Source organism: Rhododendron vialii, chromosome 7a (genome assembly GCF_030253575.1).
Source record: "Rhododendron vialii isolate Sample 1 chromosome 7a, ASM3025357v1".
Lineage (NCBI taxonomy): Eukaryota > Viridiplantae > Streptophyta > Magnoliopsida > Ericales > Ericaceae > Rhododendron > Rhododendron vialii.
The window spans coordinates 12,073,064-12,207,111 of NC_080563.1; the positions used below are offsets into that span (position 1 = coordinate 12,073,064).

At 37.2% G+C, this 134,048-nt stretch overlaps 12 protein-coding genes across 16 annotated transcripts; 6 read left to right on the plus strand and 6 right to left on the minus strand.

Annotated features, from left to right (window-relative positions):
• Positions 1-12,906: 12,906 nt before the first annotated feature.
• Positions 12,907-20,125, minus strand: LOC131332418 (FAM10 family protein At4g22670). The gene is made up of 11 exons (XM_058366628.1): positions 19,832-20,125; positions 19,655-19,709; positions 18,199-18,360; positions 18,027-18,114; positions 17,868-17,948; positions 17,690-17,754; positions 14,890-15,030; positions 14,290-14,406; positions 13,971-14,207; positions 13,626-13,683; positions 12,907-13,220 (listed from the first exon to the last, which is right to left on the minus strand). The coding sequence occupies exons 1-11, from the start codon at positions 19,939-19,941 to the stop codon at positions 13,123-13,125; spliced, it is 1,212 nt and encodes a 403-aa protein (XP_058222611.1). The 5' UTR covers positions 19,942-20,125; the 3' UTR covers positions 12,907-13,122.
• A 2,769-nt stretch (positions 20,126-22,894) lies between these two features.
• LOC131333341 (non-specific lipid transfer protein GPI-anchored 7-like) lies at positions 22,895-25,556 on the minus strand. Of its 2 annotated transcripts, none has more exons than XM_058367806.1 (3): positions 25,056-25,556; positions 24,722-24,802; positions 22,895-23,196 (listed from the first exon to the last, which is right to left on the minus strand). In XM_058367806.1, the coding sequence occupies exons 1-3, from the start codon at positions 25,366-25,368 to the stop codon at positions 23,102-23,104; spliced, it is 489 nt and encodes a 162-aa protein (XP_058223789.1). In that variant the 5' UTR covers positions 25,369-25,556; the 3' UTR covers positions 22,895-23,101. The 2 variants fall into 2 exon arrangements, with proteins under 2 accessions (XP_058223789.1, XP_058223788.1); XM_058367805.1 differs by having other exon boundaries at positions 24,722-24,808.
• Positions 25,557-26,233: 677 nt separating this feature from the next.
• Positions 26,234-30,840, minus strand: LOC131333262 (non-specific lipid transfer protein GPI-anchored 7-like). Its single transcript, XM_058367706.1, has 3 exons — positions 30,251-30,840; positions 28,138-28,170; positions 26,234-26,670 (listed from the first exon to the last, which is right to left on the minus strand). The coding sequence occupies exons 1-3, from the start codon at positions 30,567-30,569 to the stop codon at positions 26,576-26,578; spliced, it is 447 nt and encodes a 148-aa protein (XP_058223689.1). The 5' UTR covers positions 30,570-30,840; the 3' UTR covers positions 26,234-26,575.
• A 1,788-nt stretch (positions 30,841-32,628) lies between these two features.
• On the minus strand, positions 32,629-33,242 carry LOC131333263 (non-specific lipid transfer protein GPI-anchored 7-like). Its single transcript, XM_058367707.1, has one exon. It carries the CDS (start codon positions 33,052-33,054, stop codon positions 32,695-32,697), a length of 360 nt encoding a protein of 119 aa, XP_058223690.1. The 5' UTR covers positions 33,055-33,242; the 3' UTR covers positions 32,629-32,694.
• Positions 33,243-39,718: 6,476 nt separating this feature from the next.
• On the minus strand, positions 39,719-40,454 carry LOC131333656 (non-specific lipid transfer protein GPI-anchored 7-like). The gene has a single exon (XM_058368290.1). The coding sequence runs from the start codon at positions 40,257-40,259 to the stop codon at positions 39,819-39,821; it is 441 nt and encodes a 146-aa protein (XP_058224273.1). The 5' UTR covers positions 40,260-40,454; the 3' UTR covers positions 39,719-39,818.
• Positions 40,455-54,315: 13,861 nt separating this feature from the next.
• LOC131333498 (uncharacterized) lies at positions 54,316-58,876 on the plus strand. Of its 2 annotated transcripts, none has more exons than XM_058368048.1 (8): positions 54,316-54,485; positions 55,195-55,341; positions 55,931-56,028; positions 56,758-56,830; positions 56,917-56,977; positions 57,087-57,169; positions 57,252-57,341; positions 58,434-58,656. In XM_058368048.1, the coding sequence occupies exons 1-8, from the start codon at positions 54,381-54,383 to the stop codon at positions 58,494-58,496; spliced, it is 720 nt and encodes a 239-aa protein (XP_058224031.1). In that variant the 5' UTR covers positions 54,316-54,380; the 3' UTR covers positions 58,497-58,656. The 2 variants fall into 2 exon arrangements, with proteins under 2 accessions (XP_058224031.1, XP_058224030.1); XM_058368047.1 differs by having other exon boundaries at positions 54,317-54,485; positions 57,084-57,169; positions 58,434-58,876.
• Positions 58,877-59,020: 144 nt separating this feature from the next.
• LOC131333499 (21 kDa protein-like) lies at positions 59,021-61,233 on the plus strand. Its single transcript, XM_058368049.1, has one exon. It carries the CDS (start codon positions 60,346-60,348, stop codon positions 60,967-60,969), a length of 624 nt encoding a protein of 207 aa, XP_058224032.1. The 5' UTR covers positions 59,021-60,345; the 3' UTR covers positions 60,970-61,233.
• An 8,203-nt stretch (positions 61,234-69,436) lies between these two features.
• On the plus strand, positions 69,437-76,300 carry LOC131332275 (elongation factor G-2, chloroplastic). Of its 2 annotated transcripts, none has more exons than XM_058366406.1 (4): positions 69,437-69,875; positions 72,586-74,003; positions 74,634-75,146; positions 75,992-76,300. In XM_058366406.1, exons 1-4 carry the CDS (start codon positions 69,602-69,604, stop codon positions 76,154-76,156), a joined length of 2,370 nt encoding a protein of 789 aa, XP_058222389.1. In that variant the 5' UTR covers positions 69,437-69,601; the 3' UTR covers positions 76,157-76,300. The 2 variants fall into 2 exon arrangements, with proteins under 2 accessions (XP_058222389.1, XP_058222390.1); XM_058366407.1 differs by having other exon boundaries at positions 69,454-69,875; positions 72,589-74,003.
• A 4,163-nt stretch (positions 76,301-80,463) lies between these two features.
• LOC131332243 (hsp70-Hsp90 organizing protein 3-like) lies at positions 80,464-86,844 on the plus strand. Of its 2 annotated transcripts, XM_058366342.1 has the most exons (7): positions 80,464-81,567; positions 84,948-85,236; positions 85,347-85,432; positions 85,564-85,787; positions 85,954-86,020; positions 86,133-86,192; positions 86,481-86,844. In XM_058366342.1, the coding sequence occupies exons 1-7, from the start codon at positions 80,671-80,673 to the stop codon at positions 86,592-86,594; spliced, it is 1,737 nt and encodes a 578-aa protein (XP_058222325.1). In that variant the 5' UTR covers positions 80,464-80,670; the 3' UTR covers positions 86,595-86,844. The 2 variants fall into 2 exon arrangements, with proteins under 2 accessions (XP_058222325.1, XP_058222326.1); XM_058366343.1 differs by lacking the exons at positions 86,133-86,192; positions 86,481-86,844 and having other exon boundaries at positions 80,485-81,567; positions 85,911-86,010.
• Positions 86,845-89,632: 2,788 nt separating this feature from the next.
• LOC131334012 (auxin-responsive protein SAUR36-like) lies at positions 89,633-90,888 on the minus strand. Its single transcript, XM_058368876.1, has one exon. The coding sequence runs from the start codon at positions 90,520-90,522 to the stop codon at positions 90,034-90,036; it is 489 nt and encodes a 162-aa protein (XP_058224859.1). The 5' UTR covers positions 90,523-90,888; the 3' UTR covers positions 89,633-90,033.
• Positions 90,889-105,687: 14,799 nt separating this feature from the next.
• On the plus strand, positions 105,688-111,292 carry LOC131334147 (NAC domain-containing protein 7-like). Its single transcript, XM_058369029.1, has 4 exons — positions 105,688-106,489; positions 108,975-109,161; positions 109,267-109,541; positions 110,252-111,292. The coding sequence occupies exons 2-4, from the start codon at positions 109,002-109,004 to the stop codon at positions 110,813-110,815; spliced, it is 999 nt and encodes a 332-aa protein (XP_058225012.1). The 5' UTR covers positions 105,688-106,489; positions 108,975-109,001; the 3' UTR covers positions 110,816-111,292.
• A 14,816-nt stretch (positions 111,293-126,108) lies between these two features.
• Positions 126,109-128,018, plus strand: LOC131333869 (uncharacterized). Its single transcript, XM_058368657.1, has 2 exons — positions 126,109-126,182; positions 127,429-128,018. Exon 2 carries the CDS (start codon positions 127,466-127,468, stop codon positions 127,841-127,843), a length of 378 nt encoding a protein of 125 aa, XP_058224640.1. The 5' UTR covers positions 126,109-126,182; positions 127,429-127,465; the 3' UTR covers positions 127,844-128,018.
• The last annotated feature ends 6,030 nt before the right edge of the window (positions 128,019-134,048 follow it).

The window sequence follows — 134,048 nt, forward strand, 5'->3', positions numbered from 1 at the left end:
TTTTATGTCTCGAATGCAAAACTCTCATGTGCTATTAAGTTTTGTGAGGTCAATTTATATGGAGTTTTATCATGATTTTAATTGAGCCTTACCCTAGCAAAGTTTGGAGTTGACCCTAAAATGGAAGTGTATTGCTTAAGCTGAACTTACCCTCTGAGTTGTGGAGAAAGTGAAAAGAAAGGCATAATGAAATCCCATGAAAATATCCAAATTTCACCAAAGTTTAGTCTTTTCTTTTTTTTACGGCAAAAAAAATTCATTTAGTCTTGGAATCAAATACAATCTTCATTTTCTCTATTTCACCAATTCGTTGAAGACTTGTATATGCAGTGACAAAGCTAGGTTTTTGGATTCAAAGGTACACATTCGGAGGACTAAAACTTCAACTCACAAAAAAATTCAACACGTGAGTAGATTTTTGTAGGGTTGCTCGCGGTCCGGTTCAGTTCGGATTTCTAGGAATCCGAGGACCGAACCGCTAGTCACGGTTTTCACAAAATGAAATCCGTGTCCGGACCAAAAGTCCTACGATCCGTTCCAATCTAATCCGTGACTCGCGGATCGGTTACGGTTTTGTCCACGGATTTTAGCAAAAGTAAAGCTCAAATATATATTTCACAATAAAAGGGAAGAATGTTACATTCAGAATTAAGTTTAATACCACCAGAAAGTACTTGTTACATAAATTACCAAAAGCTTACTTTAGAAATCAAATTCAAAAGAATCTAAAACACTAGTAGGATTGTATTATTATAGTACATTACATAACATAAAAGAATCGAAAAAGAAACAAGCTACTGAAATTCAACAAGGGTTACCCATAATTTATACTAAAAAACTACTATTTACTCCTTATATTTTATGTACATCTACATTCTATCCCATTATTAAGATAAAATACTAAAATTGGTGGAAAAAAGTGTTAACATTACTAACAATTTATTATATAAATACACACACACACACACACACACACACACACACACATATATATATTATTTATATAAAATAAATATCTCACGGTCCGGTTCGGTTAATCCATGGTTTCGTAATGAAAATCCGTGGACCGAACCGCGAGTCACGATTTTCTAATTTTTTAATCCGTGTCCGGACCATTAATCCACGGACAAAATCCAAAATGTACGGATCGGTTCGGTCAGAACCGGTTTCACGGTTCACCGGATTTTTTGAGCAGCCCTAGATTTTTGGGGGCCGGAAAAGAAAAAGGCTAGATCCCCAGGTAGAACTCACAAACACTAGCTAGAAATCCATGCAACTTGCGAGTCTAATTGTGCACCACAAGCCAAATTACTGTTTTGTCCGTTCCATTTTGATAGTTACTTCATTTTGGGACATTCCAAAATGCATGTCAATTTTCTAATAACCATAGAAATTTGGTGACTCCTCAAAATCACCCTTATATTTAGATTGAAGTATTACTACCTATATCAGTTAAATCACTTGTTGATAGAGCATAATGGGAAAGTTAAATACTTTTTGACGTAGTCATTATTATGCTTCATTGAAAATTAAGTTAGAATCTCCGGACAAAATTATCAGAAGGGGCCGGAGGGAATAGATATTAGAAGTGGCAGCCATACACGAAGGATTGGGGGGCCCTGCTGACCAACAGGGTCCTCCAATCCATGCACGAACTAGTCCCTACACACCTATGTCTATCCATGCACGAACTCGTCTCTATACACCTCCGCCTGTTCACGTATTGAGAGAGATTAGACGGGATATCATCATCGGCACAAACAAATTGAAAAAAAAAAAAAACTAAATAATTGAATCCAACGAACGGAAAGATTAATACTTTTGTTATCGTGGGGTCTTAAAAATTTACTACTAATACGGAGCTTGTAATTGACTCATTTGCAAAAATCACATTAAATGAATTTTGTTCACTCTCACAAGCATTCGTGCGGGCAGGCATATATATCTCATGGCTCATGCCATCGCCACGTGTACAACAATTCCTTTTTTTTTTTGGCCGGATCCTATTCTCTATTGCTGATTGGTCCACTTGTCATGACACAAACCTCACACTAGTTTTGTTTTTTGTTTTTGCCTTTTTCAAGCAATCTGTAGTAAGCTTTTTTGACAGTTGCCCCCAGAATAAGCAATGGCAAAATATAAGCAAATTGTCAAATAAACAATGTGAACGAGACGGTTTTGTACATAAAAAAATGCGAACCAAGCGTTCCCTGAAATATACCTGCAGGGGCGGACAGAGAGGGATACCGGATGCGGTTGGGGACCATTGCATGAGGAGACGCAAACGAGTCGAACCCAACTTAATTTGTGGTGTTCGAGCTCGGTTAATTGGTTTACTAATCGAGCCTAAATTTCAAAAAGCTCAAGCCCGGCTTATTTACAAAGCCAAGCACGATTCATTTCCTAGAAGAGCTTCTATAAACAAGTCGAGTCTACACGAGAGAGCCAAGTCTATACAATCGAGCCGAGCTTTTGAAGGTTGAGCTCGGATCGTTTACTACACGATACTAAAACCTGAACTCAAGCTCGGCTCGATTATTGAACGAGCCGATCAGAGCCCTTACCAAGCCAAGCCTCAAACTTCTTGTGAGCAGCTTAGTTCAGTTGTCTCCCAAGACTGCCACTGATTGCACCAAAACCTAAAGGTTCAACACGTGTGCTTAATTCTAGGGAGCTAGGGGTGCTGTAGTGCAGCTCTGCAATAGACGGCTTGGATTTTTGTCCGAACAATAGACAAAAATCAGATCCATCCATTATTGAAATGGACGGTTAGATAGGTCGTACCATATCCTGTAGTGCGGGAGGTGCACTACAGTGACCCTGAACGGCGTTGCTACTGGTACAAATTTAATATCTGTACCAGCGCGTACAAACCCCCCTTTGAACCTGTTTCGGGTCTCAAAAAATGATCGGAGTCGCTCATTTGTTTAAAATAATTTGTTTATGGTCCTTGCAAAAAATATGCTCATTCCGGTATTGATAAGAGCGTTTCCAAATCATCGAACTTTGTTCCAGAATTTAAACATGAATTCTAAAGCAAAGTTGGATGTTCTGTAAATACCTTCACCAATACCGGATTGAGCTTATTTTTTGTAAAGACCATAAGCAAAGTATTCTAAAACAAATGCGGTTTCGATTATTTTTTTGAGACCCAAAACAAGCCCAAAAGAAGGTTTGTACGCGCTGGTACAGATTTTTTGTATGTACTGTTATCATTTCTGGACCCCAAATCCTAATTCTAGATTGTTCCATTTGTGACCATATTCCAGCTAAACAAAAAAATTAATTGGTTGAAAGCTCCAATTAGATAGTAACCCCTAATCGGACGGACGAGAATATTGCAAGACAATGGTACAAATTTTCGTCAACTACAGTTGATTTAATGAGTATCCGTGCGGCAAAACTAAACACGTGTCAATCGAAGAAGGAACTCTTGCTGGTCGTTGGCCAGCGGAAAAAAAGTCCGTATTAGTGTCAATTAAAGTTAGTTCTTCAAATAAATTCGTCTGCAGCTTATAAAAATCAATTTGGACACTACTTGTTGTTGTATTAGAGTATGATATCTGGCTTCGCTAATTGGGGGCAGGTGATAACCCAAATGTTTGGTTTTTGACTTAAGAGCCCCTGGCTTAATTAGGTGCATGGGTCAAGATAGATATTAATATATGTTTAATGTGGACCTTTTTTTTTTTTTTTTTTTTAAAATAAAGAGCATTCTTTTGTGCGTGTCTTCTCGAAGCTTTGTCTCGATTAGATTTCAGATACATGCAACTTCTTTGGCGGGCGCGTTTTTTCTAGAAGCTTCGGCTCGATTAGATTTCAGGTACATGCAGTTTTCTCATCTTCTATCTGAGTTATTACTAGATTAAACCCGGGGATAGACTCGAGGAGTGTCAATAATATATGCATGCATATAATAAAGTTCTTTCTTTGTAACAACTTAAAATTTTAGATGAGTTGATGGATAATGGCTTGATGTATGTTTCAGAGCAGACAATAATTCACGTATTAGAATTGAAAAACGCGTGCGCCATATGTAGTATAGTAATTAAAATACTTGTCTGCGTTGGTTCACTTGTGTCGGAGACCTTGGCAAGGGCGTCATGAGGATAATAAACCTAACATCGTTTCTCCGCTAGATCGATCTCTCTCAGATTAAAATTCTGTAAGAACCAGTGATTTATGATTTAATTATAAAGAGTTGGTGGTATACCAAGTAACCATTGGTTGCAAGAAATTAAAATCTTAGTCGTCTTTCTAGAAAATCAAAGATTTTCAAGAGAAATTCATAAAATGATAATGTCAACAAGATGTGAGACATTAACCCAAGATCAAGTTTTGGTCCCTCTGCTTATCCACTTTCTTACTATTAATCAAGACATAAAATGTCTCAATAATTCATTCATGAGGTTATGAAGTGGCCAAATGGCTAAACCACAGGGGTCCATTTCTGCCAAAGTGACAAGTGTTGAAATTCACAATATCACTTATATCAAATAATTACTTGCAATGCACTCTACCTCAAGATCTATGTTACTTGTATTTCTCTTTGCCACCTGCGGTATACAAGTATACAACCATGCATGCATTTATAAGTCGTATGCGTATATGTGACATATGTCACTGGACAAAGCATTTTTTTTTAATTTAAACTAATGTAATTCGATTAGACGCGTATCGACATCCAGATACCTTTTGTTTCTATTAATAGTAATACAAAAGCTGTTGTCTAAAGAATATATGAACGATTCGGATCTTGACGATAAGATCTCAATATAAAGACCACAAAAGAACTGGTCAAAAGTCTTCATTCTTTTTTAGCAAAAGACAAAACTCGTGATAAAACCAATTGTAGTATGACTTTACACTTAATTTTCGAACAACACGGCTCCCGATTTCTAACAAAGCTTGTTATAAAAACCAATTGTATGACTTTACACTTAACTTTCGAACAACGGCTCCCGATTTCTAATCCTGACTTCGTCCTCCCAGCATATATGTTTCTGTGCATCCAATCAAGAACTTTATAGTTTACCTTACGGGAAAAGTATAAGTGATGGGATATTTCAATTTGCTAGGTACAAGTCATTATCCTATATATACACATGCTATCCGCTCACAGTCCCCCAAACTAATGAACCCATTCGTCATCACCCACGTGATTAGCTAGGGTTCTTGTCATGTCCATTGGATCAATTGACTTCTTGATTGATTAGCCACGTACGACTTCCCACACTGAAAAGAATTCCACAACGATGAACCATAGAACAGGGTTTGTTTACCTCTGTGTGCCAAGTTGAATAAACATTTGAGCAAGTTCAACCCAAGAGAGTTTTCAGATTGTTATCGGTGTCTATCAGAATATTTTACTTTTGGATGAGGCTGAGTTGTCAAGTTGAATGGAAATTTAATTTGTTGGGAATTTATTTGGTTGTAATTTCGTCCGATCCGACGGAAGAACGTACCACGAAAGAAGACGACACCAAGTTTTACGTGAGATGAGCAAAATACTAAAATAAGTACTTATTTGGCCGTAAACATTGTTACCCTCATGAGCCCTCGATCGCTCAAGAGTAGTTGAGCTCTCAACTCGCCCGCGATGCTCGATCACCATATAGCTTTTCTCTCAAACCTTGACATCTCCGTTTTTTTCCCTCATGACATCTTTTCTGACCTCCCTCTCGAGTCCATCTCTGTTTAGGAAAACCAACAGAATCCTAATCCTCATGCAATTAGTGCACCTTAACATATTACGTCATTGACCCTGTTTGGTTTGAGTTTTAAGAGAGATTTTGAAAATAATTACTGGAGAGAAATAGATAAATAAAATTTATTTAGTACCGTGCACAGAGAATTTTGAGACCAGAACGAACAAGTCTCCAGCTGGAACCCCACCACAATGCCATCATTTGATATGGTTCTTCAATAGGCTGGCGAAGAATCAACCCGTTTTTTTTTTTTTTCCTTTTTTCTATCCGAATCAATCCGTTGTTAATCCCAACAAGTCCTTCGATCCTTAGAGTTGCTCTCACTTTAGCAATTCTGGGCGTCGATCAAACAGCTTTAATTTTCACCATCTCTTCTAAAACCAATTGGTGTTATGGAGGGTTTTAATTAAGTATTTTATGGCATTTGACATCGCACCCGCAAATCTGTTTTTAAAGCGGTCACAGGAAATGACATTGTGTAACCAAATTCATGGGAGCACTCCGAGCCCAACACTGGAAACTCATGATCGCCACAATGACTTATGGCCCTTCGGTACACAATTTAAAGTTGTTTGTTCAGTTGCTAGTCTGAATCGATGGTAAAGCATTTGGAGATCGCCTTTGACAAGATGTCAATATCACGTCTATACATGGATTCATATTTTTCTGATTTATCTCGTATGTTCTTTACGCATAGGTATGAAAATTCTATAATTAAGTCCATATGTAGCTTAATTTTTGTGGGATTTGGCTTCATCTGGTGTGCATCGTCCCAACGGAGGTCGCGGCCTTCTAGACGCTCGTATGCAATTTTGACTCGGAAGCCTCCGTAATTCAAGTTCGTCCGGACAGTCGGTCCGTACTTTGGCCGATTTCGAACTTTGTTAATTCAGACTTCCTAAATATTTGGTGCAGAGGTTTCCTTTGTTGGTTTAGAACTTGGTGTGAATCAATTTGGGCAAGAAGTATCTTCGGGAAGAGCATCTCTGACTTATCTCTAAAATTCCAAAAAGAAGAATGGATATGACGTATTGGAGAAAGATTTTGTAATTAATTTTCACTTTTTGCACTTTATGAGAGATTCTATGAGGAACTCATCGTACTTTTTAGAGATTTTGTTTGAGTAAAGTCTCCATATTTGGAAACCCAAATATTTAAAAAGTACGATAGGTTCCTCCTAAATTCTCTCATATAGCACAAAAAGTGAAAATAAATTACAAAATCTCTCTCAAATATAATTCATTCTTCATTTTGGAGTTTTAGAGATGGGTTGAAAATGCTCAAATATAGCTTGACTCTCTCAATCAAGGTTGGACTTGTTAGTTCCTTGGGAGAACCCTCATGGAGATTCTTGGTAAAACCTACGGTCCTTCGCTAGACCTTCAATTGTTCTTTGGTTGCCCATCTTGATGGGCATGGGAAGATCTTTGTTTTAGTGTGGCCTTCGGTCACTTGGTGGAACTATGTACTTTGGCAATCTTGTTGAGATCTTGTTGTCTCTTTGAAACCCTAAGTTTGCTATTTGCATTTTTTGAAGTTGGGTTCGTTGTTTTGCGTCTTTGGGTTTGCCATTTGCGTTTTTGTTTGGACTTGCAATACATTTTTCTTTTGATCGGCAAAAAATTTATTATAAGACCCCGTTTCGCTTTCTCCAAAAATCTTTTTTTTCAAAAGAAGGTAATTTCAAACTCAAATATAATCAAAATAAAAAATAATTTTTCGATTTTTTTTTGCACCGTTTAAAAGATCTCAATGAGATCTATCAAACAAGATCCATATTGGTAGAAAAATTATTTACATTAACACATAATTTTTGAGCTTGAAATTACATTCTTTTTTAAAAAGAAGGTTTATATAGAAAGTGGAACGGCTTATAAAAACTCAACCAATGGTACATCGAGCATCCAATCAAAAATTGGACGGAACACCTAACGGGCAAAAGCCCGAAAACACCAAGGGGCATGACCCCCAAACACCTTAAGGCCTCAAACGCCATGATAAAACAGTACAGCAAAAACAAACAAAGGCCTAAAAACCAGATAGGAACATTAGAGCTCTAATTAAAAGACATGCAATTCATATTTGGGACTGGAACTTGGATGTGCTGCTGCACTTTGAATTTGTTTGTCGGTTTTGTAGAACTTAGAATTTGTTTGTATTTTGAAGTTTGTCGATTCTTCAAAATTTGGCCCTTTTGGGTGGTTTGAAGTTTGTTCAGTTACTGCAGAATTTGGTAAGGGCTTGTTTGATCAGCAATCAATTTTTCTACACCAATTTCTTGACAGGTTAACGAAACCCATGGAATTCCACTTTTGTGTTTTTATAAAAAGAATAATATACTACGATGACTACATTTGCATTTCACATTTAAAAACTACATGACGTGTCCATTTAAAGGGTACTTTGTCTGTCTCGCTTTGTTTGTCCATTTTGGAAATTCCGACTAATTAAGTGGACATGATCATTACAAATTTCAAACTTTACAACATACCCCTATGTGTTTCCAAGAAGATTTTTTTAACAGTTTATTACATAAGAGAAGGGCAAAAGAAGAGGAAATATTGGACAAACAAAGTGGGATGGCAGAAGTACTAACACATCATTGTAAGGGAATATGAACACTCGTATGTCTGCTCTACGAACAGACATACGGGTGCACATACTGTTGAATACAACAAATAGTATAAGGGAGATATTCCCCAACAACATTTGGTTTTATTAGAGATGGTGGAAATGAGATCAGACCAGTGGTATTAATTAGAGAGAATAACTCATTTTTAACACTATTTTGTTTCAGAAGGGATGGTGAAATTCAGTAGGACAAAGTGGTTATAAATATATTTTTCTCTCCCTCATTTTGTTTGCATGATCTTTAAGCATTTCCTCATTGAAGTTCCTTGCACATGTTGCCCTAAAACTTAAGAAAAGTACCAATGCCAAATGTATCAGTGACTGGTGATAGTGAGACTAGAATTAATCTGGCACGGGAAGTAACTGTAGTACCAAAAAAGGATCGGAATGTACACAACTCCCTCCTCTGTACCGGCTTTGAACCCGCTTGCAGTAGTACCCACGGTGATCAGATATATCGTTAGTAATGACACCCGTGTTCAACAAGCGCCTAGTCGGGTTATGGTGATGGGTTGTTCTTTATGGGGCACTTGCTATCTATCTCCAAAAAGCACCTCACGTCTGAACAAGGGAGTGCTGATTGCCCTTTTCTAATACTCTACTGTTTTATTGAAGGAGGGAAAAAAGGTTCAGATTTGGGTTTGCTACTGAGGTGGTACGTACCCAAAACACGTATTGGAACAAAGAAGAAAAGTTATAGGAGTACATAATTGAAAGGAGAGAGCCGCACGAGAATAAGTTCCGCGCAATCTCAGCCGTCCAAAATACTTTTGGACGGCCGAGATTGACTCCGTAAATAAGATTATCTCAAATTGAAAGTATGCTTCAAAGTTATGAATTTAGTTTGCTTTCTAACCACCAATTACTTTCCATTATAATTGCTCAATTTCCTGTCACTGTTACATTATAATTCCAAAGACAGGTACTGCAACTATGCTCTCTTTAATTATTTGTTAATCACCCAAAAATAGTCAGCCTTCTTTTGCTTAAAGAGAAGGAAAATTAAAGACAAAGTTGCTTTAATTAGAGACATTGATTATTATTTTAAGTAATAGTTAACAGTTAATCCAATCCCATTAGTCTAATCACAATCCCTGTTTGTATGTGGAAACTGTCGCATCCATCCATCCATCCCACTTGACGTTGTTGGTTATAATGAGCATCAAAAGTTCAGATTACATCATTATGGTTCCTAACACCATCGAAGCACATCTTAAAGCGACTCTTGAGCTAACAAATCACAATTCATAAACGTTGAAATTAAATACTACTAATAAGTACAGTACTATTTTGCCAAAGGGGAAAAGCAAGACAGGATATTTTTTTTTATTTTTAGCACAAGGTCAAAAATTAATAATATGTGTTATTTATGGAGCCTAATGATATCATTTGCGAGTAATGCAATCGTCATTAGAGACAACATAACATAGAAGATATAAAGTTAGAACAAAGTTACTTTTCTAAGTGATTGAGTGAGATGGCTAACATAGAATTTTTTTTTTTTCCTTATGGTACTAACAGAAGTTAGATATTTATCCAATATTTCCTTGCAGATACGAAAAGAATATGAGTACGTACGTCTTTGGAACTCGTTTTGGGTCCCACAAAGATTATCCGAGCCACTCATTTTGTTCAAAATATGTTGTTTAATTAGGGTCCCTATACAATATTACTAGTTCATTTGGATATGGACTCTTTTTGGGTCCCACAAAGATTATCCGAGCCACTCATTTTGTTCAAAATATGTTGTTTAATTAGGGTCCCTATACAATATTACTAGTTCATTTGGATATCGGTAAGAGCGTTTACGAAACATTCAACTTTGCTTCAAAACGAGCGAATAAGTCCGTTAGCTTCTAGTAAATTCTTAATCAAAATTGGATGTTTCATAAACGCTCTTACCGATATCAACAAAATGAACTGATATTGTACAAGGACCGCCCAAAATAACATATTTTGGATAAAACAAGCGGCTCGCGCGGATCATCTTTGTGAGATCCAAAACGAGTCCTAAAAACGCATGTACGCGGCGGAGTTATGTACCCATGTATGTACTCATGGTGTCTCGGTGCATCACAAAATTACAAATAAATAAGTTTTGTAGATTGTGAGCTTGGTTTTTCCAATATTGAACTAGAAGCTCACAGACTTATCGGCAAATGAAGAATCTAACCATTTCAACTCCTACCGTTTAATTACTAGGGTCATTAAACACTTGAAAGGTCACTTATTAATCGTCATTCAAATGATCGACTGCGCGATTAGTGGTCCAATGACAAAGTATTTCTAAATTAAAATGGAATTTCTTGATATAGATCGATTTGGCTCAGGCCAGATGATGTTCCTTTTTGTGTGATGGTGAGATATTATTATTAGGGGATGGTGGGGTTGGTGAGGAAAATGAGGGTGTGATGAGGTGAGTTGGGTGTACTTTGTTAGATGTGAAGCTTTGGACTTCAAAAGCTAGTTTTCAATCCAGAATTCAATACAAGCAGGTAAGGTGTACTGAAAATTGCCTGAGTCCTTGACTAATTTCCTGCAGATATCAGTTACATACACCTTTGTTTACTTCTGATAGCTTTGGTGTCTAACAAACATGATGACATTTTTTGCAGTTTTGACAATTGGGGAGGATAACCTGTGGATAAGTTTTTTGTGTCCCCGTTCGATGCACGGGACTAGAGGGAAAGAAAGTTATCATTCCTATTTTTTCGGTTCCTGAGCATCGAACGCGCACGGTGCTAGTAATCAAAAAATGAATGACGCAGGACTTACTCTCTTGAAAATTGACATAGCATCAGTGAGTTGAAAATTTGTTATGGATTTAGCCGACCATGAAGGAGAGACGTCTATGAGTAAGAGATTTACATAACAAATTTTAAGTTTGAATGAAATTAATTTACAATTGTAAAAAATGTCGGATAAACAAACCAAACCAAAAAAGTGTGACTTTTATTTAATTCTTTGTATAAGAAAACTCAACTCCCCACCCCCAAAAAAATCTCACTCAAAATTCTCTCTCTCTCTCTCTCTCTCTCTCTCTCTCTCTCTCTCTCTCTCTCTCTCTCTCAACTTTTCAAATAAAAATAATTAAAATTTCAAAAATTTAGGAATTGGGGGTTAGGAGGCCTGGGAGCCACTAACACATTTGCATAGAGTACTAATTGATATTCGGATATTCATATCTCTTGAGGAAAATAAAAGCGAATGAAATTGAAAGGAACCAAGGAAAAATAATAAAAGATTTCGATCATTTTTTTCTTATTTATCTTAGTAGAAAATATTGCACAAAATGCAATCCAAGAAGCAAGCCAAGGGAATGGAGTACTTTCACACCACTATAAACAAATCGACTCCTGTGGAGAAGATCAAGTGCTCACTTCAGTCCCTACTGAGCTAATTAAGACCTGCCACCAAACAAAGGAAAAGGAATCTCATAGCACTAGTTATTTTCTTTTCTCCTTTTTTTCCTTTTGTTTTTTCTGGGTGCGAAGCTGATGTGTGATGGTATTTTGAATCTTGAGAACCATCTTGAAGAGCCCATTTGTTTTTGGATGGTAGATTTGGATTTACAAGTGATTTTTGTAAAGAAAAATAGACTAATGATTGGAAAGACATAAAGAGAAAAATAAGTGCGTTCCAGTTTTGGCCTTAAAAAATAAGTATTTATCTGTAATTTTCAAGCTTAAAAATAATAAACTTATTGAAATCAAAAAATATATAATATGGATCCTGCTTTCCAGATCTTGATGCGATCAATCAAACCCTACAAAAAATATTAAAAAATTATTTTCGTAAGCCAATTATTTTTAAGCTTAAAAATATATTTTTATTTTTTAAGTACTTATTTGAGAAAATAGAACGGTATCGATTGAAGAGAAATAGAATAATAATTAAAATTCAAAATCCAAAACCCTTAAACGAACTGATCTTGTCCCAAAGTCATCACTAGGACCAATAAATGCACTTGAAGTGGAAAGTTCAATGTAAAAGTGTAGACAACTTGTGCTTCATAATTTTACCACAATAATGATCAGACAATTGATTTTCACTCCACTTTTTCCATCATCGCAATCGTTTTTTGACTTTTTACAATAGAATATCTAATAAGATATCAATATCCAATATCACTGTGCGATGCCTACAGCATTCTCAGGTCCCACAACGGAGTAACATAGGGTGAGCTGAGGCGAGAGTCCTAGAGAGGGAGACTTCAGTTGGTGGTGTTCCATCTGAAGATCTATATCTGAGTTCCCAACTAAATCTGAAAACAATTTATATGCTAGACGTAATAATCATTGAAAACATTCGTACTCATGCCAATAAATGCCGTGTTAGCGGCTCCCTGGCTTCCAAACCCCCAATCTGAACACAATCCGAAAAGGACCATAAATTTTTATCAAACAGAAAGAGCAAATGAGATGACGAATCACACAGCAGGAATACTATTTTCAGCCTCATCTAATCATTGTACACTACTACGACAGCTTATTACAGCAGCAGAACTCCCAAATTTCCGTTGAGATAAGCATGAAGCCACAACGGGTCACAGAGAGAGAGAGAGAGAGAAGCAATTACCCTATTTCCGTAACATAATTGGCGAACGATGGATAGTATCAAAAACACCAAACTGAAGGGCATGCTCCCAGACAAGAAAATATGACAGTTAATACACTCTTGTATAAGACAAAACATCTGAGTGTTTAGGGATCAACTTTAAAAGCAGAACTCTCACCATAGCAAACCAAAGGTAGCCTGACTACAAAAACAAATTATCCAATTTTTACTTTGGTCCACCGAATTTGCCCATCATTTTTGCAATTATGGGAGCCACCTTGGGATTTGATTGATGTTTTGCAAGATTAGCCGGATTCTTCATCACTGCAAAACAATTTAGCAGCATAAGGAGAAAATAATAGACAGTTAAGAATGCCACATATACATGCAAATATAGAGTAAAAGTTAGGTTTCAGAAATAAAACAAAAAGGCCAGGGTATAAGCGTACCAGAAACTTGTGAACAACAAGATAACCTCATGAAGAAATAAACTTTTAAGTAGGCTAGGTCAATATGTGCATGCCATATGTTTCGGCATTTTGGTAATGAATATGGATTGAATGGATGCCGATTAACAGCAGTCTAGAAAAACTGGAGACGGCATCTCCAGAATTGCACTAACTAGCATTAAGATGACAGTATGTGAATGCAACTGCTAAAATAGCCAACTTATGCAGAAAAACGTGTACAACTGATGAAAACAATGGTTGGAATGGAAAGAAAAAGTACCATCTTGAAGAGCAGCCATGACTTCTGGATCGCTGAATGCGGCCATCAATTCAGGGTCCTGCTCCAAATAAGTTACATCAATAACAAGCAAGTCTGAACAATAACATATAGAAACTCAAAGATAGTGTTTTGGAACTCCGGAATGGTAGTGGGAAGGAATGGGATGGCCATCCTTGGCCATCCAATGGAATGGCCATTCACATAAATTGGTGAATTATTATTCCATTTCCATTTTTCAGCAAACAAACTTTGGAATTAGCATCCTAAGAGAATGATCATTCCATTCCAAGTTTATTCCAGTGAACCAAACGCTGCCAACCAAGAGATAGAAAGTTGTCATCTTACATTCAATATGTTGCTGTAGTCCATATTAGGCATTCCTCCTGGCATGCCACCAGGGGAACCACCTGGCATGCCACCAGGAAAGCCACCTGGCATACCCCCAGGAAAGCCACCTGGCATTCCACCAGGAAACCCACCAGGCATTCCACCAGGAAATCCACCAGGCATTCCACCAGGCATCCCTCCTGCCCTTCTACTTGAAGATGACTGTTCTTGTTTCTTAGCCTTCTCATATGCAGCCTTGAACAGAATACACAATGAAGTCATATAAAAGACTTTTAGTGACGGAACTTCCTTTCCTTACAAATAAGCGCGAAATTACCTGAGCTTCAGCACGGCGACGTTGTCTCCCCCGCTCGTTCTTTCTGTCCTCCCGTTCTTTATGCAACCTGTCATACTTCCTACGGTGTTCCTCAAGTTTGTGAGCATTGGGTTCGACCTGAGTGGACCACGAAATAAAAGTGAGATGCCAACAAGCCCAGCACACGTTAAGACTACTGCAATGAGCATGTTCTCGTGTACGCCTCTTACAATTGAGATTTCCCATGTTGACACATTTCCAAACACCTAATAGCACAGTCAGACAACCCCCACGGACCCCACCCATACCAAAAACAGAAACCATTATAATAACCATGACATGAGTGGACCACAAAATAAAAGTGAGATGCCAACAAGCCCAACACACTTTAAGACTAATGCAATGAGCATGTTCTCATGTACGTCTCTTACAATGAGTTTTCCCAAGTTGACACATTTCCAAACACCGAATAGCACAGTCGGACAACCCTCCACCCATACCAAAAACAGAAACCACTATGATAACCATATCAGGAAGGTACACCACACACAAAGACCGCAGGGTATCCTCCTATATGTGAACTTTTTGATTGAAAGCATCACAGACACAAAGAATGCAAACCTTCTTTAGTACGGCACTTAGTTCCTCATCAAAGTCCAGTTTTGATGCCAGGTGAAGATCCTTAGCAGCCTCTTCCCATTGACCAAGCAGTGCACGAGCCATGCCACGGGATTTGTATCCTTTAGCAGAATCTGGATTGATCTGTAATAACCATTCTAGGAAACTGTGAACCCAACACCATTGGAAAGGTAACTCATCACATATTCTTACCATCTTGAAATCCCATTAGAGGACACAATATTAAACGATTTAAACAATAACTCATAAAACAATAAAGCCCAGGCACACAATGTTCACGCAGAAGTACACTTCTTTTGAGGGGGCTAAAAACACGCAAGGACATGTGATTCCATACAATAGTATCTTTTAGAAATACAAGATCGAATCTTGTAAAGGCCAAGAGGCTTCTACATTTCATGAAGAAGACCACAGAGAGTACAACCAAGACAACATTTTGGCCTCAAGATAGATGGCACTTCATGGAAGAGTCCCCTCACACAGCCAGACCAACGTCAAGCCTGGTAGACTGGCAATATCTGGTAGGAGTGAAATCCGAACTGAGAAAACCAAACCGACCGAAAGAATTGGTTTGACTTGGTTTTTATTATTGTTCTGGTGGTTCGGTTAGGTTTTTATAAAAAAAATAATGAGTTCCGGTTTAGTTTCGTTCTTGACGAGTTGGGGCCGAATTCCACTAAACCGTATTACTATTAATATCCATATTTTACACCAAAAGGCAAAAGGTTCACAGAAGTTAGATTACGAGATACCAACTACCTCCACCCAAAACCCTAAGCACCTTTCTCTCCCTCTCTCAAACAAAACAAAAAAAAAAGCTTTTAATCTTCAACAGGATTTCTATCCCGCGATCTCATGTTGTTCATGTAGACCAGATACCCAGAGCTCAGATTAAAAAGGGATCTGCCTCCAACTCACTTCAAACCATCTAAAGCTTCAACCTCCATGGAATTTCGATAGTCTTAGCTGGTGATGATAGACTGAAACAGCTGCTTCTCTTATATTGTTTCTGTTGAGAGTATGATATTTGACAAACCAAAGAAACTGACTAAACTGGCCCGAACCCGAAAAATCAAGGTGGCTCGGTCTCATGCCTAGACAGTTCGGTGTCGGCTTTTGATCAGAAACTGATAACATTCGGTTCAGCGGGAAAATATGCCAAAAACCGGACCGAACCGGACCGATCTCACCCCTAATAAAGGGAAGGATTGCAACATGGATCATGTTGTGGTTTCTAGAGTGTGCTATGCTCCTACAATCCTACTGGATATGAGGATCATGTGGCCCGGTAAGTAAGAACAATGATATCTCTTGCACAACTCATTGATGCACAGACAAGCCTACATCTCGACCTGGCAAAGATCTAGACATCTTACCTAATCAAGAGGTTCGCATCCTCTAAAACTGGAGCCAGTCGCCTCGAATGTACAAGTATTGGCTTTCTTGTGTTCCTGTTTTTCACAAGAAGCCCTTCACATACACATGATTGAGTACATTTTTGTCCTCCTTCCAACAACTAATGATGCAAATGGGCCATAGCATTTACCATCACATCACCCTCGAAGGGGATGGAATTGAATTTTTAAATCATGGAAAAAGAAGTCATCGCATTACGTATGAAGCCTCAGAACCACTTTTTAGGATATCAAATTACAATCTTCACAAGTGATTCTAGGTCTAGGAAGCGGTAGATTAGAGATTCTACGATTCCATAATCAGTCTTCATTTCCCATGAAAAACTGCTCAACAGGCACTGGTGGGCTGATCTAGCCCAAAGAATAATTCTATTTTCGACTTCCATTTCTTCAAAACTAGAGCCACCTCTCTGGCATGGCAACTAGAGAAGCTATAAAGCTAGATCATTGTGATCCATATAATAGTGAATAAAAGAAGCAAGACACGCGAAGAAGAAGAGGCGCATCACTCAGAGAACAAGAAATGTCCCCGCTACATGTATGGTAAGTAGAAGGCGGCTAAGAGAGTCATGCATGCGTGAGTCAAGCTAGTGAAAGCCCACATGCCAGGGACAAAATGTGGGCCATAACTCATAAGAAAGAAGCGCGTGGGCTTTCAACATAACTCCTTTGAGTATGATCACCTAATTGCTGAAGTGTCCCTGCGGTTTCAATATTTCATAGAGAGAGCCGAGAGGCATTACGAGGGCAAAACTGGCTATGAACATATTAGACTATACACAAGCAAAAGTCACCATCAATATAGGACTGAGGTATACCTAGATCAGCTGGCAAGACTTGGCGAGCTCTTCAAAGCCTGGTATCTAATCAAAATAGCAGGAATGCGGAAATCACAGGGCCTGTTTAAGTATGGACTATGGAGGACTATCGAGGTAAGGACAAGGTCTCTCCTCGAGCAATAAATCAGTCTCGCCCACCAATTAAAAGGAAGAATCATATCACTTGATTTATTTGACACATTGTAATTCCATAATTACAATTAAAATATCACACTTGTCCCCTATGACAAACAGATTGAGATTTAGCCAAGTTTACATTGGGTACACTCTTTTACCACCTTAAACGGCTAACATCTTCACATTACTGCCATCCCATCCCATCCCATCCCTTCCATCTGCTCATTAGCAATCTCTACCTCTCCAATTTTACTTCAACCTTTCACGAAACTTAGAATACACTTCCTCTCGCAGCATGTTTAATCACATGTATTACAAGGATATAAGCATATTACCCAAAAGTACATCTTCAAAAGTGAACAAATCAAAATATCAGCATATAAACTTCTCTGCTAAGCAAGGAAAACAAACCTCTAAAGCAGCATTGGAATCTCGGATGGCAGCATTAGGTTTCTTCATTTTGATGTATACAGTAGCTGTCAGAAATCAAACAGATGTGATTGCATAAAAGTACATAAACACAAGCACGGAAAGGCAGATGGGAGAGGGGAAGGCAAGAAAGAATCGTGAAATGACAAGCAAGTTTTACCTCTGGTTGCATACATAATTGCTGAGGTTGGGTTGAGCATAATTGCTTGTGTTAGATGCTCTATTGCCTCCTCCAACTTTCCTGGTTAACCCAAAGGAGTCTAATAATGCAAACTTCTGTATACGTACAACCTTCAGGAATAAAAATAGATCAGAATACCTTCAGAAATTGCCTCCAAGGCCTGAGCCTTAGCCTCCTGGGAAGCATCACGATTTTCCTCTGTGACCTCGACAGTAGAGTCTCCCATCTGCAATATTCCACATTGGGAACATATATTACGCATACTATATCAATCAAGCTAAATGAGAGGGGTAATGAGTGTCCACAAAACCTTCTGAGGGGCATCATTGTCAGGTTCCACTGTTTCACCGTCGAGCTCCACATCAGATTCAACTATCTCATCTTCTTCCTCTTCAACAGCAGCTTCTTGTGGTCGATGTTCCTCCTCAATGTCCTCCACGTCCTCATCACTCTCGTCCACAACATAAGGCTTCTGTAATGCAAGTTCCAACAATAATGTTCAGTTGCTGAGCAAAAAAAAAACAACAATATCCAGTCCCCACCATTCTACAAAAGAAAGGGAGGAAAAAATTGGCAGTTCCTTTAGACGGTGCGAAAAGTTGAAGGGGGAAAAAAAGAAAGGATAATCTTTTCACCTATATGGTTAAATAAAAGAGAGGAAAAATCGGCAGAAAGGATGAGAAATCTAGGTAAAAGATGAACCTTTATTGGCTCATATTGTTTCTAACCAAATTTCATTACTTTTGGTGGAATTTAGTGATAACCATAATCCTTTCTTTGCTCTTCTTTCCTCACAATCCAAAGGGCGTGTAAATTGGTTTAGAGGTCCCAGGTCACAACATAGAACCTAAGGTCCCAAACCATAAACCCTATTATGAAGGGACAATAGAGTTGAGGGATAATATCCTTAGGCTATATTGGACCACTACGGATATTAAATGAAAGGTTTCACAACAACAACAGCCCAAATCTATATTTGATAGTTCGCATACAGTGTTTGATATTTGGTTTGAGATCTATATCTTGATGCATTTGAAATAACTTTTTAAAATAGAGTGATTTGAATTCCTATTTACTTGTACAACACCAACAAGACATATATCTTCTACTTCTACTTCTACTTCATATTCCACTCCAGTTTCATAAGCCGCCTATAACTACACCGCCTGCACTTCTGTTTATTTTGAGCATTAAAAGGGAGGACAGCGATCAATCTATCCAAACAGAGCCTAAAACTTCGGGTTTGTTTGGATCTTAAGGGAAGAGAAAATAGGGATACAAAGTTTTGAGAACAGTGAACAGTCCATTTTCTCTTATATTTTCCTCACATTTTCGTTCTTATCAATTTTCTCTTCCATTCCTTTCTTTTGGGAAAATGACGGCCAAGGACGTGTTTTATAATTAATAGTTTAATACCCTCCAAGGACATTTTCAGCATTAACAAATGTTCTCAGCATGTCCTTGGCGGGTATTAATTATCAAAACACGTCCTGGGCCGTCAATTTCCCTTTCTTTTCCATATGTTCCAGCCAAACCCTTAGTAGTTTTGGATGATTAGGTAAGAATTCGATAAAACATTTTGAGGTTGCATCATCCATGTCGCTCCCGAAACCACTAGCACACTCACTCACACACACACACACAAACGATCACATCAGGAAAAGATTACAGATAAACAAACTAGTATGAACTAGTTACAGTACATGGCAGCGCCCTGAGTATTACGAAAACCACCAAAATAGCAAAACAAATGGTTGCGGGATTACCGATTTGGTATTAGAAGACCCTTCATAAGCAGACGGTGGAAGCTTACACCCGAGGCTAAAACAAATCAAAATTCCAAATCAGGACATAGCATACTAAAAACAAAGTCACCAGTAATAAAGGCATTCTCACGTTGGATATATAAACGAAACGTGTATTCGTAATATGCGTATCACTACCTTTCGAGGTAGTCTCTGAAGAAGGAGAGAGAAGGATCGGCGAGGATTGAGGGTTTGGACTGGCACTGTTCGACGAATTGCTTCAGTTGGTTCAAGCTCGCGGCGTCCATGGCGCTCGATCGACGGAGGGTTTCTAGGGTTTGAGTCGATATGGAGCGCACTAAGTAAGGGTATGCGTATGGCTCAGTGCAAAGCGGCAAGAATAGCCCCCGGGACAGGCTATTCTAGAAGCTTCTAAATGGAATCGTTGATCGTTTTCTTTTTCTGTCCTTATTACTACTCACATTTTACATAACACTAATTGATAATTTCGTGTATCGAATGAATATAACGTTAATTGATAAAAATAAATGAATAAATTTCGACTCCATACTCAATGCACACTATTAATATTTTCTTTCTATGCATGGGAAGAAATATATCTACTCTTATGAGTTAAAAAAATTTAGTGTAAATAACATAAATTCAAATTAATTTGCAAGAAGATAAACAAAGAAAATAAACAAAAACTAAAATGTACACTGATTTTTTTTTAACCTCTTTTTCATCTAATAAAACTTAACTCCTTGTTTCCTAAAATCAATCTCTAATTTTTTTTTAATCTTTTTTCATCTAATAAAACTTAACTCCATATTTTCTAAAATCTCTCTCTCTCTCTCTCTCTCTCTCTCTCTCTCTCTCTCTCTCTCTCTCTCTCTCTCTCTCAATTTTTAAAATTAAAAGAAGATGAAAAATCTAGAAAATTAGGATTTGGGTTGTGAAGGCTTGGAAGGCTAAAATACATTTGTATAGAGTATGCATTTATTTATTGATTGATTGATTGATTATGTTGGGAATTAAAATTTTTTTTCTCAATTATCAAAATCTTCAACTTCATAATATGTATTTCCGCTTTGAAAAAATGTTTCTATTGTTATTATTAGGCCTTGTGCCTCTAAGGAGCTTTTTGAGCTTTGCCTTCTTATTTTCGCATTTGTTAGTTTTATATTAAATTTTTGAGAATTATTGTTTCGTCTCGTTGAAGCGAATAAAAAAAAAATTTTAAAATTTTTCTCATCGAAACGAATCAATAATCCACAAAAGTATACTCAAAAGCTGCTTAGGAGAACAATGCCTTGGTGAAAAAATAAGTTGAAGAGAAACCCAATTGTCATTCTTGATGGTTCTTTGTCTTTCATGCACGATACTCGATCTATCGTTCATTATTTGAGGCGGTTCCGGAAACACCTAAAAAAACATTTAAAAAAATACCTCAAATCTCAATATCATAGTTTCCGATCAAATTTTGATGATCCGAGCCACTCAATGTGTTTATAACGTGATTTTTAAGGGTACTCGCGAGAAATCGGCAAAAAAAATTACCGAAAATGGCTTGATTTGAGCAATTTTTATGGAGCTTGTGACGAATTCTGGAATGCCTACGCCTTTGATATATGGAGCTTTGTTTAAATGCACCACACGCTTCGCCAAATTGTTGATGCGATCAATTGAATATAGTTTCACACGAACTGGCTGAGGTTATTTCTTGATTCACCTTCAGGAAGGTTAGGCTAACCATTACTTAGTCTGATACATTGGTGGATATGGGTGCGTCTTGGTGGATATGGGTGCGTCTTTTGTTTCTATTTGTTGGTTCATTTGGAAGGCAAGAAATTAAGTGTATTTTGATGGCCTTGGCTGGGATAATACTATGATTCTGGAAAAGGCTTCTGCTCTTTGTTCTGAATTTAAAGTTGCCATGGTTGATCATTCTCTCCAAAGCCCTGCTGTTTCTGGGAGCTTTCCTATGTGGCATCCACCTCTTGCTGATGTGATAAAACTTAATTTTGATGGGGCCGTTCAAAGGAAAAATGGCTCAGTTGGGATCGGCATTGTGGCTCGAGATCATTGGGGGCAGATTGTGGGCATGGTGGCCATCCCTTTTATTGGGTTTTTCTCCCCCAGAGATGTTAAGGCCATGGCCTTTCGGGAAGCTTTGGTCGTTGCAACTAATAGAGACCTTTTAAAGATTGTTGTGGAGGGTGATTCTCTCCAAGTTGTTCAAGCACTTACTAGAGCAGGAAAATCTTTTGCGGATTGTAGTTCTATTCTCTTGGATTGCTTAGTTCTTCTGTCATTATTTTCCTCTTGTACTTTCGTGCATATTAATCATTCTTGTAATAGGGTAGTCCATTCGTTAACTATGCCTTCCCCATTAGGTATTAGGCTAGAAAATTGGGGGGGTCTTGTCCCCCATTGGCTAGCTAATCTTACTTCGGATGATGTCCTGTCCTTTGATCGGTTTCTTCGTTAATAAAATCTTCTATCTTTCCATGGTTAAAAATAAATAAATAAACAAATAATAATAACTTCTTATCCCACCACATTGCTAAGAAATTGGGTAATTTCATTGACACCCCCTAGGTTTGTCTTAACGACAAATACTCTCTCAAGTATGCAAAATATTAATAAGCTCCCAATGTTTTCTATGTGCATTTCATCGGCACCCCCAATTGACAATTGTCTATCAAAACACGTGATGTAATGAGCCAATTAAAAGTGACTTATATCTATAAATTCACCCTCTCTGATAATAAAAGCTATCAATTCTCACTTATTTTGTATTAAAAACTTTTTATTTTTTTTACCTATTGGAGGAGCTTCTTTGATAAAAAAAAGAGTAAAAATTACCAATAACTACTTATGTTTTATTACTCGAAAGAATCGGTTTTTGTCAGAAAGAATAATTTTTGTTACTTTTGAGTCAAAAAATTTAGAATTGAGAGCGTTTTTTGAATGTACACACAAAAAAGGGAGCATATCAAATGCCGCATGAGGAAATTGAGACCCCGTTTCAGAAATCTTCTTAAAAAATAAGCAGCTTATTTCACATTTTCAAACTCAAAAATAATGTAAATGAAAAATAATTTTTAAATTTTTTTTGCACCGTAAAAAAAATCTTGATGATGTCTATCAAACAAGATCCATATTGATAGAAAAATTATTTGTGTAAACACATTATTTTTGAGCTTGAAATTACCTTCTTAAAAAATAAGTACTTATTTTGAGTTGCGGAAGGGAGCCTGATTCACATCACTCCAACGTTTAGGTCTGCAACAAATTTGATTGTAACAATACTTAAATAGTAGAAACCAGATATGATTGAATAACACAACTTAAAATCAATATAATATGACAAAACAGAGTAAGAAAGCCTCGAGATCTGCAAATCGCCACTTCAGATCATGCGAGCTGAAATAATACTGTTTCCCGAAGATTCGGAGATCGCCTCTAATAGAGCGCCATGGAAACCCAAAGCAAGAGTAAGCTGGGCAGACCAGCCCATGCAATCCTGGCCACTCCACTTTTGCCATTTCCCGGTGTTGCTGTAAAATAGGTCCGAGTTAGAAATAAGAAACTGCTGAGTCTTGACATTGTTAAATAGCAGAACTACAGATGCATATATGCAGACCAAATCAAAGAGGTTTACTGAAAAACATAAGAGCATCTCCAATAGCCTCAAACACATCCTAGTCAATTTGTCTCGAAAAAGTGTCATTTTCTACTTTAACCGACCCCTAAATTTTTCACTCCCAACAGCCTAGCCTTTAGGCTATTCAATCAATTAAATATACACATATCTACACAATATAATATGTATATATACAATAAATACACACATAATAGAGGCAACAGATGACCAAATTTTAGCCTCGCCGGAAAAATCCCAACCCCAGCCTATCAGAATCTGAATCTAACCAACCGCAGCTCGCCGAAAATCCGACATATCACAGCTTGCCGGAATCCTACCAGCCACAGCTCGTCGGATCCGACCCCAAGGATTGCTGAAACAAACCCAACCAGAATTCGACCGCTCGCCGGAGCCAACGACGGCGACAACAACGAAGCCAACACTCTGAGAGAGAGAGAGAGAGAGAGAGAGAGAAGCGAGGCTTCTGTACCTCTCCTGCGGTGACGAGGTACTGTAGCAAATGGGGTTTTGACGAGTTCGGCCACGAGACTGTTGGGTGTTGGTTTTGGGCCATCGGCTCGTCGGATCAGGCAAGAAGGAGGATCAGATGAGGCCATTGAAGATGCTCTAAGAACATATCTAGCGATATGTCACATTCATTATTTATTTTGGACTTTTAAAGATTGGTTGAGGATGCTCTTAGTTACCCAAAAACAATCACTTTTTATGCTCTCAATAGACCAAATCATCAGTGTTATATCCCTTGTCAAAATCTGTATAGTACTATTCAAGCGTTGCTTATTCTATATCTCACAGCAATCACTCTTCCAAGCAAATAATTCCAAAACTCAAAACTCATGAGTTAGGATAGTCACGCATCAACTCCTTATTCAATAATCAAGCCCCATAGCTAAATTAATCGGGGGGCCCACTCTCGATCAATGGCTATATATTCAGTTGTACTCCCTCTGTCCCTTAAATTTACTCCCTCTTTGGGAATCCCACAATAGTACTGTATGAAACTAGGGAGCTATTCTCCAATCCAAAAGAGCAACAGCAAAAAAGGAAACCGCATCAAATTTTTTGCTTTGCTATGTGAAAATGGACATGTATTATACGATAGTGACAAGTTCAATAGTGGACTAAAATTACGGAACAGATGGAGTATTTCATAAATTCATACTATCATTTAATTAACAGACGAAACAGTAATCCGGAGAAAAATTGAAAATGTTAGAATACATAACAAGTATTCATAAATTGGTCCATGAAAGGGCAATGAATCCGAGTCGTTCATTGCCCTTTCATATATCAATTAATGGATGCTTTTCATGTATCATACCAAATCTTGAGAAAAATAATCCCAAGACTTCTTTTTATGACAAAATTGGTACTGCAAAGAGGAAGGGCTAGTGATAGTCGTCAAGCTAAGTTTGTACCTGGGGATGGCTGGTAGGAGGTCGGTGTCGAAGTCGGAGCCGGAGTTGAAGTCGGAGTGGGAGTCAGAGCCGGAGCCGGAGCTGGAGCTGGAGAAGAAAAATGACGTTAATTTCAGTCCAGTAACCCACAACCATGCATGTTTGCCAACACAATGTCAAGGCATGGTCCCAAGTGAAAGTAGTCAACAAAGTAAATAAATTCCAGTCAATTTAGATTTCAATGGAGCAAATTGAGGATTAATAACAAGTCATCGTATGTTGAATCTCCAGCTCTTGGACAAAATCCACACAAGCATCTCTCTCTATATATAACAGGAATAAACATGGGTATGACCTATGCCGCAGGGGCTGGCGACGATGTTGCACCGGCTGGGGATGAGGACGGCCTGACCGACGTTGATGCCGACAGACACCAACAAGCCAGGGGTGGTGTACAGAGTGCAGAGGCATGGCATCTGGTTTTGCACGGCCTCTGCCATTGGGCCACAGCAAGACTGAGGTGGCGTGCCGGTGAGGTTAATGTACGTCACGCACGGTGCCAGGGCCGAGGCGCACGGCAGCGTTTGGGCATCCGCCAATCCGGGTCCCACCGCCATCACCGCCACCGCCGCCAAAATTAACACCGCCGGAAACCTGGGAGGACCCATCGCTGGTTTGTTTTGTCTTTCTCTTCTGTCTCTGTCTCTGTATGTATGTATGTAATAAGTGTATCTCTCTCTGTGATGGTTCTGTTTTCTCTCAAGCCTATACCGGAGTGGAGACCCAAATTGGAGGTTGGATTAGAGAATTAAAATCCAACATTAATACAATTTATAAATGAATATTAGATCCACATGTTGTGGCATGTAGTTGTCCTTCTTTTCTTTTTTCTTTTTTTTTTAATTAAAAAGGAAGGAGAACTCGATCGTCCCAATTAAAAAATTAGATCCACATGTTGTTCGTTGGTTGACCGTGGATGTATGAAAAATCAATACAGGTTTCGATCTCCATCTGAAAGAATTCAAATGAAGTATTTGACAATAACGGTAAAAATCACATGTTGTGGCATGTTCTTTCTTTTAATAATAAAAACAATAAGAAAAGTCACTTTCGCACTTCCTAAATTTCTAACCGCACTCCAATGAAAAAATGGCAATATAGTAAATTTATGTGAATAAGAAGAAAGTTTAAATTGTAAAACCCGGAGTGTGAAAATTACTTCCCTTTAAAAAGGGTGTTACAAAAAGGAATCAGGATGAGATCCCCTTGGTTAGATTCTAACAGGTAGGATCTCATTCCCTACCTCCTTAGATTAGGCTAGCGTATGTTCTTGCATGTACCGAGAGAGAGAGAGAGAGAGAGAAGGAACATATTCTTATTCCTCTGGACAAAAAGACATCACAAAAACAGCTAGCTATACGAAGGAAAGGAGAGTTTAGGTCTCTTATGGCCTTTCAAGGAAACACCACTTGATCATATCAGGCTCAATCCCATTTTCCCATATGCAGCAGTTCCAAATCAATTACTCCAAACTAAAACCATGCCAACAAAATGATATTCTTCAGCAATATACTCATGCAGAAATGCTCCAAGACCATTAATAATGCGCTTGGAGTGCCACATGCATGAGGAAATGGATTCACATCACTCCAACATTTAGGTCTGCAACAAATAGACGGTAAAAATACATAACTAGTAGAACCATATATGGCTGAATAAGATTGACAAACAGTGAACCACACAACAACAAATTGACCGTAACACTACGTAAATCAATATAATACGACAAAACGGAGAAAGAAAGCCTCGAGGTCTGCAAATCTCCACTTCATAATGATGAAATAATATTGTTTCCCAAAGATTTGGAGATTGCCTCTAATAGAGCATCACGGAAGCCCAAAACAAGAGTAAGCCGGGCAGTACAGTCCATGCAATCCTGCCCACTACACCGCCACCATTTCCCGGTGTTGCTGTAAAATTGATCCGAGTTAGAAATAAGAAACTGAGTTACTGACATTGTTAAATAGCAGAACTATATATGCATGCAGACAAAAAAAAGGTTTACTGGATAAATAAGAACACGTCTGGCAATAAGGTAACTAGTGAGTCTCTAAGGGGCACTCCCTTAAAATGTGACCTTAACAGGCACACGGACTCATGATTGACTAGAAAAGGATGGCTAGCTTGAGCACGTGATCATGTATGATTTTAAGTCTTAAACATCAAAGCCATAATTTATTAGTGGGAAACGATAATAGCAAAAAGCAGCATCTCCGGTGCTTTTCTTAAGCAAAGATGGAAGCAGTTCTTGTTGCATTATTGAAAATCAAACACCAATAACAGAAGTAACACTTCACCGCACACACCACAAAACCATGAAATGCTCCAGCTGTATTTTCAGAGAACATGATTAGGACTGTAGACTTGGCAATTAATAACATCCGATTATAGCAAATAGTTGCTCTCGAAAGGAAACAAATCCCCTATCTGATACCGCTTGATGCTTGTGTAAATGCTTACCTCCCAAGCAATTCTCCACACTACTATCTCACTAGCCAAACATAGCCGAAACAAATACACCCCTTAGATGATCTGGTTAGATTGTTGATTAGGTACCAATTCCATAAACTGTTGGAGAGGGCTCCAATCATCTTATCCTCTCCAGCCGCAGTCCTAGCTAAAATTTGTGTTAATGTCAGGATTAGATGTTCCCAATTTGGTTCTGTTACTCTCTTAACCATAGCATCTGTAAACGATGGAATATCATCTTTTTATGATCATCTGAAAAATATGGAATATCCCCCTAAAGTTCTTGCTTGGTATGTTTTGAACTAATCTTTGTCTCTTTGTAAAGGGAAGGTTGTCCATTGCGTTCCTTGACTCTTGTTTGTTATGCTCTTGCAATGAATCTCTAAGTTACCCAAAAAAAATCACTTCATGCTCTCAATAGACCAGATCATCAGTGCTACATCCTGTGTCAAAATCTGTACAGTATTATTAAACCATTGCTTATTCTATCTCACAGCAATCAGTCTTCCAAGCAAATAATTCCAAAACCCATGAGTCAGGATAATCACACACTAACAACTTATTCAATCAAGCCATATGGTCAAATTAATCGGGGCACACTCTGGATCAATGGCTATATATCCAATTGTACTTTCCTCCATCCCTTAAATATACACCCTCTTAGGGAAACCCACTATTTATTACTATGAAACTAGGGAGCTATTACTCCACTCCAAAAGAGCAAGAGCAAAAAAGGAAACTTATCAAATTTTTTGCTTCGATTCATGAAAATGGACATGTATCATATGATATCGACAAGTGGAATAGTGGACTTGTGAAAATGGACATGTATTAATAAATTCTCATAATTTATCAGACACAACAGCAAAGAGGAAGGATCAGTGACAGTTGTCAAGCGAAGTTTGTACCTGGAGGTGGCGGGTTGGAGGTCGGAGCCAAAGCTGTAGAAGAAAAATGAAATTAATTTCAGTCCAGTAGCCCACAACCATGTTTGCCAACACAATAACCTGATCCTAAGTGAAATTAATCTCAACATGTTCGAAACAAAGTAAATAAGTTCCAGTCCAACCCTCATTAAACAAATGCTCAGAATTCAGATTTTTTGGAGCAAATTGAGGATTAATAACAATTCATTGTATATAGAATCTCCAGCTCTTGCTCAAATCTCCACCTGAACTTAAATTGAACCCTAAACTCCCTTTCACAGTAGACTCAATCAGTCAGACCTGTATAAAACTGGGTATTTTGTCAAATCTTTACTTTTGAAGGTCATTTTCTTTATCATTAATGTACAACTACGCAATTAATGATGTTTCACACAAACACATGCTTATAGTAGAGTTTTTTTTCCATGTGACTGAAGGCTTTACTCAAATTTATAGAAACATGTTATCTAACCTGGGTTTTGGTGTAGTAGTATACTGATGCTAGTTATATGCACAAACTTACAATCATTGAATCCTCCCCTCCCATTCCCAACCCCTAACATGGTTCTTACCTATATATAAATTGATGGGAAATGGCTGCAAGGGAAGCTTTGAGACAGCGACCAAAAATGGGCTTCAACAGGGTGGGATTGAGGGAGATTCACAGAAAGATACTAATCAGTAAAGAAAAATCAATCCACCAAGGTTTCATAGTTATAATTGCAGATATACAGAGATTTCAGGTGCGTTTCCTTGGGTGTGAGTTAAAGGTGGTTCCACAAAATGCCAATGGGGTTGCCCACTGTAGGTATCTGTAATTGGATAGCCTATCATCCTAGTTGGCTATCCAATCCTTTAGTTAAGGATGGACGCTTCTTTTGAGTGGGGAATGAGGGCTTCCGCTGGGTCAAAAGGTTGCATCATTCACTTCAATCCGGGTAAGGAATCCTGGTTGTGAATCACTGAAAGAGAAACTCAACAACCACATGTTTTACGACAATTTGTACAACATGCTTACGTGGCACCAATTCTTTGATGTTTAGTACAATGCATTTACGAGGTATTAAATCATCAGGTTAAAGACAACAAAAAAAGGGGAAACATAGCCAATGACCAATAATCAGTGAACTGATGTTTCATACACATATGGTACAAATTCAATTTTTGTGCAACATGGTGTTGAGGAAGGTTTTCATCAATAAAACTGGTATAATTTTCAGAAGAAAAGAAAAAAGTTAAAATGCTGATCGTCACTCCTCCCTAAGACAAGGCGACAAAGGCGTTTCAGGCCCCCAACATTTTACCACGAACGAGGACCCCAACAACCAAAAAACCCATGTAGTCCGCAATCGTCGGGGGTATGGGCGGGGAGGATTGGAAACAGACCTAACTTTTAACAATATGCACAAAGTGGTTGCTCTCAAAATACTACTGAAACAGTGCCCTCTATACCAGGAACGAGGACCCCCAATTAGCAAAAGTTATACTCATATTATATGCTGTATAAAAATGGTATGAAATCAATGTTTCACTGGTGAAAGCCGACCTATTAGAAGAATTTGAAGAAGCGGCAAGTGGATGGCTCGAATCTAGATGGATTTTAATTAGAATCATTAAAATGATCGAGGATGAATCTTTAATACCGGATCATAAACTTAATTGATTAAATATAAATCAACAGAAATCTAAACCATAACCTCTAATTAGTAAAACAATATCCTTTTGCAGTCAATTTCGTCACTATAATTTTTTTTCCCCCTGATAAGCAATTTCGTCACCATAAATTTTTGATATAAAATATATAGGGTCCATTCTACGAGCCCGCTTTAGACCTAAAAAAATGGCAACCTTGGAAACCAACCTCAATTTCCGAATAGACTCACTCAATTCCCCCAATCTTTCAAACAAAGGTAACCACCACAACCCACAAAAGTCCCATCGCTAAACCCTAGGTGCATATCCTCACCCTCAAATAAGGTCTGTCAACTCTACACCAATGTATGGTCCAGATTCGTGATCAACCTTGCTCGGCATTAAATAATTTCTTCGTATACACAAACATCTCTAGATATGAAGGAATAAATATGGGCGTGACCTTTGCTGCAGTCGCTGGCGACAAGATTGCAGCGGCCGGGGAGGAGAACGGCCTGAGTGACGTTGATGCCGAAGGATTGCAACAAACCAGGGGCGGTGTACAGGCTGCAGAGGCATTGCATCTCGTTCGTCACGGCCTCTTTCAGCGGGCCGCAGCACGACGCGGGCGGCGTGGCGGTGCCATTTATGTAATCCGCGCAGGGTACCAGCTTCTGGGCGCACGCCGGCGTCTGGGCGTCCGCCAGTCTGGGTGCCACCGTCATCGTCACCGCCACCGCCGCCGCAAAAATTAACGCCGCCGGAAATCTGGAGAAACCCATCCCTGGTTTGTTTTGTGCTTCGCTGTCTCTGTATGCGTGTGTGTGCGTTTCTGTTTCTCTCTCTGTGACGGTTCTGTTTTCTCTCCGTATACATTGGGAATTAGTTGGGATAATTACATAAAAAGCGCGCGTATGGGTACACGAGCGTGAACGTGAAACGCAAAATAGAGATTCGACACGGAAGCGAAAACCATTTTGAAAGACTATTATTAGTAGGTTGGAATTATATTCTGCTTTCTCAGCAACCGCTGTTGAGAGTTTCGTGGAGGGAAATGTGTGTTGGCGGCCACGCGACTTGGTGGAATGTTCGAACCATGACTTGGTGAATGCTATATATATACATATATATATATATATATATATATATATATATATATATATATATATATATATATATATATATATATATGTGCCCGTTTGGTAATACGAAGTGTTTCGAGTCAGTTTACATGCATCTTGAACTAATTACTATAACTCTTGTCACAGTTGTTGTTTTACTCGTTTATCCGCACGGATGGAGTGACCCTAGTAAAAAGAATCGAACTCAAAATTTTAAAATAATAGAACAAATACCTAAATCTTATGCCAAAACCAATGAACAAATCCATCGGATTTGGTGAAAGCTATGTTTGGTGAAAGGCATGTTGTGTAGACGAAGACAAATACTCCTACAAGTATCAACATACACCACGCCTCGGATTTGGTGAAAGCTATGTTTGCACCACGCCCAGGGCGCTGACCATAATTTCAACACACACCGCGGCATTTTGGGTTAATTTTAGGAGAACGATTGGTCGGGTGTTATATGTAGTAGTATTTTTTTTTTTATATTACACCTTTATAAAGACAATTGGCGGACGAACTTATTTACTCCCTTCGTTTCAAAAAAGATGACAATTGATGAACCGTCTCTGCAAAATTTCTATAAAAAAAAAATTTTCAATCCAAAATTTTAACACCATACGTTGCCCGAAAAGTTTATGGAAAGGACTGGAGACTAGTCTTTGCGGTTATAATTGACAAAATGGCTTTGCATTCATAGGAAACGTCAAAGTTTCGGAAAAGGAAAAGGAAATGCTGAACTTATGAATAGCGTGTTAGATATAGTTTACCATATGAATGAAAATCCTACCTGTAATTTTTTTTATTTTTGATAAATTAGGTTTTTGAGTCAGTTTTTGCGCACTTCGATTAATTCTGGGAGATTAATCTTAACGTCTAATAGCGAAGGTCCCATTTAAAATCAAAGGAAAGCTATTGTATGAACTGACTTCAAAAGATTTGATAGAATATAAGAGGTTTTGAAGCTGAGATTTTTTAGGAGATAACAAAACCATTAGTCTCAAGTCTTAACTACGAGGCCAACCTCTCGAGATTTCCTATCACGTTTTTTACAAATGCCGGAATAACAACTCACGTGGTGTCTTAAACATAAATGATAAGCAAATATGATCGCCATAGCATCACTTTTTGAAAGTCAACTCCCCACACCCACTAGCCCTCCCAAAAAACACCTCAACACCTGAGTTTCACTATTATTCCAGTATAACACAACCATCGAACAATATTTTCTTAGGACATTTTAATCTCTAATGAAGAAACTTTAGGGAGTTTGTACGCTTTCTCTTCCTTCAAAGAACCTGATCGACTCTTGCCTGGTCAACAAGTGATTAGCCTTATAAGTCAAATAATAACTTATTTTTTTGTCTTTAATTAAAAAAAATCGTATTTATTAGTTTTTCGTCAATTTTTAAAGATTATTGCTTCGTCATGACGAGAGAAATCTAAAAATTTTAAAATGATCAAAATTCAATTTTTTTAAATAAAGACGAACGTAAGCCAATTTTTTTCCGTAATTATTTTTAAAAAAAATTGAATTTCGATTGTAATTTTTTACTCCACTTTTTAGATTTCTCTCATTATGATAAAATAATAATTCTCAAAAAATTGATAAAAAACTTACAAATGCAAAAAAACTTTGAATAAAAATATAAAATAAAATAAAAACCATTTGACTTATAATGCCAAACTAGGAATATAGTCGGTGATGGGTTCTAGTCGATTTCATGAAGTGCCATGTCAAAACCGTAGGTACATATCCACACACATGCATACACAAACATATCTACATATAACAGGAACAAAGATGGGATTCACCTTCGCCGCAGGTGCTGGCAGTAGTGATGCCGCAACGGGCGGGGATGGCGATGGCCTGAGCGACGTTGAAACCGAAAGAAGCCAACAAGCCAGGGGTGGTGTACAAATTGCAGAGGCACGCCATCTCGGTCTCCACGGCCACTTTCATCGGGCCGCAGCACGACTCCGGCGGCTTGCCGGTGCCGTTGATGTACGCCGCGCACGGTACCAGTTGCGCGGCGCACGACGGCTCCTGCGATGTTTGTGCATCCACCACACTAGGTGCCGCCATCATGATCGCCACCGCCACCGCAAAAATTAACGCCGCGGGAATCTTGGAAGAACCCATCGCTGGTTTGTTTTGTCTCTCTCTAGCCCCGTCTATGTGTGTTTGTATGTCTTTGTCTCCGGCGGTTCTGTTTTCTCTCTCAGCCTATATACCGCGGAGTGGAGACCCATTTGAGGTTTAGTTTATGATCTGCCTGTGATTGGGATTAAAAACAATACAAGGTTCCAAAGTCAATACTCCAATTTATAAGATAATTTAGATCCACAGGTTGGGGTGTCATGCTGTGCTTTTAATAAGAAAACTTGTCCAATTCTAAAATGAGAGAAACAGAAACTTAATAAGCAATTCACCGCTTCGCTCCGCGCAATTTTAACCGACCATTTTGGCAATCAATGGTTCGGATTTAATAAATAAAAAAAACCCTTCCAGCGAAGAGTTAAACTCTTTCAACGAATAAATTTTTAAAAATCTGAACCGTCCAAAATACTTTCAGAAGCGCGCTATTGAACGCGGTAATGTATGCGTAAAAAAGTTTTTCTCTTGTAAAATAAGATCCACATGGTCTCCATTGGTTGATGTATGAAAACTCAATAAGGGTTGTCCGTCTGGAAGAATCTTAAATCTAAAAAAAGAAGTAAGATTTGACATTAACTATATAAGATATTATTATGAGAGCTTAATCTAGAAACTAAAACTTGGATCCAATGCTCGTGTACCCACTACCCAAATGCCGAATGGCAGAACCATTTCCTTCAAAGGTTATTTTTCAATAGAAGATTTGTATTTTTATCGGCAAAAGAAAAATTTTATTAAACTTGATAAGGGTCCATCGATAATATATCAAATAAAATATTGAATGAAACACAATTCACGCCCAAACACCAAATGAGTGAGGACCGAAACTCAAAAATGGACCTAATGGGTCAAGCCTAAACTCAAAAAACTTAAGAAAACCAGACCCTACTCAGCAAACCCTAGCTGTCATTGCGAACGATAGCTGTACCACCAGCGAACCTGCAAAAAAAACCTTCAGCTTCAAGGGTTGAACTTTTAAACGAAAGTTCTCATAGATTTATTTTGCTCCTTGCCGTAGGAACGACCTTTAACTTCAGCTTCAAGGGTTAATTAGTTTTTTTTTTTTTTTTTCCGAAGGGTTAATTAGGTTGGTTGATGGGTTTATTCTCTATACAATTAACCTGAGTTAGGTTCTTGGAGTTAGGCCGCAAGAAATTACTTTCTTGTGAATTCTCTATTCCTGACGTGAATAACCTCTTTTAACTAAACCCACAAGGAAATTAATTGAGATTCGTGTAAGCTGGCATGGACATTTCGGTCAAAATTAAAAAAAAAAACTTTTAAAACTTCAGTATACATTGCCCGCCAAGTTCATGATGTCATTGCAGGAATATTTGACAAAATGGCCTGCATTAGCTTCTTTTTTTTTTTTAATCGTTGCTTGCATTAGCTGGAAACGTCAAAGTTTTTTTCTTTTGGTAAATTTTACTGACAATCTGACACCATTGAAGTTTGCCTTAATGACGGATACCTCATCACATATGAAAAATATTAATGATCCTTCTGTGATTTTCATGTGCGTTTCACTCACACCCTCAATCGACAATTGTCGTCCAAACACGTTATGTGAATGAGTCCAAAGTGACTTATATCTAAAAGTTTACCTTCTTTTTTTTTTTTTTTTATAATAAAAGGTAACATGAAACTATCAACTCTACTTATATTGTATTAAAATAATTTTTTAACCATCGAAGGAGTTGTCTTGATAATAAAAAAAGGACACAATTTATGAACAAACTAGAGGATGTTCATGTCTAAAGGCACGCCAGGACCTAATATAGTCGTAACATATAAACTATATGTTCTACGTGAGTGTTTTACGTATCCAACAATAGTAATCTACACATTGTGTTAGTTATAATTTTGAAACGTTTTCTTATTTATGAAACCAACCTTAAGTGAGAAAAATTCAAAAGACAATCAACTGAAAAAGAAATATAGATAAAGAAACATTACTTTAGTCCATAATCAAAGTTTGGAAACAAAACTTTTGATTATCTATTTCAGGAGACATTAAAAGGCAATCAAAGTTTGGCAATTAAATTCCCGTGCATTATTGAATTCGTTAGTATCGGTTAATATATAATATATAAGGAAAGATTCTCACTATCCCAAAAAGAGGACAAGTTCTCTTGTATATTGTCAAATAAGAAATAATTAGATGGCTACGATCTTAATTAAAGATGATCGGATAGCTGTAGAGGTACTCATGTTTACTTTTTACTCAAAAGAAATGTTTTTAAATAGGCATGAAAATTTTATTACTTTTGGGTCTAAAAATTACTCGATCCCTAGCTCCATCCCCCCAAAAAACATTTTTTTCTACAAATTTTTTATTTTCTTACACCAAATTAAAGTGCTCATTGAGTACTTTTATTTGGTGTAAGAAAATAAATAATTAATAATATGTAGAAATTTAGTAATTTTTTTGTTTGAAATTGCTCGAATTCCCGTGTGGGACATTTAAGTGGGAAGGAGGGAGTAAAAATTTAGAGCTTTTTATAATTTATTCTACTACTATTATAAAGGATGAATTTGTCAATATAAGACACTTTTAGCTAATTATATAACATGTTTTGTTAAATAGTAGTTGGTTGAGTATCGATGGAATGATCATTGAAACCACAATGGATTAATATATAGTCATTTCTCATATGTGAACATGTGTCTTTCATTAAGGCAAACCTTAGGGAGTGGCAGTGAAATTTACCCTTTTTTATTTTGAGAACAAAGAGTAGAAATAAGCAAAAGGGAAACGAAATGCCAACCTTATGAATCGTGTGTTGTGATAGTACACTCCTATATCATATGAAAGAAACGATTCCTACCTGTCATGTTTCTTATCATTACAAGATGACAACTCACATGGTGGACTTCGGGTTGGTACTGTGCAATGAGGTGCACCTCCGAGTAGTTGAATCGTGCATCCGATGGCTCGGATTTCATCTCAGCAACCAACGATCGAGAGCCGTTCATTGCCGAGATAAGATCCGAGCCGTCGGATGCACAATCTGATGGCTCGAAAGTGAGCAGTATGGTGCTGTGCATACCACTACACCACACCATCCCCAATTCGTCACATGGTATACTAAACAGGATTACCATGCATAGCATTGTTGAATACAAATTCATCAACACATGCATGAGTTTCACAATATTTTATAATCAAAACAACCATCGAACAACGTTGTACACTTTTCTTTCTTCAAAAATCTGATCGATTAATGTCGCCTGATCATTATCAAGTAAACAAATACTGTTGCCTAATTAGAGCATCCGCAGTGGTAAACAAATATTGTTGCCTGATTAACATCTCACTATTTGCACACTCTTGGTTTCTATTTATTTTTTATTTTTTTCAAAAGCTCTTGGTTCTTATTTGTTGATGGGTACGTTGTAATCGATTTCATTAATAAGTGATTTTTTCTTGGGTAAGTTTCCCGACACCCCTAAGATTTTCTTTAATGATAGACATCACTTTCACGCATGAAAAATGACTATAAATTCTATGTGGTTTCAATATTCATTTTACTGATACCCAACCAATAAATATTGTTTGACCAAACAAATGATGGAAGAATGCCAAAAGTGGGTTATATTGCCAATTCACTCTTTTTTACTATAATATATATACAATAGATAATAAGAAAAAACTCTCACTTCTCATGTTTTGGACCCAAATGTAATACTCCGTAATTTTTTTCTTTCTGATCAAAACGGTTCACTCAACGAGTAAAAAATAACTTTCTTTTAAATAAAATTTTACAATTTGTTTTTATCAAATCAACTTTTCCAATTGGTAAAAATAAGTCTACTTGACTCAAAATAAGTGAGGTTGGAAAAGGTGAATTTTTATATGTAATTCACTATGGCTCGTTCTATCATGTGTTTGGACAGACGATTGCTGATTTGAGGTATCGATGAAACGAACATAGAAACCATATGGGGTTCATTGTCATTTCTCATACGTACAGGAGGTATCTGTCATTAATGAAAACCTCAGGGGTATTGTGAATGAAAGTTACCCTTTCTCTTTTGTGGAATTTCAATCGGGTAGAGATTTTCACACTCCCATTTTTTATAATCACACACTCTCTCTTTTTTGTCCTTTTGTGTTGTGAATTTACAATGTCGCCCTTCCAAGTTTGAAATAGTATACAAATAAAAGGTTAATTTTGTATTTCATATCACAAAAAAGACAAAAAAGAGTGTAAAAAAAGAAGAAGAAGAAGTGTGACAATCAATTACCATTTGAACATACATGTTCTGATTTTCTTGTGCTTATGATTTGTTTTTTGGGGCCAATTAAAATACAGAATTAGAAGTGGTCATCCTACATTACTTCTATGGGAAGGAGATCGACCAGAAACAATGACTTGATACCAAACTAAAGTAGAATCAAATTAAAGAAAAGAGCAATGGAGAAAAAAAAAATTCAAACGATTGGCCAAAGGTGTGAACTTGAAATAATTTGTGTTGCTTCATTTGTCTATTTGTGTTCTTAATATCAGGAGACATTCCAATCATATAAACTCACAAGATAAATAAAAGTTTAGAAAAGGCAAAAATGAAATAAAATAAAGAAGTTTTAAAGGAAATTATTCTCATACTTTCATTTTTCTTGGAAGTTGATGTTCCTGCTAAGATTTCTTGCATTGAGGTTGAAATAACAGTCGTGTTTCTATTGGAACAAAATTATGAATACAATTATATCGAATTATAAAATATGTAATCAATAACGCAATTAATTGTTGTTTGAACCCATCATCTTAACCATCACTAACATTATTGACAATCAGGAGAAAGAGAGAGATAAAAACAGATTTCTTGTAGCTACATCAGACATCATCTCTGCTTGCCACTTAGATTGTTGAGAGCACAATTATTTATTTATTTATTTTATTTTTTTGAGAAAATGAGAACATGTCGAATGAAGGAAAGAACAAAAAAGACACTACCGCACTCACTAGTCCCACCCAAAAAAAGGAAAAGGAAATGCCGAACTTATGAATAGCGTGTTAGATATAGTTTACCATTTGAATGAAAATCCTACCTGTAATTTTTTATTTTTTTTGATAAACTAGGTATTTGGGTTAGTTTATGCGTACCTTGATTAATTCTGAGAGATTAATCTCAACGTCCAATAGTGAGGGTCCCATTTAAAGTCAGAGGAAAGCTCTTGTATGGACTGACTCCAGAAGAATTGAAAGCATATAAGTGGTTTCGAAGCTGAGATTTTTTAGGAGATTACAAAACCATTAGTCTTGAGTCTTGACCATGAGGCCAACCTCTCGGAATTTCCTGTCACATTTCTTACATATATCGAAATAACAACTCACGTGGTATCTTAAACATGATCAGCAAATATGATCGCCATAACATTGATGATTACAAATTGGGTATTTCACTTTTTGAGAGTCAACTCCCCGCACTCACTAGCCCCACCCAAAAAACACCTCAACACCTGAGTTTCACCAATAAAGCTATTGGTATATATGAAATCTACATATTATGTACATATGAGTATTGTAGGGCTTACATAGGGTCCCACAAAGATAATTCGAACCGCCTATTATTTTTAAATTTTTTTTTATGCAGTCCTGTAAAAAAGGTAAAGATTTTTTTCTGAATTTGTGGGGGGGGGGGGGGAACTATTTTACTGCTTAGTTTCAACCTTACAAATTCAAAAAAAATCCTTACCGATATCGAGTTGAGCTGATTTTTTACAAGGCTCCATAAAAAAATGTTTTGAAAATAATGAGCAGTTCGAATTATTTTTGTGGGACCCGAGATGGGCCTCACAAAATTTACATGTACATGGTATGTACATTTTATATGTACACATAGCAGCACTCGTATAACACAACCATCGAACAACATTTTCTTAGGACATTTTAATCTCTAATGAAGAAACTTTAGGTAGGTTGTACGCTTTCTTCCTTCAAAAAACCTGATCGACTCTCGCCTGGTCAACAAGTGATTAGCCTTATAAGTCAAATAATTTATTTTTCGTCTTTATTTAAAAAAATTGTATGTATTAGTTTTTTGTCAATTTTTAAAGATTATTGCTTCTTTATGCCGAGATGAATCCTAAAAAGTTAAAAATTACCATCGAAATTCAATTTTTTTAATAAAGACGAAAACAAGTCAATACGCCAATTTTTTCGTCTTTATTTTAAAAAAAATTAGATTTCGATCGTAATTTTTTACTTTTTAGATTTCTCTCGTCATGATGAAGCAATAATTTTTAAAAAATTGACAAAAAACTTACAAATGCAAAAAAAAAAAAAAAAACTTTGAATAAGAAAAAAAAAATAAATCATTTGACTTATAATGCCAAACTAGGAACATCGTCGCCTAATATTTGCGGTTGATGGGTTCTAGTCGATTTTCATGAAGTGTCATGTCAAAACCATAGGTACATATATCCACACACATGCATACACAAGCATATCTCTACATATATAAGTATATAACAAGAACAAAGATGGGATTGACCTTCGCCGCACGTCAAAGACGGAACTAGGATTTCGTAAGCGCGGAGGCCAAACTATGAACAACAAGATTTTGAAATTTCAAGGTTTGGGAATCTAATGGTTTGTTTGATTTAGATTTTGAGGGAAGTTTTTTGGGTAATGAGCGGAGAAAAATAAAAAGAGAAATTAGATTATTAAAGAAAGAAAAAAACTTATGAATGACCGTGTACATGCCGAGAGAAATTGAATTTTTGGATCCAAAACGAACACATTTTAGGCGTTCCTAACCAAAAAACAACAACCAATTTTAATACTAAAATTTGAAAAAAAAAATCCCCAAAACGACGCGGGGACCATAGCGCTCATGCGCCTATACATGGATCCGTCTCTGTCACAGGTGCAGGCAGTAGTGATGCCGCAACGGGCGGGGATGGCGATGGCCTGAGCGACGTTGAAGCCGAAAGAAGCCAACAAGCCGGGGGTGGTGTACAGAGTGCAGAGGCACGCCATCTCGGTCTCCACGGCCACTTTCATCGGGCCGCAGCACGATTCCGGCGGCATGCCGGTGCCGTTGATGTACGCTGCGCACCGTACCAGTTGCGCGGCGCACGACGGCTCCTGCGGTGTTTGGGCATCCGCCGCTCTGGGTGCCGCGGTCATGATCGCCACCACCACTGCGAAAAATAACGCTGCGGGAATCTTGGAAGAATCCATCGCTGGTTTGTTCTCTCTCTCTCTCTCTCTCTCTCTCTCTCTCTCTCTCTCTCTCTCTCTCTCTCAATCAATGCATGTTTGTACTCCGTATGTCTTTGTCTCCGGCGGTTCTGTTTTCTCTCTCAGTCTATATACCGCGGACTCTCTCTCTCTCTCTCTCTCTCTCTCTCTCTCTATGTATGTTTGTATGTCTCTGTCTCCGGCGGTTCTGTTTTCTCTCTCGGTCCATATACCGCGGAGTGGAGACCCAATTGGGTTTAGTTAGTTTATGTTCTGCTTGTGATTGGGATTAAAAACAATACAAGGTTCCAAAGTCAATACTCCGATTTATAAAATAATTTAGATCCACAGGTTGTGCCATGTTGTGCTTTTAATAAGAAAAAAAAACTTGTCCAATTCTAAAAGGAAAATTCTAAACAATAATAAGTGTGTAAATGTGTATTAAGAGCATTCATATTGTAATAAGCAAATTGGTATAAATAAGCAAACTTAACAACAATGCTAAAAAAATACCTCACATTGTAATAAGCAAAGTTACAAGTCTTTTAGCAAATAACCAAATTCCACCCATTCCATAACCAAACTTAACAACTTTTACCAATAGCCAAAACTCAATAACCAAACCTAATAACCAAATTCAAAACTAAAAAATTAAAAAACACCTCACATTAGAATCGTCTCATCGAGACGAATAATTTGGTGTGGTCGGGTGCGTGATTGAAATTCGTTTACAATTGGACATAGGTGCATTGCGTATTGTGGGGTTTTTTTTTATAGGGATACAAAAATAACCAATGTGGATGTCAAGTTTGTTAAATTTGATTATGAACTAAATGGATAATCAAATACTGACGTGACACATTTTGATTATCGATTTTGATTATTCCCATTGCGGATGCTCTAAATAGTGTAAAAAATACACTGAAATATGTATTTTTCTTGTCTTCTAGTGTACTTATCGTCAGTCCAGTAGGCTGACAATAGCAAGACTGATTCTAAAATGAGAGAAACAGAAGCTGATCGAATAGGTTATTCACCGCTCTGTTTAATTTTAACCGTCCGTTTCAGCAATCAATGGTTCGGATTTAATAATTTAAAAAACCTCTTTCAGGTTAAATTCTTTTAACAAATAATTTTTTTTAAATCTGAACTGTCCAAAATACTTTTGAAAGCGCACGATCGAACACCGTAAATATGCGTAAAAGAGTTTTCGCTTCTAAAATAAGATCCACATGGTCTCCATTGGTTGATGTATGGAAAATCAAATCGAGATACTTTTATGTATATCGGAGATATCAACCCTCTTGATATCCCCTCTGATCCATGTCATATTTTTCGGATATTTTTTGATCTTATTTGGATGATCAGCTCTGCTCATTTTGTAGATTCGGCGAGAACTTTTGTCATACCAAAAATCGTGTTCATCGAACTTTAATAGGTATATGATCGGTACACGTGAAAATTGAAGAAAATCAAAACTGGATCAAAAAACATACTGAATCAAAACTCAGTTTTGATTTGTTTTCCCATTTTCACGTATGCCGATTATATATCAAATAAAGTCCGATAAACACAATTTTTGGAACGATTAAGGTTCTCGTCGAACTCGACAAAATGAACGAAACCAATCATCAAAATGTGATAAAAAAAATAGCCAAAAAATATAAAACAGACTGAAAGGAGATATTAAGTGTCGGTATCCACAAGATACATAAAAGTTTCTCAAATCAATAAAATAAGGGTTGTCCATCTGGAAAAATCTTAATCTTAAATCTAAATGAAGTACTGTACATGATTTGACATTAACTATTTAAGATATTATTATGAGAGCTTATGTTGTGTTTGGATGAGTTTGTGAGAAATTTATGAGAAATCTTGTAGGATTATAAGTAGAGAAAGAAATAAAAATAATAATTGAAAAAAGATAAAGAGAGAAATGAGAATAATGATTAAAGATACAAAAAATAGGGATAATGAATATTTTTTGAATTAAAATTTTTTTTTCAAAAAACAATCCAAACAAAGCATTAATCTAGAAACTAAAACTTGGTCGGAGATGCTCGTGTACCCAAATGCCAAATGGCAAAACCATTTCCTTCAAAGGTTATTTTCAAGGGAATTGATTTTGTTACCGATGAGCACCCAATATTGTAAATATTTGGTGTGATTAGTCTCGTTTATGTTGTTTTAACTTGCGTTTATTTAGCTTTATAGCGATATTGCACGTAAAGTAGGTTTTTGTGTGTTTCAGGTAATTCGTATAAATAAGGTGCGTTTGAACGTCAAGGAATACTCTAAATGCAACCAAGTGCTCAAGGCCACGTGTCACCCGTTGTAGTGCCCAAAAGGTCATGAAGAGATGGTTTGGAGGTTACTTAGGTCGCCGAAGGGTCAAGAGAATTGAAGGAGATGTGAGCAATTCCCAAAAGTATTCATTTTTCAATCAGCTGAGGGTAGAATTGTCATATCTTTTGATATACAAATTACTTTTGATCCAAACTACTTGGGTTAGAAAGTAGATTCAACAAGCTTTCCAACGGTCCAAAGAACACCCAAATCCGAATTCGGGAGTGTTCGGAGCGAACCTGTGAAGTTTAGCCAAAATCTGCCATAACAGCGTAGTATCGATACAAGCATTTTTGCCGTATCGATACGATGACATTTTTCTGCAGATTTTTGCTACTTTTTGGACCTTCCATTTATGGAATACTTGCCACTTTTGACAAGTTCTGGGATATTTTGTGGAAAGAAAGACTGAGTTGTATGAATACCTCTCTCTCTCCCTGTAACGCCCCGATTTTTCAAAGAATTTCAGAAGCATTAACCCTAAAATACACTGAATTTTACAAACTATTAGGCCCCTATTTATTCTTATACAAAAATTACAATTTCAAAATAATACAAAAATCTATGTAACAAAAGCAACTCCAGAGCAACTCTAATTTTGACACGAAATTCCAAGCAATGTTGGCCCAGACTCCGTTTCAGGGGTCCCACCTGTATCAACTGTTCCACTGTGAAATCCTGCACACTCTGGCAAATTGAACGCCGAAGCAGACGATTTGCCAGGATACAAACGTATCCTGAGTGATAATTCACTAAGTAGAAATCCTAAAACCCAATACCACAATATGCAGATCAACAATATAATAATTCATAATACACCGAAGGTATAAAATAATAACACATCGTCTTTTTCTTTACTATCTATCATCTTACATGTAATCTAAGGATTCTCTCCGCGAGATCCTTTCCTCCCACATCCACTAACTATAATCGTCTCATGGGTCCACCCTTCCTCTTGCTTGTCCTGCACCAGGGTCCTAGGTGAGCGCATCTAAGTTATGTACCGAGTATGTTCTCACTTAAGACCATAACAGGAGGATCGAGTCATCCCATGACGTATCGTACATTAGGGTCGGACATCCACTACCCCACGCTAACTATAACCGTCTCATGGAACCCATTCTCTTTCTCCAAGAGAAACTTTCCATGACGTATCATACATTAACGTCTCACTAACTATAACCGTCTCATGGGACCCATTGTCTTTCTCAAAGAGAAACTTCCCATGACGTATCATACATTAGCGTCACAACACCGGGCCCCTCAGGTAACCCATTTCAACACAGGGCCCCATAGGTTACCCTTGCCATCACCATGGCTCAAATCACAATCCACACAATCACATTTCCAACACTTTATCAATTTTCATTTACTTAACATCGTCTACATGAGTCGCTACTCGTAACCACCCAGGGAACCTATTTGTCCAATCTACAGCCACAACAAAATATCACACGGTTCAACATTTTAACTAAAAGTACTAACAACACATAACCATGCGATAAAATTAATCATGTCATAGAATTTATCATGCGAGTAACAAAATAATATTCAGTCAAACAATTAATTACTACATTCAAAATTAAGTTTATTTCTCTCATTTAGAAATTTTATAAAACATTTCTACTATTTAAACATTTTCTTTAACTCTCATACTATTTATAGATTTTACAAACTAATTTTTTATTGAAAAATACTTATTGCTAAATTTATTATTTACTATCTATATTAAATATTAATATGAGATTTTTATAACAACAAAATTATGAGAGGCTATGCTAGTTAAAATTTATTAGAGTTAAAGATTAACTAATATATAATCTAAAATATTTCTTGTTTACAATCTAAATAATTTTTTTACTAGTAAAAATATTATTGTGAATATTTTATAAACATTTATCTACCCCAATAATTTATTAAACACGTAAACGTTCACTCAATACAAATCAATAATGCATCATCAATAATAATTTCACAATCAAACACTTGTTAAACGATCATAAATTTTCACAGGGTATAACACTAATCATTCTAGCACAACCGGACTAAATTTTAATATAAATAGGGTTAAAAATAAATTGACAATTTAACAGCAGGTCATCATCTTCAATAAATTTTAAATCTAAGTAACTCTGTTAAAATGCAGATAAAGGTTTCGGGTTTTCGGAAAACTACCTCAAACGCGATTCTAAGTCCGAATAAGTATTGTACGGTGTCCGTAGATCGCCGTGGTGGTTCTGAAATCTCGAGGCAGCGTCCGGCGGCACTCCGATAGGGTTCGCAGCGACGGTGTGCCCATGAAACTCACGGTGTGCACACACCTACGGTCACAACTCTCTCTCTCTCTCTCTCTCTCTCTCTCTCTCTATTCTAGACTCAACAATAAAATTTGGAGTAAAATAATATACTGGTGTTTAATTTTCGGATTTATGTGGGTATGTATAATGAGAGAGAATAAGGTAGTGAGAAGGTGAGAGGATAAATGTAGAAGTGGTGGAATGAGTAAGGAGAGTGATACTGATAATGATAAAAAGATAAGGGACAAGTGCCACATTTGGGGGGGGGGGGGGGAGGGGGTTTCAATTTTAATATATATGGACGCATGTATGTACATGGTGAGAATGTATCTGAACGCTTTTATGTATAGGATGAGAGAGAAAAATGGAGAGTTAGTTTGAATAGAGTTCTACTTAGGGTTTAGATAGGAAAGATAAGAGATGAATATGAATCACTGATTCCCTGTATATCTAAGTTTAAATACATATCTTATTCAATAGTGCAAATAATATCAATTGTACACATAATAATATATTTTAATTATTCAATCTAATTAATTATTGAATTAAAATTTTAAAAATATAAATTTGTATTAAAAAAATTTGGGTCGAAAATCTGGGTCGTTACACTCCCTCTTAGTCAAGAGGTAGATATTTATGCTTTTAGTCTTTCAATTTCCTAGAACTCCATAGTTGTTTCTCTCAAGCTTTCTAGTCATTTTCTTCAAGAATTCCTTAAGGTAATCGTCATATGTTATTTTCTCGTTTGTTAATGTTGCAGTTATGAACTAGATCCTTACTAATATCAAATTTATTTCAATTTTTGTCGATTAATCATGTTTCTTTTCTTAAGCATGTTTTCTAGTCTTCTTGCTATGTGTGAGTAGTAGTTTGGCTAAATCTTGGGTTATTCTTTTCCGATGACTTAGGTGGTTATTTAGTTCTCAAACATTCGGATTTAAAATCATGGTTTTCGAAATCGAACTAACCTAGCTATTTTGGTCTAAGCAAGGAGTGTTAACTCCTTAGTGGGTCGTTTAGTCAAGCAGTCTTGGCAAGCAACGTGCAGAGGACTCGTGACCTCCTACGTATTAGATACATTAGCAAAAATAGGTTAGTTTAGTTCCGTTTAATCACTTCTTTTGATAGACATAATTGTTAAAGTTAAATCTTCTGGGCGTGAGCACGCCTTCGTAACCCTCCCTTGAGTTATAATTGAGAACCGGTAATAGCCTTTGTCAAGAGAAAGACAATCCCTAAACTTGCCTCTTTTAGTTTATAAAGCATATTTCTAGTCTTTTTTCTCAGCATTTCTACTTTCAAAGCAAAACCAAGTTAGCCGACTTAAACGCCACAATCCACCATATAAAATCAACATTCCGAATAAGCTATTTTCGATTCTCTGTGGGTACGATCCCGGACTTTCTGGTTAATATGCTATCGACGACATAACCCTACGCTTGGGGTTTTCAACCTTATTGGAAGGCAAGGTTGTGAAGCTAAACAGTCACTCCCATTTTTGTTAATGTCACTCTCATACACTCACAAAATAAATTAAATGTGGCAATCTCAACTCATATTTTTCAATCCGCCCATATCCACCCATTTATTGCCCAATCCAATCCGCCCAAATTATTTCATGGGTTGAACCCATATCAACTCATACTTACATCGGTTTAGATGGATTTAAAATGAGTTCAATATAAGTTAGAATTAAAATACCCAAATCTGATCCAAAAAACACGCAAGTGCTGTTTCCACATCTGGTTCTAGGGAAAACTTTTCAGTGCCGATTTCTGTGGCCCCTATTTTTTTTTTATTACTTTTCGTAATTTTTCAGTGCCGATTTCTGCTGCCCCATTTTGTTTACTTTTCGTAGCTTATAGGTCTACAAATTATTTCAGTATTTTTTTTACTTTTCGTAACTTTTTGTATAGCTTTTCGTCGTTATCTTGTCATGATGAAATAATAATCCACAAAAAAATTAACGAAAAACTAACAAATGCGATTAAAAAAAATAAGTTTGGACAATAATTTTTTTTTTTCGATTATTCTCGTCGAATTGAACCTATAATTCACAAAAAATTGACGTGAAACTAAACAAAAGTCCAAGGGTTAATTAGATTTCTTTCCTCTTTTTCCGAATAGTTGGTTGATGAGTTTGCTCTCCATACAATTGACCTGGGTTAGGTTCTCGAAGTTAGACCGCAAGAAAGTAATTTCTTGCAAATTCTCTATTCCTAACGTGAATGACCTGCCTTTAACTAAACCGACAAGGGAATTAATTGAGATTCACGTAAGCTGACCCGGACATCCGGTCAAAATCAAAAAAGAACTTCTACCTTCAGTATACATTGCCCGCCAAGTTCATGATGTCATTGCAGGAATATTTGACAAAATGGCTTGCATTAGAGCAAGTATATCATAATAGGCAAAGTGTATTTTAGTCATTTTAGAGAGTCAAACACACAAAAACACCCCTTGCAATAGCGTAGGTATATGCTTAGGTAAAATAAATTGAGCTACAGTGCTTAGGCATAAATACCGAAAGACTATTCACTAGGTTTTGATTATTTTATTCTTTTTTGGTTCTTTTGCACTTTCTCTCTCTTCTCTAATTGGTTATTGATCACGTAATGAAATAATAATATTATATTCAGAGATAGATAAAATAGAGAATAGTGGTATAGTATTGAAAGAAATATAGATATGTAAAATGAAAAATGTGTACTATTCACCATTTTTTTTTACCTAATGACTTGTAAACTTGCTTTTAGAGCATTCACAGTGGAATAACCAAAATTATAAGGTTGTTAAAGTTAGTAATGTTTACTCAAAAAAGTGCTCACAGTGGCATAACCAAACTTAACAACCTCTTAGCAACTCATCAAATTTTGGCCTTGGATAATCAAAACTATCAAATTTTTGCCAATAACCAAAACCCTCTCTCTCTCTCTCTCTCTCTCTCTCTCTCTCTCTCTCTCTCTCTCTCTCTCTCTCTCTCTCTCTCTCTCTCTCTCTCTCTCTCTCTCAACAATGTTTCTAAGAAAAATATTTTTAAAAGAAGTTTTTTTTTACAAAAACAGTTAAACCATTTTTCAAAAACTGTTATTTTAAAAAAAACTGTCTTTTTTTCAAAAACTTTTTTGGAAAAGTGTTTTTCAAAATAAAAGGTTTCAAAAAAATATTTTCTATTTCGAATAACATGTTTTTATTAGTTTAAAAACTATTTTAAAAAATATATTTTATATGGTGACAATTTTCAGATTTTTATAGGTTGAAAAAGTGATGTGGCAAGTTTTGATTATTCAATATTCGATTATAACACTGTGGACATCTACATTGCTAACCTTAGCAATTTCTTAAATAGATAATCAAAAGGTGATGTCGCAACTTTTGATTATCCAATTTTGATTAGTCCACTGTGGATGCTCTTAGCTCTCTCTCTTTTTTTTAATCGTGGCTTGCATTAACTAGAAATGACGAAGTTTTTTTTTTTATTTTGGGGGGGGGGGGGGGGGGTGGGGGGTTGTAAATTTTACTGACAATCTGACACCATTGAAATTTGCCTTAATGACGAATACCCCATCACATATGAAAAATAATAATAAACCTTTTGTAATTTTCATGTACGTTTCACTCACACCCTCAATAGACAATTGTCTGTCCAAACATGTTATGTGAATGAGTTCAAAATGACTTATATCTAAAAGTTCACTGTTTTTTTTTTTTTAATAATCAAAGGTAATATGAAACTTTTTTTTTTTTTGATCAGAAGGTAATATGAAACTATCAACTCTACTTATATTGCATTAAAATAATTTTTTAACCATTGGAGGAGTTGTTTTGATAATAAAAAAAGGACACAATTTATGAACAAATATTTACTTTTTACTCGAAAGAAATGTTTTTAATTAGGAATGCAAATTTTATTACTTATGAGTCTAAAAATTACTCCCTCCGTCCCAAAAAAACATTTTGTTCTTCAATTTTTTTATTTTCTTACACCAAATTAAAGTGCTCATTGAGTACTTTTATTTGGTATAAGAAAATATAAAATAATAATATGTAGAAATATAATTTTTTTTTGGTTTGAAATTGCTAGGATTCCCTTGGGGGACATTTAAGTGGGACAGAGGGAGTAAAAATTTAGAGCTTTTTATAATTTATTCTACTATTATAAAGGATGAATTTGTCAATATAACACACTTTTAGCTAATTTAGAGTAACATGTTTGTTGAATAGTAGTTGGTTGAGTATCGGTGAAATGATCATTGAAACCACAAGGGGTTAATATATAGTCATTTCCCATATGTGACCACGTGTCTTTCATTAAAGCAAACCTTAGGGAGTGTCAGTGAAATTTACCTTTTTTATTTTGAGAACAAAGAGCAGAAATAAGCAAAAGGGAAACGAAATGCCAGCCTCATGAATCGCGTGTTGAGACAGTATATCATATGAAAGAAACGATTCCTACCTATCATGTTTCTTTATCATTACAATAATGCAATTCTCGACGCATCTTTTGTCGAGATCTTTTAATAAACTCTTGTTGCCGATTAAAAAAAAAGAATGCAACTCACATGGTATACTAAACAGGATTACCATAGTATTGCTGAATACAAATTCAGCATCACATGTTAACAGTAAACTCCCACACCCACCCCAACCCAAAAAAAAAAACCGCAACACGTGAGTTTCACAATATTATAATCAAAACAACCATCGAACAACATTGTACGTACACCTTCTTTCTTCAAAAATCTGATCGACTAGCTACTGTCGCCTCATTAACAAGTACGTAAACAAATACTGTTGCCTAATTAGAGCATCCACATGCAGTGGTAAACAAATACTGTCGCCTGATTAACATCTCACTATTTGCACACTCTTGGTTTGTATTTATTTTTTATTTTTTTCAAAAGCTCTTGGTTCTTATTTGTCGATGGGTACGTTCTAATCGATTTCATTATTAAGTGATTTTTTCTTCGGTAAGTTTCCCGACACTCTTAAGATTTTCTTTAATGATAGATATCACTTTCACGCATGAGAAATGACTATAAATCCCATGTGTTTCAATCTTCATTTTACCGATGCTCGACCAAACAAATGATGGAATAATGCCAAAAGTGGGTTATATTGCTAATTCACTCTTTTTCTTTTTGATCAAAACGGTTCACTCAACGAGTAAAAAATAACTGTCTGTTCATTAAAATTTTACAATTTGTTTTTACCAAATCAACTTTTCCAATTGGTAAAAATAAGTCTACTTGACTCAAAATAAGTGAGGTTAGAAAGGGTGAATTTTTATATGTAATTTACTATAGCTCATTTCATCATGTGTTTGGACAGACGATTGCTGATTTGAGGTATTGATGAAACGAACATAGAAGTCATACGGGGTTCATTGTCATTTCTCATACGTAAAGAAGGTATCTGTCATTAAGGAAAACCTCAGGGTTACTGTGAGTGAAAGTTACCCTTTCTCTTTTGTGGAATTTCAATCGGGTAGTGATTTTCACACTCCCATTTTTTATAATCACACACTCTCTTTTTTGTCATTTTGTGATGTGAATTTACAATGTCGCCCTTCCAAGTTTGAAATAGTATACAAATAAAAGGTTAATTTTGTAAATTCATATCACAGAAAGACCAAAAAAGAAAAAGAAAAAGAGGAGTGTAATCAATAACACAATTAATTTCATTTTTCACACACTCTCATACTTTCATTTTTCTTGGTAGTTGATGTTCTGCTAAGATTTCTTGCATTGAGGTTGAAATAACAGTCGTGTTAATTTCTATTGAAACCAAATTATGTATACAATTATATCGAATTATAAAATATGTAATCAATAACACAATTAATTGTTGTTTGACATACCCATCATCTTCACCATCGCTACCATTATTGACAATCAGGAGAAAGAGAGATAAAAACAGTTTTCTTGTAGCTACATCAGACATCATCTTTGCTTGCCACTTAGATCGTTGAAAGTACCATAAACATGATTTTCATTATAATTGAATTATTTCTAAATCAACACTATTGTCGATTAATTCATATTGTCTTCTTCTTCTTTTTTGAACGGCGAAAAAGGGATATTATATTAATAATGAAAGAAGAAGTACAATATAAATTGAGAGCAAGATAAGATAGCATCACTATGTGAGAGTAACATCCCAACAAGGTTGACACCCTACACCACAGCAATCAAATGTTATTCAAGCTCCAAGGATTGACAAGAAATCAATTCAAACAACGCCCAAATTACAAGATACACATAATAGCACGCCCAAATTAGAAGTCTTGTCCTGATAGTAGAACAATCATATCCTCCAAGTTCCTTGCACTTGAAAAATTAGCACATATCAAAATCGTCTTTGCACATTAATTCATATTGTCTTTGCACATCAAAATCGTCACTCTTCTAAAATACTATCATCAAACGTGTCAATCTGCTTGAAATGTGGTGTTTTTTTTTTTTTTAAATCGGCAATGCTTGAAATGTGTTGTTCTCAAACAATCATATTCTTTATTTTTTTTTACTTTTCTATTTTAGTTACTCCAATCTATTTCGTATTATACGGTTGACTTCATCTTCAGCTATTGAGATTTATCATCATCTTTTGATTGGTTTCCATTCTTCCTTTATATTGACCACTAAAGTTAAATGTCATAAATCTTATTACTGTTTTGGCTTTGTTCTTTTTAAATTATTAGTCTGGTATTTTTTCAGTGTTATTTACTTTTTGAAATTTGTTATTTAGTTTTCTGTCAAAATTTTTAGGAGGGATAATTTGTCTCAAAGAGAGGAATTAATTTAAAAAGAATAAAAAAGGAACCAAAGTTTCAAAAAAGTTCAAATAAAACGACACTAAAAAAAATTGAATTGACATGAATCTAACAAAAATTTAGAAAATTACAAACAAATTTACCGAAACAATAATTTAGGAAGACCGGGGCTGTAAAAACTCATTTCATCTCGGCAAATGATTTTCACACCCTTGCTTGGCGAATGCACTCCTTTATTGTGTTTTAGTAGATGAAATCACGTAAAAGCTTCTCATATGAAAAGTGCATGCATCGAAAAAATAACTTCACCTACTAAAAAAAAAGAGTGCATTCATAAGTTAGAGGAGCATGAAAATCAATTTTTGGCGTGTGTGTGGAGCCCACACTTGTGAGTGTCAGTGTGTGGTTAGAGCATTGTTCATGTTTTCAATCACTTGACCCAATTCCTCATTGGTCGGTTGTTGGTTCATTCATCACGGGTTGTGCCCAAATGGATGGCCCATTACGATGGGCTTGTGTGTTACCCAGTGGCCAGTGGTCCTGTGACAAAAGGTGTACAAAGGCCAATTGCGAGACCAACTGCATACTCTCATTATTTATTTTTTACGAGTATTTTTTGAACCTAGTTTTCTATGAACTTTCGTTTTGGGTCTCTAGACTTATCTCTCTATAAACACAGTCCCTAAAAAGTTGTATTTTCAATTATTACTCTCTTTTGTCTATCTATTTATTTCTCAGCCCTAAATTGTTGGTCCCTTTTTTTTTAATAACCGAATGTCCGGACCAACTTATGCGTACCTTACTAATTCCGGAGCCCTGAAGGTAACGACTGAGCATAATTCCTAATGGCCCCAAGGTTTGAAATGTTTCGGCCTCTGTGGAAATAAAACTTGTGATCTCATGGAAGAGCACTTGTTGCTTTCTCCAAATCATTTGATAAAAAAAAAATTTGTTGGTCCTGTTTACCATATTGGACTTCTCAAAAAATTGGCTATATATTTTTAAATTTATAATATTTTTTAATCAGATATAGATATGGATAGATTTCAATTAATTTTATTAAAAAAATTATCGAAAAAAACATTATAGATCGTGACATATAGCCAATGTTGAGTGACACAAAAATAAAACAGGATAAACAATTTGGAACGTAGGGAATATATCTCTCCCCTTCTTACCAAAAAAAAACCTCCAAAACATAAATAAACTAAACAAACTTGAGCGTCTAGGCCTAATTATCCCAAAAAAAAATTAAAAAAAAAAAATTGCAAAAGCAAAAGTGAAGTATAAAATCAAAAGGAAAAAATTCAAAATACCCCAAACCTTTACTCTAAATTTCAATTAGACTCTCAGACTTTTCAAAAAATCAATTTTACTCCCAACATTATCTTCCGTTAATCAAAACGACCCCTTCCGTTCAAATGACTAACAGATTTCGTTATAGATTTCAATTAATTTTATTAAAAAAATTATTAAAATCATAAAAAACATTATAGATTGTGACATATAGCCAATGTTAAGTGACACAAAAATAAAACAGGATAAACAATTTGGAATGTAGGGAATATATCTCTCCCCTTATTATCACAAAAAAATAAAAAAACCCTTCTTCAAAACATAAACTAAACAAACTTGAGCGTCTAGGCCTAATTATTCCAAAAAAAAAAAATTAAAAAAAAGAAAGAATTGCAAAAACAAAAGTGAAGTATAAAATCAAAAGGGAAAAATTCAAAATACCCCCAAACCTTTACTCTAAATTTTAATTAGACTCTCAAATTTTTTTTAAAAAATCAATTTTACTCCCAACGTTATCTTCCATTAATCATTCTGACCTCTTCCGTTCAAATGATTAACGGATTTCGTTAAAAGCCCCGTTAAATAGCGTCCTGATCGAATTTTGATAATTCGAGCCGTTCAATGTGATCAGAACATGATTTTAGTGGTATCCACGAGAAATCAGCCAAAAAAAAATGTCTAGGAAGGCCTTCATCCGAGTAATTTTTTATTGAATAGTTCAATAAAAAATTGTTCTGATGAAGCCTTTTCCCGGTCATTTTTTTGTTGATTTTTTGTTAGTACTCTCAAATCATGTTTGGAACACATTGAACAGCTCGGATCATTGAAATTCTATCGGAAAAGGAGAGGTGTGGACTGATTCGGATTTTGTTCAAGTTAGGAGTCTGGATTTTGCTTTGGTCCGTAGCTCCCCTTTTCTGATCGAATTTCAATGATCCGAGCCGTTCAATGTGTTCAGAACGTGATTTTAAGGATATTTAAAAAAATTTGCAAAAAAAATGACTATTAAGGTCTTCATCCGAATAGTTTTTTATTGAACTATTCAATAAAAAATTGCTCAAATCAAACCCTTCTTGATCTTTTTTTTTTCCCTGATTTCTTTAAGGTACCATTAAAATCACATTCTGAACACATTGAGCGGCTCAAATCATCGAAGTGCAATCGGGACGCTATTTAACAGAACTTTTAACGAAATCCGTTAGTCATTTGGATGGAAGGGATCGTTTTGATTAAAGGAAGATAACGTTGGAAGTAAAATTGATTTTTTTGAAAGATTGGGAGTCTAATTGAAATTTAATGTAAAGTTTGGGGCGTACTTTGAAAATTTTCCAAATGAAAACGGATAAAATCATCCCCAAGGCCACGGATAACAAACCAGACACTAAAAACGAGCTCAAAAAGGGCCGTCCCATGGCCTCCTCTCTCACTACAGCCTACGCCACCATCGCTCCCTGCCGCACTGCGAACTTCACTACACCAAGGCGTTCGGCAACCCGAATTCGCTGCATTGGATGGGTATATCTCTCTCTCTCTGACTCTCTCTCTTGATCGTTTTCTGTGAACACACCTAGGATATCAGTGCGAACAATAATTGACCACCGAGGGGCGGTTCAGTGGTTAGAAACTCCAACTGGTTGGACAATGCCCAGGTTCAAGCCCCCATAGCCTCTTGCTGGGCTAAACATACTTCGAACGCCACCCGCACCTCGTACAACTTTAGCTTCGTACCCGACATAGATGCAGTGGGTTCCAATAAATAGTGGTATAGCTTGTTACCGACATAGGTGAAGTCGGTGGCGGATGCAGGATTTTTACTAAGTGGGGGCCAGAATTACATGTATTTGTACATTACTAACAAAAAATATAGGCTACAAGATAAATATTCCTACTTACTAGTTCTGAGAAGAAGATGACATTGTGTACAAATACATAATTACATTTAATTTTATAACCACAACTACTAGATGACTTGAAATTTTTGGGGGGTTCTTCACACATCTATAGCGACTTTATCAACTTTTTTTTTCATTAAAGAGACTTGCAGGAATCGATCCTATATAACTTTTCCAAATTAATCTGAAAATATAGTATGGTTAGACGGATGGGATACCACACCTGCACTTTATTTTAAGCACCCAAAAAAAGAAAGAAAAGAACAATGATTGATCACTCAACAGCACCGGACTTAAATTTGACTGTTGAATGTTGTTTGTGGTGAAGGAAGGACCCAGAAGGCTTGCTCGGGCCTCCCCAAACCGGTCACATAGCGAGGCGTGAGTTTCAGAGACAGATGAAGAGTGATGCCGAGGCCAGGGAAGCCTTCGAACGCAAGATTCGCCAAGAGAAAGAGCATCGCCGAGCTCTTCGACAAGTAAGTTTAACCAATTATAGGTGACCAAATTTAGGTACCGTCCCATGTGGCAGCTCGTATACGGCTTGTTTGGCACACCCCTTGCTTATTAACTTATCAATTTAAGCAGTAATCAAAGTAAATAAGAATTGCGGATCAAAAAAAAAAAGTAAATAAGAAGTGTAACCAAACAATTTTCAACCCCAATCGGTTAGGCCAAATGGCTGACCACATTTATACACCTAATGTTCCAAACCTTGAGGCCGATGGAGGTTTGCTCGGTCATTAACTCCAAGGCTGCAAGATTAGTTGAGGTGTACGCAAGCTTGCCCGGACGCCTGGTTATAAAAAAAAATGATTTTCGTATTCTTATTGCTAAACTGATTAAAAAAAAAAAAAAACAGTAAGACATTGATATGCAAGGAACCCAGTGGGTCATAGTCCAATTTTGGTACATTTGGTACCCAAATGTAGTGCATAAATGTGATTGCCAATTCTGCATACATTATGAGTTTCAAGATAGGATTCCATTATTTTTGGAATTGGGTGCCTAGTAATTGAATTCACATATTGAAATCCTGACTGCTGTTGGGTGATTTTTTAATTGTAGTCTCGAGTTGTTCCAGATACTCTGGGGGAGTTAATCGAGTACTTTCTTGATACTGAAGCTCAGGAGATTGAGTTTGAGATTGCGAGATTGAGGCCTCGGTTAGTTATTTAATTTCTTATGCCTATGTAGAGTATCTGTATGAGATTTTGCTCCTTTCACGTTCTGATCAAATTTATTTTTGCATTGCATTGCATTTAAGTTGAGGTAAGAATGAATCTACAAGCACGAACTCGGAATTTTCAAGTTTGCTCCATTCAATTCTGAATTTGATTAATAGAAACAATTTATGAGCTTGGATTAATGGATTGTGGAATTATTGATATTGGTTACTATTCAGACAATATTGCAACTTCTTGTATTTTCTGGTTGTCCATTTTCTTATAATCAATGAATTGCTTGTTAGCACTGAAGCAGGAAGACAAGCTAAACCTTAGTATCTAACGGCTTGGTATATCTAATGGTGACTCCAATATGTGATCACTGTCTTAAATTGATGAAATGACAATATGTGATCAAATGATGCAAAACAGAAAATGGAAAGTTTTTCACACACGTGCGATGTCAATATGCCTTATCGAAAGTTTTTGCTCCCTGCCTCTTATCCTTTCAATTTTAACAAATTAAATGGGAGCATCGTAGTATCTTTGTGAATTGTGATTATGGAATAGAAAAGTCCTGCAGATTTGTGTAAGACAGATGTAGGCAGTGTATGTTCCATTCCCTAACTGTCCCATGCATGTATCCGATGAATACTCAGTTTTCAACTCCAGACCTTTTTTTTTTTCTTCCTAAAAGGAGATGAGAGGTAACATTTCAAAATTTTGCAGACTGAATGAGGAATTCTTTTCACACTTGAAATTTGAACTAGGACAACTCCGGTTTGCTGTTTCAAAAACTCAGGTTTGTCTTTGAGCTATAACTTACACTTAAATCCTAGACAGTTGTATGAGCAGAACTCAATATTTATATGCTGGTGGGTTCTGTAGGATACTGAAGACAGATTGTTTGAGCTGGAAGCATTGCAAAAGGCTTTGATGGAAGGAACAGGTTTGTTAAAGAGCACAAATATTAGCGTGGAGTGGAAGGATATGTACTATCTCTTGTATTCTTTAAATTCATTATGTTTTCTTCTTTTTTTTGCATATCTGAACAGAAGCTTATGATAAATTGCAAGCTGACCTCTTAAAGGCAAAGAAAAGCCTGACCAAAATTTTAACATCGAAGGATGTAAAAGCAACGGTATATACTCGAGGACTTCACATTCAATAAATTGTTATTCTTAACTTGTTCTTCTGAAATCATTCTATTGCTCATTATGCAGTTACTAGACATGGTTGAGGGAAATGAGCTGAATAGATCTTTGTTGACTCTTCTCGATGAAAATATAGTAACTGCACAGAAGGATGGCCAGGTGAGAGACTTTCTGAAATTTAATTTAATTTTGCACTTTAGAATATCTTGTGGCTCTGTTTTGTATTCCTCAGAATGCACATAGTGAACACCTTATGATGTTGCACTAAGAATAACAAAAATTGAAAATTATATTGGTTAAACTTCAGCCACCCAAAGAAAAAGGCAGAAAGATGAATTTTACTCTTAACACATAGTGCAGACTTTCAGTTTTCTCATCACAATATCCAACAATATCCTATTTTGTTTCGTTGATATTTTATCTATTAAATCTTCAGGGCAGTTGCTTTCTAGATAATAAAATAAAGGTTGACAAAGCTGCTTCATTATCAACGATGCAGTTGAGATTATTGCCCATCTTTTGTTTGTAAATCAGTTCCATTAACTGCCTCATATGTTTCCAGTACTTTCCCCATCAAACCTTCGAATTGAAGGTGCAATTATTTGCATACAACCCTTGTTGCGCTTAAAATTTCATTTTCCAACCAGTCTCCTTAGAAGTGCCACTCATGGTAGATCTGAAAGATTGGCAATCTGCCAAGCACAGACCTTTGTTTTAACCAACAGTTAAATCATTTTGACCCCATTTAGACGATGATATGAGATTATAACCCAATGCCAGAGGCTCTGAAGAAACATAACTGGGAAATACTTTAATAAGCTTCAAGTGGATTAGGAATCTTCCCTTTTACAATACAGCACGTGAGTGTTGGCTTGTTTACCATGCATCCTGTTGAGATTATAACCCAATGCTGCCAGAGGCTCTGAAGAAACATAACTGGGAAATACTTCAATAAGCTTCATGTGGATAAGGAATCTTCCCTTTTACAATACAGCGTGTGAGAGTTGGCTTGTTTAGCATGCATCCTGTTAACATTTTCCTCTTCAACATGTATTAAACAGACAGATACTTGTTCTATTACTGCAGCCCCATGCATTGCTGTAATGTGGTTCATCTGTGTCCTAAAATTGCTTCTTTATTTAACTTAACGGATAAGAGCACTAATCATAGGGAACTCCAAACTTGTATCCAAAATGAATCTAAACTAAATTAAACTCCTGAACTAAACTAATGTTGATTTTCGTCCTGCAGAAACAAGCTGTAGCGTTCATGGAAAAGCTTCGTGGGGCGATGCTGAAGTACATGACTGTTTAAGATTCAGGCGGTAAACATATTCTACCCCTCCATTAGTGAGAGAGGCAGAGTTGGTTCTGTTGCCAACTGTTGTTTAGCATTCTGCTATACTGCATCTGGTTACTATAGTTGTATTATCATATTATGATATCTCAAAACGGGAAATTGGCTATTGTCTTCAGACCAGCTTATGTTAATGAGATTTATTTGTCGTGGAAAAAAGAAAAAAAGATTGAAAAGAAGATTTAGTGGTACTTGAATTAAAATGAGCAGTGATGTTTCTGCATGGACTGAAGTAGACTACCTCCAGGTTGATTACAGAAATTAGGAAACAAAATATCGAGATGTACTCCTTTCATTTGAGACATAAGTCACATAATACACAACAGAATGGTTCCATTTGCATGGGGATTCAGAGACTTGTCTCTCCTTTTGATCAAATGAGCTGGCGATACTTTTCGTGTTTACTTTGATCTAGATGAGTACATTTTGACTGTGACTGTCATGGTGAGAAATCAAGATAATTCTTTTTGAACAGCAAAGAAATCAAGATCATAAAGGGCTAAAGGCTAGTACTACTTTGTTTGAACTCTGAAGTAAGCTTTGTCACAATTTGGCTTTATGTTACTGGATAAACATCAATTCATGTATTTATGCCCTTTGGCTCCATTCTTTATATGATAACTACATGAATTGATGAAAAATATTTAAAAAATATGCTCTTGTGGTAATTGATACAGAAGTCTCCCCTAGCCGACTCTCATACAAATAATTTAGCAGTAGTACATAAGGTATTGATTGATTTGCTTCTACATATTTGTATTTTTAAAAAACAAATAGTCTTTCCTGGTAATGTTAGTCTTGCCTATGATACTTTGTTTATTCTAGTAGTTCTGATTTGGTGACTTTGAGTGCAACTTTGCAAGTAACGAGGATATATAACCTTTAGTTTCAAAGGGTTGGGTTTAGTTTATTAGAAACCATGCAGAGAATCACACCGGCCTGTATCGGTAGTTACATCCTTCACAGTATGGTAATGAAGAGATTAGCTCACAGCTATTCACAGTATGCTTCTGAATGTTGCATTAATAAAATAGTACACTGTTTACTTGTTTATTACAGAGTGGCTTAGAGAACAGCTATTTTAATTGAATTTTACAGTATTTGTTCTGTGTTCATATTTGAAACGTTTGCTCGTTCGAAATTGGCTAAACTCAATACTTAATGGATAGTTGCATTATTTCACTTCTTTAATAGTTTTGTATAGGGACAATGGGGAACACATAGGGCTTCGAAAGAGTTTTGGCATCTATTGCTTAACTTGTATACACCCTTACCTAAATTGCAGAGAGCATTGAGCAAGAGGCCAAAACTGAATAGGAAAGTATTTTGAGAAATAGGTGGGTACTCCTAGGTGATGTGCCTTGCCTTGCCTCCCTCCTATCATATGAGGATCCGCATGTCTATGGGTCTTACTTTATACGAGAGAGGCAGATAAGTGTCCCAAAATAACACCTCACAGAATGGAGTGCGTGGTACATATTTCTTGGGGAATGAACCAAACACGCACGCAACAACACAGCGAAGAATCAATCAGCAAAATAGAGAAAGCATGACACAGATTTATATGGTTTGGCAAGAATGTCTGCGTCCACAGCTCACACTACATCTCACTACATGTTCTTGAATAAGCATAACGATGGCAGCTAGGGTTAGCAACATTATATGCTGTTAGGATATTGTCTGTTATATTTGTTAGTGAGCCCTTAAAAAGAGGACCGACGACAAACTTTAAGCCCCTCTCTCTGTATATATATGTACAGCCTTTAAGCTCTCTCATTCACATCCAGTCCATCTCTCTTCCAAAGGCATGGCAAAACTTGGCCTTTATCTGCTGCTACTATTTTCTTCCCACATGATCGCATCCACCATTTCACAATCCACCACTGACCCAGATCCTGCTGCTTCCACCAACGAATTCATAGAATCCTCATGCCAAGCCACCCTCTACCCCACCCTGTGCTTCCAATGCCTCTCCTGTTATGCCACTACAATCCAAAAAAGTCCGGGAAAACTCGCTCAAGCTGCCTTGTCCGTGAGCCTAGACAGGGCTCAGTCCACCTCAGACTACGTCTCAACAATGATGAGTGTCTCGGGTCTCCCTTCCAGAGAGTTCCAGGCCATCAAAGGCTGCATCGCGACCATTGGTGATTCTACTAGCTTGCTCAATAACTCGATCCATGAGCTCGACCAGATCGGCCGGCCCACGGACCAGGACTTCATGTTGCACGTGAGTGACATACAGACGTGGGTTAGTGCCGCCCTAACCAACTTAAACACATGCGTCGATGGGTTTTCGAGCAAGAACACAAATGGAGATGTGGAGGCTGCTATTAAGAGCAGAGTCACAGATGCTACGCAAGTCACTAGTAATGCGCTCGCGTTAGTGAACCGGTTTGTAGCACCACACAATGCTCCTGCTAAGGGTAATTAATCACCTGCCTTCAGGTTGTTTTTTTACTGAGGCTACCAAATGTGTTTAGACAGTGTCGTAAAAACGGTTCAAGCTCTTCTGGTTTTAGTTTCTGTAAATGTTACACATTATGTTTAACTAAGGTCTGTACCTACTTTCGGGTTCTCTTGGACCATGTCTTGTTTAATTCTCTCTCTCTCTCTCTCTCTCTCTCTCTCTCTCTCCATAAAGACCAAGCTGACGCAACAAAACGGAGAACAGATACGGCATGAAGCAACATTACAAACAAGTAAGGATGGAAATACAGTCCGAGAAAGCTTTCAGCGGGGATTAAGCACAAGAAGATTCTCTCTGAAATTATATGACTAAAACGACATGCGGATTCTATATGTGAAGGAAACAAACCGTTTTCATTCCTTTGTATCCCTCTGGGTGAGTTGCTGCTCAATTTTCCTATTTTAGGGTGAGATAATGTTGATTCTAATCCCCCAATTGCCTTTGATGTCTTCATACGCCATGTAGAGGAAAAGAAAGTAGTTCCCTCTCGAACAGAACAATTATCCATCTCAACAATCAATGGTTGCAATATGTAATATTTTATTAACCGTAATATAAAATATTGAACTAGCAACAATCTGTCAGCGAATCTGAGTCATTGGAAGTACTTTGGACGTCTGCAATTGCGTGGACTCTCTTCTCAGTTTTTGTCTGTTTTGAGCATGAAAAAATGGGGGAGACAGTCGGGACGCAATAGGGGGTTTATGACAATACTCGAGCAAATCGTCACGTAAAATATGTTTTTTTTTTTTATCCGAACACAATTCATATCATTTCAAAGAAGCCATATGGCATCTATAGATATCCATCTGAAAGTAATGACAAGGGAAACAACCAAAACTATCCAACAAAGAATGAACAAGGAAGATAAATGTCTAAGACCAGGAACGACTTCACACTGCTAAAGAAGGTCGGAACACGTGGGGTATGAAATCTAGACACTCAATCCCCCAAGGATTGGTGAAAACGCAAGACACAGAAAGCGGTAATCTTCAACAATATCAAAACAGCGCGATCAAATTGCCTTGGGTTTTTTTCATCTGTTTACGAGGGGGAGCTGCTCTGAATTTCTTCGTCGCGGAGGAAGACCGAATCTACCATGGTTGATTTCTTAAAATAACACAGTGGCCGCACAATCTTAAAATAGCGTAATGCGTCTTCATGCATTATTCGGCTCGAAGTTTTCATAGGCTGGAACCGAATCATGAGACCTTTTGTATATATTAAAAATTAAGAAATGAGGTAAACTTTTTTTTTTTTATTGGGACAAAAAAAAAAAAAAACCCCAAGGTTGCTAACTCTAGTCCATAGAAATCGAACCCTAAACCTTACACTCCTTTGGAGCATTAGTCTACACCGACATGGCCATTGGGCCAAATCCCAGGGTCATTGATCGTCTTAGATTCTCTCTCTCTCTCTAAGAAAAAAAAAGCCCTAACCTGATCACCGTGGGGGGAGGCCGCCGCCTCCCCCTCTTCCTCCCCCCTCCTTCCCTCCTCGCCTCTCTCACCGTCTGGGCTTCCGAGCTCCTCAGTTTTCGGGCGTGCGGTTTGGGTGTACGACCAGGACTCCTCAGTACGGCGTGGCCGGCGGTAGGTGGTTCCCCAACTCGTTTCTCGCCTGTCGTCCCCAGATCTGAAGTCCTCGGACCGGCGGCGAGTCAATAAGGTGTGCGGTTGGGTTGAAGGGGTTTTTTCGTTTTGTTTTTTCTAGGCTTTGTGCCCCTTTCCTCCGGCTGGGTTTTCCCCAGTCCGACTTTGTTTCTGGTTTGGTTTCTCCAAATCCGGAGGGTGCGGTGGTGGGCAAATAAGTTTGAGTGGTTTTCTTTGGTTGTTTGTGTCGGAGACTTGGATTATCAGGAGCAAGGTTCTCAATCTCTAGTCGCCGTGGTCCATGGAGCTGCTCCTTTTCGCTCGGTGCTGGCCGGCGTGCTTATCGGGGCATAGATGTTGAGTTCTGAGCTAGTGATGGTTCGTTGTCTTTTCCATCGGCTGATGTGGGCTGCTCCGGCAGTGGTGCATCTCGCTGGTTTGTAGCGGCTGCTCCTCGGTGTTTCTCCCTAGTCCGCGTGTTATGGGGATAGTAATGACCAGCGATGGCAACGTCCTCTCTCGGCTTGGCGGATTTCACCGGCTCGTGGGTTAGCCGCTAAGGCTCTTATCGTTTTTGTGTGTTTATTGTAATCCAGGGGTTTGATTTATGGATTTTTCGATGCTTGTACTCGGGGTGATGTCCCCATGCTTGTGTGATTTTATCTGTAAATTGATTCTCTGGGTCCTTCCATAATGGCAATGAAGTTTATTTAAAAAAAAAAAAAAAGCCTTGCCATAATAAATTAGGGGCACTGCTATTCGCAGCCCTTTATTTTCTTTCATAACCCGTTAAAAATTTTCAATTATACTCGACAATTAGTTACCGAAATTGTGATATATTTTCAGCATCTAATTACCGAAATATAATATTTTTTTAACAGCTATTTACCGAAAATGTATGTTTAGCAGTTGTTTACTGAAAGTTGAACATATTTTCAACATGTAGTTACCGAAATATAATCTTGTTTTCAACAGCTATTTTGTAACAGCCCGAAAATTTTAATTAATAATAATAACATTTAATTAGTGTTATTAATAAGGAAATTATTATTTTTAAGATAAATACAAATAAGAATTATCCTATTTTAATTTCTTTTATTTGCATGCATGCATTATTCCGAAATTCCTTCCATCTCTCTCTCCTACTCAACCTCTACTTCCTCCCTAACCTTATTTTCCGTCCATATTCGGCCAAGAGTTTGAATCCCATTAAAACACAATTTTATCACCCTTCTTTAAAAATTTTCCTTTATATATACCTCATTATCCCGACCCTAGGGCATACCACGAAATTTCTCACGCCCCACCAGTCCAGAAAGAGAGAGGAATCGGAGAAAAATCGAACTCCAATCCATGGAGTTCTAGAGAGAGAAAGAAAGAGAGAGAAAAGTGGGTTTTATAGCCACGACATACCGAGACCCGAATTGACCACTCCGAACACTTTCCTCAACCCCAAGCACCTCCGAGCATCGTTCAATTCGAGCCCAAGGTCCCCCGATCGCCAAAACCGAAGTCATCTTCCCCAAAAGTTCAAGTTTCGGTTTTAAATCAATTCAATCCAATTCAAGGTAGTATAATCCCTTCCAAACACCCCTCTAAGTATATTAAGTGTTTTTATACTTAACCCAATAGCCCTCGTGGTCCCATGCATCGAAACCGTAGCGAAACAATCAAAAAAATGAAATCTGACATGGAGTTTGCGGCCGCAACCTTCGGGTTGCTCCACCCGCAAGAACCAGGTCTCTGACCTTGCGGGCCGCAAGGTCAACCCGGTCAGACCTTGCGGTGGGTACAGTTTTGGTTCGAATCGACCTTTCGACATCCCGAACACTATTTTCGACTCCCGAACTATTTTTCCTAGACTTTTCATACTCCAAGGATCATAACTTGTTAAGATCATATTTTTTTTATTTAATTATCTATTTATTAAATTATTTGTTCATTATCTATCAAAGTTTACAAACGAAAAATAATTGCGACCTTTCAAATAATATTTTTAACACCCAAACTATTTTTCCTGAATTCCTCACACCTCAAATATGATATCTTGTTAAATTAATATTTTGTTTATTTAATTTACTATTTATTGTTATTTTTATAGCGTTTCCGTTTAAAAATTCTTTACGACCTTATAACCTTATTATAAATGCCCGAACAATTTTATTTAGACTTTCTATATTCTGAAGATGAAATCTTGTTAACAGTAGCATATTTTAATTTGCAAATTATTTATTATCTATTTACTTCACTTTCGGTCACTTTATTTAAACGTCTTTATTTAAATTAATCCTGTGACCTTCCGGACCCAACTTTTGACACTCGACTGGTTGCATAGGACTTTTAGGACTCTTATTAAAGTCATGATAAATGTTTCAATATTCTTATCCAATTAATGTATTTAATTAGTTTTTAATTAATCTATTATCTTAGAATTAATTAATAAAAGCCTAGAAAATTTTCCTTTTTAATTCTTTTTAAAACTCTTACTTGATATTGACATTGTGACCATACAAGATTAAGGGCAACGGCCCGTTCATAATAAGTTGCGTGATTAAATTGTTTATTAATTGTTTTAATTATTATTGATTTGTTGTATATTGCATCGATACTTGATTTAAGTGATAGATTGGACCCTAGAGACATGGGTTGGTATGCGAATAGAGTTCACTTAGACGATGCTAGGTAATGGATGAATTGAAAAGTTTTGTTTTCTTTAGAATGCCTGCAGGCGAGATTTTGAGATGTGATGAGTTGAATGTGATGGTTTGAAACTGGCAAAGTAAGCCCAGTGTTGATTGATGAATGATGATTGGCAAAGTAAGCCCAATGATGAATGATGTATTGATACTGGCAAAGTAAGCCCAGTGGTGATTGTGAAGTGGTATATAAGATAAGCGAACCCTAGTTATAATTCGGGCATGATAAGCCTTCTCTTGTTGTAATGAGAGGGATACACGCTAGGTACATAACTGAAGTGCAATCCGCGACAACAAGAGAAAGTGAGCTCATGGGACAGGGCATAGCTACCGGTTGGGGAGGAAAGATCCCGCGGAGGAGATCTTAGTTTACACGACAAGTTAATGGATAGTAATAAACTGATTATGTGGAACAAACTCTGTGTTACTTTTTCGCACTATTATTATTCTGTTGCATGCTAACTGTAAAGTAAGAAGGGTAGTTGGGTTGGATTATACTTCGGGGTGAACTTGTTCACTCAGGTACGGATTGCCTGGCTTCCGTGCCAGATTTTGCAGATAATCAAGAAGAGACACCAAATCCTGAAGGTGAACAGTTTTATGCTGAAGATAACCCAGAGGTGGGAGCTGAGCCAGAATATGCTTGGGATCCGTATCAAACTTAGAAGATGGCTCTGTTATTTTGTTTAGTTCATTACCACAAAGACTATTTTCAGTATTTCTACGATAATTTGTAATAGACGAAACTTTATGGTATTATCCGGTTTGGATTTTGAATTTTAATTCAATAAATTTTTAGAAATCAATATTTAAAACCTCCGATTTTATTTTCAAAAATCGGGGCGTTACATATTTACTGAAATGTTATGTATACGGAGTAATTTTTAACAACCACTTATCGAAATGTAGTGGGCTATGAAAAAAAATAAATGGCTACGAATAGCAGCGCTCTAAATTAGAACCAGGGTGTCAATAGATTCGTTTTTATTTATTTATATTTATCCGCCAATAGATTCGTATTTGTCATGACCATTTTTGTACTAGTTGTGGGGGCCAGTTAATCGATCCTGCCCATCTCAAAACAAATACAAATATTGTTCTGTTGATTGCATGTAGAAAAAGGTTGATTGGGTGCATCATATCATACTAGTCTGTTTTTAGCTGCTCAGAGTGGTATTTGATTCAGACAGACAAGCTCCAGACTTTATTTTCATGGTAGGATTATCTGCAGTTGCATCTCGGTTGTTCAATTTCGGTAATTCATGATTCAGATTTTAAAGAGTCTTTTTCACGTGAAGAATAAAATTTTTGCGGGAAGATTCTTTCACCAAATTCGAACCATTAAAAAACACTTTTAGGTGGTCAAGATTACAAGAACGGCTCTGTACAGTTCACAACCTCAAACTGTAGAGAAGCCTAATTCTATTTTTATCTAATGTGTTGAGAGATATTTTTGTTTGGGCACGTACAATAATATGCCTCAACATTTCAAATGTTACACTTCAGAATCTTGGGCATTGTACTTAATTTTGGAGTCTGACTATTCACACAGATTTTCAGCATCATTATGTGGGACCCATTCCGGGTCCATACAAATGATCCAAACAATTTATTAAATTTAAAATATTTTTTCATGGCCTCTTAGAAATATCAGCTCAATCTCGTACCTATATAGATGCTCGATTTAATAATCTAACTTTTCATTTAGATTTTAATATTTTTTCATGGCTCCCAAAAATATCAACTCAATCTCATACTTATAGATGCTTGATTTAATCATCTAATTTTTCATCCAGATTTTAGGATCGAATTATTTGTATGAGATCCGGAGTAGGCCCCACACTGTGCTTTGTGCACAGAAAATTTGTTTCCGCAGAGTTTATGTTAATTTTGGGATTTTACTTCTCTCCATATAGTGGTTACAGACACAGTAATAGTCCATGCAATCTTAACCGTTCAAAAATATATTCCTCAAGATTGGTGAGTTTTATAGATAAACCAAACTCTTAGAACATCTTCAACCCATACTCCATTTTTTTATTTTGGAGGAAAAACATTCTCCAACTCATCCTCTAAAACTCTTCTCCATTTGGGAGGATGAACTTTGATCCTCTAAATATAGAGGATGAAGGAAAAAATAGAGGATCTCCTCCAAATATGTGTTGGAGTTGAAAAATAGAGTGTTGGGTTGGAGTTGAGATAAATAGTACAATCCTCTAAATCTACTTTTCAAATAAAATAGATTAATTTGATCCTCTCAAATAGAGATTTGGAGGGTGTTGGATTGGAGATGCTCTTACGAGTTCTTTGCTGAATTGGTTTGGGCCTCCTAAGCCTGGACTTTTGCACCAGAAAAGATTAATTGGTGTTGAATCTCATGGCATGGTTGAGGCCACGTCGCAGAGTGGCCGAGCACAGGGTGCCTGGTGTGTCGTTCGGCCTAGAGCTGTAAATGAACCGAGCCATTCGCGAACTGTTCGAGGCTCGGTTCGGTAAGAGCTCGTTCAAGTTCAATTCGTCTGCTAAACGAACTGAACCTGAACCTCAATTCTAGGCTTGTTCCGTAAATGAGCCGAACCTGAGCCTAACGGTATTCGGCTCGGTTAGGTTCACGAACCTATACTTAAATTTAATTAATAATTCAATAGGGGTTTATTTGTAAATGTTAAAAATTTTAAGGTTGTATATATAATTCAATACTTATTTTTCTCCCAAATTCTATACGATCAATAAGAGAGTTTGGGTTCGCTTGAGTTTAATGAGCTGAGCCGAATCAAACCTGAGTCTTGACGAGCTCAATTCGAGCTTAGATTCGGCTCGGCTCGATTTATTTGAGTTTAACAAGCCAAACTCGAGTCAAGATGTTCAAGGTCGAATCGAACTCGAGCCGAATCCGAGCCGAACTCGAGCTAGCCTAATATCTTAACGAACCCAACTTAGCCGAACCCGAGCCTTGAAAAATTTTAACGAGCCGAACTCGAGCCAAGTTGTTCAGGCTCTAATTGAACTCGAATTGAACCCGAGCCGAACTCATACCTTAACGAACCCGAGCCGAACTCATACCTTAACGAACCCGAGCCGAACTTAACAGGGTTCGGCTCGATTCGGTTCGTTTACTGCCCTAGTTCGGCCTACATCAACCACCAAAGTACTTCCGTTTGGTTAACGAGAGCTACCAATATTGATCCCCTCTAGTCAGTCCCACACAAATTTGGATGTATGTGGCATCTCTGCAGCCATACGTCTTACGAAACAAAACTCACAAGTATCGAATCAAAATATTCTCATGTGATAATCTCCTTTCAGATGACAATATCGCCAATGGTAAATGAAACCCGGCACAATTGTATTTAATTATATTTTTTTCAGTTTATAGATCTCGAAGGTTAAAAACATCTATGCCGAGATCAAATTGGTTGAGCAGTAGGATCAAACTCTCTTAGTATAATTATTATTCAAGTGAGTATGATATCCCAAGGGCATCTATCTATATGCCTATACTATATATTAAGTACGTGTATGACACATGATATGCTCTTTTTAAAAAAAAAAAAAAACAATTTAAACAATTGAGCCACTTACTTTCTCTCTCCCTTGGTTTTCCACCTAGCAAGAAGGAAGAAAAGTATTCCAAACTTCCCCTCACCTTCAAGCTCTCTGTTTTAATACAAAAAATTGTGCATTTCATGTTAAATCGTGCATCAATGATGGATAAGTATCATCAAACATAACCAACTTTTTTCGTGCTTCCGCAAATGATACAGGTACAACTGGGGCCGTAAATGAACCAAGCATCTCTTGAGTTCGGCTCCTTAACGCTCAACACGTTTACTACAAGAGCCGAGCTTGAGTCTGAGTATTTGGCTCGTTTAGTATAAGGGAGGCTTGGCTCGATTAAATAAGCTAATTTAGTAAATGACAAAGCTCGACTCGTCCAAACTCAATCCGAAATCGAACTCAAATTTTTGACTTATTTAATACACCGGCCGTGCTTGAGCTTGACAAAACTCCGCTCAGCTCGTTTGCGGTACAACAGCCCAAGACCGTACAACGCTTGTAATTTCTCAATAATGTTATAGTATGAATTTTAGCCAAATTTTGAGACCACATAAAGTATATCGCCTGGCCCGGAATAACCGAAACGGAAAGCCCAATCTCCTACGGCCTCAACCTCATCCTACTGGTTTCGTTATCCCCAAAACCACCACCAAACCAGACGAATACAGAGACATAGAGAAGAGAGAGAGAGAGAGAGAGAGAGAGAGAGAGAGAGAGAGAGAGAGAGCAGAGACTAGAGAGCAGAAAAATATGGCGGCAGAGTCGATGAAAATGTCGACGACAGCTTCTTCAATGTGCAACACCAACTTCAGCAACGGCTCCAGGAGGCCTCTCCCTCTCTCTCCTCGCCGCCTCCTCTGTCTCAATAACGCCCTAAGCCGTACTCACTCTCTCTCCTCTTCTTCGCTCTCCAAATTCTTCGGCAGCGTCCTTCTCGATTCTACCGCTCCTCCCAAGCCCTCGTTAACTCCACGCAAGGAACAACGACGCGGGAACTTCTCCGTATTCGCCATGGCAGCCGACGGTACGCACGTCTATGTTTGTGTGATGGAATGTAAATTCTGAATGCATTTATGTGCTTTTGTGGCTTGAATTAGTTGCTTTAGGATTGGGTGTAAAAGGCACTATCCTTCGTTCCTTTTTTTGGTTCTCGCGAGTTTTCAAGACTGTTAGCTTCAAATAGCATTGAACTACGTGTTGAATTGAGTGTAAAATTGTAAATTTAGTTGATTTCTAGTTGAATTGGATGGAATTTTTTGATTTTTCCTCTTTATAGTGGTTAATACGTTTGCTTAAAAGTTTGGAACGTTATGTTGAGAATTCGGACAAACCAACAAATACACAATGGGTGAAGAACAATCAAGAAAATAATGGAGAACGCAAGGTTATAGAGATTTTTACTTGGTTCCCCAACTCTGTAGTTTGGTACATCCACGACTCAAAACAGTTTCCCCAAATGGTGAGGGAAGCGTAGATTAGACTGAATCAGGCTTCACAAACCCAACAAGTTATAATTCCTTTTTTTGGCTGTGTTTTCTTTCAGTAGGGTCTTGTTTTCTGATGATATTTCCCAAGTTTGCGCCGTGGGAAAATCAGAAAGATCAGTTTTGGTCAAGTGTTGTGTAAATGAGAAAAATTGGATGTTCCTTTCATTTGATGATCTGCTCTAGTGTTTATTATTGGCATGATCAAAATCTGCTCCAAAGAATGCAGAAAATATAAGGGATGTTAAATTGGAGATGAATTACTACTGCTATATGAGAAAGCTATATCGTATATACTATATCCCATAACCCTGGACATCCAAACCTTGGTTGTGTGGAGATATTCGAACATTGTTTATATCTCGGAGATTTGGGAAATGATTTTGGACCTTGTATTCTCGTAAGATTCTTGAAAATTTGTAGATGACTCCAATGTCTTGTGGGAGGTTTTCATAGTGAAGTTTATAGTCCATGCTATTTCGGCCTTTGGGACTTCAAAATGTTTGAGATACTATTATAGCAATCTTCGTGTGGTGTTCTGATATAGTTATACATAAGTTGGCTGCTAGTGCTAATGCGCAGCGGCACGTGGAGTGTTTATGCGTAATTTCAATGTATATGTTGCCAGGCCACATTGATTGTTTGATAGTTGATGACGTAATCATGCTATTCAGTCGGAAGTATGGTGCGTGATTGTGTTTTCATGGCGATATACTGTCAACATTAGTGGTGCCTCATCTCCTTTGTTATATGTTTTTAGATTTCTAGTATACATATATGGATATATCAGATAACTCTGAAGTCTGACCGGATGTTGCATACTGACCATGCACATACACGATATTATCAATTCTTTCGGTCCTTATTAAGCCCCTGAAAAATGTTCTCTAGCTAGTGCTAGTGATGGAATCCAAGTGAAAAATGGGCATATGCCACCTTGGAGATTTTGGAAATTTTGATTGAACCTTGTGGGTATGAGGAGTGGGAAGAGTATTTGAGGTTGTCCTCCAGGAATATGGCGGGTGATACAAAGGCTCGAGACCACTGGAGGTCGAGGAGGAGAGAGCTCAAGCAGCCTTAAAGAGAGAGGGGATGGTAGTGAAGTGCGCGAGGTGAGTATTGAATGTCATGCCTTTAATGAGGTGTTAACTCCTCTTTATATAGGAGCCTTGGAAGAGGGAAAAGCCAGCTGGTAGCCTCTCCCTCATTAATGTACAACAGAGTATGCACTGAAGGGGTTTTTTCTTTAAGCCTCATTATTAGAACTGGTGTTCATGGAACTCTTAGACATGGTTTGGGTGATATATGGAGCCTGTATCATGGGGTAGGCGGTAGCTATGATATATGCTCCCAGATGTCAGCGTCGTTGCAGAGGCGTGCTTGTGTCAATGTCAGGTGACGTAGGCGAGCCCCTCTCTCTCTCTCTCTCTCTATTGCCGGTCAAGGTAGAGCTCCCTTCATGGAGGTGAGCCTTGACATTCCCTTAACTCTAGCCTCCAAGCCACATGCCTTCTTAGGTCTTGAGTGGGTACCTAGGCCCTGCGCCCGACCTAGGGTATTGTGAAGAGTTACCAGGCTTATTAGAGCTTTATTAGTGTGTGGTGAATAGGAGATGCCTCGAGCATGTCATCAAGCATTGTAATGTGTGCTTGGAGACTACCCAGAGGAGTTCCCTATATGGAGGTCCATGAAGTCTAGAGTATGAGGAGTCATGATTCTGGAGGAGCTCGCTCGCCTTACCCGCTGGACATTGGGTCCGTTGGTAAGTGCCACGTGGCAATGCTCTTCATCATACCCACAAACCTGTATGAGTTACACTTGCAAGGGTGTGTGATTTCCCTTGCCAAAGTCATTTTTCGGCTTTGGATTTGTGTTTGAAGTCTCCAACATCTTGCCAAATCTTGAGTCAAATTTGCTCAAGACTTGGCGAAACTATTTTAGCCACGTCACCTGGAATGGTTGCGAATGTTGTGATCCGGAGTTATCATCTAAGGGCTAAATTGGTAGCTGTTCAAATGGATTGGTTCTGTTGGAGTAACATTGCCTAAAAATAGATAAAAGACACTTTAGCTGCCAAGGAGATCCGTTGGAGATTCTCTAATGTCATTGAAATGTTAAACGATTTAATGCTACCGTTATTGGCCAAATGTTTTCATGGATTAGATGTAAGTATCTTGGTTTACTGTTGACACGTGCAAATGTCTACCCACAAACTGATGCATAAGACTTTTTTTTTTGTGTGTATTTCAGCAGAGAGCAAGCGTGCAGTACCCTTGGATGATTATCGCAATATCGGAATCATGGCTCACATAGATGCAGGAAAGACAACGACAACTGAACGTATCCTATACTATACTGGTAGAAATTACAAAATTGGTGAGGTTCATGAAGGAACAGCTACCATGGACTGGATGGAGCAAGAACAAGAAAGAGGCATTACCATAACTTCTGCAGCAACTACCACATTTTGGGACAAGCATCGGATTAACATTATTGACACACCTGGCCATGTTGACTTCACTCTTGAAGTTGAGCGGGCTCTCAGGGTATTGGATGGTGCTATATGCTTGTTTGACAGTGTTGCCGGTGTGGAACCACAGTCTGAAACTGTGTGGAGACAAGCTGATAAATATGGAGTACCTAGAATTTGTTTCGTCAACAAAATGGACCGCATGGGGGCAAACTTTTTCCGAACGAGAGACATGATAGTAACAAATTTAGGAGCCAAACCGCTTGTGCTTCAGATCCCCATTGGTGCGGAAGACAATTTCCAAGGAGTTGTCGATCTTATAAAGATGAAAGCCATTGTCTGGACAGGTGAAGAATTGGGTGCGAAGTTTGAGCATCAAGATGTTCCAGCAGATCTTCAAGAGTTGGCTGAGGACTACAAGGCACAGCTGATAGAGAACATTGTTGAGTTAGATGATGAAGCTATGTTGGGGTACTTAGAAGGAGTTGAGCCTGATGAGGAAACAATAAAGAAATTAATTAGGAAAGGTACAATCGCAGGCAACTTTGTGCCAGTTCTATGTGGTTCAGCTTTTAAAAACAAGGGGGTTCAGCCCTTACTTGATGCAGTTGTGGATTACTTGCCTTCACCCCTAGATGTGCCACCAATGAAAGGCACAGACCCTGACGACCCAGAAGTGACAATTGAAAGGGCTGCCAGTGATGAAGAACCATTTTCTGGGCTAGCTTTCAAAATCATGAGTGACCCATTTGTGGGTTCCCTTACTTTTGTAAGAGTATATTCTGGGAAGGTTATGGCAGGATCTTCTGTGCTGAATTCTAACAAGGGAAAGAAGGAGAGGATAGGTAGACTTCTGGAAATGCATGCCAACAGCAGAGAGGACGTTAAGGTAGCTTTAGCTGGCGATATTATTGCTCTTGCGGGTTTGAAAGATACCAATACGGGAGAAACATTGTGTAATCCTGATAAGCCTATTGTGCTTGAAAGAATGGAATTCCCTGATCCAGTTATTAAGGTTGCTATTGAACCCAAGACTAAAGCCGATGTTGATAAGATGTCAATGGGGTTAGTCAAGCTTGCTCAAGAGGATCCCTCTTTCCACTTCTCACGGGACGAAGAGACCAACCAAACAGTTATCGAGGGAATGGGTGAATTGCATCTCGATATTATTGTTGACCGTCTCAAGAGGGAATATAAGGTTCATATTTTCATCTTTGTGCATATGTTGATCCAGTTAAATCGTTGGCTATTTTTTGCCCTCTCTCTTCCTGTCAATATATGCAAATGTGTATATGTTCTCTGGTTACATTCCTAGCTCTCTCTCTCTCACACACACACTCTATTACACCTAGGGGCTTGGGGGGGAATAGTTGTAAATAGACATACAGATACGTGTGCAAGCCGATATTCTTACTTGCGTGACTTGTGAGGCATCAGTTTGCTCAAAGACACGGACCCATTACTGCCGTCCAGGGGCCGGGTAAGGGGGGAACTGTACTTAGTTTCCAAGATGATTCTTTATCTGTTGTGAATTGTGTAACATTTTGCACAAGAAACTAATCAGTTTTTCCTTTATATGAAATAGATTATTGTTTAGGTTTGATAAATCATTATTCTTTTCTTGGAAGTTGTCATTTTTCTTTCCCTTACTTGTCCCTCCTGTTCATCATTTTGTAATGGTGTGCAAACTAAGGAAACAAATCAAAAAAATTCTCATTGTAAAACTTGTTTCTGGATAATTCGATTATTCGCTAGAATTATGTCTCCTGAGAAGTGTTTGGGTGTCCTTGACTGAGTTGTAATAAACTGGTTTGCTTGTCACTCGTAGGTGGATGCTACTGTTGGCGCACCACAAGTAAACTACCGCGAAAGCATTTCTAGAACTTCCGAAGTGAGGTACGTTCACAAAAAACAGTCAGGTGGGCAAGGGCAGTTTGCTGATATCACCATGAGGTTTGAGCCCATGGAATCAGGTAGCGGATACGAGTTCAAGAGCGAGATTAAGGGAGGTTCAGTGCCAAAGGAATATATTCCAGGGGTTATGAAAGGAATGGAAGAGTGCATGAGTAACGGAGTGCTCGCAGGATTCCCTGTTGTTGATGTCCGTGCCGTATTAGTGGAGGGTACCTACCATGACGTGGATTCAAGTGTCTTGGCATTCCAGCTTGCCGCCAGAGGAGCTTTTAGGGAGGGTATTAGGAAAGCTGGGCCAAGGTTGCTAGAGCCCATAATGAGAGTTGAAGTGGTAACCCCAGAAGAACACTTGGGGGATGTGATTGGTGATCTCAACTCTAGGAGAGGACAGATCAACAGCTTTGGCGACAAACCTGGTGGTCTCAAGGTATGTTTACCTTGCTCTTGTACCTACACCAATCTCCTTTGCAATTGCATATTGAAAAGATCAACTACAGCATTGATTAAGCCATAAAGAGGTAACTGCCTTGTTTATTTGTGGACTAGAATGGAATTTAGATAATCTAGATAGAGCAATAATGAGGGTTTAATGGTTACATTATGTGTTTTTCATATGTTCCTCGTAAACTAGAGAGCTTTCGTTATGTTCCTTGTAAACTATAGAAACAGCACTGCTCTTGTATTCCTTCAATCTGTCCGTGCATTATATTTTCCTTGCGACTTACTTAAATTCTTGTGACTTGTACTTGAAGAAAAGTTTAGCTCATGTAACGACCTGCTTCAACCTTTTTAAGGAGTATTTTAAACAACGTGTTAAGGGAGTGCCAAACATATCATAGGCCAAAAAAATTTTGGGCCACATACACTTCCTTGTGTATCAGAAGATCTATCTTGTCGAGAAATTGATTGAGAGAAGTATTACCTTCCCCATGCTCCGCAATACAAGCTACTAACCAAAAAAGCTCTTAAGCCATACAAAGGGCTTTCCTCTCCATTGAAGTGACACCAATTCCTTTCTTGCCGAATAAGCAACATAATCAAACGAAGAGGAATCACTTGCCAAAGATTCCTTCTCCCAACACTAGTGCCTCTCCAAGCATATTAAAACTACTCTCTTATGAAAATCTTTCGTGGTTCAGCATTAGGGCCTGCTTTGTTCTTTGGTTGTAACTGTTTACTAGCAATCCTATATTAAACTGCACTTCAGATCATGCCTTTTTCTTCGTTTGTTTAAGCTGAATGTGGTTTTTGTGTCTTTGTTTCGATCTGCAGGTGGTCGATTCCTTGGTTCCACTAGCAGAGATGTTTCAGTATGTGAGTACGCTCCGGGGAATGACAAAAGGTCGTGCTTCTTACACTATGCAAGTAGCCAAGTTCGATGTCGTCCCTCAACACATCCAGACCCAGCTTTCAGAGAAAGAAGCGGTTACTGCCTAATTTGGTTTTCCTGATTTCAAGCACCTATACTTGTAAGAACCTTAAAATTTTGTTATCTTACTATTGAAATCCTGCAAACTACTCCAATTCTTTCTGTACCCAGTTCAAGAATGTAGTGATATAAAAAGAAAAAAAGTTCGTAAACGCAACGCAAGCAAACTTCAAGGAAAGAGTGATGTGACACTCGATCTCGATGCGATGATGATTCGTTAGGTTTTTGAATTTACCCCCAACACTTGAGTAATCACAGAGAAATTTGTACCTTTCTTTGCCGGAGATGAAGGCGATACAATTGAACCAAGGTATTGGGCTTTGGTTAAAATACTCGTGTTTATAAAAAAGATCAAATGTTCCTCTGTAAAATGATTAAATTATTTTGAGAAAATAGTTCATCTCACTATTATATACCATACAAATGTCCAAATCATTACGATACCTACATGAACCCATTTTATGTGTAAAAAAAAAATCCACATTTATCGTCTTGAATAATCCATATCTCAAAATAGTAGCGATAAATACCCTTACCAAGTGGGATCCATTAAATAAAAAATCTATCTATTCCTCATGCAGTACGTATGATTTTATCAAATGGCGTACTGTCAATTTTTATTACTAGCGCATTCTCTATTTTCATCTCGACCTTCTCTTTGTATTTGTTGAAATTTCATGATATTGATTTGTACGCATCCCCTCATTTAGTGCTTCCATAATAGAGTCTACAGCATTAGCCTTCCCATATACAATTGTGAAGGACACAACCCACAACATCTCCGGCGAAACAATCAAATGTTGTGTCATATTTTTTCCAACAAAACCTTCAAACGTTCTCTCTCTCTCTCCAAATTTGAAGTATGACTAGCATTTATTATTTATCATTGCTTTTTATAGCAATGATGACAGTCATAACAATATATATGTTTGGTGTGTAGCAAACTTTTACCAGTTCGAGGCTCGACTCGCTACACACTCGTTTGAGTTCGATTCGGATATTAAACGAACCAAACCTAAATCTCAATTTTAGACTCGTTTAATAAATAAGCCGAACTTGAACGTGACAGTATTCGGTTCGAATGGGCTCGCGAACCTAGAGTATTCGGCTCGAATGTCTCTGGAACCGCTTCATATATATATATATATGGGGCGGCTCCGGGAACCCTTAAAAAACCTCTAAAAAAATCCTTCAAATCTTAATCTCATAGTTTCCGATCAAATTTTGATAATCCGAGTTGCTCAATGTGTTCAGAACATGATTTTAAGGGCGCCTACAAAAAATTGGCAAAAAAAATAACCGGAAAGGGCTTGATTTGAGCAGTTTTTTATTGAACCGTTCAATAAAATTCAATAAAAAACTGTTTGGATGAAACCCTTCTCGGGCATTTTTTTTGGCTGATATCTCTCGAGTACTCTTAAAATCACATTTTGATTACATTGAGCGGTTTGGATAATCAAAATTTGGTCAGAAACTTGGGATTTTTTTTTTATAGATATATTTCCTAAGAATTTCACGTATAACCTTGAATATGGTTAAATTTTTACATGTAAATAATAAAAAATCGATAACTTGTAGTCTTATCCGGGTACTCCATAAAACGACTTTGTTTGCTTGGGGGACTCAAATTCTTCGAGCACGTTTTCCAATAAATTTTATCTATCTAACTCCACTTATTATTACTTTTAAAAAAACCTTCCTATAAACTCCAAAATGAACAAGGCCATGTTTCTATAATTTTGTATTTTTATGAGATTATTTATATACAAAATAAAACTACTATTTGCAATTTTAGACTTATATAAAAATAAAAATATTTAATATTTTTTACTCGTTAGGACTTAGGACTTGTAAATAAGTAAATAAGTTCGAAGTTGAGTCAAAAGTCAAATTTTTATTAAGTTTGAGCACGGGTCGAATTAGTTTAAAAACTTAACAAACAGATCTATCCATTCTAAAGCTCAGCTCTACTACTCTAGTTTGCAGCCGCCACACGGAAAAGTTAATTAACATGGCACATCCTCCGCAAGTTAGATCCGAATAATAATACCCGGTTACCCTAGTCTTTTGTCCAAACAAACCCGGACCGATTCCACACGAATGCTTCGAGCAAGTTTACCAGCAACTTTAAAATAGCTACAAAGCTATTTTAGCTCATAAAAAAAGAAAAAACATCCTTACATCAGAGGAGCTAAACAGAGAGTCAATTTGACTCAATCCACAGTTGTAAGTTAAAAATAGCTTACAACTATTCACAAGCAATTCATTTTTTTATTATTTTCTCTCTCTCCCCCCTTCTCTCTCTCATTTTATAATAATAGAATAAAGAAAAAGGATGAAAAATGTGTATTTTAATAGCGAGTAGATTAAATATATAGTATTGATGTAGTGTTAAAAGAAATATGAGTAGATAAAATGAAAAATGTATACTGTTCACAAGTTTTTTTAACTAAGTATCGGTAAACTTGCTCTTAATCAATACACTTGTAATAAAAGAAGATAGGATGGTAAGCCAAGGCACGCCGTGAAAATACGAAATTACCCCTCGTAGGATTACCCTTGTAATTTAAGTTGAAGGATATGGTCGTCATTTCTTCTTGTTTGAAAGATCTAAAAGAATATAGGATGGTTAGCCCAGCCACAATGTGAAATTACCAATTTGTCCTTATAGTTTGTCAATGGTGGAGTTAAGATATGAGGGTATTTTAGGCATTTCAGTGTTAGGTCTTTTGCTTAGTCAAGAAAAAAATGAGGTACAAAAAAAATCTTTTTTTTTCCTAATTTAAGGGATATTGTTTTTTATAGGTACAAAAAAAAAAATCTAAAAATCTTTCTTTTCCCTAATTTAAGGGATATTGTTTTTTAAAAGTACAAAAAAAAAAAAAAAAACTTTCTTTTCCCTAATTTAAGGCAAGCCTAGCTACCAAGTTAAAAGACAAAATTACCCTTGTAGATTTCGTCTTTCAAATATTTTTTGGACGTCTTGAGTTGAAGTTATTTTAGGTCCTACTTTGCTTAGTCAAGAAGAAAAGGCTTTTCGAAGGTATTTTAGATATTTTTGGTTCTCCTTTGCTTAGTAAAAAAGAAAAGACTTTTTTGGGATATTTTAGGTCATATTTTGCTTAGTCAAGAAGAAAATGCTTTTTCGAGAATATTTTAGGTATTTAAGGTCCTCCTTTACTTAGTCAAAAAGAAAATGCTTTTCGGAGTTATTTTAGGTCCCCTTTTGCTTAGTCAAGAAGAAAAGGCATTTCATAGGTATTTTAGGTATTTAGGTCCCTCTTTGCTTTGTTAAGAAGAAAAAGCTTTATACATCTTCTCAATCTAACCATTAGAAAAAAATATCTCTCTTTTTCTCGTTCCTCCTAGATCTCCCTCGATCTGTCTCTCATCGATCCCTCTGTAATTCAGATGAAGATAGACGCATCAATTTCTCAATCATAAATTCTTATGCACAAAAAAAGAAGCAACTACGTGGTCAGATTCTCTTAGATTTCATAACCCTAGACTGTGATTTTGTTAGAACTTCAAATCATAAGTATTTTGAGTGGTCTCTTCTTTCTGGGGTTTTCTAATTGTTTTACTTTTATGGTTCTATTTTTTTTCAACATCAATGCTTGATAGTTTGTTGTGTGCTCTTAGCAAACCAAGCTCTAATTTTGTTCGATATATTTTGAAGAAATGCTCTCTTGCGGCAAGGTTTTCTTGCGGCAAGGTTTTACAGTTATTTTTCAAAACACAAGGATGAAAAAGCCTCATTATTTGCACAGTTTTAGAATCTAATCCATGACATTATCTTGATTATTGTTGGTATTGTTTGAGAATGAATTTATATTTTAATTCAAAGACCTATTTCTTTGATCTATGTTTATGCAATGTTTAATTTGTCCTGATGGAATCAGAAATACCGTTCCTTATAATCCATTTTTTTAACAAGGTTGAGCTATTTGTGACTCTCTTCAGTTTTAGTGCATATGTTGGATTAAATTACTTGCATGATCTATGAAATTACAATAGTCTTAATTAATTATTTGAGTCTACAAAATTAAAAATATTTTGGTACTCCAAAATTGTATTCTATATGTTATTTTTTTCGTATAAGAACTCCTTTTGTATTGCTTAAAAAATATTATCTTCTTCTTTTTTCTTTTAAAATGATTTTTCATTCAATTACTTACTCTTACGACTTCTTTATTTCCATAACAATATCCTAATCTAAACTATCTTACATACATGAACAGTTAATAGCTACATCAATAAGCACACAACAGTGTGCGAAGCACGCGGAATTACACTAGTACTAGTATAAGAGACTACTCCCGCATCCAATCACACCCCATCCCCCAGAACCTTCCAGAACCCACACCGATTCCCTCCCTCCAGCCCTAGAATTCTCTCGTCTTCCTCAACCACCACTCTCTTAAAACCCCCACCCCCCACACACTCTCTCTCTACAATTCTCTCTCTCTCTCTCTCTCCGCAACCCCCTAGAATAGAACGCTCCTCCAATCGACACCCCCACATGGCTGACGAAGCCAAGGCCAAAGGCAACGCCGCCTTCTCCGCCGGCAACTACGCCGACGCCGTCCGCCACTTCACGGACGCCATCGCCCTCTCCCCGGACAACCACGTCCTCTACTCCAACCGATCCGCCGCCCACGCCTCCCTCAACCAGTACGCCGAAGCCCTGTCCGACGCCCAGAAGACCGTCGAGCTCAAGCCCGACTGGCCCAAGGGTTACTCCCGCCTCGGCGCGGCCCACGTGGGCCTCCGTAGCTACGACGACGCCGTTTCCGCCTACAGGAAAGGCCTCGACCTCGACCCCACCAACGATGCCTTACAGTCCGGCCTCAAAGACGCTCGATCCGCCGCCGTTAAGTCACGGCCGTCGTCTTCGTCGTCGCCGTTTGGGGACATATTCTCGGGGCCCGAGATGTGGGCCAAGCTGACAGCCGATCCGAGCACGAGGCCGTTTTTGCAACAGCCGGATTTTGTATCAATGATGCAGGATATACAGAAAAACCCTAGCAACTTGAACTTGTACATGAAGGACCAGAGGGTGATGCAAGCCCTAGGGGCTTTATTAAACGTGAAGATCCAGACCAGGAATCCAGGCGAGGAGATGGATATTCCAGGTGCTCAGACGACGTCGGATAGGAAGAGGCCGGCGGAGGCGGAGGTGGCAAAGGAGAAGGAGGTTCCGGAGCCAGAGCCGGAGCCGATGGAGATTCCAGACGAGGAGAGAGAGGGTAGGGAGAGGAAGGCACAGGCGCAGAAGGAGAAGGAGGCTGGGAATGCGGCGTACAAGAAGAAGGATTTTGATACGGCGATTGAGCATTATACCAGGGCGATTGAGTTGGACGATGAAGATATTTCGTTCCTGACTAACCGGGCAGCTGTATACTTGGAGATGGGAAAGGTATACTACACCATTATTATTTTTTTAATTCTATTCTATTCTATTGCTTGATTTGAGTCATTGTTGGTGAATTTTCTATGTTGGAAATCATGTGATATTTGGCAGAGAAGTTATGGTAGTTACTTGTACTTTGTTTCCATTTGGAGGTGGATGTTTCGATATGCTACATTACATTTGGATAGGTGGTCGACCGAACGAGGTAATGCGTGACTATTTATATATCATTGATTGGAGAGGAGTGACATTTAAATTGAGTTACACTTGCTTAGTTTAACTTCCTTTGTTCTTAAGTTATTTCTGGTAGCACACCGAAGTTGAGTATGACACAGTGTTCTAAAAAGGCGGTCACCCAGGCTGAATTGTCCCTGCTTAGGTCCTAGGTGGTGGTCCAATGCCTAGATTAGGCAGCCGACTAGTCGGCACCTAGTACCGCCTAGGCGCTAGCACCCTTCTGCCCGACTAGCACCTAGCGTTTTTTAGAACATGGCTATGTTGAGCATCGGAGGTATAATGTTGTTGTAAATGTAGATTCATTTTGACTTATTTTGTTTGGGGTTTGGCTCCAACTAATCCCTCTGATACATGTACTCAGTTAATCCTATGCTTGGAATAGAGAAAGAAAGAACAAGAAGTAAGACAAAAGCAAGGAAATAGTTAAATGTTCTCTTCTCATAATTGGTTGCCACTCATGGAAAAAAAATGGTTCCAGAGAAAGTAAGTGGAAGATACTTAGGCTGTGTTTTGGCCCTAATCATTATTGTGTTATTGAAAGTGTCTTTAGTAGATTTGCATTGAATTTTTGTGGTTTATCATTCACCTAGACAAGCTGAATGTAAGGTAAAAAATTATGACCGAAAGCCAAAAACAAAAGCAAAACAAGTGTTTTTGTCGTCTTATAATTATTCTATCTGTACACTGTACCTATGTTGATTTTGGTTCATACTGTTAGTAATTTTCTGTTTTCTCTTGTTGAGACAAATCATTAATTTGAAAAAAGTTTGACGAAAAGTGAAACAAAAGATCACTAACCATCAATAGTATTCTCTAGCTAAAATTAATTTAGGCCAAACTCACCCTTATTTGCATACTATGCAAAGTTTCCTCCTACTTGTCTCTTTCCCTATCTCTTTCCATATCCATATTAGGTTGATTGCTATTTTTACTTTCTTTTTATCTTCTTTTTAAAATCAAACAAGAAAAAGTCATTTGTCTTTCTCATTTCCTTTTTTCTTGTTTGCAAAGCCAAACATACGAATATCACCCTTTGTTTGGTAGTATTTTCTTCCTAATTGCTTTATTTTATTTTCTCTTTCTTTCCATAAGTTTCAAACACATCCGAAGTCCTGTGAGTACAAACCTCAAGGGGTGAGGAAGTTGAATGTAATCATTGGTCCATCCTTGGGGTTCAAACCTCTTTCAAACCTAAGACCTATTGAAATAGAAGGTCTTCATTGTGGCCTCTTGGCTAACCCCATTGGTTTATTTGTTCGTGCCAATTTGATTCTTGCTGTTGCTTATTTTAACTAAATGTTGTTGAGTTGCGTAAGGGAACAGTGCGAGTTTTAGTTTGACTTAATTTTGTCGAATTACCTGTTCTTGCATGCTGGCATTATGAATTTATGTTTACTCTGCTTTTTTTCTTTCTATTGCTAAGTTTAAGTCACTGTGAAAAAACCCTGGGGTTTTTTAGCTGAGAATTTGATTTAGTTTTTAGTAAATAAGGATCTACTTGATAATGGTAGCTATCATGGAGATGAAATGTTATGATATGCTATATTTGTGTCTAGCAGATGATTTCATCATTCGCTTTACAAAAGTAGCAGTTGAGTTGATTTACTTGGTTAGTCCCTTCGGTTAGTCCTAAGGTTATTATAATGTGAGCTGTGGCTGCAAATTAAGAGCAAGTTCTATGCTTCGGACTGAAAAATGGACCCAGAGAAATTTGGCTGATTATGCAAAGCTTGGCTGAGTACGTGTGCAACGCCTGAGGTTTTAAGCAGGGGTTTTGAAGTGTAGGGATTTTTAGGATCTGTAATGGCGTTGCGATTGTGGGTGAGGTAATATGTTATTTTTGGAATGGTGCTGAAGCTGATATTGTTGCCATGCTAGATGAGCAATGAAGAAATTATTAACGCCTAGGGTCCATTAGCCCATTGGACCCTAGAGTACCAGATTGCAGCAGCTGATGCGGTTGATGCCATTGTCATGGCTGCTGGAGGGAGTTGGTGGTTATGGGTCCCTTCACAGGTGGTTGTTGGGATTTTTCTCACTTGGCAGGCCTTTGGACCTGTGAATTGCTATAGCTCCTTAAATTATTCCTAGTGAATTCCACCTTGACTGGAAAATTTAAAAAAACCCGACGGAAAACAGTAAAGAAGCACCGACACCTCTAGAGGTCGAAGTATTGTCGGGATACGGGGACACGTAGGGGACACGGCAGGGGCCAAACTGTAATTTAAAAAAAAAATGGGGTCAAACTGTATTTTTTTTGAAAAATTGGGGCCAAATTGTTACTATATTTTATAAATTTCTGGATGAATAAATATACACATGGCGTGTCCCCTGCCGTGTCCCCATTTTTTTATAATTCTCGTGTCCCTGTGTCCGTGTCCATATCCGTGTCCGTGGATCATAGGAAAACAGTATTGCTGTAAGCCTGTAAAGACTAAAACATTGGCATGTACAAAATCGGCTGCTGTAGTAATCTGAACCAATTTTAGGATGTGCAAGAAGTTACTATTTTAAGAGAGGATATGCCAATTGAAAACTGTGTAGGTCTATTAGTTGTGGGATTCGGGGTCGAAGGAAATTCCTTGCAAGAATGATTGATGTTGGTCCTTGTGATGCTGTCCCCAGCAAGAAATGTGTATACGCTGCATTTCTTTTAATTGGTGGAAAGTGAGTTGTCTACCCCATTTCATTGCACCTTAGTGGGCGTTGGATAATGATTGGACTATCTTAGCTCTCTCCATGTCAACAAGAAATGGAGTTAATGGTCTGTGAGAGGCATAGAATCTGTGTTCCTTTTGGTTTCTGATGTATTGTTGTTTTTGGGGGGAGAGGGGAGCCATTTGTGAAGCTCCTAGAGATGTAGCTGTTGATTGTGGTAGTTGTTCTTCTTCCCATTTGATGTCCTTTATTCGTTTTCTTCAATCACAGTATTTCTGGTGTTGGTGGTAAGGGTAGACTGTTGAATGTGAATTTGTCTATAAGGAATATGTAGACAAAATGTTCTTTTTAATTGTGATCAAACATATTTTCTTGATACATAATTCAAATCTTAATCCATGGAATTGCAGTTTCGTTTTGTCAATTATCTGCTTTCCAATTTGCTGATGCCTAACTGCAGTGTGTTCCTGTTATCCCGATGATATTTTCAGTATGAAGAATGTATTCAAGATTGTGACAAAGCTGTTGAACGGGGAAGAGAGCTTAGGTCAGACTATAAGATGGTTGCAAGAGCCTTGACAAGAAAAGGAACTGCATTGGTGAAGCTGGCAAAAAATTCAAAGGACTTTGAACCTGCTATCGAGGCATTCCAGAAAGCTCTTACAGAGCATCGCAATCCAGACACATTGAAAAAACTCAATGATGCCGAAAAAGCAAAGAAAGAGCTAGAGCAACAAGAGTATTTTGATCCAAAATTAGCGGATGAGGAGCGCGAGAAAGGTATACTTCTTTTTCATTTGGGAACTCTCTCTCTCTCTCTCTACTGATTTTTCATTAGGGAATTCTCTCTCTCTCTCTAAAGCGCCTCACATCTTTACTTTGTGGTGCAGGCAATGAGTATTTCAAAGAGCAAAAGTATCCAGAGGCTGTGAGGCATTATACGGAAGCCTTGCGAAGAAATCCAAAAGACCCCAAGGTAGGTTGAGTTTTGTGCCTATTTTTTAACACTACCTACCATCTTCACACACGAATACCAGTGGAAGTTTGCAGTCAAATTTGGTTCCCGATCAAAGTGTAAAGTTTGAGGCCTTGTGTTGCTGTCTCTAGGTATACAGTAATAGGGCTGCATGCTACACGAAACTTACGGCCTTGCCTGAGGCTTTGAAGGATGCAGAAAAATGCATTGAGCTTGATCCAACCTTCGCCAAGGGGTATAGTAGGAAAGGCGCAGTCCAGTTCTTCATGAAAGAGTATGATAAAGCTATGGAAACATACCAAGAAGGGCTGAAGCACAACCCTCGCAACCAGGAACTACTTGATGGTATCAAGAGGTATGACCCGAGTATATAGTGCTGTATCAGTTTATTTTTTGGTTTGAAGTGTAGATAGCATCAGGAGTCTTTACAATTTCACAAATGGTTCTTGATTCGTTAGCAACTGCTGACCACTTTAAGCATTTGCCTCATGAGTGGGGTTTCACGCCAATACTTTTTGCAGATGTGTGGAACAAATTAACAAGGCAAGCCGTGGGGATTTGACCCCTGATGAACTCAAGGAGAGACAGGTACGTCTACTTGTAGTGGTGTTAGTGTGTCTGGTTCAAGACAAGTTTAAATATAGTTGGTCCTGCGAAGTTTGAAGTAGTTCTAACTCCCAAGTCTGGGCTATCTGTGCAGGCTAAGGGTATGCAGGATCCAGAAATTCAGAACATCCTCACAGATCCTGTTATGAGACAGGTATGGTGTATGAGCGATGCAGCCTCCGGTTCTGTTTTTCAGATTTATTTTTCTAGCACAATCTTTTCTCAGAGAATTGGTTTGGTTGACGGATAGCAAACCTCCGAGTTAAAAAAAAAGACGGATAGCGAAACTTATTTTTAAGGGGTTATGTTTTGCAAAAGTACCCAACTTAATACTCCTATGATACTAAGAAGATGATTTGGGTTTGTTGGAAACCATTCACTCGAAGCCAAGTATGGAATGCTATTTATCTGTTGGCTAACATGGAACCCGGGGTATGGGCAGGTGTTGGTTGACTTCCAGGAGAATCCCAAGGCCGCTCAGGAACATTCGAAGAACCCTCAAGTGATGAGCAAGATTCAGAAGCTTGTCAGTGCGGGGATTGTCCAGATCAAATGAACGTGAAATGGGAGTTTTGGTTGCATGAACAAAGCATTAGCATCTGTTTGATTTCTTTCTCCTAGTGTGTGTTCCTGTGGATCAGTCGATAGAAACTAATTTTTGTCTTGTCAATCATGTGATTCTGGGTTTCTTGTTACCGTATAGTCCACAGATTCGGCATTTGCTTTAAGTTTTGTGTACTGTTTTGATTCATGATGAACTGGGAGATCAAGCTTAATGGGAGATCATTAACTGTGATTTTTTAGCCTGGGATGCATTTGTCATTATATCCATTAGTTTGTGAGGGATTCAACGGAGACTTTGATGGAGATTGATGGTGTTGGATGATGATTGATGGAGATTCTTGAAGGCCCGCTAATGTGTTGTCTTTGTGGGTCTTTTGGGGAAGTTGAACTAACGTATCTGGTGTGGAGAAGTCGTCGTGCGTCGTATCAGTTGAGTTCTGTCTCGGAGAGATCTAATCCCGTCGTGTCGTGTCGTGCGTCGTATCAACTGTCGTGTCGTGCGTCGTATCAGTTGAGTTCTATCTCGGAGAGATCTAATCCCGTTGTTGCGTGTCGTCTCGGTTGAGTTCTTTCTCTTAGAGATCTAATAACTTTACCCTGTATGCAGGGCTGCAAATGATCCGAGCCGCTCGCGAGCGGCTCGGAGCTCGGCTCGACTCGGCTCGGTTCGAGACACAAACGAACGAGCTCGAGCTCGAGTCCTGGGCTCGTTTCGTAAACGAGCCGAACTCGAGCTAGTCGAAACTCGGCTCGAATTGGCTCGCGAGCTCAATTATATTTTATATATATATATATATATATATATATTTGTTTCATAAACGAGCCGAACGAGCCGAGCTCGAGCTCTGTAAATACTTATCGAGCTGAGCTTGAGCTCGAGTTCTGCAGCTTGTCACGAGCTCGAGCCGAGGTAAATTAAGACGAGCTGAGCCCGAACATGTTGAAACTCGGCTCGGCTCGGCTCGTTTGCAGCCCTACCTGTATGCAGCGGATTTGAACAATCTGAGCATCAACATGCCTATGGTTAAGCATGCCTTTCTGGCCCTCACCTCACTATCAACACTGAAAACAAGTTGTTTTCCGCTTCAGAAAAAGGGTGCATTAAATAAGGAGGTTTTTAGATGTTGGGTAAAACATATATATTGGCTTAATTTTTATTTTCTAGAGGGAGAAACTACTTAATTTCATTTAGAAAAAAAGATAATTTGGAACAAGTTAAAACTTAAAAATGTCCCGAATTTTAGGTTTGTTCGTTTGGAACCTAGGAAAAGGAAAAGAAAAAAAAGTTTCCTCTTGTTTGGTTTGAGAGGAAAAATAAGAGAGAATGTTCAAATAGAGTATTAGGAATAGTAAAATTTCTACTATTAGGGAAAATGACGGTTCAGGACGTATTTTGATAATTAATACCCGCCAAGGACAAGCTAAGAACATTTGTTAAAGCTAAGAACATTTGTTAATGCTGAAAATGTCCTTGGCAGGTATTAATTATCAAAACACGTTCTTAGCCGTCATTTTCCTCCTTCATTATGTTTTTTTCTTTTTCCTCCCCTTCCACAAGTTTCAAGCATACAGATTCTGAAATACATTTATTAAAAACTAGGGGTCGATCGCGTGTGCACGTCAAAGTCAAAAAAATTAAATCTTCAAATGACACTATGTTAAAAATGTTAAGAGTAAATTGAATAGGCATCTTAAATCCAACCCCTATGTATGTTTTAGTTCATGGCATCATCATGGGTTATCTTTCCCTCATGTCTCTTAGAAATTTTGGCACACGAGATATGTGTGGATAATTCATCAGCACTGGAAAAAAAAAAATCAAATCTCGAGTCACAATAAAACTAAATTACAAGAAGTTTTTTTTTTTTTTGGTCGTTACACTTCTCATCGTCACGTCATTTCACAAACCCATCAAATATCAATCACGATGAAGCACTTCTATTTTCTATCTCCACTTACAGAAATAAAAAAAAAGCGACAAATAAGCAACACAAAACTAATTCTAAAGAAGTGAGAATAAAATAACGAATAATAATTTGCTAAACAAAAGGGTAGTAGACAATGGCAATGGCTTACATTGGTTTATTGTGACAAAGGACCAAGTATTCCCCCACAGTATGCACAATTGTTCTAAAGAGTTGCAGGAGATAAAAAAAAAAAAAGAAAAAAAAAAAAGGTTGCTTGAGATCATAACTGAAATGAACTTCTTCTCTATTTGGAAGAAGGCTATTCGAAGGGAGGGAGGGGAATTGCAGAAGCAGTTAACTGGGAAAACCGGCACATGGATGCTGTTTTGTCGTGATGATTTTGATAACTGTCATGCCAATTTATGTTTTTACCCTCCAAAATTTAAACATGTGTTCACACAAATTCATGGGTACTTTTGGAAGAGTAAAATGTGAGCCAGCCTCAAAGGAGAGTCCACACCAAATGGTGCTCTCCCTTAATATTGGTTTAACTATGGCATTATAATAAGGAACGGAAAAAAAAAAATGGAAAGTAAAGAAACCAAGAAGAATTAGTAAAAGCTATAGTTGAATCCCAACCCGTAGTTTATCTAAACGAAGAGAAATCAGAAACTCAGACCTTATATTTAAAAAACAAAAGCAAGCAAGAAGTAAATGAAAAAGACAACGCAAATGAATGGAAAATACCTTATTAAACCAAAATGACTAGAGCTATATATTATCGTATATTTTTTTGGCAATGAATGGTGACATTTTTTCCCCCTCCAAAATATAGCGGTGGAATGCCGTTTGTTATGTCATTTTTATCTCGAAAAACTTCCTTTGTAGTATGATTTTCTAACAAACTTCAATCAACGGAGCAATGCCATTTGGAATTAGTAGTTGGATTTGAAGACAATGGCAGCCATTCTTGGTGCCATATTTTTGGGAGAAAACGACGAGATAAATGGCCGAAGCCAAAAATGGCAGCAAAAAAGAACCATTTGGGCACCATTGTTGCCTTTTGCCATTTGTTTGCAATGGCTCAAGCATTTTTCACCATTAATTGAACTTGCTCTCATACTAAAATAAAATAATTTCCACATTTATTTCCTCTACGCATCAAAAATTACTTTGCAAAAAACATCCAAAACTGAAATACATGGCCTAACGTCAACTACTACAACATACTAACGTAGTAACCTGCAGTAAGACTATTGCTTATTCACGGAGCCGATGTAAAGAAGTAATTTACAGAGCCGCTTGATCTCAGCCGTCTGTTTTGACATTGGACGGTCCGGATTTTAACAAAAAATTTCAGGTCCGAAAAAATTCCACTAAGATCTAGACCGTCCCTTACACTTTAAATGGGCACGATTCACCTCTGTAAACCATTATTCACGGAAAGCTCCGTGAAATAGTTTTTTCCAACGAGTAAACTGTAAAGATCCCGAGTTACAGAATTGCAAACCATTACTGCACTCTTCATACGCCCGACAAACACCGCAGCCTCCACCGCCTACGGCCGTCGCCGCCGCCACCGGCAATTCTTGTCCGGACGTTCTCGAACTCCGACACCCGACAGGGAATCTGAATCCGACCCGGATGATCGTACCCGTACTTCTCCTCAACCTCCTTCAACAAGTCCCCGAAAAGTGGGTGATTGAAGTAAATCACAGGCACCAAGTACCGATGCGCGTCGTCTTCTTTCTCCCCCACGTACACCGCCAAGTGACCCTTCGGTACTCCCACTGGTTTGGTGGCCTCAATCGGGTCATGACCCACCCGAACGTAACCCGACTTCGATTTGGGTAAACAGAGTCCCCTGGCCCAGTTACAGAGCCTGGATATCGTGTTGGTTGTAGAGCTTGGTGGAGTTAAGCGTTGGTACTGCTTTGTTGTTTTTCTATTGACTGCAGACTTAAAGATTTTCACGAGCTTTCTTCCCAATCTGAATCCTCTGGCTTTCTTCATGATTTGTCCAAACAAAGTGAGAAATGCGAAAAGGGTATATGGTTCAGAAGGGAATTTCGGAAGTGGGTATGCTAGAAACCATGCCAGGGAATCGAGAATCGGACTGTTGGAAACATTAGGAAAACAACATCGGAAAGTCTTGAACTGGGGACATGAAAATTGGGTGAACGATCAAGGCGAAAGCTTAACGCCTATATTTGTGGCGATCGGTCTGAGATCGACGAAGTATGGAATATATGGATGTATATACGAGTGTATATATATGGTGATTGTTACTACTACAAGGATTGTTAGATTTTGAAGTGAGAAGAAAGAGGGGTTCTCTTATACTATAAAGTTAATGGTGACTGAACACAAAAAAATGGGCACGCGGTTGAGGAATTTATTTGTGGTACTACTATACTACTTTTACGTAGTTGTACTGTTGTAGTGAGTCAAAAAACACGTACGAAGAATATACTCTCAGTATTTAGGATAGGGAAGTCGGCACGCGGTTGAGGAAGACAGGTTTCAACTCAAGGAAGGAGAGAGAGAGAGAGAGAGGGGTCACACCTCACATTGTCAACTGATCTCAGGGGTCAGCTAATTGGACGGCTCCGATGTTTCGCGGATGTATCTGAAGTCTCCGGGTGCAACAAAAATCTAGTCGCTGAGACAAAAGTTTCGCCAAGTTTGTTGGACGTTGTGTCTTTATTTAAAAATAAAAAAAGAAGTGTTTGTTGGTTTCTCATTATACTTTTGCAGATTATTGATTTATCTTAATGAGAAAAATTGAAAAACTATTTTTACCCCAATAGTTTTAGAAATATCTAAGATAAAGCTTAAAAATCGATTTTTTTGAGATTTTTGGGTTTTATCTTGAATATTTTCAAAAATATTTCTGATCTCTGTTATCGAGATGAACCAATAATCTATAAGAGTTTGGTGCAAACTGGCTAACGCAAATTTTTTTTAATAAGGACAAAACTCTCGAAAAGCTTAGCGAAAGCCTCAAAAAATTTCATTACAAAAGTTTGATTAGAACCACAAAAGTTTGATTATGTTACATCTCAATAATCTTAATTACTATTAAGTATTGAGGTCTCACAAAATTGATCTTGTGGTCAAGAAAATAATAGAGGTCACATGAGCATGTCCCACCACAATTGAATTTACTCCTCGAATGGAAAAACTATCCAATGCTCCAGTGGTATTTGTCACTTGGTTGTTCAACTCATTTCTCCACCACAAGGTATATATGTAGAGGCCACAAAGATGTGCGATGGAGAGAAAGTCGAGACACCATTTGGCAACACCTTTGGAACAATGAAGATCACTCACTCGAAAGGTGCTTGTGAGAAAAACACATTTTTCTAGGACAGTACATAATCACATTTTCCTACATAATAGCTCTTCTATTTAACAAAATTCGTTCAATTGTTTTTTTTTTTTCCACATGATTTTCATCATTTTTAATCTCTGGCGTGTCTCCATGAGAAATAGGTGAAAAAGATGGGTCACCTGTAAAAGAAATATCAATAACAAAATTATAAGTATACAGTTTCTTATTGGATAAGTTTGACTATTCTATTTTTTTGAAATCATTTATTTTCAAAAAAAATACATACTACACATAATTATTGTGTTGTAGTACCAGACGGTCCCTTGGCCAGTCTCGCACCTATTGTGCTTATGATGCAAATGATCTTGTCCAACAACACAACATATATTTTCCAACACAGTATATTTATTACCTTATTCTTTTCTGTATTTTGTGACTATTATTTTAAATTTGTTCTAAAGTTTTTCACCCTTGAATGGATTAGTCAAGACGAAATAGAAATGTAAAATTTTTTACCGCAATTTGATTCCAAATACTACGTAAGAAATTAATGGTCGGAAAACATTATTAATCCTCAAAGCCAAAAACTTGGTAGTTTTGGCCTTGTTCGTTTTGGGGTCTCAAAATTTCTGAGCACGGTCTCTAATAAATTTTCACTGCAACGAAAATTTAACAATTTCGATTCGTGGTCCGCATATATATTGGTAATCAATGTATAATGAATTCTTAATTCAACCACACATGTGCGCGTAAGTTGATCCGGACACCTGGGTTATTAAAAAAAACAAAAAAAAAATCAACCACACACGTTCCCTTCAACTTGGAAAAATAAACAAAAATGTTTATCTCCTTTTGGGCTTGTATGGTTGTAAGGCTTCGGTAAGTAAAGGCGTTGGAATGGTTCGTTTCTCATACTCGTATTAAAAAGGGAGAACAAAAAAAAGGGTTGGCCGTTGTTTTTCCCATTGATAGATCCTTTTCCCATAGAACAACAAAATGACAGATATGTCGCTATATCCTCTCACGGTCCAATTTATTTGTTCATCTTTCTGACATTTTTGCATCTCAAATTACTTGTTTATTGGAAAATCCGAAAAATGGCAAACCTTCGCCCATTAGGCGCATGATAATGGATAGAAAGGAAATCGATACTTAGAGAAAGTGTATTGATATCCGTGAAATGTGTAATGATATCATAACTTGTTTGACATTACATACTTATTATACTCAATAAAACTAGGAGTACATATTGGAATGTATATACTATGTATATATGGATTTTGTGGGGCCCATCTCGGGTACTACGAAAATGATTCGAATCATCCATTATTTTCAAAACATTTTTTTATGGAGTCTTGTAAAAAATTAGCTTAACCCGATAACGGACGATTCGAATCATCTTTGTGGGACCTGAAGTGGGCCCCACAAAATCCATATATACATAGCATATGTACACAGCACTAATCGGATTATACTCCTCCAGTGGATGGAGGTTAGAAGGACTGTTCGCAGGGTTTGTTATTTGGTTTATTCAATGGGCAAGAGTGTAGACCCTTTTGAGTAAGAATAAATTTAACCACCTTTGGTTAGACGCATTTTGTATCCCTTTTTGATGTTCAGAATCGCTCATTATGTATGGATTGATTTGTTTGGAAATTTACAAAACTTTACCTCAATTGAATAGAGGTTGCAGTTTAATTAGATAAAACACTTGATTTAAGAGGAATTTTAGGTCAAACTAGCTGACTTTGTATATCGACGTCCAAAATTCAGACTTCATTTGTTCCATACTTGCGAAAGCACGACTACGGGTATGTAAATAAAATGAACCGACTCCGTGTATATGGCTCATTTCCGATCCCACACAGATGATCGTAGACATTCACGTTTTATAGGATGCAATGGGTAGCCCAAGCCCATATTTGAAGCAGACAACCCATTTCGGATTAGTACTTTGATTAACCGGCCCAAATCGGTCTAATTGCAGATCACATCAGAAAAGGTCAACGGTTCTAGACCAACAACTAGCTCTCAAGGGCTTCGAGAAAAAAGCAATAGATTTTATTATTATTTATTTATTTTGGATCCGAAGAAAAAAGCAATAGATAGCCACAATAATTGTTACAAACCCACGATATACAGGATACGTATCGTACGATTTGTATGATCTCCTCCAAAAATTATATTTATTCCACCTTGTATTATCTTCTTTTTATTTAGAAATTCTTTACGGGTACGATGACGTATCCTATAATATATCAGCATATTTTGATTCGGTACGTACTTTACGATTACTTATTGAAAAAAAAGTCATACGACATTACAAAAATCGGAACGCCAAACGCACTCTAAATTGCTTGGTCTAATAATGGTGACATTCAACCCATTAAGAAAACAATTAATTCTAAGTATACACCGAAAAAAGAAATCAACAGTTTAAAACTGCCTTGTCTTTCCTTGACAAAAGCGTCAAAGAGCTAGTCTCAATGCGATAGACCTCACTTGAGAGACTTAGAATTTGCCATCCTAATTAAATCCTACTTTTCGTATATGAAATACTCTGTACTGATTTTTCACACACAAACATATATATATATATATAGCAGAATTTTAGATTGTAAATATGGCTTAACTTTTATTTGACAAACCAAAATTTCGGGCTATTGCACGATGGGGTTACGTACAGGCCGGTCCAGCTTTGATGGCCTTCTTCCCCCTAATTCAAGCCCAAAAAGGAAAATGTACGCGTAAGTAAGGATTGATCGATTGACTTTCTTTCGAGACTACCCCGCACAACAGTCTCGTCTCCTCGATCATCCCTTCCCATCTGATCGAGTTCCTATAACTTCAGGTAAATTCATCTCTCTCTCTCTCTCTCTCTCTCTCTCTCTCTCATTCGAAATCTTGCCACGTTAATTGTCTTCAAATCAAATATCTCCCAAGATTATATGAAAGATGGTGGTAATCATTCGAAATTCCACTTTCTTAACTTTTTTATATATGGATCTGTTCTCATTTCTTAATCTCACTGTTACTGCCATAATTTGGTAGGGAAATTATTCTCAAGGAGACATATAAACCAGAATGCAATCATCTAAAAATATCCTCTTTGCGATGGACATACATTATTGCTTGCTCATCACATTTCTCATTTCCCAACTTGGAAATCCGCACCCAACAATTAAAATGGCCCATTAAAATGGCAATTATTCGTCATTGAGCACCCCCCGATCGATTAGCAACAAACAATATTACATGATGGTGGAAATGTGTGTGCGTTTGTGCGGTGGTATGTCAAGACAGGTCGGAGATGCATGGATGGATGATATATGTGTGTGTGTGTGTGTGTTTTAATTCCTTATCATGCATGTTACCTGTAATTAGTACTAATTAATCGCCCAAGTTTATTCAAATTAAGATGAACCAGCTATTCATCATGTCATCAATTCCAACGTAATGGCTGAAATGTAGGCTAGCTGTGCGTGATGAATTGTGGGTCGCCCGTTGATATGGATTCACTCATCTTATTGTTGAGACCGATTCAATATTTGTGTACAACGCTTTGTGTAGGAAGCAGGACCTAGCAGGTTGGCTCTGTAGGATGCTTTGAGAGGTTCAGGTTTTGGGTTCTGAGTTTTCCTCATTGAAGCTCACTTTTTGTTATTGGGAAGCCAACAGGGCAGCTGACTTGTTAGCTAAAAATGCAGTTGCAACTCAGAGTTTTTTTTGGCTACATCGAATTGGACCTGATTTTTTTGTTATCATCTTTGTATAAGGATAGGAGTGGGATGGTAGCAGGGTCGGTCGGTCCACATGGTGTTGAAAAGTTCAAGTCAACCCCCTGAGTTAAAAAAAAACAGTAATAATTTGTAATTTTTTTACATATAGTTAATTTTTTTTGTCTAATATTATTGGCACTGGATAATTCATCCGTAGCCAAAGTAAATGAAAAGTTACTTAAATTTGTGAGAAAATAGATGATATAGCTCAACAAAACATAGCAAACTAGGCCCAAAAAATTTTCAATCAAAATAAATGACATAGAGCTTTATATTAAAATAAATAAATAAAATCACATTTTCGTCACTGCTGAACCAAAATTCTGGAGCCGCCCTTGAACGATAATCCCAAATTTTGTAAAGAACTATCACTCTTATACTCCTTTTGACTTAATATAAGCTATGTTGTTGGTTTCAAAAAAAAAGAAAAAAAGAAAGAGATTAAAAGTCATTAAAGATCTGAGAAATAATTTTGTGCTTTAATTATAAGGTTTAAAGATATTGTAAATAACTTACTTGGTGGCTTTTGAAGCACCTACACTAACTTAGCATACTCCAAAAAACTGAAAAATCAACTAAGCTGCAACAAAAGCTGATACTGTTTATGTACCGTAAAAAGCCGAAAAATCAACTTTTACAAAACTTATAATATAAAATCTGATACGATCGAAGCTTATCCAAAATCAACTTCTATAAAACTTACAATATAAAATCTGATACGATCGAAGCTTATCCAAAATCAACTTCTATAAAACTTACAAGATGCTATCCAAGCTCAACTTTGAAACTTTTAAATTTCATTCCCTTTTAAACTTTTTCAAAATCTGCACAATTCAAAAATCTATTATCAAAACTTTTTTTTTTTCCATCCATCCTTGACCTCAGCCCTCGACTTTAAACATAATAACCAAAAGACAGAGTGACAGACAGAACAAGTTTGCAGGATCACTATCAGATCGAAACGTGGCATGTTTGAAAGTAAACAAATAAATATGCACGTTTTAGAGGCGTGACTTTGACTAGACTTCTTTCTTCCTTCGCCTCTCTCTCTCTCTCTCTCTCTCTCTCTCTCTCTCTCTCCACGATTTAAATACTCCACACTTTGGTGAGGGACAATGATACATAATTAACCTTGACCCGTGTAACCGTGTTCAACTCTTGTCCGCCGCGTGGTCTTGCGCATGTTGCTAATTTTGTGTGTTAAAAATGGAATGCTGCTTCCGAACTGAAATCAGCTCAACATCCCTCTCTCTCTCTCTCACAATTTCTCTTCGCATACATACTGTTGGGCTTGGAAGACTGTTACGATTTGGGTCGCGCTTCGTTGATGGTTCGGGAGCTTGACTATGCATGTAAAAAAAATTTATGTCTCGCGTTCATGTTTTCTGTTTGTGATTATCTCTGCGCATTGTGTTTGTTGATTTGGCTGATATCTCAACACATACAATATCATAATACTGGCCATAGTGGTTTCAAAATGCCAACAATTGTTGTTCTCATAAGTCAGGATACGACAAACTTACACTCATCTCTACAAATTTCTGGATACTAATCCCATGTTCATTAGCGTGAAATCTAATTAAAGTCGGGAAAAAATCTCGTACCAACTAACTCCACAAGATCGATAGCGCACCTAAGAAAGTAAATTTCCAAATCTTAAAAGTATTGACTACCATGTCAACCCTTTTGAATTAAAATACCAACAATCCCTAGAGGCATTGGTAAAAAACAACCTACTAGTTTATCCTTGCTCAAATTTTTTGCCATCTAATCCCTTAATTTGCAAACAAAGATTCCATCACACCAAGGTTCATTACATGGTGAGAGATTATTAAGTGTCATTGTTATTGCCTCAAAAAGATCCCGTTCACCACATATTTGTATGAGCTACATATATTTTAAGGTGGGATTCACATAAATGTGCGGTGAAAAGGCCCGTTGTGACAACAATACCGTATATGAGCGCTGAATAATTTTCCTCACGTCTAGGTCATATACATTATTTGGAAAATAGTGGTAAGTTCTTTTTGGCCATGCCAAAGTCCTGATTAAAAACAATATTTATTTCTAAGTAAAGTAATTATTTGTTTAACATTGCTCAAAAAGATTTCAATCAGAACTTTTAGTTAGCATAAGTTAAAATTATTCAGAAAATAATTACGAGAGTGAACTATTTTTTGATCCGAACATTGATACGATCGACTCTCCGAAAGACTAACAAGAGAAAATAGTACAAACACCACGCACTATAATATGAGGCATACAACTTGAAAACCGGAGCTCACTCTTCCAAGAAGGCCAGAGAATATTGTAGCAGGGAGGCAAGATCGTCCTTCGTGCCGAAAACCCCTTAGCACAGAAATTTTCGGAATAGAGGAGGTCGGACCCTGTAGTAGGCCCATAAGTTTTGTAGGGCATGCCTATATATAAAGCAGGTAAAGGGTCGTCTTTCTAGATGTAAGCCCTAGGCATGTACTGTCCATTTCAGACAATTCTATTATACATAGAGGTATAAAACGTACAGCCTACTTTGTATTGATATTGCCCAAGCTTTACTCCATACTTTTTTTTTTCCAGGTGATATATATACATACACTCTTGGAAAGGACTGGCTGTCCTATATACCATGATTTTTCAAACTCCCATCATACGATATGGACAACAAACTGAGGCCCCGTTCCGCTTTCTCAAATAAGTACTTCTTCCGTCCCAAAAAGGATGACAATTTTTGAAATTCGTGTTATTTTTCATCGCTTATAGCTTTCAATTTATAATATTTTTTGTGGGTTTGAAAACTTTGTATTATAGAACTAATCGAGAGCTATCAAACAAGATACATATTGCATATTTTTTGAGATCCATATTGAAAGATATAAAGAATTGAAATTAGCATGAATACCAAAAATTAACATCCAATTTGGGACGGAGGGAAATAAGGATCCATTTTCAAGCTTAAAAATAATGGACTAATAAAAATAATTTTTTATTTTTTTTGCAGGGTTGAGATCTATCAAAAAAAATCCACGTTGCATATTTTTTAATTTCATTAAGCCTACTATTTTTAAGCTTGAAAATTGTAGATAAGTACTTATTTTTTAAGGATAAAAAACGGAACAAGGCCTAAATGGGTTCAACACAATATCTAGATTTGATTTCCTTTTGTTGATCAAAATGTATGACATAATCTGAACCATCGATCTTTTATGGATTATGCCCGCATTTATAATTTCTTGATTTTTTTTTTATTTTTATCATACATAACGTTCATAACCATATATCTACCTTTTAAATTCCTCTGTTGAGACCTACCTTCTAGGGTTGCACTTTAGATAGTGCTTCTCGATATTCTATCCAGAAAGGGAGGCTAGGATCTCAACTCTTTTGAGCAAGAATACGTGGTTCAAAAAAATCTTATGTGAAAGTAATGCGAATTTTTGTACCCAAGTTTCTATTATCTTTGTACTTCATGTATTGAGTTAATGGAATTTATTTTTGCTGATAAAAAAGAAGAAAGTAATGTGAATTGAAGATGAAAATCTTATGAAAACTAGTTCTGTAATCAGTTAGGCCAAGGTATTCCTAAATGACGAAAGTTTTGTATGTAGTTTATTTAGGTTGGCAAATTCTTAAAATTTCGTGTGTTATTGCAAGTATTGATCATAGTTTATCTAATAGAGGTGAGTCCAAATGAAGTGATACCGTACAACAATAAAAAAAAGTTCATAGGCCCTGCTCCGTTAAGGTTCTCATACTTTAAGTACTTATTTTCCACTTTAAGAGACACCCACAATACATAAGTACTTATTTCCCTTGGCGATAGTTTAACAATATTGAAATTTGTTAACCCCAGGATTTGGCGACTTGAGATTTAGAGGTTTGCTTTCTTCCCTAAAGTATCAGGTTTAAAATCTTAACTACTTTGGGTCTAGTCCATACAGAGATTTGCTCTAATTTTAAATAGGACATCCGCAAGTAAATTGTGAGATTGATCTCTCAAAACTAGTTAAAGTGTATATAAACTGATTCGAAGAACAGCTATTATTATTATTTTAGAATTTGTAGGTAGCTAGAATGAAGTCTTTCACCATTTGGTAGGTGACCAATAAGAACTTAGATAGCTAGGGGTCCAATTCCTTTATACTTGCAAAGAATTTCTAATTGTTTAGGTACAGAGAACTGTACACGAGTCTTCAACAGTACTACTACTACTATGAAAAGTCATAATTTTTTGGGTTTCTTTTTTCTCCCGGAATATCAGCTCAGCTGGAACATTCGAAATGCTTTGAATAATGAGTCTATATCAGCAATAATTAAAATTGGGGCCCATCATTGGTTGAATATCAGCCCACCTTGTCTACGCTCTATTTATAACTTGGAGAATGATACCCTCACCGCGGTTCCCCCACCGAACCGTCCACCGCACGCACGCTGGGCTCATTTCGGTCACCGGACGGCCGATCCGATCCGTCCAAAAATTCTATAAAAAAAAACCGAGAGGGTCCATGAGAGAATCAATGGCATCCGACATGTGTAAGTGCTCAAACCAATCTTCCATCTTTTAACGGCTCAGATCTCTGATTTTTGGAAGTTCGGATCGAGTACCTACACATGTCGGATGCCGTTGATTCTCGCGTGGGCCCACTGGTTTTTTTGTTTTAGAATTTGGATCGGATCGGCTGTCCGGTGGCCGGAGTGGGCCCGGCGTGCGTGCAGTGAGCGGTTCGGTGGGGGAACAGCGGTGGGGTATCATTCTCCTTATAACTTTCCCAATAGCTCTAGCCTTGTAGTGGTCATTTATGAACATCACAACAAATTGAAGCCTTATGTTTAAATAATAAAATGTTAATTAATATCTTAAATGCGCACACAAAATTAAGTATTACTTACCATGAAACAAATACCCAATTATCTATCGGAACGGTTTCGAGGACACCTATAAAAACATCTCATAGTTTCCAATCAAATTTTGATGATCCGAGCCGCTCAACGTGATCAGAACGTGATTTTAAGAGTACTCGCGAGAAATTAGAAAAAAATGATTGGGAAGGACTTGATCTGAGTAGTTTATAGCGCAAATTTGATGAACGGTTCAATTAAAAATTTGCTCAAAACAAGCACTTCCCTGTCATTTTTTTCGTATTTCTTGCGGACACCCTTAAAATTACATTCTGCACACATTGAACGGTTCGAATTATAAATATTTGATCGGAAACTATGGGATTGAAATTTGGGTATTTTTTTAGATATTTTTTTAGGTGTTCCTAGAGTTGCCCGATTATCTATTGGCCAAGGTAATCACCATCAACATTTGGATAGTTTAAGAATCCTATGTTGAAAGTTGTTCAGGGTTCTTGTAGTGCATGGTTGATTATTTCCATTTTTTACAAATTAAGTCTGGAAATTATCTAAGGCTTTGTTCCACTGAGGGAAATAAGTACACTAATTTTTGAATTAAAGGTGATGTATTGTAAAAAAATGACCGGTCTCGTAAAGCAGAAAATAAGTATTTAAGAAATAAAATTCTTAACGAAACGAGGCCTAAGATTATCAAGGTGAAGGTTGGTATTAACTTTCTCTTTAGTTTGAGAATGTAATTTAGGGTTAGATAGGTCACTAGAATTGCTGTCCTATTTCGGTCATTTGAAAATAATAATTAAATAAATCTAATCCAAACTGAGCCTAAGGAATAAAGTTTTTTTAAAGTACCTATATATCTTAAGGATTGATTTCTACGCTCTCTTTTTTGGCTTTTAGGATTGAAAGTATATGTATTTTATTGATAAAAGACAAAAAAGTGAGTGTAGATATTAAAACAGAGAATGTAGAAATCAATTCCTTATATCTTTGGTTGAATCAAATTCACTTTTTTTTTGGGTCAAAAGTGAGAAGATTGTATTGATAAACGTTCAACGCTACTTATAAAAGAGAGATCATTACAAATAATTTGGACAAAGCCAAACTAATCGTCTAACAAATACAAAACGAGTAAATCATAAGACAATCGATGTCTTTCATCCTAACTCTAGCATGACCTAACGCAACAGCGACGCTCTTAAACTGCCTAATATCTAATTAGAAGTCTCAAACGAGAAAAAGTGCAAAGTTAATGACAAAAGACACCAAATACCCAGACAATCAGATGCACTCCAATCAAGAATGAACGTGCCAATGAACTCCTAAGAATTACAGATCTGTCAAGCTGTCAAAAGTTGCCTGCCAAAGATATCGTGTAGGGATAGAATGCTGAAACATGATGTCATTGTGAAGCAACCTCGATTGAAAGAACTCGATTTGTATACAAAATTCGTCCAAAGGCAAAACTAATAGCTCTCATAAACGAGAAATAAAACCCTCACAGATCAGATGACAAGTCGTTGATCTGGAGAGACGGAAGAAAAAAAAAAAGGAAAAAAACAAAGAAGGAAAATCGAAATAGTATCATGGCCTTCCCCTCCCGGCGCCGCACACTGGTATGGAACCCGGGGGAGGGCAAGGGAGAATCAAATTCACTTTACCATCAATTGTTTTGAACGTACGAAAAATGTTTTCTCTATTATTTTGTGGCATTGTATGAGTCAATCTTTTTGTTCATGTACTGATACCATACAATAACTTGATTCACCATGCCGAGCAAAAAAGAAAAAAGGAAAAAAAGAAAACCTTGATTCAGCATGAAGAAAATCATTCTCGGCAATTTATGAGAATTTTAGTCTGCATAAAAGCAAGTGTTACGTTTGAAGTTACTTATTTGCGCTTATAAGTTAAGGTTACTTGTTTAAAAAAGCTTGAGATTTTCAATTTACTTGGTCTAAGAACGTGAGATTTTTATGTTAGATTTGGAGCTTTTCTTTATCAAAGAACTAAAATAGATATGGAAAAACAATTAATGATCTTTAAAATGGGTATTCGCAGAAAATTAGTTGTATGTAAACGCAGTTTCATAAGATCATATCACCCTTGTGAAATATGTGCACTCCAACTGGAAGTTAATTAGTTTCTTCTCAGATAAGGGGAAAAAAAAGTGGAACATTATTGGACAGATTATTACCTAAGTCATATAAAGTGCGTGCGGGCGGGCGCACGAGAGCGAGCGTGAAACCGTTTCTCAAAACAAATCATATAAAAAATTCATGAATGAGTACGAATGCTGAGTGCGTGAGCATAGAGCAAGAATTGAAAGCAATGAACATATGACATTTTGGAGAATTATGTGACTAAGATAATTAATTACTATTTGTCCCTAGACAAACCAAAGCCACGCAAGTACGGAGGTGGGGCCAGGTGACCCTTGTATCACGTGTGAGACTTTTGCTTCACTTCTTTAGTTACTATAGTAAGTAATTAATTAATTCTTTCTTACCTCTATATATACTGTGAACTTCACTATAAAATTATACAGTAATTTATAATCTTTCCTGGTTCAGAGGAAAAGTGAGGGCCTAGATTATCTTACCGGCACGCACAAGCACTCCCGAGCTCTATTATAAAATGGATTAAATTAATCTATCCACGTGGCATTACGGGAATTCATCAGCTTCTCTTACTTCTTTTTGCTGTGTAACAAGAGGAAGTATCATTTCCGTTGCACCGGGAAAAAAACAAATGGAAGTGCAATAGTACCTCATCAACTATTCAACTCTGTCGAGAGACACGTATTATCCCGTCACATTACACAATTATTTGGAGTTAACGTCCAACCACGTATTAATGATCCTATGAATATGTTTATGGAAACTCAGAAACCTAAACAACAAAAATCCTCATTTTCTACCACCTTCTCTCAATTATATGAGTCTAACTGATCGATGACAGATTTTGTGCATAGAGATTGTGCACAGATGATGATGTGAGACCCACTATGGGTCTCACAAGAACGATTCGAGTCGTTTATTAAATTTAAAATATTTTTTCAAGGCCTCTCGCCAAAAATTAGATCAATTCAATACCTATAAGTGTTCGATCCAATTATCACATTTTCTTTTAAATTTTAGGATTTTATAATCTGAATGAAAATTTAGATGATTGGATAGAGTATCTATATGTATCGGAGTAGGCTGATTTTTTGCAAGATCCCTCGAAAAAGTATTTCACATCAAATGAACGGATCGAATTATTTTTGTGAAATCCAGAATGAGCACCACACCATGATCTGTGCATAAAATTTGAGGTTGAAAAAAAAAAAGGGGGAAAGAGGGCTTGGGAATGTGGGGCCCAAGTTGGAGAACGGGGGCATAACGGTGCGGGGGCCACCTCGCACAGCCGGCCTGCACTGAAAGGAATTGTTAATGTGGGCCTAAGAATGATCATAATCTTACCCCATGCCGGACCACCGGCCGCCACGTACACAGTCCCCAAACTATCATTCCGTTCCGGTGGGACCCCCTCTCCACTTCTTCTTCCCCAGGGATGTAACCCCAGTTCAGCTCACCCGTTGGGCCTTTGCTTTTTCCATGGAGTAGTATTTTTATTTTTATTTTTTGTTGTTTAGTTATTTTGAGTGAGAAAAAGTGTTGGTATTTGGAGAGATGTCCCTATCGTATTCCATTGCGTCGGTTTATAAGGAGCCCACACCTCCTTCGTACGAGAGAGAGAGAGAGAGAGAGAGAGAGAGAGAGAGAGAGAGAGAGAGAGATGAGGTTAAAAGAAACTGTAAAAATTAGCAGACTGACCAACCAGAGGCCGCGTGGGAATGTTGGTGAGGGCTTCAACTAATATTAAATTGCAGTTGGGTGTTCGCAAGACCTTAAAATTGCTTCGCTTTGCTTAACCTTGCTATAGTTGGGAATGAAAACAATAAAAATGAATAGTGAAGATAAGAATGTTAAATGTACACCATAAAGTACTGAATAAGATACTTAATGCTCACATAAGATGTGAAGCTCTCACCTACGTTTTTATTTTATTTTATAATAACTGAAGGTGATCAGACCAACTTACACGCATCTTGACTTAGTTTTCGTGTACCTTGACTAATACACAAGGTTCAGTCAGATTCGGTACAAAAGTTCTACGGATTAGTCTTGTAGTTGATAGCACATAGGAAATTCTAAACTGGAGATCTAATTAAGATAGAGCAATTCCTAAAGTTTCAATTCTTGACTATGAGACCAACCTCTTGGGGTTGAGCTTCACGAGAAAATGATGGTGTGAGGCTCACATCTTATACAGTAATGAAACAATTCGTTTGACTGAGCAGATGACCTTTCATATTCTTCTTCATCTACATGCCTCTACAAATTCTTAATCCGTACAAAGTCTAGCGTAATATGAAGAAAAGTCTCTCTGATTTTTTTTTTTTAATGATCTGTGAAAGTCAGTAGTATTAGATTAGCGTACATTAAAAAATGAGTTGAACTCCTGATCTCATTTCTTCTGACATCTAAGTGCACACCAGATGTTGTTTGATCAAAAGTCTCTTCGCACTAAGAAAATTCTCTGATGATGTGGCACATGAAGTTTATGCTATCCTAGTTGGAGTATGTTATTCGCCAATGGTGTTTGCCCACAGCTATTCCATTTTTAACTTCTTGTAATTAATGTTATTCAAGTTAATGTAGATCAGTCCTTTCCCCATGAAAAGATAGTACTTCAATTTCTAAATAGTAAAAGAAAAAGGGAGAGCAAATGCTGAAGTGGGCACGGGTTTATTCCCTGAGATCACCACCAACCATAAATATCGTCCAAACTAATAAATAAATAAATAAATATATATATATATATATAAATATATCCACACACACGAGCTTTCTCCTGCGGACGTCCACATTTGAAGCAAAAATGCGGACCACTAAGCTACCGTTGGATTGTATTTTGAATTGTCAGGATTCGTGGATAATCTGTTCGCGCATGTCCGCATTTGAAGCAAAAATGTGGACCACTCAGCTACCGTTGGATTGTGTTTTGAATGGTCAAAATTCGCGGACAATTTGTTCTCACGAACAGATTATCTACGAATCCTGACCATTCAAAACACAATCCAACGGCCAGAACGGTGGTCCGCTGGAAAAACAGATATTATATATATAATGGCCTAATAGTAATATCTTAATAAACCCTTCCATTGGGTGGAAGCTTAAAAAAGCTCCCAGTGAACCATGCCATCAGATTTCTGACGACCACCCTTTTGCTCTCTCTCTCTCTCTCTCTCTCTCTCTCTCTCTCTCTCCGGCCAACCTCTGAGAGCAGGATGAACAGCAATACTAAATAATATACAGACCATTGATCCTGTCCCAATCTCCATCACTTGCTGGTGGAGTGTTCACCGCCACCATTTTATGCCGCCTCCCTATTCATAGGCGCACAAAGCTTTTGCAGCAATCTAGCTCCAAAAAGGGAGAGGGCGGTGGTAGATATTACTACATATATACAGATCGAAATCATATTGCACATATCAGCCGAGAGGGAGATAGAGAGAGAGAAAGCTATTGAGAGAGAGAGAGAGAGAGAGAGAGAGAGAGAGATAATGAGAGGGATGGGTGGAGATAATTAGGTCATGTGTCTTTGCTCCTTCTTCTTTTTCTCTCTCCCCTCCAGTTTTCTCTTCCTCAAACCTCTCCTAGGGATCTGATCCATCTCTCTCTTTCTCTTTCTCTCTCTGGTCGACGACCAAAAGACAGCATTCTGAGTCCAGTCAGTTCCTGTGTTTCAGTTCAATTCCCGAGGAAAAACTTTTTGCTCTTGCATTTTTGTCTGGTAGCCAGTGGGGTTAAAAAGTTGCAAGGGAGAGTGAAAAGAAAGCGTCAAAAAGTCCCTTTAGTTACTGCTCTGTCTCCTTCACTGATTTCTACACAAAAGGTTAAAAATATCGGAGCCAGATCTGAGCAACAAGTTTCACTTTTGGGTACTGCTGTCCGGAGGAATATCGAAGGTTTTGTTCTTCCTCCCTCATGGGCTTATTTTTTCACTCCAATTTATTCTAGTTCTTGAAATGCTATAATGAGTTGCTACGATTGAATCGTAAAGCCACAGTCATATATATATATATATATATATATATCTACAATATATCGACCGACGATCAAAAAAAATATCGACGATAAACTCTGTGATGTGCATATCCTTTCTCCAAATGGAATTACTATGTGATCTGGGTGCTCCATACTTTTGTTGGGTTTGTTTTTTGGTAAATAGTTTTTGTTTTGTTTTCGGATATCTGTTTCTGAAATCTAAATTGATCAGTTTCATAGCCCAAGATTTGCTTTTTTGTTCATCCTTCCGTTTCCACTTTCTCCACTTCTCTACATGATCAGATGCCCAATAATTTACAGTAGTTTTTATCTCTTCAATTTTGTTGTTTACATAGTAAAGAAACTATTAACATGCAATTGTCAAATTCCTTTTGCCATCAACACACACTGCATGCAGTGATTTTTTTTAAAAAAAAGCGCGCGCACACACACGCAAACGAATTAATTTTCCATTTTTTTCTTCATATACTTCTAAAGTATCGGGATTCTTTACTATCACGATCTCATTTACCATCCAGTTATTACCGAGCCTCGGTATATATCTTTAGTTTTGCTTCTTTTACTGATACACACTTTAGCTATTCAAAAATAAAATAAAAATCCAACATAGCAGGTCCTTTTTACTTGTTTTCTTTAGTTTTTTCAATCATGGATGGTATGGTTAATTGGTTATGTACTGTGATCCATTAAGATTCAATAGACAGGCCTCTAGAGTTCTTGAAGAAGATATAGTTAATTTACTACTATGTATGATCATGGGTTTTCACCTTTGTTTATTTGTTTGCTTATGAATGATCATGGTTTTCGCATTCTTAACTAGTATTCACTTTTATGAGTGGAGTAAAACCTTTTCTAGATTATTACTGTCATTACGATAAAAAAGAAAAAGAAAAAAAGAAGGAGATTATTACTGTCATTCATGTGCAAAAAGCCAACTTATTTCTATCCAGATCATCCAGTATTTTTCGGCCTCTTTCAACATAAGGAAATTGCGTCGGATAAATAACAGTAATATTTCAACATAAATAGCTGATCCATGACAAATATTTCGACGCAAGTAATTAAATATATGAACTGGGGCATACAGTTTCTAAGCTAGGGATCTGATCGATACTTCATTCGTATTTCTCGAGTTTGTTCTTTTGCTTCCAAAATTTACTGGTTCTTGGAATATTGCTGAACACAACCTAAACGGGCAGACTTTTTTTTCAGTATGTGCATGAGATACGATAAAGCTGCATGTATCCATGCTGGTAGCTTTGCTTAATTGCACCTTCAAGAGCTTATTATTGTGTAAAAGATAAGGATAGCTGGATGAGAATCCTTTCTCATAGAATAATAGATTTTCAAATGTATGATCTAGAAGTCGAGGTGCACGTAAAGCCGTAACCTAGCCTGGGCACCAAAGTTATAAGGAAAATGTATTTCCATATATATATTTTATCCATTGTAGTCCGAATATCCTGTAGTCTATTTATTCTATCATACAAGCGGCTAGAAAAAATTTGTTACCACGAAGTCTTATAGATTGTATCGGAACATTTATTTTTGCATTAAGTAAACCACTATGTACAAATACACACACTTTCGAATGATAATCCAAATTGATGCTACATTGCATCTGGTAAAACTATTTCATTTTCATTTCAATCGGCAAAGAAAGATTTTTATGTTGGAGGGCTTTTTGTTTTTGGTCCTTTTTATTCTTGTTTTGCTCAAGCATGTGTGTTCTCCGTGTTCGAGCCCCTCGATGTAACCTTTTTCGAGGATCTTATAAAAGTTTCGTTTTGCCGAGCAAAAAAAAAAAAAGATTTTTATGAAACAGACTAGTGATGAGTTGGTCACATTTGCACTGCCACAACTTAAGCACAATGATTTATTTTTATTTTTGAAAATCAAGTTGTAATAACATTTTCAGTGGATGGCCTCTTGACCTTATTCAAGTTGTTTTATAACTATGGTGGTGGCAATGTTGACTTCTGTATCCTTCAAATTATAATTGTCCAGAGACATAAATGGTTCTTCAAAATTCCTAAAATGCTGCAATATCCCAAAAAGAGTATAAGTAATTACTCTAGTTAGAGATCTATGTATATGGCATATTCCAAAGTTTGTACGGGGTTTCTGTGTAGAAGATCAAATCCGCGAAGGCTATTGTTTTATCAACTCGGTCATGGGCATACTTCTTTGCAAGAAACACGATGTGAATTCTTGATCTTTATGCTTTTCAGATTAAAAATATATATATCTTGATCTTCAGTAATAGGATTATTGAAGGTATACTATGAAATGGTTGTAACGCTACTCAATAAAAAAAAATGGAAATAAAATTTCAGAGTTAAGTGGTTGAAACAATTGATATATGTACTTTTTGATCAATCTCAGGTTGGGAATCTCAGGACAGGAAGAAATATGGATACTTTTTCGCATGTTCCTCCGGGCTTTAGATTCCACCCCACGGATGAAGAACTTGTCGATTACTATCTTAGGAAAAAAATTGCTTCGAGAAGAATCGATCTAGACGTCATTAAAGATGTTGATCTGTACAAGATTGAGCCATGGGATCTCCAAGGTACCCCCTTGTTTTTCTTCCTACACAAACACAGAAATATACTCATAAATATTCGCACATTCCTCTTTCGGGTGTTTCCTTTTTTGATTAACTTCATGTTCACAGAGCTATGCAAGATTGGGACTGAGGAGCAGAATGAGTGGTACTTCTTTAGCCATAAAGATAAGAAATATCCGACGGGAACGCGGACGAATAGGGCTACCAAAGCAGGATTTTGGAAGGCTACAGGAAGAGACAAGGCGATTTACGCTAAACATAGTTTGGTTGGGATGAGAAAGACATTGGTGTTTTATAAAGGTCGAGCTCCAAATGGACAGAAATCAGACTGGATAATGCATGAGTACAGGCTTGAAACAAATGAAAATGGCAGTGCTAATCAGGTAACAAGTAACTACACTATACATTATATTTTTTCCAAGAAATTTTCTTGAGCTTTTTAATTTGATCATAAAATCTTTATGGGAAGGAACTTGTTTTTCTCTGCCTGGAATTTGCATTTGATCTGCCTTGTGTTAGTTGATGCTATAATATATCTCCAAAAATTTCCATTGCATAAGATCATCAAACATCAAATTTGATTCTTCAATGAAAACTTTATTTTCTCAATTCGTTATTTTTCCTTTTCTACAGTTTAAATTATTAGTTCAGGGGTGCAGGAGATCTGTTAGTAAGTTCAAAATTTTGACCAAAAAAAAATAATGAATAAGAAGTGCTGACGAACCCACAAAAAAAGAGAGAAAAGAAATGTAAGATGACAGATAATGTGGAAGATATTTCTACAGGAAAGCACAAAATCAGCACAAGGAAAAGAAAGATTAATTAATCAGCACAAAATCAGTGCATGGTCGATAATTTGACATAGAAAGTACGCGTTGCACCTTTGTACCACAAGAAGTTAGGTTTCCAAATAAAGAAGGATTTAAACTACGTTACTGGCAAAAATGATTTTCATTTCTTTAATTTCATTTACCTTTGATTATATTATATTTGTGGAATTTTGCCTTTCCACTTGCCTCTATCTATTGAGAATTAGTTTTGATCAATAGCACTTTAGCTCTGAAAAATATTATTGCTACATTAATTCTACCAGGAGGAAGGATGGGTTGTTTGTAGGGTGTTCATCAAGCGAATCACCACAACGCGCAAAATGGGGGAGCACGATTCACCGTTTTGGTACGATGATCAAGTCTCCTTCATGCCCGAGTTTGATTCTCCGAGGCAGATATCCCACCCTTATACTTCGCACCATCATCAGTACTATTCTTGCAAAGAAGAGCTTGAACTGCAGCACAACATGGCTCCTCAGAACCCTAATTTCCTCCAGCTCCCTCAGCTGGAAAGTCCCAACAATGGATCCATGATGCAGTCCTCAACCCTAACACAAGAAGAACCCATCAAGCAGCAAGGCAATATCCAGCAAAACATAGACTCAATGGATCAATTGACCGATTGGAGAGTCCTTGACAAGTTTGTCGCGTCTCAGCTGAGCCACGAAGATGCATCGAAGGAGGATATCCAGAACTACTCCAACTCGGCTTCGTTCCAAGTGGCTGAACACATGAACATGGTGCTCAATGGTTCGGAGAGGCAAGATGATGGTTCGGAATATGCATCAATGTCCACCCCAATTTGCCCAATTGATCTCTGGAAGTGAAAAACGTATCTTATCCTAGTATATTGAACTTATATACTAATGACAGGGCAAATTCAGTCCAAAACGAAAAGAAAAGCATAATGCGGATCCACTCGATCTCTCCACAAGTTCTGTTTCCTTTATCCCAATGCACTATCGTACATTGAGAGTGCTTTTGATAGAGGACACATTTTGGAGACGGCGAATTTCTTGTCTTTATCCAGATTGTTGTACATAACGGAGCTAAAATGGTAATGACTTAGCAGGTGGAATCTGCTACTCCTTGTATTGATAAATACTACTAGTAGATAGGCAGCTACTTAAACTTGAGATGCCTAATTACAAAACATATGTAAGCGTAATGTTTGGCCGAGCGCCATGGGATTGACTTGTCGATTGTTGGACGTATTTTTTGTTTCATGCTGCTGTTTACATTGAAAGGGCTTTATTGCCGAAATCTTGCTCTATTTATTTTGATATCTGCAGCGTAATATTGTCTTTATACCTTGAACGTATTGAAGAAAATCCTTAGTTTCTGTACGTACTGCATGTATATCCAGAGTGAAGGGACTACTATATATTTCTTGCGAAGTTATTTATTCAACATATTATTTTCTTTGTTTGTTTTAAGAAACACACGAAAGTACTGATCCCACCAATTGCTCGCGCTCATGTGGCCACACCAAAAAATAGAGCTCCGTCCCATAGTTTTTTTTTTTGCTCGGCAAATGAAACAATTTATAAAACTCGAACGGGGTACATCGAGGAAAAAACAAAATTTACAACCACATCCAACTGACAGTTGGATGTCCACCTAAAACTATGTTACAATTTTAATTTTCGGAGGGCAAGTTTTCACTTGCGGACTGGGTGGCCTGAAATTTTTTGCTCTTAGTGGGTGTTGAAGTACTTTAGAGCAGAAACTCGCGCTTGTATATATGGTACTTACTCCGGTGCCCTTCTAACCACTTGAGCTAAACCGATTTATGTTGTTCGGCGAATAATCAGAGGTGGTAAACACTTGACTTGATATACTTAGAACACAATGAATTGATCAACAGTAGCTAGCTAGTATTCTAAATTGTCATCCATTCGAGAAAGTGTAAATTTCCATGCACACCGTATTTTCGCTCCAAACCTGCTGAATTAAGCGCTTTCGGATCCTCGGTGTTAATGTTTCATACAGGTCCAAAAAAATACACTACTAACACGTCAGTGTATACCATGTTTTCAATTTCTTAATTTGGTTGGTTGTGTTTCTATTTTCTTTTTGGTTGTTTTTTCCAAGTTCAGGTCGGTCAATATGAGTCCAACCTAATTGGGATGTATACGTTGGCAATGAGGGGGTGACCTTGTTATAGCAGCCATCGGTCTAGGAGCGAAACCCAGACAGTTAACACAGACAGTTCGAGCTTAAGCTAACTCTTGTTTTAAGGTTTTCTAGAGCCCTTATATTAGGTTTCCTTCTTTATGGGTACTATTAATTCAATAGTCCGGCCTTTGTAAACCCCTCCTCGTAGGGCGAGGGCCGCCCCTGCTCCATCTCACCATCGGAGGTATGGCGTAAGCCGCCTGGTTAACAACCTCATCCTCGTTTTACTCATTATATCGAGGTATATATATGTATCGTCTCTCCTTCTGAGGAGAAAAAAAAAAATGTTCACACTTCCTTTTACAAATCAATATGACATGCCTAGAATCTGATCTAGAAAATAATATCTATGGACCACATTCGCTCAAGGTTTGGCGGCCCACATCTCAACAACTTGAAAATTGTGGCATTCACCGCACTTCCCAGTAAAAACTCTTGTGTAAAAAGCATTAACGGAGAATTTGGCATCTTTCCAGCTCGGGTATTGGACTACGAAGAGATTTTTTAATTTTTTTTGGCAGGCAAGCAAAAAAGAATTCCTCACGTGTAATCATGGTCACCCATTTGTATTTAGTGCAGTCCAGATTTGCTGAAGGACTCTTGTCATGAGTAAGAGTCTCGACCTTGTAAAACCTTGCCTATAAGAGTATATAACAAAATTTGTTTGGTTTGTGTTTTGAAAAGTCTTTTGAAAAATAGTAGGGGTAATAAGTGGAGAGAGATAGAGAGAGAAGTGTTGAAAGTAGAGAGAATCTAGGGGAAATTTTTTGAAAAATTCTTTTTGAAAAGGGAAGAGAACAAAACAGGGCCCTTAGGAAACAACCCTAAAGAAGAAGAAACCTCTTGAACTCCATTGACAAGGGAGTAGTACTGTGTGAAAAAGTAGCATATTATCTGCACATATAAACCGGCTCTAGGAGTTCTTACATAAGCAAGCAGCATTTGTCGATTTTTACTACTAACATAAATCATTCGGCTCGGAAAGCTAAATCCATCCGCTAACCGAGAAGCAGAGTGAATATATAGATGACCAAGCCACTCTCATAAATATAGACAAGATCGAATAAAAGAGACAATGCTAAAATAAAAGATAAAATGGTCGCATCGCGACGACGGAGTCCTATATGGAAAGCTTCTTAGAAATTTATCAACAGTCACTTACCTTGCCGCGCAGATTCGGATATTCGAGAAGGAAAATCAGTGTAATTGGACGGTCTGATAGAAGTAAGGCTTTGGATTTGGAATGTGGGTTATAACTTACAGTCGTATAGCCATATAAATATACCCAAAGAAAAGGAGAATAGTAAAAAACTCTGGCCGGACACATCATCATAATGGAGGAGAAAGGATGATAGTACAGTATATGTTGTGTGAATCTCAGGCTGTCAATTGACTTGTGACGTGATTTAACTTGGGTTGAAGTCAAAGCATTGACACCCACTCCCTTTCAAGCAATGCCATATCTACAGGGAACACAATTATTGGGCGTGCTCTTATCAACTCATCATTCACCGTCTTCCCTAACTCTCAAACTAGAGAGAGAGAGAGAGAGAGAGAGTTGAAAAGTTGGAGTTTTTTCCCCATTGGAATCGGGGCTTATTTGTTTACATAAATTAATAAAAAAACAGATTTTTTTGTGTGTGTGTGACCATACTACCGCATTGCGAATTTCAAGAACAAGCAGACCACGCGCATTCATTCAATTTGTTTTAGGGGGTGTTTTCATTAAAAAAAATCACAAAAAACTTAACGTATTTTACTATTTTGTTTTCAGCAACAAAAAAATTTTAGTATTTTATCATTTTGTTTCCACTAACAAAAAATTTGTCAATAAAATTTTTTTTTTGCTATAGTAACTCTACTCATAAATCCATCAACAACTTATTTACTACCGCAAACGCCTAACAATTTATCAACCACAAATAAAAATTTATAAAATTTTCACTACCGAAAATACCCATCAGTAATTTAGTAGTAGCTCATTAAGATTATTTTTTTAAACTTGAGTGGTTTGCAGGTTAAGCAAGATAATGCTGTTTTTGACCATATGCTACGAGTCCATGTGACAATGCATCATTTCAATGATTCTTTAATACTCCCCAGGTCCCAGACGTCCAAAGTCCTAGGATAACTATTTTGGGGGGTATACTGACGTCCTAGGATAACTTTTAATTATCCGTCCCACAGTTAGACGAAGGGTTTTGTTAGTATGTGATCCAAGGGCATTATATATATGTTAGTGATCATTAATTAAGAATAACTAGGTTCACCCTAATGAACTCTTCTCTTAGCGGTCTGCCTATCTATTTCTTGTCTCTATTTAAAATGCCGATATCAGTTGCCAAGAGGATAGCAAAGATTCAGAGACAATTCTTTTGGGGTGATTCGATGGACAAGAAAAAGCTTCACTTGGTTAAATGGGATGTGATTACTAAAAAGAAAGTGTAAGGAGGGTTAGGGGTAAAAAAAATTGTCAATCCAAAACCTTGCTCTTCTGGCTAAGTGGTGGTGGAGATTCTATAAGGACCGTGACTCGTTATGGGTGAAGGTAATCAAAAGCAAGTACAATCTGGAGCAAGGTTGCTGGCTACCCCGACTACCATCTTTTGGTAAAGTTTCAGTTTTGTGGGGAGAGATATGTTCAATCGGAGAAACCTCCTCTTGTATTGGTTCCATTATCTAGGAGGGTTTTAGATAGGTGGTTCAACCTGGTCAGGAGATTTCTTTCTAGAATCAGGTTTGACTGGGAGACACAACTCTTAAAGAGGAGTTTCCTCGCCTATACTTAATATCTACTCAAAAAGAAATGGTGATCAGTGACGTTAAGGATGCAAGAGGTGGTGGTGGATGGAATATACTCTTTCAGAGAAGGCTTCGGGATTGGACAGTGCTGCAATTTGATGAATTACTCATGAGATTACAATCGGTAATTTTGGACCAATCCAAACGGGATGTGTTAAGGTGGAGATGGTCTTCAGATAACGGTTTTTCAGTGAGATCAATCTATAACAAATGGGAGGAATTGGGATCCACGAACAATTGGGTGATGGGATCGATCTGGAAAGGTATTAGTGGAAATTTTTTCGTGGATGGCTCTCCAAGACAGAGTGGCATCGAGAACGGTACTGCTCCATAGAAACTTGATTTCCGAGGGCCAATCGGTGTTGTGTCCTCGTTGTTCATTGCATGAAGAATCGCCTGAGCATCTTTTCTTACTTTGCCAATTTTCTTGGAAAGTATGGTCCCTAATTTTGGACCAGTGGCATATCTCTTGGGTGTGCCCTACCTCCCTTTTGGATCTGTTCAACTGGTGGCTTGGTATGGGTTTCAAAAATCTGGAGAAATATCTATGGGAAACGACCTTCCATGCCACTGCTTGGTCTTTATGGTTGGTAAGGAATGACCTTGTTTCTAACAATGTTTCAGGACGTGTGGAGAATCTTGGGGAGTTAATTAAAACCAGAAAAGCAATGTGAGTTAAAGTAAAGTTCAATACGAAGGTGTACTCGGTCGAGGATTTTAAAGGTTATCTTGATGGTGTGAGAAAGGTAAAGGTGTAATGTTTTGTTTAGGTGTCTAGTGGTCCAATTTTCTATTGGACGCTATTTTTCTCACGTCTCTTGTGCTTGTAAGCGTCTGTGCTTAACGAGCTTGTCTCTCGATGTACCCCTTTCGAGATAATAAATTCTTCGTTTTGTCGAGAGAAAAAAAAAGAATAACTAGCCCCACTTGTATTGAAAATTGCAAAAGTAGTTAATGTACTGACCGGCAACTATGAGTAAATTTTCGTAAATGGGTGGCTTTGAGTGTCCTACCGAGTGATTTTCGTTCGTGGTGCTTCTTTTTATGGTTCTGACATTTAACGCTAGGTATTAAGGATAAAGAGGGATATAAGGACCCACCCTCAAAGTATGAGGCGACGAAGTAGTAGCTAGGGTGGTGGCGACTTGTCGGAGCCGTGGCTCTATCATTTTTTTTTCTTGACAAAAGAAACTTTTTTATATAGCTCGAAAGGGTACATCGAGAAAAGAGTCGTGGCTCTATCATTAAGAGTTATGATTAGATGGCTCTATTTTTAATTTTAGTTAAACGTAGTAAAAATTTTTGGGTTAAGAGACAGTTCATGTTTTGGCGGTTTCCGTTGTAATGGAATAGATCCGTTTCGTTTTTCGTTGGAAAATTTAGACTTTCTAATTCCAATAAATGTGGCATTTTCTAAAATATAATTGAAATTATAAACCTATCCAATTTTCAGGGCATTAGAGTATGGTTAGGATTTAGCCGAGATAATCCTGAACTTTTATTCTGAAATTTGAAGATACTATTGAATTTGGAACCGCTGATCGTTTCGCATTATACGACTAGTTTTGGTATTTTAAGGCTCCATTTGTTTGGGCGTAAAATATTTTTCAGTAAAATGTTTTACCTATTTTCCGGTCTTTGGTTGTGTAAAAAATTAGGAAAATATTTTACATGTAAAACATTTTCTATCAATTGGATGAAAATGATTTATTCTTAAATCTTCTGTAAGTTATTTTCTGAAATGAACTTGTTACCTTCTACTGCAATTCTCACCGCTTAGTTTCATCAATCGTCAGTCCTGACTCACGTTCAATTATAATATTCTTAGATCTCTCACCCGTTTAAGCCCCCCTCTCTCTCTATACTATTTTGTTGATTTCTGAAAATATTTTCAAGTGCCAACCAAATAACGAAAAATAAAAGTTTGAAGTTTATTTTCTGAAAAAATATTTTATATGAAAAATATTTTACATTGTAAAAAATTTACATTGAAACAAACGGAGCCTAAATTTTCTTTTACGTACATTTTGCTACAACCGCAAACACTTAGGCTCCGCTTGTTTTGATGTAAAATATTTTCCATGTAAAATGATTTTTCAGAAAACAAACTTCAAATTTTTATTTTTCGGTGTTTGGTTGGTATTTGAAAATATTTTCAAATACCGAAAAAATAGGAAAAAACATTTTACCGGAGAATATTAATCGCTGAGATGGTTGGGCCGCCGCTACTTTATCAAGTAAAAGATTAATCAACTCGATCCCATTAAAAGGAATCAATCAAATCGCTCGGCCTTCAGTACTTGTTTTTTAATTTTTTGAAGTGGTCCAACAATGGCACCCTTTACTTGTTCTTTACTTGGCCTTTGTTTTGTTTTTGGATAGGTTTCTTTCATTTCGGAGTAACCGAGGAACAACCCTACAGTCGAATCACTATTGGACTCGACTGCGCAATTCAAATCTCGGGGGAGACTAGCACAGCAACTCACCACCATGGCCCCCCACTTAAATCATGGTTTGCCTACAGGGAGAATCGAACCCTGCAATGTTGCAAGCACAGGTTCGCCCTTACCATGTTGACAACCCAAGAATGGGTCATTTCGGAGTTTTTATGTGGTGAAGTTGCTTGTTGGGTGGCGTTTCGGGCGGCTGCTTTTCCGATGATCTTTTCCATGTCTTCGTTTTACGAAGATTGTAATCACCAGAAAGGAAAGTTTCCTCAACGGCTCGTGGAAGTCATCGTTCCGTAAGCAAAAGCCGCTATAGAATACAACGTAGTCCAAATAGTATTATTTTTTAGAGATTCCAGTGCTTGTTTTCGGAAGTTTGTTATCTGCTCTTGATTTCCTGATCTTGATAATTTGATAATTTGACTTGCTCTTTTTGATGACAATGGCTAAGACTTTGAATTAAAAAAAACAAAAATACAAAAAAAACTTTACGCTAAAAAAGAAAAAAAGGGTGGTCCAACAATCACATAACCAAAACAAAACAAAGTGTGCTACGACCATCAATGACTAAGATATTGGTGTTCCCTTATTGTGTCACACCTTCAAGCATTTCCAATCACGGCTTGTGCCCTCTCAACCTGTCACCCACTTCTTTTGGGGAGATTACTCTCTCTCTCTCTCTCAAAAGTGGATGATAGCTACACAGGGCCGGTCTAAGGGCAAAGCCTAAGAGACCGTCGTCTTGGGCCTTCACATTTTAAGCAAAAAATAAGGCACCTCTTCTTAGATAAGTATATATATTTTCTGTGTACAACCATAATATTTTGGTGGTTCAGTAGTAAAGTGTTTATTTTTCCACATAAGATGCTTGGGTTCAAATCCGTACTTTTTTGTAGTGTCTTTTTGCCAAAAAAAATTTCTCTTGTCACACAAATTGGGACTGTTGTGGCCAAAATATTTACTATGTTTAATAGTATGAACGAAAATGATATATATATATGTATATATATATATATAAGTATTTCTATTAATTATTTTTAAATTAAGAAATTTATGTGGGACATTATTCCACCACTTGGCCTAAAACATCCAAATACCTTGAGCCGGCCTTGTATCTACATGCACCCCAATGATATGTAAAACTAGGTAGCTACATGATGTATTATACGGATTGCATATATATGTACCGTACCATACATAACGTATATTAACCCCAATGATATGTAAAACTAGGTAGCTACATGATGTATTTATACGGATTGCATATATATGTACCATACCGCACATACATAACGTATATTAATGGACGGTGTAGTAGGTATAGAGTAGGTTTGACCCTTATTCTCTACTATTTTCTTTTGCCTTTCACTTCTTTTCGATAGCACATTACAAATTTTACAGGCCGTTTTTAAAAGCAATATTTGCAAGAAGAAAAAAGGCATTAATGCTCGAACCAGCACGACCAGATGATGGGGATGCAAAAACACAGTGCATTGAAATAATTTGATCGGTTTTGGTGCTCAATTTTTATCATCTATATATATACTGCTTCTTTTTAAAAAAAAAAAATTCATGTAAATTTATTACGTTATCCTTTCATGTATAATAATTGGACAAATTAAAGGACGATTTTCAAGTTTATGTGTATATATAATATGAATATACACAAAGAAAAAGTATTGGAGTACAATACATATGGGAGTTTAAACATTCAATTTTATTTTAGCTCAGCAAAAGGAATTGTTTGACACAGGGAGCTAGACATGCGGTAGATAATTATTTTTTCCCGATAAAAAGAAATCTGAAATTAACACACATGTATAGTCCTAGCTAGGTTATTCAGAGTCTTGTTCAAATTGACAAACAACACAGTGAATGGAATTTCCGGGAAAATGACGGCCCATGATGTGTTTTGATAATTAATACTCCAAGGACATGCTGAAAATATTTGTTAATACTGAAAATGTCATTTACGAGTATTAATTATCAAAATACGTCCTTAGCTGTCATTTTCCTTGGAAATAAAGGAAGTGAAGCCCAAGGGCCTTGCAACCTGCCCAAAGGTATCGGCTGTCCGGTTAGCTTCCCGGCAAACCTGGAATCTTTCCATAAGCAATGTGCAATTGGAGAGAATGCTTGTCTCATTTTGGTGTTCTGGGCTTGCCCTTTTAGACGTGGGCTTGTTCCAATATGTGTTTTCTTATTTGATAACTTGCTAATTTCGGATTGAGTCTCGTATTGTCACATAATTGTTCTTAACTTTGTTCAGGAATATATATGATATGATGTCGTCTAATACTTGTTCCTTTTAGTCTTTGTACCAATTTTAAAGATGAACAAAACTTTCTTTTGCCGTTTCAAAAAATGAGAATGTTTATCCAGGGATGGTTTGAATTTTATTTCTTATTTTATTTTGGATACTTTGGAATATAATCTTTTTCCACAATGCCTTTTTCCTTTATTAGGAGTATCTTTTCTGGGGTAGAGTATCATTGTCTATGGCATTATCGATACTTTAGGCTCTGCTTGGCTAACTTTGCTGGCTTTTTTGACATGGTCTCTCTCGATGTATTGCTCCTGAAGTAGACCGACCGTTGTGCTAGCATCTACAGTATTTGAATTTCCACCGCGTTAAGCGACAAGTCTAGCATTGCCCACTAGTAGTTAATGCATTTCTATCACATGCTTTCTTTTGGGGCATACATTCATAAAACCCTTGCGTGAATATTTAAAATATTGTGAGAAACATATTCTCAAAGTACAAACTTTAAATCCAAATTCAAAAATTTAATAAGTGAAGAGTTCCATTATGTTATTAAATGATAGCTTATTTTATACCAAAAATGCTACGCGCACAACCAACACAACGGTTGTGCGCCTAATTCTGACCGTTTAAGTTTAACTTTTCTGGGAAAGAGTTTGAGCGAATTCTAACCATTTATTACAGCAATGGACGTCTAAAGATTGATTGTGTAATAGTGTTTTAAATAACCGTTGTGTGTATAGCACTTCTCCTGGACGGAAACATGATAAGTGTTAAAATATATATATTTTGGCTCTCCAATTTATATTTATTAGTCTTTTATTTTTGTTAACTGATTTTATTATGTGTTTTTATGTTTATAGGTTGCTTGAGCCCGTTGTCCGAGACTTTGGATAAAAAGAAGATTTTAAAGGAATTTGGGGTTAAAATGCGAAACAATTCAAAATTGAATGATTGATTTATTATTTCATAAAGTTCAAAGGGCCTTTGTGTAATTAAGGTTTTTCAACCCCATTTAAACACTTTTAACACTTTTAACCCTACTGGTGAAAGGACGGCTCCCTGGTAAAAAGGAAAAAAAAGGCTGCTGCTGCTGCTGCCGTGGAACATAATCGGACGGCGAAAGTCGAGAACAGAGAGTTGCGATTGTTTATATTTTGTTTATGGCTTTTCGGTTCCGAACATTATTTCTGCAACTTTCTCTTACGTTGTTTTGTTTCAGAGTTTTTCCTTTCAAGTTCTTGATGTTTTGTTTAATCAAAAATGCTTGACAGAATCTTAGTTCTAAATTAATGGGTTGTTCAAAGCGTAGGGCGGAGACCGACGTAGCACATTATCCGGTAAGTCGGGAGTCGAATCCACAGAGATGGTGATGTGTACTGACTAAAAACTCTGATTGTTACTAATTAAATTGGCTCTTAGGTAGCCACCCCTTGACAATTGATTGAGATTAACTAAAACTAATAAATTGGATTTTTCAAATAATTAAAAAGGAGATAAGGTCGTAGGATTCATAGCACTCGCAATCGGCCCGGACTCATCTGCTCTAATCGATGTTCTTTAAAAACATTCAACTTTAAATTGAAAAAAATACCCCGTAACATGCGAACCCTTATGGTCGCCGTTTACCCATGTGCAGCGGAGAATGAGTTTTGGACCCCTATTCCTTCGTTCACATGGGTTCCGACAATGCCCAGATTTGTTTACGGAAAATATTTTACCAATCTAAAATTATTTTTCTTACTTTTTTTTATTTCAAAATAAGAGCAGAACGCATCCGAACCGGCCACGGTGTGCTAATCACCCCGCAACCCTACCTAATCGATTACTCACTAATCATTATATGCAAGAAATAAAAAAAACCCTAATTTGATTCATGCTTTCAGTACTGGAGGAAAAAATAAACACAGAATTTAAGTTAAACAAGAATCAATGAAAACTTTGAAAAAAATAGAAAAAAAGAAAATCAATACAAATTACTGGAGTGTGAATAATTAAACAAAATTTCAAATAACATAAAAAAAAAAAAAGAGAACTCAAAAAAAAACTAAACAATATTCAAACCTAAAAAACGGCAATCTCGTTCCTTTTGATCTCCGCCCCCGTTCTTTATTTCTGTTTCTCGTCCGTGGGAAGAGTCCGCGTGCATCGGAACCAATCTGATGGCTGCCTCCGTTTTTGCTGATCTCGGCAGCTTTTTCTTCTCTTTTATATGCTCTCAGCCGTGTATGCCAATTCCCCCAATTGTTCAAATCCTGGGCCCCATTTTTAGTTACAATAACAAATAATCGTGAGGCCCACTTAGACCACAGGAGTCCAAGTCCAAGTCCAATTGTGGATTAATTAAGTCTAGTTTTAAACTCTCGACTCCATATTGGGACCTGCCACTCTATTGAATTTGAACGGCCCAACATCGAACACCGATCTATATTTCAACTTTGCATATTTTTGTATCAAACTTTCTAAATATCTGCAATACAATAATTAAGCATTAAGTTTCGAATAATAATATAAATGAGACTTAATAAAAATAAATTAGGGGGCGCTAATGTGAACATTTACGTACCTATCAAAACACCCCAGTATAATTTTTCTACTGTAGTATCTATCAATTAAAAATGCCACCCAACATAAACCCTAAATCATCTCAATTTGGTGTATTCCTAAGAATTAGGCACAAAACTAACCAATAGTTTTTCTTCTTTTTCCTTTATAAAACCTTTTTTTTTTCCCTCTAACTTCTGTTAACTTTGAAGGCCCTGTTGCTTTTATTTTTGCTTTTGTTCTATTTCCAATTTTTTTGTTCAATTACCCTTGTTGCCAAAAATTAAAATAAAAAAGCAGATAGCCAGAATTGTTATTGCTTAATTTCATTGATGTTATATAGCAGAGAAGAATACCGAAAAGAAGAAGAAGAAGAAGTTGCATTTACTTACAGTATTGAACAAATATATCAAAAAATAGGAGATCCCTTCATAATCAATTCTCTAGACAGGGCTAGTATTTTACTGCCATTTTTACAGCTGTTCTAATCGAGAGTGGTTTGTTCACCGAGACCACTAGATCTTCATTCTGGTCAGCTCCTAGCCTTGCCAAGTGATCAACACATTGGTTAGCCTCCCGGTAGATGTAAGTTAGCGTAGTTTTTGTCCGACTCAGGATAGCATGCGCATCATTGATCATGACACTTTGTGGGTGATTACCGGAGTTCTCCTCATTGATCAACCTCACGGCAATGAGAGAATCAGATTCCAGATTGATGTTAGTCATACTTTTCTCCAGAATTATGGTTAGTCCTCTGTATATTCCCCAGATTTCTGCTTCCAAGCTAGACTCGCATGCGATCTTGCGTGCCATAGTAACCCAATATCCAATCTCCATTAACATCTCTGAAAATTCCTTCAAATCCTGCATTCTGATTGGTTTGATAACAACATCCATGCGTACCCAGTGAATTAGAATGGGTCTTAAGAAGCCGTTAGTAAAATTAAGGAGAGTTGAAAGCCTGCACAATTTCACTGGCGTAAGGGTTCTCATGATTCCAAAATCTAGACTCAAGCCAAAACGTTATTCGGCATCGGTTCTCATCCCCCAAGAACAATATATTAGGCTCCCATCCGAACGTGTAGGGTTCATGAATCACGTGAGCCATATATTAATCACACAAGTCGAACATAATGAATAAAAGAAGAGCAACAATAATAGGTATCATCAAAAGGGCGTAACAAACTGTTAACATTCTCAATTTACTAAAAATGGTTAATCAAATCCATAAATCACCAGATTGAACAGGAGTGTAAAACTGTCTCGAAACGTAACTTCAGTTTGTTTATAAATTCGTAATAAATCCCCTCGACCCCGTATCGGAACGAGTTATGTATGGAAGTTGCGCGTAGAATTTAATAATCTACAACTTCTTTGCTTTACTCGAAGTCCAATTCCATCATTAAATAGCATAAAAACGGACTTCAAGTTGGTACATATAATCTGTCTCGAAACGTACTGCACTGCTCCAGCTAATTCAAAAAAGCATAACTAAATTGACCGACTCATATTGAGACGAATCGTATGTATGCGTAAATCGCTTAACTTTTCGAGAGCTACGACATTCATGTCATACATTTCCGCTGAATCTAACTCGTAAGTGTTCGAAATCACAGAACGTAATCAGCGCGCATAAACAACAAATTCTGATGTTTTATTTTGTTTACTACTACCACTTTCCAACAACGGTTTGACTCCCAACAATCTATTTACCTATAAATCATCGCATATATACCTCCTCCCGCGATATTTATAGCACATGTATACAGGTAAATATATAGTAAACCCTCGTACAAGTTAGGTTTCAGATGTCCTACCTCTTCTTTGACGATTCTAGCACGGTAAAGGAAGTTTCGCAAACACCGGAGATCAAACGTCACCGGGGGGAGGGATATTCTGCGGGAAAGAACAAAACCGCGAGGGAGAGAGAGCTGAACGTGAGATAAACAAGAGAAGATATTTTTACCGACTTAGAGAGAGAGAGAGAGAGAGAGAGAGAGAGACAGAGAGAGGAGTATATAACGTTTGGAGAGATGAAGAAATATAACGTATTAACGTTAAATGGAGAAAGGGTTGGAGCTAGAGATGTATTAGGCCATCCACAGTGGCATAATCAAAAATGGATAACTAAAAGTTGACACATCAGCTTTTGATTATCCATTTAAGAGGTTGCTAAGCTTAACAATGTTGAGGTCCACAATGGTCATTTCTAGTCCATAACTAAAATAAGGGATACACTACAATTATACTCTCTCTCCCCTTGTGTTTTCCACCATTGATCACTTCCCTCCATTACATATTTTTTTTGGCAAAAATATATCGATTTTCTCGGCAAAAATATATCGATTTTCTCGGCAAAAATATATCGATTTTCTCCTTTAATTTTGGGAAAAAAATTGGTGACTTCCTTAATCCGGAAAAAAAACGGAAAAAAAATAAAATACCTTAATCTGGTGACAATGAGTTGAATTGTAAATGATTGAAAGATATGAGCTTCACTTTTGGAGGGAAAGAAAAAAAAAGAGTTTGTGGCCGAAGAAAAGGAGATATAGAGCACACGAAGAAAATAAGAAGAAAATACCATTTGAAACACGCGTGTACATAAATTTTAGAACTATTTAACTTATGTGGTTTGATATCCACAAATTTTGATTATTGAAAAAGGTTGCTAGTTTTGGTTATCCAAAGCCCAAAATTTGATTATTTCTAAGAATGTTGTTAAGTTTGATTATACCATTGTGAGCCATCTTTTACCCCAACATTGTTAACTTTAAAAATAATTTGCTTTTGATTATGCCACTGTGGATGGCCTTAGGAGAGGGAGAGTGGGAATGTGGTTGACAGCTATAAGGAGAGAGATAAACATGAGATAAAACAAAAGAATTTCAAATACTCTACTTAATTCCAAAAATAAGTAATTAATTTAAAGCTTATCAATATAATTAGTGAAAAATCGGTACTTTACGCATACACTTACATTTTGAAACTTAAAAACAAAAGATTTTAGATTGTATTAATTAGCATGAGATTTTTTTTTTCGTTTTTTATCATAATTAGATGAGAAATTAAACAAATTTGCTTTCTTGTTAACATTCCGTATTATTTCATTTTCTCGACATAAAAGAGAATTTATTAACTGAGAAAATATGGCGACATCAAGTTAAATGGGATTAAGAATACAAAAACATTGTAACAAAAAAATAATAATAATACAATAACATGATTGTCAAGCAAGAATAGGGTGGAGTTTGGACTAAATTAATTAATAATTTTAGACAATAACTGCTTTTAACAGTTAGTGCAATTTTTCATAGTTCTCCGAATTCGTGTCGACGAGTGAAATTATAAAAATAAAAGATATGGGCCGAACTTGGAAACAATTTACAAAAAAAATACCGTAATCAACAATTGTTTTCGTTAAGGTTTTGGTTACAATATTTTTATTTTAAGGATCTTATCAAGACAAATTTAAAAAAAAAAAAAAACATAAAAACAAGAAAAAAAATTTATTACAAAAACAATAGTACTCCGAATTTTGTTCTAAACCTTGTCTATATACAGTCCAAACCAATAAAGGGTCGTTATCCAAAGCCCATAGATATTCCGACTACCATTTCTAGCGGATGATCAGGATCGGCCCATCGGGGCGGTGACAGAGGTAAACGACCACAATATATAGCAATTAATTAATTTGGTTTAGAATTCCATGCCAAACATAACTTAAGGTCCAAGTTTTCTCATATTCGATAGTAAATTAAACGCGACAGTACATAGATAGGGCAACACAACTTATTTAGGAAACACCTGTTGCATGTAGCCGTCTGGAAGATCTTACCCTATTTAACTCTCTCTCTCGTCTCGAGGGACAGACAATAACAGTAGTACTCTACCGATCAGCAATCTTTCAGCAACTAGCATTCATCCCATTCTTCTCAAGGCAGAAAACTCAATCTTGCGCAGGTCAGTGTTTTCTACAGTGCCTTCGATTAATTCTGTTTTCAAGAACAACGCACATGGTGGGAAAGCAATGAGCACTCAAGAAATCCGGTGTTGGGTGCTATGTGGAAGAACCTTAGCCCTCCTAAGATGGAAATCTTCGCTTGGATGACTTTGAAATCCAAGGTGGTTATGCGTTCTGTGCTTTTGAGTAGAAATTTGATTCCTAAGGGCCAATTTACTCTGTGCCCTTTTTGTTCGCTGCACTTGGAAACTCCGCAACACCTATTTTTGCACTATCACTTTTTGTGGGATGTTTGGTCACAAATTCTAGACTGGTGGCATTTGAGATGGGTGTGTCCCGTTTCTCTGGAAGCTCATTTCGGGTGGTGGATGGAAAGTAGATTTAGAAATTTGGAGAAAAATTTGTGGGAAGTAACTTTCTTTGCGACGTTGTGGTCTTTGTGGTTGACGAGAAATGATTATGTTTATAAACGCCACATCGGGAGCTGGGGTTGTGGGCGAGCAGATTAAAGCTAGAGTTGTTATGTGGAGAAAGGCAAAGTTCAACATTAAAGTGTACACGGTTGAGGATTTTAAGGTTTTTTTGGATGGAATTAGAATGTTGAAACTGTAAAGATTGTTTGCAGTGGTGTATAAGGTGTTTGTTTTTTCCTCCAATTTTCTATTGGAAGTCATTGTAAGGGGCGTGGCTTTTTTTTTCTGCTTTTGCTGCTTGATTGTGTAAGTTTGTTTAGCTTTCGTTCCTCAAGCCCCCTCGATGTACCCTTTCGAGTTTATATATATGTTTCGTTTTGCCGAGCAAAAAAAAAAGAACAACGCACATGCATCGCCATTCTGGCTGTCAACAATATACGATCGAGTTTTTTTTTCTTTGGATTCACCCTAACGTAGTAACCTCTACCAAAATCATAAAAAATCTTGTCCAAAGGCTTTCGATAGGGATTTAGCGTTTCAGCGATCGGGCGATATTGCGGGATTTGCCGATTTGGACCCCATGCACGGTAGAAATTCAAGAACGTAGATCCCCCCGCAAGCCCCTGGTTCAAGAATTCTTGATTGAGTCATATTTGTCTTCACAAAAATAGATAGCCAAAAACGAATCTTTCGAATGTTCAATTAAGCTTTACGCGAATTAGATCATATGTGAGAATTTTCTCTTGGCAATTTTTCGATTTTTTTTTTGACATATTGCCAAATTCAGGGTTGTTTTGATTCCTTGCTTACGAGATTTAAATTCTGAAAACAGAGGACAGGTTTTTGCTGGAGCAATTGAAACCTTGAGAATGGAGTCTTTAACGACTTATGCTTCGGATGGAGAGGAACCAAAGAGACGTCATTGCGAGCATTCTGTTTCACCAGCTACTGAATTTGAAAAACTGGAGCTCAAGCGACGTAAGGTTTCCGCCGTCCGTGATTTCCCTGCGTGTTTGGAACAGATCAATGCACGAAGGAACGGCTGCGGGGATGATTCGGATGCTGAACCTCGTGAAATTGATCATGTTGAGCCCCACAAAATCACGCTTCATCCCGAAAAAGATGATTTGTCCCTTTGGTCTCTGGAATCGAACAGGGCAACAGATGATGGTTATTATTCAGAGGACTTGGACGATGCAACATACAACGACCCATTCGAAGTTTTGGACCGCGAAAGAAGTTGCTAATTGGAACTCCAATATGTGCTGACTAAGGTTTTTGATTTTGCCTAAGTGGGGTTCAAGCGGCCCAAAGTTTCAGCCACCCGCGATTTCCCAGTAGCGTTCGAACAATTTGGTGCACAAGCGGCAAATGGTAGCCCGGATGATTCAGACGAAGACATTGTCGAGCTTTGGGAGATTGATCACGTCGATTCTGATCAGCAGAATTCACCTCACCCAGAAACGCGCGAGTTTTCCCCGTGTTCGGCATCCAAAGGTTTCAGCCACCCGCGATTTCCCAGTAGCGTTCGAACAATTTGGTGCACAAGCGGCAAATGGTAGCCCGGATGATTCAGACGAAGACATTGTCGAGCTTTGGGAGATTGATCACGTCGATTCTGATCAGCAGAATTCACCTCACCCAGAAACGCGCGAGTTTTCCCCGTGTTCGGCATCCAAAGTGGAAGCCGATGTTGCTTCTGATCCGGAGTAAAGTAGTGAAGTACTGGGGGTGAAAAGAAGTACTGTTGCCTAAAATTTCTTTAGCACGATGTAGAGTAAGCTATTCGAAGGACCGCCCACCCTAAAATAGCTAAGGTGGACGGTTTGATTTTCCATGTGCGCATCATTTTTGGTACAATAAGCTAGCTAGGGTCACAGTATCCCCCAGCCTTGATTTGATGTTTTTATGACACAATGAAACATTTGTTTGAGCTCAGTGGCGGAGGGAACTCAAGCCTGTATTTGATCTATTCTCTTGATCTATAATTATCAATTCAAGCAGTTTTTTTGTTTGCCTTAGTGGGTTTCTACTTAAGTGTGTTAAACTTCATTATTATATTTTTTAAAACATGGATGTACTTCAAATACATATCAATCGTATCGGGTTAACATGAGTTTTAGCTTGGTTGACGGTCTTGACAAATTCTAAATTTACAATTTTTGTCTATGTTTGTTTCATCACTTTTACTATTCCACGCACCTTAAAAAATTGTACATAACTACATATCTTTCAATGAGAACCTCTAAAAATATGCAACATGCATCGTATTAAATAGATATCAATTAGTTTTGTTATATGAAATTTTCAAAATCATGAAAGTCATTATAAATTGAAAGATATCAACACTTTAAAATATGTCCCAAATGTCGAAAATGGACCACAAACACGGACAAAAGGGGATAAGGTTTCCCTCATCAAATTGGCCTGAAAGAGACCCTCAAAAAATTTGGACTCGACAGTCGAGCCCCACCCTCAAAGAATTTGGATTGGACAGTCGTGCCCCACAAGGGAACACGAGAGCATCCTAATCTTTATTCTACAAAATCATGACGAAAAGACTTCGAAAGAATCAAATTTGATGTCAATAACTCCGGAAAATGAGATGAAATTATGTGTTCCTAGTAGAATTGTGCCCCCAAATTCATGTCTACGCCACTGTCCGAGCCTTGTGCTAATTGTTCTTAACTACTTTCACTGGCATTGAGAAATAGAGTATGCTAAATAGAACGGGCCACACTAGGTGAGGATCTCAAAAGGATCCAATAGTTGAATGGCCCAAAACGTGGGAGACTTGCGAAATCAGGGATCCTGGGCTTAGCGGTTTAGGACATGGGCTCTCTGTATAGTACTACTAAAAGCCCCTTTCTAAAAGAGTACACACCTCCCCGTGAACATATTTCCCACATGCCCAAAATCTTTTCCCACGATGCCTTTTCCTTTATGAGGAGTATCTTTTTTGGACAGAGTATCATTGACTATGGCATTATTGATACTTTAGGCTCTGCTCGGCTAACTTTGCTGACTTTTTGACATGATCTTTTTTGATGTATTGTTGTAATTTTTACAAGATTGCAGTATGATTTTTACGCCACACCATTCGGTTCAAAGAGAGGAATAAAAAAAATATAAAAATACAAACCAAAATTGAAAAAAGTTTTATAAGAAGGTAAGACTGTCTTTTTGGAATTTTTTTTTTTCCTTCTAAGACTTTTTTGGAACTTTGTTCTATATTTTTATACTTTTTCGAGTCTCCGTTCAGTTGCCAGGAATGTTGTACAGAAAAGTTATTCTCAGGAAAAGTCAAGTAAAGTAAAGTAAAAGAAAAAGAAAATTATTTTCCTGTGAGTGTTCATTTGACAAAAGAATTTTGCAAGAATAATTAAGGTTTAGTTGTTCATTTGTCAGGAAAAAGAAACTTTCGGAAAAATTTTGTGAGTGTTCACTCATTTTCCTTTTCCCGCGACGCAAAATCCTGTGTCTTTTGCAGGATCACTTTTGCAAGAAAGTAATTCCTGCAGGAAAACTTAAAAACGTGTTTCCTATTACTTTCCTGCCAACTGAACACTACAAAAATCATGGAAAAGTTGATTTTCCCATCCTTTCCTGTACTTTCCTGGCAACTGAACGGAGCCTAAGTGATGTAAGAATTATACCACAATCTAGTAAAAATTGAGAGAATACAACTAAAAAGACTGTACCAAAAAGTCGTAATACAGTAGAAACGGAATTATAGTAAATAGTTTGAAGTGGGATTAATTATGGAAGAAGTGCAAATCGTTGACCAAATATTAGTCTCTCTCTTTTTTGAAAAGCGAAGAAAGTAATATTTCAGTGATATAACAAAATATTACATGAAGAAGGAAATAGATATTAGTCAATACGATAATCGGGGCGGTTCCGGGGACCCTTAAAAAAACCTCTATAAAAATCCCCCAAGTTCCCGATCGAATTTTGATGATTCGAGCCGCTCAATATAATCAGAACGTGATTTTAAGAGTACTCGCAAGAAATCAGCAAAAAAAATGACTGGGAAGGACTTCATCCGAACAGTTTTTTATTGAACTTTATTAAATGGTTCAATAAAAAACTGCTCAAATCAAACCATTCCCAGGTTTTTTTTTTTTTGCCAATTTCACGCTGGCACTCTTAAAATCAGGTTCTGAATACATTGAGCGGCTCGGATCATCAAAATTTGATCGGAAACTATGAGATTAAGATTTGGGGGATTTTTTTAAGGATCCCTAAAACCGTCCCGTGTATATATATATATATACAATCATTTTCAAATGAGGAGACCTCTCCATTTCTCTCATTTTCCGTTCGAATTACGATGATCCGAGCCGTTCAATATGTTCATAACGTGATTTTAAGAGTACATGATAAATCAGCAAAAAAAAATGACCAAGAAGGGCTTAATCCGAGCTGTTTTTATTTGAACTGTTCGATAAAAAACAAACAAAAACTGCTTGGACGAAGCCTTTCCGATCATTTTTTTGACTGATTTTTCGCGGGTATCCTTAAATTCACATTTTGAACATATTGAGTGGCTTGGATCATCGAAATTCTATCGGGAAAGGGAGATCCTTATTTTATTAAGTTAAGATGGTTCTTAGGAGAAGGATACTAATATATATATATATATATATATATATATATATATATATATATATATATATATATATATATATATATATATATTGTTAATCACACAATTGACAATAGTGCTTGAAGATGATTCAACCATGAAACATAGTGAGACAAGCACACACACATAACAATTTTTTGGTTTACACTGGCTCGTAACATCGATTGAAATTGTCTATTAATGATGGAATTCTAAGTATTTTACTCAACTATTTAGGCAGATAAATTTTTGCAATTAGCCTCTCTCTCTCTCTCTCTCTCTCTCTCTCTCTTTAATCAAAACTAAGAATTGAAATACTGTTAAGACTTTTTGGTCTCTAGTTCTTGACTGGGGAGCTACAAGAATTTACAAAGATTAAAGGAATGCAAATTAGCATAAGTACTGTTGGTCCCTGCATTTTGAGTACTACGGGCAACACAGAAAAGATGCGAAGTGTCTTCCCCTAAGCTGCGCCGTAGGCCCCCTTTGATAACAAATCTCACCTATTTATCACTATTTATCAAGCGAGGCCATAGCATATTTTGATAGAGGGGCCCCGCCCAAAATTGGAGGGCTTTAGGTGGCCGTCTGTGTGCCTTTGCCAAGGGCCGGCCCAGTCACTAAATGTTTATAGCGATCATCAATTTTATATTGTCTATCAGAAAAAAAAATCTAGTCGAAAATTACAACCGATTCTGCAAATTTTTTTTTTTGATCAGCAAAAAAATTTTCATTAACTCATAACCCAAAGTTCAAAGATAATAGGGACTTGTGTACGCCGGCCTGACCACCCAAGACCCTCTTTTCTTAAGCACACGGAGAAAATTGATTTAAACCCAATAGGCTGAGCCCAAACGAGGAGGAAAAACCCTAAAAACAACGAAAAGTTGGTAAGCAACCAACCCAAACAAAAAAAACCCAGCGCAAACATGGGCTAGGCCCAAGACACCCAACAACCCAATCAAAACACCAAAATCCTAAACAAAAACAGCCCTACGACACCAGAAACACCACCGCCACCTCCGCTCCCCCGTTGTCCAAGGCCCCACAACCACAACAAATAATGAATGTTAAAGCATCTAACTCAAAATTAATGGGTAATGAGTGAAGAAGTCACTCATATTATAATTGGTCCTGTAAATTAATGAGTGATAAAACATCCAATTCAAAATTAATTGGCAATGAATAGAGAGGCCGTCTTAACGATACGAGACAAGATCTAACAATGAATCAATTTTAAAACATTGTATGAAAATATTTTAGTTTTGTAGTGAGAAACGGAAATTTTGGCGACGAAAGGGTATTTATTTATCACACCTAATATATATGGTTAAAGTATCCATCATAGCAAGTGGAGTGGAGTGGAGTGCAGTTGGTGTCTTCCTTATATTCTCATGCACATGGACATTGTTCGATTCCTATAAGTACCCATTCCTTTCTCTAAGTCCCCTAAAATAGAATAGATTACAATTAACGAATGAAAAATATACATATATATATCCATCATAAGTGGGGGGAGTATGTGTGGAAAGATTTCTTATGCAATTAGTAATTTGAACCATAAACATGGCGCAGAAATATTTATGGAAGATGTAGACTTTAACGAACTTTTAATAGTCTTATGCTTTGTTTGGATTGCTTTTTTTAAAAAAAAATTAACTCAAAAAATACTCATTACCCGTACTTCCAATCATTACTCACCCCTATCTCCAATCATTATCATCATTTTCTTTTTATACTCTCTCTAATCATTACCGAGGCGGTTCCGGAGATACCCAAAAAAATACCTCATAGTTTCCGATCAAATTTTGATGATCCGAGCCGCTCAATGTGATCATAATGTGATTTTAAGGGTATTCGCGAGAAATCAACAAAAAAAATGACTGGGAAGGGCTTGATCGGAACAATTTCGAACAGTTTTTTATTGAACGGTTTAAATAAAAACTGCTCAAATCAAGCCTTTGCCTGTCATTTTTTTTGCTAATTTCTCACGAACACCCTTAAAATCACATTCTGCACACATTGAACAGTTCGGATCATAAAAATTTGAACGGGAATTATGAGATTGAGATTTGAGATGTTTTTTTAGGTACTGTATTTTTTTGGGTGTCCCTTGAATCGTCCCGAATCATTATCTCTATTTCTAATAATTACTCTCATTTCTCACTCTACTCATAACCCTACAAAATTTATCAAAAATTCATCTAAACACAACATTAATCTCAATTATGTCGGCAAATGACTTACCTTAATCACATAATTCTTCAAAACGTCATGCACTTTCGCTCTCGATTCTCGCACTATACTCACATTCTCAATCTTCATTGATTGTGATGCGTTTTAAAAACGCTGTCAGGCTCATGCTCCAGCTCTCTACGCGAAACGTGACTTTGAGGGCATGGGAGAATTGCTGTGGGGGACCAAGGTGCAAATCTACTGGATCTGACTCGATCAAGCCCATTTTGGCTTGTGTAGGGACTAGTACTTCTAGTAGAGTCCAGACTTCCTTAAGGCTCGAGTCTTCAGTACTGTACCAATCAAAGGTTTTTTTTTTACTCCGTAATCTCACCTTAGTAATTTAAGAGCATTTCGAGAGAGTCAACTAACTGATTTATGTATGACTTGAAAGGAGTTGATAACACTTGAAAAATTTTGAACATGAAATCTTAATAGGGAGCAAATTTCTAAGTTTCAGGTCTTGACTATCAGGACAACCGGATTTTAATCACTAGTTAACACGAGGTCAGACTCTTATAGGTCAAAGAATTAGGCGGAGGCAGTCCTCTGGCCCACTGAATCTCTCCTATAGTTCACACGAGGTTAGA

Coding starts and splice junctions, on each gene's coding strand:
- LOC131332418 (XM_058366628.1), bottom strand. CDS start 19,941: ATGGACGCCGCGAGCTTGAACCAACTGAAGCAATTCGTCGAACAGTGC. Junction 19,710..19,831: donor TTCAGAGACTACCTCGAAAG/GTAGTGATACGC, acceptor GATTTGTTTTAG/CCTCGGGTGTAAGCTTCCAC. Junction 18,361..19,654: donor GGTCTTCTAATACCAAATCG/GTAATCCCGCAA, acceptor CTTGCATTACAG/AAGCCTTATGTTGTGGACGA.
- LOC131333341 (XM_058367805.1), bottom strand. CDS start 25,368: ATGGGTCCTCCCAGGTTTCCGGCGGTGTTAATTTTGGCGGCGGTGGCG. Junction 24,809..25,055: donor CGCCAGCCCCTGCGGCATAG/GTCATACCCATG, acceptor TTTCTTCTCCAG/CTCCAGCTCCGGCTCCGGCT. Junction 23,197..24,721: donor CTCCTACCAGCCATCCCCAG/GTACAAACTTAG, acceptor CCTATTTTACAG/CAACACCGGGAAATGGCAAA.
- LOC131333262 (XM_058367706.1), bottom strand. CDS start 30,569: ATGGGTTTCTCCAGATTTCCGGCGGCGTTAATTTTTGCGGCGGCGGTG. Junction 28,171..30,250: donor CGCCAGCGACTGCAGCAAAG/GTCACGCCCATA, acceptor TTTCTTCTACAG/CTTTGGCTCCGACCTCCAAC. Junction 26,671..28,137: donor CTCCAACCCGCCACCTCCAG/GTACAAACTTCG, acceptor TCAATTTTACAG/CAACACCGGGAAATGGTGGC.
- LOC131333263 (XM_058367707.1), bottom strand. CDS start 33,054: ATGGGTTCTTCCAAGATTCCCGCGGCGTTAATTTTTGCGGTGGCGGTG.
- LOC131333656 (XM_058368290.1), bottom strand. CDS start 40,259: ATGGATTCTTCCAAGATTCCCGCAGCGTTATTTTTCGCAGTGGTGGTG.
- LOC131333498 (XM_058368047.1), top strand. CDS start 54,381: ATGGCCTCCTCTCTCACTACAGCCTACGCCACCATCGCTCCCTGCCGC. Junction 56,029..56,757: donor ATTGCGAGATTGAGGCCTCG/GTTAGTTATTTA, acceptor AAAATTTTGCAG/ACTGAATGAGGAATTCTTTT. Junction 56,831..56,916: donor TTGCTGTTTCAAAAACTCAG/GTTTGTCTTTGA, acceptor TGGGTTCTGTAG/GATACTGAAGACAGATTGTT.
- LOC131333499 (XM_058368049.1), top strand. CDS start 60,346: ATGGCAAAACTTGGCCTTTATCTGCTGCTACTATTTTCTTCCCACATG.
- LOC131332275 (XM_058366406.1), top strand. CDS start 69,602: ATGGCGGCAGAGTCGATGAAAATGTCGACGACAGCTTCTTCAATGTGC. Junction 69,876..72,585: donor ATTCGCCATGGCAGCCGACG/GTACGCACGTCT, acceptor TGTGTATTTCAG/CAGAGAGCAAGCGTGCAGTA. Junction 74,004..74,633: donor GTCTCAAGAGGGAATATAAG/GTTCATATTTTC, acceptor TGTCACTCGTAG/GTGGATGCTACTGTTGGCGC.
- LOC131332243 (XM_058366342.1), top strand. CDS start 80,671: ATGGCTGACGAAGCCAAGGCCAAAGGCAACGCCGCCTTCTCCGCCGGC. Junction 85,433..85,563: donor GAAATCCAAAAGACCCCAAG/GTAGGTTGAGTT, acceptor TGCTGTCTCTAG/GTATACAGTAATAGGGCTGC. Junction 85,788..85,953: donor CTACTTGATGGTATCAAGAG/GTATGACCCGAG, acceptor TACTTTTTGCAG/ATGTGTGGAACAAATTAACA.
- LOC131334012 (XM_058368876.1), bottom strand. CDS start 90,522: ATGAAGAAAGCCAGAGGATTCAGATTGGGAAGAAAGCTCGTGAAAATC.
- LOC131334147 (XM_058369029.1), top strand. CDS start 109,002: ATGGATACTTTTTCGCATGTTCCTCCGGGCTTTAGATTCCACCCCACG. Junction 109,162..109,266: donor TGAGCCATGGGATCTCCAAG/GTACCCCCTTGT, acceptor TCATGTTCACAG/AGCTATGCAAGATTGGGACT. Junction 109,542..110,251: donor AAAATGGCAGTGCTAATCAG/GTAACAAGTAAC, acceptor TAATTCTACCAG/GAGGAAGGATGGGTTGTTTG.
- LOC131333869 (XM_058368657.1), top strand. CDS start 127,466: ATGGAGTCTTTAACGACTTATGCTTCGGATGGAGAGGAACCAAAGAGA.